The sequence below is a fragment of the Lytechinus pictus genome, chromosome 3, assembly GCF_037042905.1.
Source record: "Lytechinus pictus isolate F3 Inbred chromosome 3, Lp3.0, whole genome shotgun sequence".
NCBI classification, from domain to species: domain Eukaryota; kingdom Metazoa; phylum Echinodermata; class Echinoidea; order Temnopleuroida; family Toxopneustidae; genus Lytechinus; species Lytechinus pictus.
In genome coordinates, this window is record NC_087247.1 from 74,680,979 (window position 1) to 74,825,157 (window position 144,179).

Consider the following 144,179-nt stretch of genomic DNA (forward strand, 5'->3'; position numbering starts at 1 on the left):
ATTAAAACATAGAAAAAGGTGTGCAATCCGTAATGGAAAAAATACTATTTACAGAAATAATGCTAAATATTACAATGATCATAAACGTTGGTCATCTTTAAAGTTGATTACTTAATTTATGGAAGCTTATACAAGAATATAAGTTTTAAGAATATAAAAAATATATATTTAACATTTCAAAGTTGAGGAGTAGAGAAGCTTTAACATTACATAGGGGCCAAAAGGGACATATATGTACCCTACGATTTAAAATGCGCCTCTTCATATGGACTATCCATATTTTTTTCTTTAATGAACTAGCTAGCTTATCTTCATTTGTAATAATTGTGATGGATTCGTAATAAAGCTATACTCCTAATCTGTATCTTAAATTCAATTAGCTATATTGTTACTGCAGTATTTTTGTTTTGTTTCACTGTTTCACATCTCAAGTTAGCCCAATTAAAAATCCGACAATTTTCATTGATTAATATCAATCTCAGCAAAAAAAGAAATTATAATGAAAATGAAATAAAAATAAATGAATGATTTACCATGTTTAACATTTTAGTTTTGTATCCTTTTTTTTGCTGAACGTTATAAACACGTTTTTTACTTTACATAATTTCTTTTAAAGAAATTTGTTTTCATGTTGTTTAATTATCTATAATGAGAAAGCATGAGGGGTCAAGGAGATAGTGCCGCCCATTTCGATATTTCAAAAAAAAATAATGGAAATGGTGTGGGGATAGGACGGAGAATAAAAGAAAACATATTTAAAAAAAATATTTGGGCCTACATTACCCCCGGACATAATGCCCGGAGAAGTTAAAATGACATCTGTTTTTGGTCGTCTTGCCGTGCAAAAAGACGACCTGAAATTGATGACAACTAGCTAGCCCCCATATAAAAAATAACTTGGCGCCATCCCAGATAAAATGCATCAGTGTGCAACCCCAAAAAATGTTTAAAGGTGATGTCAGTGTGCATGGCTTGCCGTAAACGCATTTTCTCTCAATGCCGACGGTGGCGGGCGGTGTGCAAAGAAGATCATGCCTACGTAGGACATGTCTGGAGGTGTCTTTCCAAGGACCATTCTTCGTATCGCCCAAATCGGCTTTGTGAAACAGTTGAGCGATATCTCGTTCTTACGTAGAATGGTTCTACGAAAGACCCTTTCATGCAACAGGCCCCAGGAGGCTCCTGAAGTGAAGATTTATAATGTCATTACCACTGACTAACCCAGGGAGCTCCGGCCCGCGCAACGGGCCGGAGCCCAGCGCCAGCCTTACCGTGTATTTGACCATATTTATTTGACCAATTTACTACAATACTCACGGGACTAACTTTTAGCGTGATTTATGCACTTACCGTAGGCGTAGGCCTACCAGTACCACGATTATAATATATGGTAGGGTGTCTGGAGAAAAAAGATTATTTTTCTTATTTCAAGAAAATATTAGCCCCCTATATTTTATTTGTGAATTTGAAGAGAAATGACCTTCAGACTGACAGAAATGTAACATTTTAAAAAAAGGTCCAATTATTGGCTGCAAAAAAAGAAGAATGAAATTAGCCTTTTAGCCTTTAGGTCAATTTTCAGCATTTCTCTGCCATAGGCATAGACTGTGTAGGCCTAGCCCTAGTTAAGAAATGGACACACACAAATCCAAATTTTTAGCTTCCGAGAGCTGTTAAAAATTCATTATTATTTAATGCCAAAAACTTGTCCATAAAGAGTCGAATAGGATTTTTTATGCTCTTTCTGATGGTATGATTTTTATAAAAATTTGGAAACCAGATCACAATGAAAAATTGCGACAAAGTGAAAAAAATTGTGCAAAACAGATTTTTTTTTTTTTTTCCCATAGAAAACGCATGGGGAAATGGCAATCTCAACACACACACAAATAAGGGTTTGCAATTTATCTCTAAATCCTTATTTCAAATAATCCTATAAACTTGTCCTTACTGTCAAAAGAGGCCCCTGAATTTAATCTTAATTTGTATGAATTGTTAATTTCATTTGATTGTAATCCTTTATGTTTGGATTTGAAATCAATTAAATTGACTTGAAACTTTCCCGCCCTCCCCCTTGAAAATTTTGATCTGCCCCTAAATAGGCCTTTGTGGTAAGAGATTTTTTATTTTATTTATTTTTTAATGAAAATCCTTTAGGTTTGGATTTTAAATCAATGAAAACAAACTTGAATGTATAGCGAGGAGCTGTTATCATAATTGTGAAATTATTCGTTGCATAAATCTCCTTCATGGGGGGGGGGGGGGAGCTTGTTATTTTTTTCTGTAAAAGAAACCACCCCCTCCCCCTTTGGAAAATCATGGATTCTCCCCTGATTAGACCCACAGTAAAGTTCGTTATTCCGAACTTCTGTTACATTAATAATTCGGAAATTAATGCCTAACTTTGTTAAAAGTATTTCTATCGTCAGGTTCATTAATCAGAAAAGAATAAGGGGCTTCTTCATCAAGAGTCCCATATTAAACAGAAAATTAACAAAATCGAAACAACTGAATTTCTCCTTTATTTTTTTATTTCATACAAAAATTTCTTATTTCATTTCAGTTTCACAACTATTAGTATCACTTTTGACTTTGTATCAATATGAAACAAAATTGCAAATTTGTCTTGATCGAGGCTATCAAGACTTCCTTACCAGAATGCATTACGAGCAAAGTTTTGTCGAAACCTCAACGGTCAGTGGTCCAAATGGGTTGATGAGCCTCTATGGTTTCGTGAGATCTTTTTTCTTTTTCGATTTGTCACTGTCGAACACCGTAGACGTAATGGAGGCAGTTGGATGAGGTTCACGTTGAGAAATCGGTGAGTTTTTATTCATTTTTTATATCATATTTATTAATTTAAAGTCATATCCGTCAAAATAACATTTTACATCAACGGATCAGTTCAAGTACGAACTGATTCGCGATGCTTTGGGCAACGGATGGGGGGGAAATGAGCAATGTATATTTTAAAAATAGAGAGGTATACAGCCGAGAACGAGGTTATATTATAACCTCGTTCGTAGGATTTTTTGTTATGAATCGTAACAAAATGGCCGATCGAGACTGGGGTAGAAGGAGAGAACTTTTCGTTTTTTTGAAGTTCCAGTCTGTGCCTCGATGTCGGGAAACTGCCACTCGTTAGACCTTCATCCATATAATCGTGGTAAGTGCATAATTTCTGTTTTCACAATTCATTTGGAGAAATATTTAGACCATAAATCATTTTAGTCCCGTGAGTATGGTCAAATACACGGTAAGCCCGCCCGCCTGACTAACCCAGGGAGCTCCGGAGCCCAGGACTAGCTAGCCTCTTGTCGAGGCCCTGTCGGCTGCTTACCGCTTTCTGAGCGAACATTGCTAAGCAAGGGAGAGAGCGAAGCAGAGCGCCGCGAGACAGCCTCTTGACATCTGGGCCGAATTTCACCGACTTTCTTTTGTTTTTTATTGTTTTTACCAATATTCTGACCAAGAACTGGTCGTTGAAAATCATCCAATGAGAGCGCGGGCCGCTATGACGTCATATTGAATATTCATAAGCTCATTTTGAAATTGGCGACCCGTGGATTCTTGGCGAAGAGTGACGACGAAATATCAAAGAGCATTGAATATGCCTCTAAAATGCTGAATATTGACCGATTTAAGGATTTGCAAGTCGATGAAATTAAATCTGCACTTAAAGGATGAGATGTTTTTGTAAATCTACCCACGGCACAGGATATGGAAAAAATGTAATATTTCATGCAATTCCACTATGCGTCGATTATCGATCTCCGCTGTGCAGTGAGTGAGCAAATGCTGTTGTGGAGCTTCCCCTTGACTTGATCGAGTCTGACCAGCGGCTGACCAGTACCGGTATCTCCCGGAAATTTCAGGGCGGTGATGGGTCTGCATGTTACGGCCAGTACTAGTAGTAGCAGTAGTAGTACCACTACTTGTAGCATTTTGCTGTTTATATCCCCTTTAGTGTCCCGCAATTGAATGAATCCCCTGCAGAATAGTGGACTACTATAGTATTCCGAACCCCGGACGAAACATCTTTGACATTTCATTGGTTTACTAGGTGACCGGTAATATCATGACTCATGTATATTCATTAGGAAGACATTCCTCATGAATATATAATTCAGCTCAGATGTCAAGAGGCCCTGGCTTGCACCAGGCCTAATTCGCTTCGTGAATTAGGAAATCCCTCGCTTCGCTCGGGAAGCAGCCGCCAGGGCCTCGACAGGAGGCTAAGGACTAGCTGACTCGGCAAGACTTCCATATGTCCCCTCCTCTAAAATTGAAAAAAAAACATGGAGAAGGTTTATCAAGAAATATCGGCGAACAACGAATAAGACGATTTTACATTTGCTCATAATTTGCACCCTTTTGAATCCGAGTCTGACTACCTGCGATACACTAAGTTTACGGCCGATTCTTGTCACAGTGCCAAAATATTTTGACTCTTCCAAATCAGTTCTATGATGTCACGTGCTAAATGATCGTCTCACTACTTTTCCACTGCGAGCTCCGGCACATAATTCGACGATTGAAGACGGATATTTGTTCTAAAGCCGTTTCCTATCGGATTTCTTGGTATGAACAACTGTTTTTCAGCGGGGTTCGGGTCTAATCAAAACAATTTTAATAAATTCTACTAAATTTTTTCTTTTTCTCTCGTAAAATCGATTCTTACCGAGGACTGTGGACACTGCGCCTACTCTCCCGCACATATCATTTGTAATACGCAATAATTTTCATGCGCGCAAGGTGGTCGGTTTAAAAAGAGGTGGTCGATATATGGTGGTCTCACCATCTAAGAGATTTAAGAAGGAAAAGTTGTGTTCGGGCTGCTGCAGTAAGATACATACCAAAATATGGCTTTATTCCGTCAAAATCTCGAGTGTGTAATTCCCAATGGTATCGGTTTATTTAGTCAGAAAAATAAATACCCAATACTCTTGGAGAGTAGACTAGTCGTAATATCGATTGATAACCGTTATGAAACCCATGGCTTCCAACAATTCCTGCTAGCTCAGTGAGTAAGGCGACAGACTGGAGATTCATCGTTCTGCAGCGAGAAGTTTGAATCCAAGTTCCAACCGGAAGTAAGAAGAAAAAAAAAGAAGAAAAAGAGAACGATAGAAGGGGGTTTTGGAGTATTTTTTCAAATTAGTGGAGGGGACATAAGGAAGTCTTTCTCAGGACTCATCCGTGTAATACTAGGCAGACAAGGGCAGATGGGTATTCTCCAAAATGGGGTAGAATGGGGGTCGCAATAGCACTCCAAATAAATTGGGGAATATACACTTACCTCGCTTATATGGGTGGAGGTCTACTCTAACACTGACAGCGAGGCACAAACTGGACCCTCAAAAAAAGGAAAAGTTAGACCTCCATGTCGTGTTCGTTCTCAGTATCGATCGGCCCACTCACACGTATTGAGTAATCAATATGTTGAATTTATTGTAGAAGTTTTATTCTTAATGCATATTATTATCATCAATGTTATTTATAAATTTTACGTATTGGAAGATGTCTGACATTGTGTTTTATTGTAACACTTAAAGGGGAAAATGGTGTTAAATTCTTGAGTTGTCAACGTATTTAACAATTTGTAAAGACATCAAACTTCTAATTTTTCTATTTCTTATATGTATTTTATTTTGTATATGAATTGAAGTTGTCAAATAAAAACTACTTAAAATACAAAAAAAACTCCCCCTCCCCTAGATCCTGCATCGTACAGATCAGAAATATCCCTAAGACTTTGCAACCTCTTTCTAATGGGAATTTGAATTGCAAAATGATGAAAATGGTCAAAAACACATTTTCGAAGTCTCAATTTTCTGAAAAAAATAAAACATGGTCAAAATAAACGATAAGTGATTTTGTATATTTCCAAATTTTCCCTACTGAAAACACGTTCATGATACGTAGGTGTCATTTTCAAGTGACCAAACATTAAAGGGGGAGTTCACCCTGACAAAAGGTTTATTGTAAAGATAGGAGAAAAAAAATGATAAGTATTGGTGAAAGTTTGAGGAAAATCCATCAAAGATTTAAAAAGTTATTTATAGAATTTGGATTTTTATTTTTTCATTTGTAAAGTCGCTGATTAAAAAAGAAATCAGTGAAATGTCCATCAGCACCCAAAGCATTTGCTCGCATGGCTCATGTTTTAAAATCACCTCAGTGGCTGCCCAAATGAGTCCCAAGAGAAACGATTTTTATCTCGTTTACCTGATTTGATGGTTCAGCAAATCTCGACAGATTACATGTATCTCAAGTTCTTGTCGAGTGTCTTCGTGACTGACCTAGCCCAGCTGGGTCACCCAAGGTATTACGCAATCCGTTGGTTTGGCTGTGAGCTTCATTTTGCTTTTCGAAGAATTATTTTATATCATAAATCATGTCGATATTACAGTGTACATCAAAACTCTTTACAAATATGTTATGAATTTTCAACAATTTTAAGACTATAATTCATACCCCGGTTTATATCTCCCTATATCAAGCCGGGATGCTTCACAATCCAAGTGATGTGATATGTTTGTGAATTCTGTTCTATTTTATTTTCATTTCCGCTGTTGTCAGAATAAATGTGTCATTTATATTTCTTAGAGAGTTCATAGCAAAAGGTATATAAATACCGGGGTATATTTTAACTCATTAGGACCTCAAAAACAATTTTGAAACATTCCCAAATCGATCATTCATTGAGCTGAGATGTTTGTGACTTCTATTTTGTTTTATTTTCTTTTCCGCCGTTGTAAAAAATTTAAGAATAATGCGTGATTTATATTTCTTCTCGGAGAACGGGAGTCCGTATCGAAAGGTATATCAAATATATTTTAACTTATTAAAACCTCAAAACAATGTTAAAACATGTCCTGATAGATCGTTCATTAATCTGAGATGTTTGTGACTTCTATTCTGTTTTATAATCCTTTCCGCCATTGTCAGAATAGTGCATCATTCATATTTCTTAGAGAGTTCATAGCTATTAAGGTTTATAAATAAATTTTAACTTGTTAGGACCTCAAAAACAATTTTAAAACATTCCCAAATTGATCGTTCATTAAGCTGAGATGTTTGTGACTTCTATTTTGTTTTATTTTCTTTTCCGCCGTTGTCAGAATAATGCCTGATTTATATTTCTTCTCGGAGAACGGGAGTCCATACCGAAAGGTATATGAAATATATTTTTACTCATTAACACCCAAAACAGTATAATTATAAAACATATCCAGACAAAAAAAGACCCGGGCTAAATTTTGAGATAAACAACAACTTAACATTCCAATATTTTTGCCGATATCAATTTTAGGTTGGTGTCCGCCGCCGATTAAAACAGCATTACATTGTCTATTGAACTTCGCGGATTGGCAATGAAACTTGACTTTGGATCAGATCAAAGCGCAGCGCATGTGAAAATCAAAACATCACGTGCAAATTTGGCCACCACCGAATTGGTAGGTTTCCGACACGCGTAAGAAAAATCCTGGCGAGAACGCTGAACCTCGCACTACAAACGTGTTTACGCAATGGATTTTAAAGTTGTCGGTTAACATCACTTCACAGGGGCCGCGGAACGGTTTTCAAAGTAGGGGGGCTGACCATGCAAAAAATCACAATCATATGGTCATTTTTACGTATTTGTACACAGTTTTTGGAAAAAGTGGGGGGGGGGGGGGGTGGCTGAAGCCCCCCCCAGCCCCCCCCCCCCCCCCCCCCCGCTTCCGCGGCCCCTGCTTCATAACGCAAATAATGTTAGCCGAAACTCATTCCACTACTCACCAGGGCTTTTTCTGGTGAAAAGCGTTCCATTTTCAATTTTTTAAATATAAATAGCACATCTTCACTTCGTGCATGCATGATATCTTGAAACACATTTGGTAAACCTAAAATTGTCCCTAAATACAATAAGTGACAGATGAGCATGTGATCTAAAGAAAGTTCATTTTGAGTATTAAAATTGCTTTCAAAGATTTATGGCCCAGTATCTACATGTTCCTCTTTGACGTAAAAATTTAGTGAAATATCATCCTGGGATTTTGAAATATTCCACTTATTTGTATTTGTACATACTTTTTATATTCATTATTATAGGATTGTTAATATTTATGAAATAGTGAGCTTCAAAGTTTAAATATTTATTTCATTGTGAAAATACTATTCAACTTTTTACAAAATTTTTAATGACAGACTACAGCAATGATTATGTGTAAAAAGGCATGGAGCATAGCAGTTATCATGTACCAAAAGCTACATGTACCGGGTATATGGTTCAGTTTTTTTTTTGGAAGAAGTGATCCGTGGATCAAAGTGTTAAAGTGAATGCCTGAATGATAAGTGTACAAAATGGGGGAAGGGAGAGTCTTGAAAAATATGTTACAAATTTCATGAAGTCAGGAATGATGTATTGTGTACATGTACATGCATCTCTGTTGAGAAATCTGATGTTTATTGTAAAGATTATGGAAGTATGTGAACAAGGAAGGCTCCACGAGTATATTTTTTGTACAGTTTGTTGCTTATAGTATTATGTGAAATATTTGTCTCTTGTATAACTCAGGGGTTGATGAGATACCATGCCTGTTATACTGGTTCACATGCATTTATGTGCAAAATAAATTTGATACAGCATGCTTGAGTAAAACATTGGGCATAATCCCAAACATCAGATTATCTGAGTAGTTAGATTACCATAATCCCAAAATCTCTTAATAAAATCATACTTGTATTGATTACTTGCACACTATGTACAATAGATATGAATGGGAGAGTGATAGACTAATTTAATAGTTTGTATAAGCGGGACCCATGGTACTGTACGTGTACAGGGGTATGTTGAATAGAAATTAGAATTCGTTAATTGCTGATAGAGAAAGGGAATTGAAAGAGTTTATGAAACAACGTAAAGAAAGCTGTGAAAGAGAACATTTTAAACGGTTATGAGAATGTGAGAGAGAAAGAACAGGGGCATAACATGGGTCCATGGCCAGGGGAGGGGGCTGGGTCAAGAGCCATGAATTTTCCAGTCATGATATGATGTGAATAAGATTTTTATTACTGCACAAGCATTAGCTGGAAGCTCTGTACTCTATGCGGCAGTAGACTGCTGAGTAAAAAAAAAATGAGGGGGCACAGCCTGGTGCTTGGGGAAAAAGTGTCTTAAAAGTTCAGAGGGAGCGAATCGAATAAGCAAATTTTTCACCTTTTCATAAGAATCTAACTTTGTGATAGAGATTTTGACATGGTATTCGGAAAAAATCCAATCTTTTGAACCCCTTATTTGTCTCGCCCACCAGAGGTGAAGGCGAGACTTATGGATCCAAATGTCGTCCGTCCGTCACAAACCTTATGACACATAACTCCACAACCGTAAGTCACTTTTCAACCAAACTTGGATGGTACATGTGTAGATGGACTTGGGGGACCTGCATGTTATGCTGCAGTCGGAGGTCACATGGTAAGGTCAAAGGTAATTTTCAGGTGAACGATAAAGTTTACATGCAAGACTCTCTTATGACACCTAACTCCGCAACCGTAAGTCACTTTTCAACCAAACTTGGATGGCAGGGGCGTCGATCCATTTTTCAGATTGGGGGGGCTAAATCATGAATCAACGTTCCAAAGGCGCTCGATCAAACAAAACAAGCAAACTTACCCACACACACACACATAGGCCTATATATATATATATATTTATATATATATATGACTCATGAGAAAGAGACACATCTTACCAACAAATTAATGCGAGCGCAAAGCGCGAGCTGAAATTTTTCAGTATACTGACCTGAAAACAGGAAAAAGGTACCTGTTTAGGACTGTTTGTAGTAATTCATGAGGAGGATACAAATCCCACTACACAGATAATGCGAGTGCCGAGAGCGAGCTGAAATTTCTTTATATTCTGACCTGAAAGCTTGATATTCTAAGCATTTTTGGTAACAAGGATTAAGATGGGTATCTAAAAGAACTATAGATGCGAGCGCGAAGCTCGAGCTGAAAATTTTGATATCTCAATCTGAAAAAATTAAAGTTTAATGGACGTTTCTTATAAACAACAAGATATACATCCAACAAAAGATTATTGCAAATCAAAGCGGGAGTTCTTTTGAGGTTTAGAACTGAAAACGGGACATTCTATTCACCTATTTAATTATGAGAAGTATGGGTTTTTGCTACAGAAATGATGCCAGCGCGAAGCGCGAGCTTAAAATTTTTATATTCCAATCTGAAAAGCGGACATTATTAGCACGATTTTAAGTAAAGAACGAGTTGTGTACCTCAATCTTGTTTGCCGATTTATGTTTTACATTACAATCTTATTTCATTTTTGCACATGCGGAATTATTGGGGGGGGGGGGGCAAAACGATATGTTTGCCCCCCCAATATTTTCATTGGTGGGGCGATCACCCCCCCTGCCCCCCAGGATCGACGCCTCTGTCGGATGGTAGATGTACTTAGGCGACCTGCATGTTATGCTGCAGTCGGAGGTCACATGGTAAGGTCAAAGGTCATTTTCAGGTCAATATTAAAGTTTACGTGCAAGGCTCTTATGAAAAGTGTTATTCCATCCCAGTCATTTCACAATGAAGTTTCGATACAATTCTGTTGCGTACCCTCGCAAATCACGATATTTCTGATTATTTTCATAAGTGGGCGAGACACAAAATCGCTTTTGCCTTGTTCCTTTAGATCCATTCCTTTCTCCTTTCCGCAGTACACATAATAATCCAAACATTTTGAAGGGGTACATGACTCATTCTCACAACAAGCTAGAACTATTCACACTCAAGAACATCAAGAGTACCAACTACCCTTCTCCCTCGGGCCATTGCCCTTTGGGAGAAGGGTCACTTTTTCATAAGAATCTAACTTTGTGATAGATTTTGACAAGTTAATCAGAAAAAACATATCTTTAAAACACCCTTTTTTCCTTTTCTTTTTGATCCATTTCTTTCTCCTTTCCGGAGTGCACATAATAATCCAAAATTTTGAAGGGGTACAATTGACTCATTCTCACAACAAGCTAGAACTATTCACACTCAAGAACATCAAGACTACCAACTATCCTTCTCCCTCGGGCCATTGCCCTTTGGGAGAAGGGTAGTATTAGTGTTCCTTCGTTGAATAGTTTTCGAAAGATCCTCGCGCATCATGGTATATTTGTATACCATATTTTAAATTTCTGATTTTCTTTTTAGAGTATTTTCATTACATTAATTTGTACAATTTCTTATCTTAAAGGAGAATGAAACCTTTGGAAAAAGATAGCTTGTGTCAAAAAAAAAAAATCAAAGAAACAGATCAAGGAAAGTTTGAGAAAAATCGGACAAATAATGAGAAAGTTATGAGCATTTGAATATTGCGATCACTAATGCTATGGAGACTGAACAAGAAAGTGTACACATTTCTACACAACCATATACTCTTGACTCTTGAGCTCCCGTTAAAAAGTTATGACACAATATTTTCATCTTACCCTTCTGAAGTCCTTGCAAATGCGACAACTTTAGTTTAACTTAACCTAGGCTCATATAATTTGATGTGTATGATACTAGCATGGATCCCAGGAAGCCTATTGATTTTTAGGTCAAAATGTCAAAGGTCAAGATCACAGTGACATGTTTTCATCTCACCCTTTTGAAGTCCTTGTAAAACACAATAACTTTAGTTTAACCTAACCTAGGCTCATATAATTTGGGGTGTGTGATAAATAGCATAAATCCCAGGAATGCTGTTGATCTTGTGGTCAGAAGGTCAAAGGTAAAGTAGCCACTTTCCACCTTTTTTACTTGACCAATAACTCCATATTCCGTGTTACAGGCGGGCGTATTATGTGCTCGCCTTAGTGACACCCTGGTGGTTTTTATTTTATTTAGAAATTAGGCAACATCATGCAGGCATGCTCATTGTAGTCATGGGTGTCTATTATGCTGATATGATATATTCTGACCACTACTCAATCTCTAGAGCCAAGGACTACACATTTCTGGTGGTGTACTGTTCTGAGCTTATCATTGGGACACTTTTGCATTTTGTAAAGTGAAATTTAAGGATTTCGTCCATACATGTACTTTTGGTCAATTATATGTAATTTTCAGCAAAAAGCAAGTTTTCACAATATCTGGGGCAGCTGCCCCCTCCCCCCGCTGCAGTATGACCGTGGTTTACTTCAATGACATATGTGATTATTCTTTTTGGCAACATCCAGGCAGTTCAGCAAAGTAGGAAAAAAAACCAAGAACAACAAAAGAACAAAAATTTAATCAGCATCTATGCACATCACTATCATGAGAACTGGTATTAAGTTATGTTTCACGTTGTATGCTCTGGAAAAAATACAATTGATAAAATAGTACAAGCTGTGCTAATGACAGCACATACATATAATCATTCACATAATTTGACATAATGGATGCCTTTGTTTGTATTTCACCATTCTTGTAACTCATGTTGAACTTCTTTCCAGTATATTGATACTTTATGTTATTACCTCAGTTCACCACTCCATCACATGTTGCTTGCATGGTTGGTGTGGTTAAACAAGGAGGCACTATTCTTACCTTGTAATAAGGAAGACATTGTTCATAAAATGGTTTACTATGGGTGCGTTTATCCGCCACTTTTTCACCCTAGAATCATGATCTGAATCATGATTCAAATCATGATTCTGCAGAATCACGATTGCGTTTAGTCGAAATTGAATATAATCATGATTAGAATCACAAACATGAAACACGAAAAAAGGGGCGTTTGGAAAGACGTTTCTGCAGAATCACGTACGAAAATGTTCGAATAAACGATATCGTGATTTGAATCATGATTATATGACCTCACTGTGTCGTCGAGCTACGGCTTTCGGTTTGACTCTTGCCAAGCTTATGCTCATTGTATGTACATGATTACTCTGCATGCATTTCTTGTCATGTTCAAGTTCTGTGTTGGTCTTCGCATCGTCCACTACTTTTCATTTTTTGGTCATGTCTTCAACTTCAAGTTCTAGTAAATGAATTAACTGGAGACAATGATGAGTATAGAGCAGGGGTTCTCAAACTTTTTCTTTGAAGGGCCAGATGAGACTCCAAGTAAACCTAAAAGGGCCAGGCTGAAGTGGATACTTAGACAAAAATGTGCGCGAAGCGCAAAGACCCTTGAGGTCGGGGTCCTAGATGCTCTATAATCTGGCCCTTATTTTGGGAGCTTTTATTCCAACAAATTTATAACAGTTTCATACAGAACGCAGGCAAAATTAGAAAAGATTTCAAAATACAGCGAGAGTCAATATTAATGATAACAAAATTGCAGCACTTTGTTAGAAGGAATCTAGATTTTACCTATACATAACTGGTATTGGGAAGACAGATTATGTCTTGAAGTATCAATATTTTTGCAGTCAAAGTAGAATGAATAATAGAGTACGTCTGTTGTAGACTCTAACAATGATGTCAGTCTTCTAGTCACTTTCAATATGGGAAAAGTGACAGTCTGTCACAGTGGCGTACCTAGGATTTTCCACAGGGGGGGCAAAATCGGCCGCCAAAAAATTTGACAAGCAAAAAAAAAAAAAAAAAAAAAAAAAAAGGTCTTCAAGCTCATCAGGGGGGGGGGGGCAATAAAGGTCTTCAAGCTCGTCAGGGGGGCAAAAAAGGTCTTTTAAGCTCGTCAGGGGGGGCAGGTATATGTCTTTTGTATGGGTTGTGGCTCGTCAGGGGGGGCAGAGTGCCGACCTGCCCCCCCCCCCCCCCCGTAGGTACGCTAGTGGTCTGTCAGCAATAAGTTGCTTGAACCTTGGCACAAAAGGTGTAATTACCAGACGAAGGCACTGGTGCAAATGTTCACTTGTCAAGCAGGGGCCGCGGAAGCGGGGGGGGGGGGGCTTCAGCCCCCCACATTTTTCCAAAACCATTTATATAAACGTAAAAATGACCATAAGATTGTGATTTTTTGCATGGCCAGCGCCCCCCCCCCCCCACTTTGAAAACCGTTCCGCGGCCCCTGTCAAGGTACTTCGGTATGAGTTAGTTCTTTAAAATGTTCCTTGTGGAAAATGCACTTTCACACCTGTACGTAGATCCAAACATGGTGAGAACAGCGCTGGTCATCTAATAAGTAGATCGAACAGACAGAAAAGACTCCACTAAACTTTGTTTAAATGTCAAATTAATTTGACTGCCATTACTTTTATTACGGTTAGGTCTACATGGATACACAATGTAATCATATTGAGCTTTGTTTCATATCGTGACTTTAGTGATTAAAAAAACCCAGCAGAGTCTCGCGGGCCGGATAGAGAAGCTCTGCGGGCCGGATCCGGCCCGCGGGCCGTAGTTTGAGAACCCCTGGTATAGAGTGTCAATATTAAATTGGATCTACGCTGAAATTCACTTCCGAACACCATTTTGGATTAACTAACAAGATGAATAGAAGCATATGGACCTTATATGATAGAAGTAAACAAAATCAGGTTGAATTCTGGAAGCAAAAGATTTTTCGAGAGCCGAAACACGTGCGAAAAACTTCCTCTGTCAAACTGCGCACTAGTGATGCGCACTGGATTGGCCCGAATCTGAGGAGAAACAGCATTGGAATGACGGTCGTCTAAACGCTGATTCTGTGAAATCGTGATTCATGTTTGTGTTTTGAATCATGATTCAAATCATGATTCAAATCATGATTCTGGCTTGAGGTCGCATAAACGCAGCCTATTAGGGATAGATTTCTCCACTGCACATTCTTATTTTACTTGCAAGGAGGGCTTTCCGTGCACTGGCACGTACTCTGCCTGGCTAAGCTGGTTCTGGTCAGGCAGAGCGTGTTGTCAGTGTGCGGAACCATCTGTGGGGAAGTCTATCCGCAAAAGGGAGACAATAATCCAGTTTTGTATATATTGTGGTGTGTTGTGTCGTCTTGTGTTGTCCTTTTTCTTTTTATGTTTTTTACTTAGAAATGGTAAATACAATTGTTTTTTTTCTCTATGTACAGCTGTAAATATGTTTGATTCTTTCAACAACAAAAATGTGTAGTCCTTCTTGGCTCCAGAGATCGAGTAATGGTCAAAATACATGTATATCACATCAACATGATGGACATTCATGACTGACTACAATGAGCATGCCTGCACGATGTTGCCTCTTTGTCAGAAATAATATAACCATCACACATTAGAATTAATTAAGGAGCAATTGCAGCCCAACTTATCATATCTTCCTCAATCCTAACCTTATCTTATTTATAAGTTAAACCAAATAAGATGTTAGGCATCTTTCTTACATGTAGGAGCTGGGAGCACTGATCAATCGATGTGTTTACTCCGTTAACATAGTACATGTATTACATATGGACTGCTTTGAGAGGCATGTTTGTTTCTAGAAGCTCAAGGGGACCGCAATGCGACTATGCCCGAGGGCATGGTCTGGCCGGTGCGGTACCAGAGAGCCGAAAGAAACAACCATGTCTTGAATATCAAAGCAGTCCATACATGTATATATTTTAAGAATCGAATTAAACGTTAGATATAAGGTCTAGACTAAACGGTTAGGCCTAGCCCTGACATTAGGTCTGGAATATCAAAGCAGTCCTTACCTGTAGATATTTTAGGAGCCAAATTAGGCCAGGGTCTGATAATTAATAGATCTAACATTACGGTACTGTATATCTAGATCTCCAATAGAGTCTAGATCTACCATTAGATCTCTAACAGTTCTTCAGATCTAAGTATAAATGGAACATTAGATCTAGATTATCAATTCAATTCAATTTTATTTCCACATCTGATTAAAAACACAAGTACAAATTCATATGCAAATAGATATATACAATAAAAAAAAACATTAAAATGAAACATATTCAGTTTGGAATCATAATGTGGTGGGAATTGACAAAGGCAAAAGGCCTATCAGGGTTATTCCCAAAGGTAATAAAATTTACATAAAATGTTTCTTAAATATATACAAAATATAGAAAACAATAGAAAAAGAAATAGACACACATGGAATTCAAAAATATAAGTGTAAATGAAATAACAAAAGACAACCAGACATCCTGGACCCCACCCCCCCCAGGCAATATTTTGTTAACTTTATTATAGGATTTATTTTCAACTAGGTACTTTTTTAGTTTTTTTTTAAACATATTCAAAGTTGGGCATATTTTGATTTCTTGTGGTAATTTGTTCCAAAACTTAGGACCTGCATAAGAAATGGTAGTTCTTGAAAAATTATAATTTAGCGTTGGTAGATGGAAAAGATTTGATTGACGGGTCGCATATTTACATACATTTTTATTATACACAAAACAATTTTCTAAAAACTTCGGAAGTATATTTTTGGAGTACGAAAACATAAATATGCCAATCTGTTGTTTATGTATATAAAAAATTGTTAATATACTGAATTTTTTAAATACAGGAGCAGTGTGTGAGTAAGGATGTAAATTAAACAATTCGTATTGCTCGTTTTTGAAGAATGAAGATTCTATTAAGATAGGTCTTTGCACAGCCACCCCATACTATATTACAGTAGTTAAGATATGGCAAGATCATGCTATTATACAATTTAAGAAGGATATAAAAAGGAACAATTTTCTTTATTCTATTCATTGCACCAATAGCTTTAGATATTTGACATGATACATAAGATACATGCTCTTTCCATGTCAATTTATTGTCAATTCTAACTCCTAAAAAATTTGTAGAATTTACAATCGATATAATTTGTTGGTTGATATATATTCTTATACAAGAAGTATTGATATTTTTATTTTTTGGCTGAAATAACATACAAGAAGTTTTTTCTGCATTTAATTTTAATTTGTTTGCTTTAAACCAAGTATCAATTTTTTAAGTTCTGTATTAAAAGTAAGACACAATGTATCAATATTTTCACCAGATAGAAATAAACTTGTATCATCCGCAAAAATTATCGATTGTAATATACTACTTACGTATTGAATGTCGTTTATGAACAGCAAAAATAATAAGGGACTTAAAGGAGAATGAAACCCTTGAAACTAGCTGAATCCATATCAAAGAGAAAAATCAAAGAAACATATTGTTGAAAGTTTGAGGAAGATTGAATGAATAATAAGAAAGTTATGAGCATTTGAATATTGAGATCACTAGTGCCATGTAGATCCTCCCATCGGCAATGCGACCAAGATCTGTGATATCACACACGTACAACTCCCTCATTACTTTAATACTTATTTCACTTATATTCTCACTTTTATAGAGTCTATCACAAGGTTAGGTGTTTTCTTTATGAGATGACAAGTACAGAGGTTTCACAACATTATATCATTGATGAATCGTTTGTCATATGATTAGAATGAGCAAAAAGAGATGTTTTGGGGTATATTTTCAGTGTCCGAATGGGAGAGTTGTACGTGTGTGACATCACAGATCTTGGTCGCATTGCCAATGGGAGGATCTCCATAGCATTAGTGATCTCGACATTCAAATGCTCATAACTCTTTTATTGCTAGTCCTATTTTACTCAAACTTTTGTTGATCTTATTCTTTGATTTTTCTGCTTTCACAAAAGCTAACTTGCTCCAAGAGTTTCATTCTCCTTTAATACTGATCCCTGAGGGACACTATAGGTGTTATGTGTGATTTCAGAAGATACATTATTTACACAAACATATTGAGTTCTTTTGTTCAAGTAACTAGAAAACCATTGAAGTACTGAACCCCTAATCCCATAAAATTGCAATTTTTGTAAAAGTATTTCATGACTTATGCAATCGAATGCCTTAGTTAAATCTAAAAATATACCTAAAACAACTCTTTTATTTTCAAGTGATTTAGCAACAATATTAGTAAAATCTAAAAGAGCCATGTAAGTACTGTAGTTCTGTCTAAACCTGTATTGTTTATGGTACAGTATATCTCTTTTTGACAAGAAGGAAAATAAACGACTATACACAAGTTTTTCTAAGATATTTGAAAAAGTGGATAAAATTGATATAGGTCTATAATTGCTTAAAATATGTTTATCTCCTTTTTTATGTACAGGAATCACCTTAGCCTTCTTTAAAGCAGTTGGGAATACACCAGATTGTAAAGACATATTAAATAGATTGCAAAGCGGTACAACAAAGGAAGCAATAGACTTCTTTAGAACATCAATATTAATATCATCATATCCAGGGGATTTGCATGAGTCAAGCTTTGTAACAATTTCAAGTATTTCTGAAATTTCAACTGGTTTCATAAACATAGACTGTGAAAAATCCCTATTTGGTAAAAAAATGCAAGAAGTCAACAGAGGCATTAGGTATACTGTTTACAGTATCCCTGCCAATAGTGCTGAAAAAATCATTAAAAGCTTGGGCAATGGCCTGTTTGCTGTTTATCTGTATACCATTTTTTTCAATAAAATCATATTGCACACATCCATTAACTTTCATCAAAATGTCATTTATAGTTTTCCAAGTTGCCTTGATATTACCTTTGACACTTTTAAATCTAGAGAAATAATATTCTCGTTTACGTTTTCGTATCTCATTGTTTACAAAGTTTCTATAACAAGAATATACATCTTTCCGATAAGAGGATGGATTTTTTAGATACTTCCGAAATAAGATATTTTTCTTTTTGCACATTCTTTTGAGTTCTACATCAAACCAAGGCTTTTGTTTTCTCTGTTTTAATTTCATTTCTTTAAATGGAAAGCATATGTCGTAAGTATTTAGAAAATATTTCATAAATAGATCAAAAGTACTATCTACAAATGTACAATCTAATATTTGTTCAAAGGTACAATCTGCATATCTACAATCTAATATCTGATCCCAGTTTGTCTTCAGTAATGTTTCACAAAACAAGGAAATATTAGAGTAATTTATTGCACGCTTTAAGACTACATCACAGCGATCATCTTCAAAAACAGATCTTAAGTGACAAAAGATTGAAAAGTGATCACTCACGTCGGTAAGAATTATTCCTGCATTTATTTTATTTTCAGGTCTATTGATAAATATATTGTCTATCAGAGTTACAGATTGCATAGTTATTCTGGTAGGTCTTAAAATTAAGGGAACATAAGAAAATGACTTAAGCGTATCAATAAAACTATTTACATTATTGCAAGAAGAAATCTTTAATAAATCTAAATTAAAATCTCCGATCAAGACACATTCTTTGTTTTCTTTAGATATTTTATGAAGTAGTACTTCCAGTTCACTTAAAAAACATGGCACTGATTGAGTAGGTGGTCTATAACAGACAGCAAAGATAGTACCTGAATATTTACCATAAACTTCAATGAAGAGAATCTCAATAAAGTCATGAAAAACATCAAGTTTTAAACGTCTTCTGAATTTCAATCCAGTTTTTAAATAAAAACCTATTCCACCACCACGTCTGTCATTTCTCCCTTTTCCGACAAATTGATAACCATCAATTTGTACATATTCTTCATTTTTGAACCAGGTTTCCGATACTGCTATTATAGAAAATGAGCATTTGGTTTCAGATATTACATATTCAAGACTGTCAATATTCTTAGTCAAACTTCTACAGTTAAAATGAGCAATGGTTAAGAACTTATCCACACAATTTATATTTGAATTTTTTTTATTGTATTCAGGTAAAGTATAGTAATGAGAATTTGGACCAAAATCATCTTCCAGAGCCCGTAATGAATCTAAGTGATCTTCACAAGCTAGACAAGTTAGATTATTTATATCAGAAATTTGCCTTTCACAAACCACACAAGCAAAATTTTGTGACATTAAACTAACACAAAGGGTAAAATGATAAAATAAATGAGTAAAATACAACTAATCAAGTGAGATAAAAAGGTGACAATGAGTTCACAACGACGTTTGCAACCAGAGACATATAAATATATCTTTCATTTATTCAAAGTCATGATCACCAGAAGGGTCAGGACCCTCATAATAAGGATCATAGCGATCGGAGATCAAGCTCACTTCCGATGAGTTTGGTTACTTTTTTCCCACCGCTAGCTTTCACTAGAGCTATTATTTTCCCATCGTGTGTCCAGGCGGACTCTACATTGGACGACTGGTAGGTTTTCTTGTACAGACTAGCGTTACGGGGAGTTAGATCCTCTTGTATCGTCACTCCTGTGTTTTTCAACATTTTGCGTGCTTTGATGACTTCTTCGCGTTTTCGATAGCTCCAAAATTTGACAATCAAAGACCGCGGATGCTGACCAGTGCGATGAGAACGATCGATGTCATCACACGTTAAGGACACATGAAGTTTTGTATTGCTGATATCGCAGATCAGCTGATCCGTGTTTTCATTTGCATTCTCCTTTACACCAAAGATACGCAACGATGAGCGTCTTGAGTACTGCTGCAGATTATTTGTTGCCATCTCTAACTCCTGAAGTTTGTTTTCATTCTTCTGTAATTCTTCTTCTACCTTCTTCAATCTTTGTTCCTTTGTTTCTACTGTTACTGCCAGGTCATGAATCTTGCTTTCATTCATCTCAATCATTTGTTGTAATTTCCCAAATGTTTGTTCAGCAATTTCCGTTGCAATAGATTTAGCGATTTCTTTGATCTGTTGTAAGAATCTATCTGACTGGAATAGATCAATGATGATGTCACTCACATTTGTTGTGCTGACAGAATTGGAACGGGTTGAAGGCATTGTAAGGGAGTTTGGAAGAATGGACAAACAGTTGGCAAGAAACTATTTGGTTTAGGGATTCGATGAACAGCAACAATGTTAGGTCTAGATTTGTATATTGACACAGTCCATGCTTTGTAATGTTAATCAATTTGAAAGGTAAAATGTGACGTGGTACAAGAAGTACGAAAGTCTGGAGAAGGCGAATACTATAGCTTACGAAGTTATCACAAACACACACGGATATATAGCAATGGGACTGTATCAATAATCCAGCAAAGTAGGGCGCTCGAAGCAAAACCAGTTTAGCAGTTCATCAATAAAAATGTTGTCTCTGGAATACACGAATAGAGTACTTACAGATTCACATTTGTTAGTCAAGTAATCCTAATAACATCAGTATTCCATTTATCTGTAGTTAATCAGTCTTTGAGTTAATCCTTCGTAACGTTCGCAACGGGTCGCAATAACGGGTCTAAATTAGATCTAACGTTAGAGTCTAGAAGATCTAGACCCTACTCTAGACTAAGCTAACGTTAGAACTAGAACTAGCGACAACATTAATTGTCATTAGGTCTAGACCTAACGTTGTCGTTTGTCATGCATAGGCCCTAGAGTCTAGGAGTTAAGTTAGAGTCTAAAGTTAGTCCATAGGCCTAACGTACATGTAGATCTAGTGCAGCGACAGTCTTATCTTTTTAGGCGACTCACCTTTTGCGAACATGCATTTGAACAACTGCAACAGACTTGATGATTGATAGATCTAACTTACATTATGTCCTTAGTTAATAAGTTAGTCTTCTTTTCGATAAAGCCTAGATTTTTTAACAGGAATAAACAAGCAACAGTCAAAGATCGGCATCGTTCCATGTCATATCCGTTGCGCGCACTTGCGCAATAAGCGCTTAATTGCGCGAATTGTCTAAAACTTTCGCTCAAATCATGCAGATATATATGGTATCCGCAATCACAGCTGAAAGCAATATTTTGCATGCAATCAAATGGGGATCTCAGCCAAATTTTGCTACATGTATGCCCAGTGTAAGGGGCGGGTCAGGGGGCAACGGGCAGAAATAATTTTAACTACTGTTAAAGTGGAAATTTTTGCGGCAAGATCAGCGAGCGCGAATTTAAAAACCACGAATTTATGAGCATCTATTTTAATGCAAGTTTTGAACCGCGGTACAATTGCGTGTATCGTTTTGGTAAAGAGATTGCATAATTTGACCTATAGAGGACGACATTTAAGCAAGCAAGCCTGAGCTCCAAAATTATATGCATCGCGAGAATTTGTTCCAAAGCAATGTGATCATTTGTTAACAGTCGCAGATCGGTATTTAAATGATTTTGGTTGAAATATAAATTGCTTTTGCTGTTTGATTGAAGTGAGTGTTTGGATCTGATTAGTTTTTAAGAAGACGTTGGGTCGATCGCCCAGGTTTGTTGATTGATCCCATGCACTAAGTTTGAATAGCCGTAATCCCCCCGGCCAGCAGCGCCTCTCTTTTGCCTTCCCCGATGTCCGCCCTGGAAAGAAAATTTGCGCTAAATGTCACAAAAGTTCATGATTGGATCAAAACAATGCTGAATTATGCTGTTTTAGAGCTAGAATTATGATCAGAAGATACAAATTCGTTGCTGAAATGTTAATTAAAACCATTCACAGATGTGGAAGAAGGAAGTGACTTTGTGATTATGGAGTGTGCAGCGCGAATTCAAGAACCCGCGAATATGCTTTGAAGCCACCAAGCGCGAAAAATAAATCCCGCGAAAATAACAGTGTTTACAGTATGCCTGTTGCCCTTGGTTACCACCTTAGTTTGTTTTGCTGGCATGGTGGATTACATGACCCCACTTTTGACCAATCAGAGGAACGGATTATTCAACATTATAAAGAGAGGTTTATTAATCCCAATTTCTGTAGATCAAAATATTCTGTACTGTAAAAGCAAATGGATGAAATGTTATATCAAAGACTAGTAAATTGATAATGAATTGAACTTGAATTGAATTCCTAAATCAATAATCTCATATAGAGCTGGTTGCACTTATAAAATCATGAATATGACACAATGTTAAGGGCATTAAGATTTGTCAAGTCGTTTCAAGGTATTCCTGCAATACCATGATACCACACTGAATGTATTTGACGTCTATCTCTGTTTATCTGTTTTGTTCCTAAATGAGCACATTTGACCCCGTTTTTATAAATGGATAATGTCTTTTTAGATAGAGACTTTTCAAAATAAAGAACCAACTTCTATAAGATTCTAACCGCTTTTAGTGTATTTTGGCTACCAATGAAAGTTTGTTGACCTTTTGACCTTTCCCTGACCTTGTCTTAACCCTATATATCTCCTGGCTAAGGACTTCTGAAGATGAAAATCGAAAATAAAAAAGTACACACATGCAAAAAAGAAGAAGAAAAAACCAGAAAAAATAGGCTTTCTTAACATCTTTAGTGTAATTTGCCATTAAAGAAAGTTCGTTGACCTTTTGACATTTCTGGTCATAACTTTTAAACGGCAGGTCACGAGTATATGGTGAGGTAAATGGGTACCGGTAGGAAGTAATTCCTTAAAAAGCTGTGTGCGCTATGAACGCCTAGCTTAGCCGGGTAATATAGGAGCGCCTTGAGCACCTAACAAGGTGGATATGTGCGCAATATAAATACCCTATATTATTATTATTATTATTATATGATTGTGTACACTTTTTTGTTCAGTATAACAAAACAATTTGATGTATGACTTGACACAATCCGGGTAATTCCAGAAATTGACTCCATTTTGACCCTCACATGGTCAAGATGACCATTAGAAATTTGTCACCAAGTTGAAAGTTGTTCCTTGTGATGTCACCAATCACATAAAAGGGAAAAATCAGACTTAGCCAATTTGTTGAAGTAGATGACGTATGCTGCCTGACTACCATGCAAATTAGTGTTGAAGACTCCTGAAAGAAGACGATGTAGTTCTAATTTTGATAAAGGTTTTTGTCAGGTTCCTCTTTATATTAGTTTTAAATGAGAGAAACATTAGATGAATTATTGCTTCATCAGGTTTGTCTGTTCATGTTTTATGCTGTTTGAATGTATGGAATAAAAGACATTGAAGGAATGACAGCTTAATATAACTAAAGTTTAATGATGGGGGAAAATACTTTTTGAAATGGCTTCTTTTTAGTACTATAGTGCTTATCATCTCAACCACTTACAATACCCATTGACTTGTAATATTGCTTCCATGTATTGAGTTTGATATTACTTTGTTCTGTTATTGAGTTTATTTCATTTGTTTATTTAATTTTCTTAATATGTTTATTTGTTTGATCTTTAGATATTTTCTGCATGGTCTGTGCAAGGAAGGAGATAGGTGTCCCTATGCTCATAACAGATCTCATAATGTGAAGAGTAATGTATGTCGCTACTATCTCCAAGGAAAGTGCCACTATGGAGCCAGCTGCAAGTAAGTAAAGTCTTTGGATATCGGCAGTCTGTTCATAATGCATTTACATGTAGGAGTGATAAATGAGAGAAATAATCTTAAAGAACAAATCTGTACATAATAATAGTAATAATGGTGGCTACTTATAGCGCACATGTCCACCTTTGGTGCTCATGGTGTTTAAAAAAAGCCCTGCTATCATTATTACCATGGCTAAGCTAGGCAATCGATTATTAGGCGCACACAGCTTTTTGAGGAATTTCTTCCTGCTGGTACCCATTTACATCACCTGGGTCGAGTGCAGCACACAATAGATGAATTCCTTGCTGAAGGAAATTACGCCATGGCTGGGATTTGAACCCATGACCCTCTGTTTCAAAGTCCGGAGACTAATCCACTGGGCCACATGTATGTGTAGTACAAATGTCCGTACTGTACTGTGTAGATATTTTCTTTTTATATGCCAGATATAAGTTATTGCTATGAGAATCATGTTGCGCAATTTGTACATCCCTCCAAATGCCCTTGACATGTACAGTATTTGTATTCCTTAAATGCTAAATTCCCTCTATCTAGTCAAGGCCTGTTCCATTTATTGAAGAGAGCCATTGTTTGTATTCACATGTTGGTAATGACCAAGCATTGTCTTATACATTATTCTTTGCTTCAGTATTCTCGTTTTTAATTTGTTTGAGAAGTATACTTGAGCAGGTATTGCAGGGGTCCTTTTTATAGTAATGAAAATATCAGGATAGATTCCACCAATACAAATATATATTTGTATTAGAGATCGATAGAATCTTTTAGAAAGCTTAAAGGGCAGGATCAACCTGACAGTTTGTTGTATTTAATAACAGCAAAAAAAGAGAGATAAATGTTAGTGAAGGTTTGATGAAAATCAAACAAAGAATAATAAGAGGTATGAATTTAGGAAATTTTTGTTTTATGATGTCACAGATAAGCAACTGTTCCATATTTCGTGTGATATAAATTCCCCCATGAAAAAAATTGAAAGGGATTTTTTTTTGTCTTATGATAATTTCCCTGATTGAAAGTGATTTTGTTTGCGCAGTGAATATATAATCAGTCCCATCATCCCCTATTAGAAAAATAGGTTTATTCATCATGTTCCATTCAAATAATTGAATTTATGGAATTTATATTTCGGTTGTACATATGGATGAGCTCCTTGCATTTGACTTCTCAAATTAACTTAAAAAATTCACAACTCTCTTATTCTTTCATGAATTTTCATCGAACCTTCACCAATATTTTCTCTTAATTTCTATGATTTTAGTAAACCTAACTCATCAGGGTGAACTTCCCCTTCAATTATCAATGGATGAATGGTGAGGATTTTTAAAATACTAATCACTATTTTGGTACAGGTTTCAACATGTAGCTCCTACAAACAATGTTCCCCAGAAAAATATCTCTCCAGCACCACTGCCTGTGTCAAGTAAAGGAGCTACCATTGAGAGTCAACTAACAACACTTCAGTTGAATGATCAGAACTCACCTAATGAAACTGTGGATAAACAGTGTTCTGGTAACAAGTATTCTATGAAGGATCTAGTTTATGCTAAAGAATTCATCCCTGGTCAACCATTTCAAGGCACCTGTGAGTGTTTGGAGTATTTCATCCTTGAAGTAATACTTTTCTTTTAATTTTCTTATAAGTTTGTTTGTAATTGTCTTTGTTAAGTTTGATAGTTACTTGAAAAAATGTTGAAAAATATAACTTGAAAACAGTAATTCTTACAGTTTGCATGAATGACACCTTCAACAGTTATTGGCCAAATGATGGTAAGATTACTGAAGCTTTGTCATCATCTCATATCAAAACACATTTCCAGTTGAGACTTATGTAAATGAAAATTCAAATAAATGAAATATATGCACTTTTTTAATGGATTACCATAAATATTCCACTCATAAGGGCCAATATATGAGTTGCATTATTGGCCCTAACTTAGAATGTATCTGGTATTCTATTTTGAGCCATCCAATATGATATGAATACTTGAAAGATTAATACCTTATATACTAATTATTGCTTTGCTGTGTATATCAATCTTTATTATGTAGTGCCACCAACCTATAGCGCAACAGCCAAGAAGAATGGTGAGAGTGGTGCCCTGGTCATATCTACAGAACAAGTTCCTAGGCCAGGACCTCAGGCTATCTTATGTCCCTATGCAGTGAAGGGTACCTGTCGTTATGGAGCCAAGTGTCAATACATGCATGGTGAAGTGTGTGACCTCTGTGGAGAAGCTTGTTTGCTTCCATATGATGAGGAGCAAAAGAAGAACCATAGAATGGTGAGATATTTCAAGTGTAAAATGATTTTAACCTCTTCTCTTGAGGAAATTTCACATTAAATATGATAGGTGTAATACGTATACCTATAAGTCAACCTTCCATAAGTCAAACAGTTGGAAAGTGGAAACAATTTTCAGACCAACTTGTAAATCATGCATTATCCATGTCTTCAAAGTTTACCTAAATTTAATATTAAAGGGTTTGATTTTTGCAAATTCACCTGTGAAAAAGCGAATAACACATCCCATCAAAAATTGAGAAAAAAAGAGAGAGTTACATGTAGGTTTATCTACTTCTGTTATGTAGAACTGTTGTCTACACAACAGAAACATTTTGGGTCATATTTTTTTTCTTGTAGCATAATAAATTCTATTTAAGTAGCATCTAAAGTAGACATGTTTGCTAGAATATCGTTTACTTCATTGTTTTCCTATTAGACTTGTCTTCAGAAGCATGAGAAAGACATGCAGGAAGCATTTCTGTACCAGCAGAGTAAGGACATAGTTTGTGGTATCTGTATGGAAGTTATAATGGAGAAATCACCAAAGGAACGCAAATTTGGTATCTTATCAGACTGCACTCATCCTTACTGCTTGGATTGTATCAGGAAGTGGCGCAGTGGAAAGCAGTTTGAAAAGACTATTATCAGGTATTAATATTGAATGATATTAAAGAGTTTTAGTAATTGAGATATACTTGTTTGAATTTAAATGATTTGAATGTTATGTGTCGTTGGATGTAGGATTATAATTAATAAATTGGTGTTAGTTTTAGGGTGCAAAACATGCTTTCAGAATTCAGTTAGAGAAAGAGGCTGCCAGCTGAGTGTAGATTTTCATAGAATTTGTAAGGTGAGTCTGATCAGTCACCCACTAAGAATTCTGCAAATGCAAACATTTTGCCTACTACATTATACAGAGCAATACCTACATAATTCATGAAAATTCAATAATATAATGTTCAGAAATGGCAAGGTAGGAGACTTTAATTTTTATATACATAATTTTAAAAAAATCCTTCTCACTTCATTTTCATTAAAACTTTAAGTAGAAACACACAAGGAGTTAAAATGAAAATGTAGGACGCCAATGGAAAATGAAGAATATAAGGATAGGGAACCTGTGCAAAGACAAACAAACAGAGATATTCTGTAACATTTGTTCATCTAGTTCTTAGGTGTATAACATTCTTTATCATGAGTTTGGATGTCTATAAATAGAAAATTGAAGATAGAGAGGGTTTTTAGTTCATAGAAATGAATTCTTTATCTCCATAATGCAGTATGTAGCTATCAGTAACACTAATTGTTATTGATAATTGTTATTTGCAGGGGATGTCCAACATGCCAAAAGATGTCTAATTGTATTGTTGTTATTTGCAGGGGGTGTCCAACATGTAGAAAGATGTCTAATATTATAATAGTTAGTACGGAAGATGTTGATTATCGTGGTAGTATAGAATCGGTAAAGGAAATAATCTGTTGTCTCACGATGCGGCAAACTGAAATTGTGACGTTTCGACTGCAACTGCTAGTCTTCGTCAGGCAATAAAGTGGACAATTGCTGCGTGCGCCTTTTATACCGTAAGCTGCGTGCTGTGGGTGCCGGAACCGCTGCGCTCCGACCAATCAGAAGCCGCGGACGGTGCGATTGCTGGGCAGCATGACTCAATAGCGTTGTGTACAAGATACCATGCGTGGCTTGTGACAAAGTATATATCGGGGAAACGGGCAGACCCATTCGCCGATATGTCAAGCACCAGTGCATAGATAGTTCGGCAGTAGCAGAGTATGCTTGGAATGCAGATCACCCTCTCAATTGGGGCGAGGTAAGCTGCATAGAGCGGCATAAGCACTGGTACACACGGCATGTTAAAGAGGCTATCCAAATCCACCTACATCCGAATAATGTTAACAGGGATAATGGCATTGACATGCCCGAGGAATGGCTTCCGACCATTCGCCGGCATGCGCCCCCTATGTTTGCCCGACACTCATCGGTGAATCGCCTGCTTTCCACGCCGCTGGCAGCCGACGGGATTCCCCCAACGTCCGCATGCCGCCCAGCGATCGCACCGCCGTGGCTTCTGATTGGTCGGTTGCTTCGACCAATCATAGCTCGGCTGTTCCGGCACCGACAGCACGCAGTTTACGGTATAAAAGGCGCACGCAACGATTGTCCACTTCACTGCCTGACGAAGACTAGCAGTTGTAGTCGAAATGTCGCAATTTCAGTTTGCCGCATCGTGAGACAACAGATTATTTCCTTTACCGATATTATAATTGTTGTGTTACGATACTGCAACAAATAACAATGAAAATTTAGTTTTAAATTTGATTTCCTTTTTTTTATTACAGGAAATATAACAATCATAAACTAACAAAACATAAATCAATATTTATCTTACATCTCTTGAAGTGTCAGTTCTGAATTTATTCCAAATGATAATATCCAGGTTGGCTGGCAAAGATTCCTTAAATTAATGTCCACAATGCTGGCGATGATTAAGTTGATGTTGAAGCACGATGAATAACAAGAGTCACTGTAACGAGTTGAAATGTCTGTGAATACGATGGTGATGATGATTAACAGTCAATTTCAGCAATCCATGGGTTGAAAAGCGTTCATTAAAACAGGTTGTTGATCTCGATGAGAACTGAGAATTCCTCTCTCAAAATAACTGCAAACAGTTCATTGATGGCATGCAAATAATTCCACAGAAGATACATGTTATATTCCAGTTGGAAATAAGCTATGCTCTGACATAAAGTCTGGCGTGAAACTCTTAGTTCTGATCTGATATGATGTGATCTGATATGATGTGATGTGATGATCTCCTTGAAGAAACTGCCAGCTTATATACAAATTATTCACTATTCTGGAAGCTTCTAGTATTGTCTACAAAAAGAACATTCTGCCAATTTATAAAGCAATCTAATTTTAGAACATTCTTGAATGACCTCGGTGAAATCAACAATGTAAACAAATAGCTAGTCCTGTTGTCCTTTTCGCTGCAGGCAGGTTCTATTGTTTAGGGGTTTATATTGTCTATCTGACATTCCAGAAATAACAAAGATTACTTGTGACTAACAAAGCTTTCCTGAGACATTCTGGAATATTCTTAATCATTCTATGCTATGAATATCCTTTAACCTTAAAGAGAAAATAAATAAATAAATGAATGTAATTGCTCTTACAATTCTACGTATATAACACCTCCCCCACCGGGGAAAAGAAAGCTTTACCGTAGTAAAGGTTTCTTTAAGATTACCTTTTTTTTTTCTTTAACTTTCCAAAGTCATCTTGATGAATCATTAACATTATCGTGTACAAAGGTATAGTACTAACAAACATGTTAAAATAAATGAACATCAAAGACATTTTCTCCAAATGACACACTTGGTCAAAAGCATGAATAATTTCACTTTTTATACTCTTGAAAGAGCATCAACAATTACATTATTCTTTCCTTTTATGTGTACAATTTTCAGTGGGAATGGTTAGAGCATAAGGCTCCATCTATACAGTCGTTGATTCTTTGTTTTGAATTTCTCAAAAAACACAAGAGGATTGTGGTCTGTATACACTGTAATCTCTCCATTGGTTAGATACACCTCAAACTGCTGAAAGGCAAGTACGAGACTCGGCCTCTTTTTCAATAGTTGAGTACTTCTTCTGAAACCGATTGAGTTTCTTAGAGAAGTAGCACACTGGTTTTTCGATGCCTTCTTCATCTTCTTGGAGCAATACTGCTCCTACCCCAACATCACATGCATCAATAGCTACTTTGAATGGCTTTGTGAAGTTTGGAGCTGCCAAAACAGGCTCATTCACCAAAATGGCCTTTAATTTCTCAAATGATCTCTGACATTCGTCAGACCAAACATACTTCACTTTTGCCTTCAGCAGGTTTGTCAGAGGACTAACCACTGTACTGTAATTTGGAACAAATTTCCTGTAGAAGCCACTCATACCTAATAATCTGAGCAATTCTTTCTGAGTTGTGGGAATTGGGAACTCTAAGATAGCTTGTATCTTGGCGTCTCTTGGTAGCACTTGCCCCTGACCAACCACATGACCAAGATATGTGACCTTTGCCTTGGCAAATTCACTCTTCATCAGATTCACTACTAGGTTGGCTTTATCCAGCCTGTCAAACAGTGCTCTCAAATGATCCAGATGATCATTCCAAGTATCACTATATACTAGGATGTCGTCTATGTATACGACACAATTGTCAAGTCCAGCAATCACTTGATTTGTTTAGCTTTGGAAGGTTGCTGGTGCATTTTTCATTCCAAAAGGCATGACTTTGCATTGAAATAAGCCTTCAGGTGTAACAAAGGCTGATATCTCTTTGGCTCGGTCAGTCAGTGGCACTTGCCAATATCCTTTAAGCAAGTCTATCTTTGTGATATAGGCAGAATTTCCAACTCTATCAATACAATCTTCTAACCTAGGAATCGGATACAAGTCAGTCTTAGTTACTGCATTTACCTTTCGGTAATCGATGCAAAATCTCTTAGAGCCGTCTGGCTTTGGAACCATTACAATAGGGGAACTCCAACTACTCTGACTCGGTTTGATTATGTCATTATCTAACATAAACTGTATTTCCTTATTTACCATTTCCAACTTGCTTGGATTGAGCCTATAAGGATTCTGTTTGATAGGTCTTACATCACCTACGTCTACATCATGTACAGTTAAAGGTGTACGCCCTGGTTTGTCTTTACACACATTTTCATATTTTCTTAACAGGCCAGATATATAATTTCTCTGATCTTCAGGCAGGTGTTTTAATGCCTCATCCATATTTCCTAACATCTCTGAGTTAGACAACTTTACACCACATGGTTCGTTGTTAGATACATCTGTATAAGACAATTCATTATCTGTCTTTCCATAGCATTCATCTTCATGTACATCTACATGTTTTTCTTCTTTGACCTGTGTTATACCTATTGGCTGACTAGCCTCTCGCTCAAAGTATTCTTTCAACATGTTTACATGACAAACTCTTTGAGACTTTCTTCGATCAGGGGTACTGATCACATAGTTGACATCATTCAGTTTCTTTTTTACTATGTAGGGACCACTAAACCTAGCTTTCAAGGGCTCACCTTGCAAAGGCAACAACACTAACACTTTGTCTCCAGGTGAAACTTCGCTCTTTTGCATAACATAGTCTAGAAGGTTTACATCATCATCCTGAACCATAAACCTCTCTTTGATCAGCTTTAGGGGGCCCCTAACCTCATGACCATAGACCAATTCAAATGGACTGAAACCTGTGGACTCATTAGGGGAATCCCTAGTTGCAAACAGTAGGAATGAGATCCCTTTATCCCAGTCATCGGGATTGTCTTCACAATAAGCCCTAATCATGGTCTTCAGGGTCTGATGATAGCGTTCTAACGCTCCTTGGGACTGTGGGTGATGAGCAGAGGACTTGATCTGCTTTATTCCCAACTCCCTCATAACTTACTGAAATATTCCTGACATGAAATTTGATCCTTGGTCAGACTGAATTTCCTTAGGCAGACCATACCGAGTGAAGAACTGCACTAACGCCTGTACCACTGTCTTTGCAGTGATACTCCTCAAGGGTATCGCCTCTGGAAAACGTGTAGACAAGTCCATAATCGTCAGGAGAAATCTGTGACCCGACCTCGTTCTGGGTAAGGGTCCAACACAATCAACAAGAACCCTAGTAAAAGGTTCATCAAATGCAGGAATGGGTATCAATGAAGCAGGCTTGATAGAAGGCTGTGCCTTACCAATAATCTGACATGTGTGACATGTCTTACAGAAATGCACCTCATCCTTGTGCATCTTAGGCCAATAGAAATGCCTCATAATTCTATCTTCTGTCTTCCGAATACCAACATGACCTGCCTTAGGTAACTCATGAGCCATTTTCAGAATCTCTGTGCGGTAACAGGGAGGAACTACTACCTGGTGAATTATACACCAATCTTCATCAGCTGGTCTCCGGGAAGGTCTCCACTTCCTCATCAAAATGTCATCTTTGACATAAAAGCACTCAAGAATCTTCTCAGCCTCAGAACATGCTTTCTGTGACAAGCTTTTCAATTCTGGGTCTACCTGTTGTGCCTGTACAAGGGAGGATTTACTAAACAAACTATCATTGTTAGCAACAGAGCCTTCAACACTATCCCCATTCAAATCCTTGAAAAAGGTTTCCGCTAACCAGACATCAGTACTCTCCTCTACATCAGCAGATTCCGCATCATCCTTATTAGCTCTACGAGTCTGAGACCTAGTAACGACACAATCCGGGAAAATCCCTGGAAAATCTTCCTGCAACAATTCAGTTTCAGCTTCCTCAACCGGCTTCTCCGAAACCACTGGAGATGCAACAACTCTATCTCCAGCCAAGTCGTTACCTAACAAGAAATCAACACCTTCCATGGGTAATTCTGGAACGACACCAACAGTCACAGGACCACTAACTAGGTCACACCTTAAGTCAACCTTATGCAAAAAAACCGACATGAAATTTGGGCCAACACCTTGAATTAAGACTTTGGCATTCTCTGAACTCTCCGGAGGAAGAGCGAAATCCCCTAGCACCATCAGGAACTGTGCAGCCCCTGTATCCCTAAGGATCACCACTGACCTACCAGCAGCACCAGCCGAACAAGGGAATACTTCACCATCATACAAAAAGCTTCTAAAGCTCTCATCAACCTGCTTGACTATATCAGTAAATACCAGAGAAACACTCTCAACATCTTGAATAGGCTCTGATGGGACAAACTCCATCGAGGGAACACTTGTTGGCTTGACAAAACCCATGTCTTTCTTAACTTTGGTTGGGATTCCAACCAGTTTCCAACATGATTCTTTCAAATGTCCCGATTTATGACAAGGAGTACAAATTTTGGAACTACGACTCTCAGACCTTTTGGTTGATTCTGTGCCCCCACTAGCCTGATTCTTGTTAGTGTCTTTGTCCTTGCTAGCATATTTTCCCTCACCCGGTTTATTGTGGGATTCAAATGACCCTTTACCTTTTTCCAATAATTCTTGAAAGGAGGCCTATCTCCACTACCCTTATGTGTGACCTCACATTCATCAGCTACTATGGCTGCTTTACTGACTTCAGTAACTCTATGGTCATCTAAGTGAGATTTAATGCCAAAAGGAAGACTCTTTTTTAATTCTTCTAGGAGGACATTTTCCCTAAGGTGAACAAAATCTTTGTCAACTTTAAGTGATCTATACCACTTATCGAACATCATTTCTTGTTCCCTAGCAAATTCAACATAAGTCTGGCCTGATTGTCTTTGCATGTTCCTAAAGTTATGTCTGTACGCTTCTGGTACCAACTCATATGCATTGAGAATTGTTTCTTTCACTGTAGTCACATGATTGCATTTCAGAGAGCGAAGAATAGACTTTTGCAGCCTTTCCAACAAAAACACTTTGGAGGATAAGAGTCCAGTATTCCTCGGGCCAATTCAGTCTCTTGGCCACTATTTCAAATGACACAAAATATGTATCAACTCCCTCTTCATTAAATTTTGGCACTAGGCGAATGTTTTTCGCCACATCAAAGCCCTGGGGAGATTTCTCTTGAGTAGGGTTAGTATTTGCACGAGCTAACTCCATTTCTTTCGACTTTAACTGGTACTCCAATCTCATTTTCTCTATTTCAATTTTCTCTGATTCTTTCCTTTTCAAGGTTTTCTTTGATTTTTTCCTTTTCAATGTTTTCTCTGATTATCTCTTTCTCCAATTCAATTTTTGCCAGTTGGATCTGAGCATCATCTGAAATATTGATAGAAGTTTCAGACTCCTCTGTAAGCTTCATGTGACTAGCTAACAAGTCAATTATCTCTGCCTTCTTTAAACCTGGGGCTAGAGATACACCCAAATGATCACATACCGCTATCAAATCATCTTTTTTCAGTGACTTCAAATGATCATATGGGCATTTTCACCACAGATGGACACAGAGGCAAAAAAATCAAGTTGATATTCATGTCAAATGCTTTATGTTTTTTAATAAAACAAGACCTGAAGTTTCTGAGACAAAATTTTTTTCAGACTTTATCTGGCAGCCATTTTTTATTTCAAAATGGCTGCCAAAGAATGGATGCAAATTAGTGTTGAAAATAGTATATTGATACATATTTTGTTTTGACAGATTTTTAAAGAACAGGTTTGATCATGTTGTTTTCGCCTGTGATTTAGCTTGCTATTATAACACTTTTTAAAATCCCACAGAAAGAAACACCAGTAATTCATTCATCTGATAAAAAAACATTGATGAAGTATCTGATATGGTATGTAATGTCAGTTACCGAAAACATGAACTTTTTTTTCTCATTTCCTGGAAAAGAGGATATATTATATGAAACTTGGTAGATTTCGTCTCTAGGTAACACCCCTCCCTTCTACACCAAAATTAAAGATTACCAATTAACAATGAGGCCATAGGGTACCATTAAATATATGTAATGTCAGTTACCAAGTGGAAAATGTAATGTCAGTTACCGAGATGTAATGTCAGCTACCATGATAAAACGTTGGTTACCAATATTGAAATGCAAATATGTGGTCAATTTTATGGTGAAGAAATATTGTATATTTGTTATTTAAGTCTTTCACTTTAAAATTCACACCAGAAGGAGCTTGCTATTGACTTTTAAAAGGTATAGTTCACAAGGAATACTATATGAAATTATGAAGGAAGTTGCATTCCCATCGTGCAAAAAAAAATTACTATGAATTTGTTTTGTACATGCACTTACCAAGTACCTAATTGTTTGAATTTTTTGTTTGGTTTTCGGGGGGGGGGTAGGGGGTACTTTTCCCAACCTATTGCCTAAATCTGCAACATTTTTTAAGCTGAACATTGTGATGAAGGGGATTTCCAGGGTCCCTTTTTTAGTTTCTAGGATTCTTTTGAGCATTGCCTCGCTAGAAGTAAATTCCTGGTTTTTATACACGGTCTGTTCGTAGTGTGGATGTGTGATACAATTTTGTTTTTGGTTTACAAGTATAGATGAAAAGTGAAATTTGACAGTTCTGATCAATGTTGCATGGTTCTACTAAAACTGTTTTTTTTTCTAATTTACAAATAGTTCAGTTTCAGTTTAGAAGCTGGAGTTTATTTTTTGTTGACAGCTTAAAAAAGAAATTAGCAAAGAAAATGATTAAACAAATTATGAAGAGAATTGAAATCCGAGAGACATGAACAAGCATTGTTTTCACTGACCAGAATAGAAATCAATAAATCTACATGGCTGCATGAGATTCGGGGGAGGGGTACGTGTAGCCTAGGGGAGGAGACCCTTATTCATTTTGCCTTTTTTGAGGGGAGGGGGAGGTTGGAGAAGGAAAAGGTTTAAAAAGTCAATATAAAACTGATGAATATATTATGGGTGTATAGTCAGAAAAATCCATGTGTACAGTCAATGCAATATTAAATTACTATAGGAAACATGTAGCTGCTATGACCCCACCCCCCCCCCCCCCACCCGAGTAAGTAAAACATACATTTCTTATCTTTTGATAATTAAAAATGTGAAGAATTATGAAACTTTTATGATTTTAAAAGCCTTACATATAAGTACCAAGAAAATTATGCCTTTGAAAATCATATAGCACTGGTAAATGTTAATGTGTATTGTCAGTTACCGACAATTAATGATAAAAATGTTCAAATCAAAGAAAGGAATTAAGAAAAAGAAAAAGTTTTTTCATTGAAATGTTCCTAGAAACTCGGGTATACTTCCACATCAAGCTCACTTTCATGTGAAGCCCTGCACAGAAGATACAATGCAATGATTCCACACATTTGACTTCCATGTGTTATCTCTATGGCAAATTAAGTGTAGTGTCAGTTACCAGCATGGTTGTGGAAAATTATCATAGCCCCCAAAAGACAAAAACGAATTGTTTAATATTTTGACACATCTTAACCTAGTAACGGAGGTATATTTACATATTCAAATTATTACTCTATCTACTCAGGGACATGAGATATTTCAATTTTAATGAACACCCTGAAATTGCATGTCCTTTTGCGTAATGTCAGTTACCGACACATTTTTGCTTGCTGATGCGTAAAAAAATGTGGTTACATAGGAAAACTTAGTATCAGAGTATACAGCAAGGTTCACTTTACTAACTCTATCAAAAGCAAACTCCCATCATTTGTTGTTTTAGAGATACACACAATGAAAGGTGTGAAAACATTGTGCCGTGTAATGTCAGTTACCGTGAAAATGCCCATATGACAATTCTGTCATTGCAAGAAATTCTTCAACATCAAATGTAGCCATGGTGGAATATACAGAAATACAAGCAAGTAATAACACAGTACAGTATATTCTAGAACTTTCCAAAAATTTCTAAATGTTTTCAATTCAAATTGGCTTTTGTTTCAAATTGACTTTTTGTGCAAATTGGCTTTCGATTCCCAGACAAGCCCCCAAAATTATTTGTTACGATACTGCAACAAATAACAATGAAAATTCAGTTTTAAATTTGATTTCCTTTTTTGTTTATTACAGGAAATATAACAATCATAAACTAACAAAACATAAATAAATATTTATCTTACATCTCTTGAAGTGTCAATTCTGATTTTATTCCAAATGATAGTATCCAGGTTGGCTGGCAAAGGTTCCTTAAATTAATGTCCACAATGCTGGCGATGATTAAATTGATGTTGAAGCACGATGAATAACAAGAGTCACTGTAACGAGTTGAAATGTCTGTGAATACGATGGTGATGATGATTAACAGTCAATTTCAGCAATCCATGGGTTGAAAAGCGTTCATTAAAACAGGTTGTTGATCTCGATGAGAACTGAGAATTCCTCTCTCAAAATAACTGCAAACAGTTCATTGATGGCGTGCAAATAATTCCACAGAAGATACATGTTATATTCCAGTTGGAAATAAGCTATGCTCTGACATAAAGTCTGGCATGAATCTCTTAGTTCTGATCTGATATGATGTGATGTAATATGATGTGATCTGATATGATGTGATGTGATAATCTCCTTGAAGAAACTGCCAGCTTATATACAAATTATTCACTATTCTGGAAGCTTCTTGTATTGTCTACAAAATGTTACTGATGTTTTTTTCACACAAGAATGTCACTATGTCACCTTCATTACTGCGTCAAAAGTGTGATACAAGTTTGGCGACAGATGGAGGTGTACTTGCAGCACTTGAATTATCAACCATGGATTCAAGTAAAGGCGTGGGTATTTACCTTGGCAACCAATTAGTAGTTGAGCGCAGATGTACTGAATCATGGTATTGTTGAAAGATCGTAGTGGCGTGAATGACTCTACACCAACTTTTGTCGGTACTTATTTATTGTGGCAAAAATCTAGATTCTGGGCTGGTGCAGGATGTGACTCCTTGCGGAGTTTGTTCCACAGGCAGGGTTCATCAGTGCAAGAAGCCTTTCCTTTGTCTGCTCGTGCGCTGATGAAACTCTCCACACTGAAGAGAAGACCAGAGAAGGCAAACAACATGTTTGCAAGACCCTGCATCACCGAAAATAAAATGGGAGAAAAGAAAATATGAATCATTACAAAATATGATATTCACCTTGATAAAGAGCTACACTTTACAGAAAATATTATTTTCCTTATATCCAAGTCTAAAACATAAATATCATGTATTGATATTAATGAACCACTGGTCTGTTAGATCATGGAAGTGAACATGCCTATTATACATATCTTGCAAGTCGAAAACTGAATGAATTTATAGAAAAATTTTACAAAAGCAAAGAACAATATATTTCCATCTCATCTTCTTGCTCCTTTCTTTGCTGCCATCATAAGCCATTTTACTGAAATTTACATTAAAATAAAACAAGTGAATAAACACAGGTTAAAACTTTTAAAGTAGCCTTCAAAATCACACAAAAGAAACATGTCAAAATAATCTAAAATAAAAATAATTGAATATTTTGTCCAACTTGTCCTCAACAGACCAAGTACTAAACAAACCACAGCCTAGGACCCAGTGGTCATATTCTGAAACTTAAAGAAAAAATTATAACAAAGTTAGTGATATACATTGTAAATGTATTTTTTTTTCTGGATCCAAGCCATGGGAATCAGACATGTATTTAAAACCATAACATGAAATATATGGTACATTACATTGTATTCACTGTCAATACCCGAGGGCACATTGTTTGACTTCGGAAGTGATTACAATATATATGTATTGTTGTTGTTATTTGCAGAGGATGTCCAACATGTAGAAAGATGTCTTAATAGTATAATTGTTGTTATTTGCAGAGGATGTCCAACATGCAGAAAGATGTCTAATTTTGTGACTCCCAGTGATTATTGGGTGGAGGATCCTGATGAGAAAAAGAAGCTAATTGAGAACTACATTGCTGCCCTGAGGTAAGTATAAAAAGGCATACCAGGGGCCATTGTAGAAAGAATTATTATTAAATGCAACTAACACACCTGATCTTCAGTCATTAGATCAGAAGCATACATCTCTGACTTGCATTGAAGATTTTTTAGTGGCTTTTGAATGCAACTCTTCCTGCTATGGAATACAGTACACTGCAATGTGAAATGCTCAATCAATCTTAACTTAAAATCTATTAGACATTATTCACATTATGAAGAGTGACCCTTACTCATCAGATTAATTGTACCTCTGTGTGTTAAAGGCAATTATATTGTTGTAATGAAAAAATTGTATGACATCTGGTGGGTGTTTCATAAAGCTGTTCGTAAGATACGAATGACTTTACGCACGACTGGTGATCCTTTCTTATGCTATGTGATATCCCTATATGATTGAGTTATGACCTAAGAACATGTTTCAGTCGTGCGTAAAGTCGTTCGTAACTTTACGAGCAGCTTTATGAAACACCCACTGGGAAGCTGTATATTGATAGTATTGACAGAGCAATGAGATTACATTTCTATATTTTTTAAAAGAAATTTTATGGTATTGTGATTATACAAATGTTTGAAATAAATAAAAATATGCTCAATCTATTCCTATTTTTCTACTTAGCACCAAGCCTTGTAAACATTTTGACCAAGGTAATGGAAAGTGTCCATTTGGTGCTGACTGTTTCTATCTTCATGCTTACCCTGATGGTACAAAGGAAGACCGTGCTAAAGCTCGTCAATGCCGTGCATCAAACAACAAAGTCAAGACCATCCGACCTGCTCTCCTCTGGGAGTTCTTTGAACATCGCAATGGTCTTTATGACTTTGGAAGCGATGAAGATGATTTCTTCCTATTTGGTTCTTCCCTGTGGAATGATGATTGGGACCTGAGTGATCCTAGTGAGACTGATGATTGGTGGGAGTATCTACAGTATATGGGCTCAGATGATGAGAGTGAAAATGAGTTTGATTCTGACTGGAGTGTTGAAGTACCAACATCTGGTGAAGGGGAAGAGACTGCTGAGGTATCTGTAGAAGGTAACCAGGAAGAGGGAGATGAAGAAGATGCAGATGATGAAGATGCAGATGATGAATGGGAGGATGGTGAAGGAGATGGAAGAGAAGAAGAGCAGGGAGAAGGAGAAGAAGATGAGGAAGAAAATGAAGAGGGGAATGCAGAAGGAGAGGATGATGGAGAGAGCTTTGGGATTGTTGGTGGTGATGTTGAGTATATAGGTGTGGTTGCACCAGATATGTTAGAAGAATGTGTATACAGTGAAAATGATTCACAGTATTCTGATTGTGTAGATTGGTGATAAGTGAGTCAAACCCTCATAATCTATTGGTTAGAGGGTATACCACCACACCTACCCACCAATTGCTATAGAGTCGAAGAATCCAGCCAAAATCTTCGAAATAGTAACTCACTGAAAGATCCTCATGGTGTGGTCTTCAGCCAGGTAGCAAGTTGATAGCTGAAAGTGGTTTGTTTCTACCATTGTGGTGTTTAGGGTCCACTAATTATACATGTTTCAAGTTTGAAGATTCTAGGATATGTCTTGCTCAATTGTCTTTTATGGTTTAGTTGCATGGTATGAAGTAGAGCATATATAGAAGATATATGCACTGGAAATGAATGAGTTGATTATATTTCCCTCTTATTTCTTCTCATGTGGGCTTTGTAAATGAAATATTGACAGATTGAGATGGCTGTTTGATAATTGTTTCAAAAGAAGACAATAAGTTCATTATGTAGAATCTTTGCAAACATGTGTATGATGATCGCTCCACTTTTGCTATACAAATTCATGGAATGTTTACCACAGTAATTCATTGACATAATGCTGCTTCAGTTTTTAATTTTTGTCAAATCATTGTCTTACTGTTGTTGTTTAACACCATTTATAATGGTTACATATGTTCCTAAGAAACTTGCACAGTATTGAGCAAAGGCTTTAATAGTCTGATTGTTGGGGTTAGCAGTGCTATCCCAGATGACAATGATGATATACATCAACATTGTGGTGCATGATGGTGTGCAGGGACGTTTGTAATTGGAGAAGTTTTATTGTTTCAAATCAGTTGCCATGGCTTTGCAACTATTGCTCAGGTGACAAACATGAACGTGTCTTATTGTTGAATGAAGACCTGTTCACTTATTGACTGGTCTCACTCAAGTCATGTGCAGTCAAGCCAAATGAATTATTATCACCACATGCCTGATTTACAGGACCTAAATACTTGTCTTGCCAAAAAAAGTTCTAGATTGCTATGCGTAAATTTTCAATCCCATGCTAAATGTAGGAAAGGATGTTCCATCTAAATTTTTGCAGTACTCGGACTGTTTATTATCGTTGATTTTAGTCAGAGGTGAACTGGCTATTTATTGCATGAATTTGCAGTTTATTCAAAATTATGAATGTAGACATGTACATGGTTGACTTCAACAGTCATCCTGTACATATTGGTTGTATTTATAGAATGAAATGTTCCTTGACTAAGTTATAGAGTGATAGTATAAATCTATTTTTTAGTACAGAGTAGGATGAAGAATTTCCTTTATATTTTCATGAATAATTAAATTATAGATATTGTTTAGACTGTAGTATAGTGTGTTTGAATTGAATTCAAAAGTATTTTTTTCTTTCCTTTTCTCCTCTGTTAGCCTGGTGTAGATAAACACAAAGCAATAGTTAGAAATAGATACAAATTTATAGATTTTGTAGAAATATTTTTGCCTCACATATGAAAACTTTATTGTATGATGTTGATTAGATATTGTCTTTTGTATATATGAATTTATGCAACATTTGCTTTCTGTATTGAAGTCTTTAGATGTGCCTGTGTACCTGTTTCCATAGATTATGTTATCATTTCTTCAAGTACATATACATACAGAACTATATGTCTTTGATTTCCTTTTGATTTATGCTCTATATGCTTTCATTGCATCACGGTTGCTTTGTGACATTTAAATCATATATGTTGGGTTTGGGTTTTTATCTCATTGTAAAAACATAAGGGTGGTATTTGAGGACATGTACATTGTTCCCCACTCAGAGAGTAGTGATTGCAGTCCTTGATTAGGATGCTGGACATGTACATTGTTCCCCACACAGAGAGTAGTGATTGCAGTCCTTGATTAGGATGCTGGATATGTATGCTACAAGGTTGAAAGTTGGAAATTAAAATTGGGTAACGTTTGTGAAGCATAAATAAAGGTTTGTACAGATTTGTGCCAAGAAAAAAAAGATAGAAAATTACAAGATGTATTATATTTTTCTTCAATGTATTTGTACATCTCGTTTCATTTCTTGTACACTTAACACACTGGTGTATGTTATAAAGATATCTCTATTTTGGCATATAGTTTAGCATTGGTTTACAATACCAAATAGTGTTGATCCATTCCATTATGTTTCTATATTTTATTTTGGTTGTGTTATAATCCTTTCTTTGTTTTTATTTTTGTGCCTCTGCTAGGGTCATCATCCAATTTTCATTCTTGTGATGACATAAACAAAATTGACCAAAAACACTTCAAACTAGTTTCATGTTTGCATAAGGGAGTGAAAATGGTCTGATTAGTTTGGTTGGGGGGGGGGGGGGGAGATCAAAGGAAGTAGAGTATATGTAATGTACCTGTCAATTATTTGTTCTCACAAAAACAAACTTTAAACTTTGCCCATCTATGCATGTAGAAATGATGACCAGATTAGAGTTTTTAATTATTACATTTCTATATAATTTATTTGGTTTTTTTTTTTGATGGGGACTTTGAACTTTCAAGTTAATGTCATACCTAAAACAAAGTTTGATGGATTACATTTTAATTTCTAAATTGGCTCTTGTATGCAATTGGAGTTACAATGATTTACTATTACCTGAAATGGCTAGTTCTTGCAAGAATTAAAAAACTTTTGTGAGGTGAACTTCAAATTTCTTTCATGTGCTTTTACTTGTACATGTAATTTTAGCTTTGCAATCTGATTAGTTATTGTATGAATACTTGATGGTATATCTTTCAAATCTGGCCATAACAGAGGCACATATTTTACTCCAGTGAAATCAAATCCATCTAGATTTTAATCCTTTTTTCCTTATTAAATTTAAAATTGGATAAATTTTAAATGTTTTCTTTTAATTTCTTATGTTATTTGTTTCTCTTTTTTTTTTCGTTGAGGGGGATAACTAGTCTATCATGCAGAATGTCACTTTTAGTATCATCTTTTGTAATATCACTTGTATTCTCATACATTTAAATTGTATTCTTTTGCATTGATTAGTCATTATCCATCTTGCCTGCATAGCCGAGTGAAATTATATAGGCACCGTTTTTGAAGTTTTTCAAATGTCATCACAATGGTAAAAGTATAAGGACCTACTAATGAAACATAGACATTGCAAAATAAGAAACTATTAGTCCCTAGTCCATGAAGCAGAGTGTCAACAATTCTGCCTATATTTGATGATGTAATGCAGTTTGTTTTCATTCTTGTCTTGACTTAATATGAAAAAGGGTAGCCTGTACATTCCGCAATACATTTTTGTTGTGTTAACAGTTTCCCATCTTTTATGATAATGTTGGGTCCCTTAAATGCAATATTTTAGTATATTCTTTAAAGCACATACCAGTTTGCATGAAGCCCATTGGCAGTTATAGTCCTTTCTAGCCAAGGATTTATCCTTTGATTCATAGACATGATTATGTAGTTTTTACCTGCATTTATCGTTATTCAATAGGGAGATAAACTATCCACAGGGGGGGGGGGGTTCTGCTCATTGAACTTATTAAATGAAAAATTTACATTTCATGTGGTACTGTATTTATTACAAAGCACCTCTTCTCAACTAAAATTAGGATGAAATAAACTATTGTGTATGGTTAGATGGCTATAGATTGTATTTTATAATCTAGAATCTCATGAATGAATAAGGCTAATCTCTAATTAAAGTTAAAGGGATGGTCTGGGCTGAAAATATTTATATCTTAATACATAGAGTAGAATTCACTGAGCAAAATGCCGAAAATGTCGTCAAAATCGGATAACAAATAATAAAGTTATTGAAGTTTAAAGTTTAGCAATATTTTGTGAAAACAGTCGTAATGATTATTCATTAGGTGGGCTGATGATGTCACATCCCCACTTTCCGTTTTCTTATGTTAAGACATAAAATCATAATTTTTTCATTATTTCATCCTTGTGTGAATAATATGTCTCCCTTATAATGAAATAAGTTGCAGCAATAAATATCTAATGCACTAAATCAGTCGTCAATCCAATTTTTCTAGTTCTTGGAGGAAAAAATTTGAATAGACCTAATTTCATATAATAAAATACAAAAGAACAAGTGGGGATGTGACATCATCAGCCCACCTAATGAATATTCATGACGACTGTTTTCACAAAATATTGCTAAACTTTAAATTTCAATAACTTTGTTATTTGTTATCCGATTTTGATGACATTTTCGGCATTTTGCTCAGTGAATTCTACTCTATTTATTAAGCTATAATTACTTTCAGCCCGGACCATCCCTTTAACAACTGGGGCTCTGCTGTGATTGTTATATCTTCAGTGCTAGGATGTAATCTGAATTCTGAAAATATTCTTAACTTTTCTCTTATTATTTTTTGTCTCTTCCACTGAGAGTGCATGCTGCTATATAAATGCATAAATCTGCAAAGTGGCCCAAAAATGTATGTGCACAAAGATAATATCTTTGGATGATATGTATTCTGAAATGGTCAGTTTGAGAAAAGTTCCTTCAAAACTTCAACAAAATTTACAATAGGTATAGGGATAGTTAATCTCAATGTTGAAAGCGGTTTTTCTTTGTTAAGAGAAATTGTTCGACCCTGCAAGAAAATTGTATTTTGTGAGAGGAAAGATTCTTAAGATATTACAGAGTTGGATTAGCAGACTTTTCACCCATTTATGATTTTGTTTGAAATAAATCTTTCATAGGTACCGGTAGATTTAAGAGAGAATCAGCTTGGGTATGTTTAGTACTTAAAAGCACAGTGTTAGAGGCCCAAGATATATATTGCCTAATGTCAATATTGCATGGTCTTTTTTATCATCTTACAGAAGAGATACTTGTATTAGAATGAAATTACTTGCCCCTAAAAAACTTCTAGTATGCTATTCATATGCTAATTTGTGCTTATTAATCATTGATTGATACTAGAAGAGTGGAAGATACCTTATGGATGGTCCTAGCATATATAATTTTCTTCAGAATATTGATTTATTAAAATAGCTATTATGTTACTGATGTAAAACAACAGATAATAGAAAAGTTAAGAATTTGTCAAGAACACCATCCCTGGATAATACTTCTTTGGAAGGAATGAATCCTCTAGCCAGTTTGATCCTAATTTAATCTGAACTTTTGTTGGCTGCATTATCATATGATATTTGGGAATATGAAAAAATAATGAACTGTACGAAAATACTTTAATTTAACAAATATGTGATCATATCCAATTTCATGAGAAATCTTACACCACTAATTTTGACGACTCACTAAATTAATCTGAATTAATATTGGTATTTAATCCTGCAATGTTTTGAGTTTCTACATGTCTTTTTTGTATTCATTTAAATGATAACTTGATCAATGCTGCATTTGTATTTCATAATTGAGTTCAATGTTTCAGAGCAAAGAAAGAAAGAAATGTAAAACATTGAAAAGGTTTATAAAACTGATGGATGCAAGTTTCTTATCAAACTGTTGATTCTCAGATCCTTTAATACCAAAATGCTTATCTTTCAACTCATACTTTATGTGTATATAACTTTATAGAAATATATTTCAAATTGTCTCCTGATTATGAGTTTTACACTTTGACTGTCAACTGATTGCTGTAACATTAGCCAGATATTGCCTTTTTTTATTTGGTATATTCTGTATACATACATGTCAGACTCAACCAGGGATGATAAAACTGTCAAAACAATTAAACATTGGTTTATTTACATATGTGTGTGTTCATTTCATATTGATATTTATTCAGTATACATGTAAAAATAGGAAATATTTTGTACTGTTTACATCTGCTCTTGTGAAATTGAATTTTGTACTTTTGATATGACTTATTTTTCCCATTGGGAAGCATGGGTAATGTGACTGTACTCTTTTGAATCTGTCTGGGGATTTGGTGCAAAAGTCATGGCAGTGTACTACATGTAATATGGTTTTTTTTCCTTGAATGATTACTTTGAAAATATTACATTTGAGATTGTATAGCATAAATATTAATTTTGTTGATTCTCACTTAAGATATAGTTTTGTACTAATAATCTGTATTTTGTGGACTTTATTACTTGAGAATATTTTAGAAATGAAACAAACACAATCGTAGGGAATACTACATACTTGAAGAGTGTATATATGAGATAGTATAATGAAATCATAACAATCTGTTGCTTTTTGATATATGCTCTTGTTACTCTTTAATAGGTCATAGTGGTCTTTTAGTAGAGAGGCTTTGAAGTTCAAGTTGGCCAATGATATTATACACATGATCCATTGTCATTATCAAGTAACAAGTCCTTAGGAAAGGACATTAATCCATTCATTATTTTCTTAGACACAACAAAAGTCAAACAGCAGCATTATTCATTTGACATATACCTATTCTAAGCTTATAAAGCTCCTTGCAGGAATTAAATATAATAGAAGTAGGAAAGATCCTGACCAAGGCATTCAATGAAATTTGACTAGATGTTTGTATTGTGACCTGATACCTCTGTGTAATAAGAAATCTTCCGTAATCAGACCAATTGTTATACTTTGAATTCAGTGTGTGATGTAGACTCAATATTATCTCATTACTTTTATGATTATCTATGTTGACATATTAGTTTAATTGCATATTCTCAATTTCTATTTTTTAAAGTAATTTGCTCATAATCCTGCTACTTCTCTTGACACATGTTACCCTGCACATAACACGGCAGAGAGAAGTCTGCAACAAAGGGTATGAATCTTCTAGTATTAGTATTATTCTCTAAATGCCTTACCATTAAACATGGATTGGTTGTACTTTAAGATTGATGTATAAAGAAGAGGTGAAATATATTCAATTTAAGTGTATTATTTTTGCTCGGATACATTAAACATGCTGGGATGAATTGAATCCCAATTCAAAATATTGATTGAAGTACATATAGCATTTTAGTTGGATAAGAAAAAAGTTGTATTTAAATTACTTCTAATTAATTATAACAAACTAACTTTGAATCAAAATATATACAGATTACCATTGTGATTCTTAAAGTATATCCCCATACATGTGTGATAAAATAAAGTGTCATTGTATGCCTATGCTTGACATTTTTATATACATGAGTCATTCAGTCAGACCTTCAAAGTAATTTGCCTGAAAAGGTCTCCTACATGTTATGGCTTTAAATTTGAGAAGAAAAAAAAAACACTTGGCCAAAAGATTCAAGTTAATAATTAATTACTGCAGGGGAAATCTTAATTTTAATAAAAACAAATAAATTCATAGCTTGGGTATTAAATTAAATTCCCTCCCAGCATTCCAATGTGAATAAATCAATGCAATTATATTATTATATATTTATTATATATATATATATTATTATATTATTTCAGTGTACATTCATATGATGTATTTTTCATAGCTTGACATAATATGGTGCTTTCTTTAATGATATGATTGTGGAAACCTGCTGAGTAAAATAAAGTGATTTACTATAAAATAACGAGGGAACGGATCCAGAAGTATTTATCACTTATAAGAGAGTGCATGTAAAGTCTTATTTACTACATGGAATATGTCTTGAGTAACCAAGGAAATACTATCTTTTTTGGAGTAACTATCTGAACATATATTAGGATGAAATATTTATTGGAAAATGGAATGTGAGCTTGACGATTACACCATTTTCAGAGCTGAATTTTAGAAGGTAGAATTGAATGTTGCATTTGTTTATAGGGGGGATATAATTGTGATTCCATGTGCATGGTGCATGGTGATGTATTGACATTTTCTTTGATATCAAATAATTAACAAGTTGTGTCACCTCTGAAAAGTGTAAATTGGAACATTTTAATTCCGTTTTCTCCTTGTTCCATAAAAAGAAAAATCCATTTTGAGATGCCTTTTGATTCATGAAAGAATAACTGTTTCGATATCAACTTTTTTTATCTGCTAGCCACAAACTGTAGGAAGTTTGAATAAGTTGTGCAATTTGTTTATTTCAATTTAACAATAGAATACCCTTCATGCAGCAAGAATGAATGAAATATGTATGTCAAATCACTCTTCAACTCTTGTATGATTATGTATATGCTAGATATTTGTGTATGCATAGATGTTAATGTAGCAGATGAAGAAGAGAGAAAACTTTCAATCCAATTAAAACCTACCTCTGTGATACAGACAATATGAGTCTAAAATATTAGCTGACTGCATGTTAGATAAGCTAAGTCCACTAGAGGAGTTGTGAGAATAATCTTTGTACAGCATTTAAGCAAGATAGCCATGATGTTGATAAGTAGCCTTTAGTGCTTCTAGCACTGTGCTTTATTGGTATGAGGGTAACTATTATGACAAGCATATCTGTAATTTGATACATCACCCAAATGTTGAAAACTACGAACTCAAACCTAATGAATAGTAGTAATAAATTAGTTTGCAATTGAAATCTTTTAATGTTCACAGTGTGTCTACTTTACATACTAACTCAAGTGTGAGAGTGGGTATTGTATGCCACATGTTCAAGCTAAACTAAAGTGGTTGCAACTAGCAATAATTTTTATGACAAACTCTTCAAAATCGAGATTAATTTTACAATTTTCATTAGTACATAGGCGGATCGGGGGGCGAGGGGCCCAGGCCCCCCTATTGGCAGAGCAAAAAAAAAAAGGGGGGAAGAAATTTTAAAAAAGAAAAAAAGGGGGAAAGAAAGAGGAAAAAAGGAGAGCAAAATAAGAGGAGGGAGATGAGTGAATAGAATAAGGTCAGGGGAAGACTTGGAAAATGATTTAAAAATTTATATTTCATGTCACTTTATTAAATTTTTGCTCGCGCTTTGCGCTCACATAGACTGTTCGATGAGATACATATCTTGCTTAATAGGCTGATATGTAGCTTAAAATAGCAAGTTTTGAAGTCAATATACAAACATATTTCAGCTTGGACATCGAGCTTTTATTATTTTGTTTGATTTACAAATTGATTTTTTTAAGTGCTCTGTAAAATGCCCGTTTAATGGTGTGAATATCATTTGCAGCTTTTTGCGCTGTGCGCTCTTATTATTTGCCAAGTAGGCCTACATATTGTCTTTGTTTATTCCATAAGATTTTGTATATATTAATTATATAACAAACTATTTAAAATCCCCCTTTTATGACAGTTTATCAAAAATTTTGTCTCGCGATTTGTGCTCAACTATTAAACCATATTAATGAATTCAAAAGTGCTTAAGATATCTAGTTTTCAGGCCTCAAATGTCAAATTTCACTCACTCATTAGGCTTATTACATTAATAAATATAATAAAATTTTCATGAATTCCTAATAACTCAATTGTCCCTTTTTCAGAAAGGAATATCGACAAGTTTCATATCGCGCTTAGGAAGAGAAATAGGATAGTCATCATTTTCATATGACAAAATGTCCTTAGGCCTAGCATATCCAGGTCCTAGGTCAAAATAATAATAAAAATATCAGCTCGTGCTTCGCACTCGCATCATTTACTAAGTGCTATTCACATATACTTCACAATTTCCCAACACAGTGCTTTAGATATTGCATAAATTCACCCTTTTCATACCGGAATATCAGATATTTTTCGGTCGCGTTTTCGCGCTCGCATTATTGATTTTCATGATAAAAAATGAAATGTATTCAGAATACCCAGATTCTGTCCAACTCTAAAACATGTGCACACATGTTTATTGAGATCCACAGCTTGATCTTTATTCAAAACGTGGTAAAATTATCCAGTTTGCGCTCGCATTATTAATGTAGGAACTTCCTTTTTCATGTTTTACAAAACGTGAATAGAGAACTACCATTTTTAGGTCTGAAATCTCAATTTTTTTTTCCGCTTTGTGCTCGCATCAATTGTTTTATATCTCTATACCATTTATTTAAAAAAGTGCTTAGAATGTCATTTTTTAGGTTGGAATGTCAAAACATTTTCAGCTTGCGCTTCGCGCTTGCATTATCTAAAAGTTGAAATATGTATCGTCTTATGGCTAACTGCAAATCGTCCTTAACAGGTCCCTTTTTGATCAAGCCAGAACCCATATTAAAAAATTTTGCTCGCTCTTCGCGCTCGCAGTAATTAACTAGTTACAAAAGCATCTTGTTCAGGTTCACAAACACTGCCCAGAATATTCAATTTTCAGGACAAAATACATGAAATTCCAAAAATTTTCACGAGTGCGAAGGCTTATGAGATTATTACATTTTTTATGTTTTATAAGAATAAAGCTAAGAAATGACTGCTAGGACATTGGCGTGTTGCCCCCCCCCCCCCCAATTTTTCACGACCAAGAAAATGGAGAGAAAAGGAAAGGGATAAGTGTGAAATATAGGCCTATAATTCAAATGTGTCAAAATCTATCAAAAACTTTGATTTTTGTAATTGAAATGTCAAAATTTTTGCTTGCTCGCTCTCAACTTCTTATTAATTTTACACGATATGCCGTATCAAGCCTCCTTAAAATTTTTGGCTCATGCCACTGAGACAACCCCTGAAACAAACAACAAGTGGAACGCCTCTGGCAGTCTCGCCTGCATTACGCGATTTAATATAGCAGCAGTGCTAACTTTGAAAACTACTATAAAATAATCATTCACAAAAACACCATTCATATAGTGACATAATACCACGTTCATAAATGACATTTGAACGGTGACTTAAGACTTGTCAACTACACCCATGTCCACATTTCATTCACTCTATCTATAAACTTTCAAAGTTATGATGGCAATTCAACAATTACCCCAACATGGCCTAAGTTTATTGACCTTAACTGACCTTTGACCTTGGTTTTGTGACCTGAAACTCACAGGGGATGTTCAGTGATACTTGATTACTCTTATATCCCAAGTTTTATGAACTAGATCCATAAACTTTCAGAGTTAGGATGGTAATTCAACAAATACCCCCAACTTGACCAAAGTTCATTGACCCTAAATGACCTTTGACCTTGGTCACGTGACCTGAAACTCGCACAGGATGTTCAGTGATACTTGATTACTCTTATGTCCAAGTTTTATGAACTAGGTCCATATATTTTCTAAGTTATGATGTCATTTCAAAAACTTAACCTTCGGTTAAGATTTTGAAAATAATTATCCCAACATGGTCAAAGTTCATTGACCCTAAATGACCTTTGACCTTGGTCATGTGACCTGAAACTCAGGCAGGATGTTCAGTAATATTTGATTAACCTTATGTCCAAGTTTCATGAACTAGGTCCATATACTTTCTAAGTTATGATGTCATTTCAAAAACTTAACCTTAGGTTAAGATATGATGTTGACGCCGCCGCCGTCGGAAAAGCGGCGCCTATAGTCTCGCTCTGCTATGCAGGCGAGACAAAAATCAACTTTGAGCGGCCGATCGGGGAAAATTTGGATGAAAAAAATTTCGGGCCCCCCTATTGGCGAAGCAGGATCTGCCCCTGTATGTATATATCTGGAAAGTTTATGCAAACTAAATATTTTGAAATAATGAAGTCTAAGCTGAAAAAGTCAGCACACTTAAGGCTACTTACACAGAGAAGCTCTTGCGGGAATGCATATTATCATTGCTTGGAATAACATCAAGAAGGGATTTATTTTGCTAATTCTTAGTGCTCAATTACACATTTTCTACCATAATCATGTGGCACATAATTTCATTTATACATACAAACACTTGGTCATTTCACTCAATTCTGTTTCAACTCATTTTAAAATCAAAACTTCAGCGGGAATTTATGTTAGAATGCAAAGGTATGAACATTCCTTACCACCACTTCAAAACAAATTCAATGCACAAAGAATGTTAAAGACTGTGAAACCATGTGAGTTTGAGAGTGACATGAAGGCCTTAAAAATAAACATAATATCTTATACCGTTGATGGCAATCACAAATTATGCTACAGTTCCGCTTACAAACAAACTCCAAATCAATTAACAAGGCAAAAGCGATTTTGTGTCTCGCCCACTTATGAAAATAACCAGAAATATCGTGATTTGCGAGGGCATGCAACAGAATTGTATCGAAACTTCATTGTGAAATGACTGGGATGGAATAACACTTGTCATAAGAGCCTTGCACGTAAACTTTAATGTTGACCTGAAAACGACCTTTGACCTTGCCATGTTACCTCCGACTGCAGCATACCATGCAGGTCGCCTACGTCCATCTACCATCCAAGTTTGGTTGAAAGTGACTTACGCTTGCAGAGTTAGGTGTCATAAGAGTCTTGCATGTAAACTTTAACGTTGAACTGAAAATGACCTTTAACCTTACCATGTGACCTCCGACTGCAGCATAACATGCAAGTCCCCCCAGTCCATCTACCATCCAAGTTTGGTTGAAAAGTGACTTACGGTTGCGGAGTTAGGTGTCATAAGAGAGTCTTGCATGTAAACTTTAACGTTGACCTGAAAATGACCTTTGACCTTACCACGTGACCTCCGACTGCAGCATAACATGCAGGTCCCCCAAGTCCATCTACCATCAAAGTTTGGTTGAAAAGTGACTTACGGTTGCGGAGTCAGGTGTCATAAGAGAGTATTGCATGTAAACTTTAACGTTGACCTGAAAATGACCTTTGACCTTACCACATGACCTCCGACTGCAGCATACCATGCAGGTCGCATACGTCCATCTACCATCCAAGTTTGGTTGAAAAGTGACTTACGGTTGCGGAGTCAGGTGTCATAAGAGAGTATTGCATGTAAACTTTAACGTTGACCTGAAAATGACCTTTGACCTTACCACATGACCTCCGACTGCAGCATAACATGCAGGTCCCCCAAGTCCATCTACACATGTACCATCCAAGTTTGGTTGAAAAGTGACTTACGGTTGTGGAGTTATGTGTCATTAGGTTTGTGACAGACGGCATTTGGATCCCTAAGTCTCGCCTTCACCTCTGGTGGGCGAGACAAAAACTATGTCATTGTTAAAAACTTTATCCCTTTTTTGGTCTGGAGAGACTTTCCCTGTGTGTGACTGCAGCATGTTAACAAATTTGACATTTATAAAAAGGGAGTATGTTGGAGGCTGTATAGTCTGATATATCTGGAATCTCAGTTGTTGATTGTGCAATCATAATGAAAATCAACACACACGTCACCCATGATGTAATCTACAAAAATTTTTAAATTATTTGAATGTTTCAAAATTATTCAAATTTTCTAAAATTAATCATTGATTTATGTTTGATTAGAATTTGGCTGTAAATCTTAAATATAAAAGCCAATTGAGAGCTATTTTTTTGCTTAGATACCAACAAATAATAAGTATCAAAATGATTTCTTATGTATTTGATTGTTTTGGGGAATTTCTTATCTATTTTTTTTTGTTTGTCAACATTTCAGCAAAACGCAAAAGAGAAAAATCCAACAAGCATAAAACTGAAAGTATCCAAATCGGATGTAAAATAAGAAAGTTATGACATTTGTAATTTTCGCTTAATTTCACAAAACAGTTACATGCACATCCTGGTTGATATGCAAATGAGTAGACTGATGACATCACCCACTCACTATTTCTTTTGTATATTATATGAAATATTCTAATTTTCTCCTCAATGTCCCATGAAAAAAGTTTTATTCAAGTTGGTACTTATTGTCAAATACTTTACATTACCAGTAAACACTCGTTTAACACACAAATGAATGACATACACTGATGTAATTATTTTCATTATATCTCTAGTATTACATGTTATCAACAAGATATATGTATTCTTTTATTCATACATGTTAACTAAGTAAAAAAAAACAAAGGAAAAAGGTTAACAAAACATATGAATGATATTTCGATCACTTCTTTTGTCTATTCTATATCTCTCACTGTTTCTTTATTACATTTATCTGAGTCTTTGTGATGCTTTTTTTTGTTTTTTCAATAATTTATTACCCTACTCTTTCTCTGTATGCCCTTTAACTCACTTTACAAACGTGTACGCTCTTGGGATGTGCACAGGTGTATTTTTGATCTTTATTTTCTTTAAAAAAAAAATGATTTCATGATAAAGCCACATGGGTGAGAATTCAAATAAAAAAACTGTAATATGTACAAAGCGTCTTCATTTTTTCCCTATATTATCTTGATCTTGAAGCAGAACTTCTAAAGATAAATGGATGGTAAAGGTAAGCCAAGATTCGTATTCTAATTCCAGAGAAAATATGTCAATGTCAAGTGGTGGTGATGGAATTTTATCAAATAGTAGATATTTGGAGGATATCAAAATAAACAAAAGTCCTGGTAGATTTTTCTTAACTCTTAATTTCCAATATAAATGAATTATGAAATTACATTCAATGAAGGCATGCATTTTGGCTTATATCAAAGAAAAATATATTTACAGGTTCATTCAAGAGTAACAGCAATATTCAATGTACATGTATCGTGAGCTTTGTATTCCAATTTATTGAAGAAATAGAATATGAGAAAAATTTTGATTACCAAGTCAAGGCAAGATTATTTGTTTGTTGTGACAAAGAAATAAAACGATGTATTTGTAAAATTTGCGACCCTATAATCTAAGCAGATTGCTGTTCATCAAATAAGCATGCATACATGTGTTAAGATTGAAGTTGATTTCTCAAATGGTTATTTCAGGGTTCCCAGCCCATCAGGGAAATCATGGAAAATTGTTTTCCTTTTTTCCAGTCAGGAAAATTTGATGAAAATACCTCAAAGCGGGGGAAAATGCCTAAAATCAGGGAATTTTGATCAGCCCAAAAGTCGAAAGCACGTTAGTCAGTCAGACTCAGTTATATTTTGTTGCATTTCAAAACAGCATCCATTGAATGACTGGTTATGGTGGTACTAATTAGTTTTACATTGTTTTTATACTGAAAACAAATGTAATTCAATGTAACAACTGGGAATGGGTTTAAATTCATCAGGGAAAAATCAAGGATTTTGTTTTCTTGAAAAGCTAGGAACCCCGTTCTTTTGCTGATAGTGATAATGGAAATAGGATTTTATTGATTTTATTTGTCTTCTTTACCCAGGGTAGCCTGTTCAGTGGTTAAGACACTGTTGTCAACCAGGGCCCTGCACAATAAAACAATAAAAAAACACATCATATATATACAAAACATATGAAGTCGACATTGTTACACTGCAATACGATTAGAGAGAAATGATTTAAGTTCTTAAAAAAGGAAGCAGTATTGGAAATTGACAGCAAAATTTAGATATGACCCCCAAAATAAGTGAATCCAATTCAACTCATTTTGTTATTGTCATTCTATTAATTTATATAAACCTAAATATTTTTTTTTTTTTTTTTTACAATTTATCATATTTGCTGCTCAATGTATTTCCACAAGTTATTAGAAAGTATATATTTACTACATACCAAATATAACGGTGTTGACTGTTGACAATATTTAGAGGCAACATATAATATGAATTGTTTGAAAAATACTGATATATTGTATAAAACTATGTGTCATAACAAATTGGATTTTTAAACAATACCCGATCCAATAAATCTTTTAAGTGATAAATATAATAAAATGGCAACAAAATTTTCAATACACCTATAAAGTATAAACAGAATTTTTAAATGAACTTAAAGACACTCATTCATAATGAAATTGATAATTTATGAATCTTATAATTGATGTGAAAACAAAGATTATTGGTTTACAATCATCAGGATATAACACCTGGTTCTCACCTGTTGATTTTCTTTTTGTACTTACAATAACATATATATGAAATATATAAAACTAAATAATTATGATATTCATAAAATGAAATTGTATACTTTTCTAGAACCCCTGTCATGAAGATTGATCCATAACTACTGTGTTTCATTAACATCTGGCCTCGCAAACCAAATCAAAACGGTTTCAATCTTATTCATTGTTGCATACACTTTTGTTATATCAACATTTCAGCCAAATTAGTTTGGATTCTTTATCATCAACTTTTTACTCTATAACAGCAAAGGAATTAAATGAAATATAATATTATTTTAACATAATAATATCAATAATAATAATAATAATAATAAACATTTATAAAGCACTTTATACAGAAGTTTCAATATAGTAAATAATATTAATATCATTATTATATCATGTGATATATGAAATGAAATATATATATTTTTTCCCATTTGATTCACTCACTTTCCAAATTTACTATTTGACCTATGACTAACAACTTCGTAATGAAATATCATTTTATCGAACATGTTGGTGATAGCACAAGTTTCCATAGGTGTCATAACAATTTGAATCTATAGGATGAAACACAACCTTTAAAAAATTGTGTGAACAAAAATTAAAACAATGATTTAATTTAAATGAAATATGCTCTTCACAAATGTTCTAACCTATTTTGATGTATAGTTTGAGCCATTTCCTAACAGCAGTCACTTATAATCATTAAATCATAAGAACCAGACATCTTCCTGTATGCTGCAGTTCTACATTATTTGAAAGTTTCTTCAAGTTATATCCTACTGATATCAGAAGCTATTTACAACATACTATACTGAGACTGTAGTCACTGTCTTTCTTCCAGTGTTCACTCCAGTGTTTCACAGATTCCATCACCGTTGTCCATTCATCAGAGCTAATATGATTTGCATCCAACCTTTCCTGTCCTTTTGATTTCCAACTTCTCACCAAAACAAACATATTCTAAATATTAACCAGCTACTCATCAACAAATGTTCATGTTCTGATCATTTAGCAAAGTGCTTAATCCGACAGCATCCTCTTGTAGCAACAATATTCAGGTGACTATTCTACATTCTAATCAATTAGAAAAGCCTTTCCTTTTTTCCTTTTCGTTGTTTCACATTAAACGGGTGTCCGCAGAGTTTCTTGTGAAGGGCCGATTTCCACTTTCAAGCTGCAGTTTGAAACTATTAAGACCATCCTCATACTGCTGTAAACTATGAAATGAAATAGCAACATACAAAATCAAGATAGAAGAAAAAAAAATTACATTAACTATTACAAAGGACTATGATAATCATCAAGATATTAAATAATCTTTTATGTTATTGGGAAGCACTATGAGGTGAAACCCATTTTGTGTCAACTCTTAAAATGTGTAAACTACTCCATCAGTAAATATTGTACAAGATTGTCACCCTGGTCTGTTCATACTTGTTACCAGGTTTAACAATCTTTACCACAAGAAGGTAGCACATGGTATTTACCGATACCTCACAAGTTAGTAATGGCCCTCACATCACAGTTAATGTTACTAAAGATGTCTCTTCCTTGTATGGTCCACCAAATGGTAAGAGAATACAGGTTTATTAGGGGTCACTTTATTAGGGGTCAAGTCCACCCCAGAAAAATGTGAATTTGAATAGCGATAAATCAAACTAGTATAACGCTGAAAATTTCATCAAAATCGGATGTAAAATAAGAAAGTTATGGCATTTTGAATTTCGCTTATTTTTCACAAAACAGTGATATGCACAACTCAGTGACATGCAAATGAGACAGTCAATGATGTCCATCACTCACTTATTCTTATGTTTTTTATTGTTTGAATTATACAATATTTCATTTTTTTACATATTTGACAATAAGGACCAACTTGACTGAACCATATAGTATTAAACAATGCTCATTCCACATGTTCAGGGAGGAATTAATCGTTGTTTCTCTTGACAATAAGGAGAAAATTTGAATATTTCATATAATAAATTACAAAAGAAATAGTGAGTGGATGACGTCATCACTCTCCTCATTTGCATAACGAGGATGTGCATATAACTGTTTTGTAAAATTAAGGGAAACTTTAAAATGTCATAACTTTCTTATTTTACATCCAATTTTGATAAAATTTTCAGTGTTATGCTTGGTTGATTTTTCACTTTTTATTCAAACAAACTTTTTGTTGGGGTGGACTTTTCCTTTAACTTTAACCCTATCTAGGCCAGGGTATTTTGGGAGTTCATATGGCCGGGGGGGGGGGCCTCCCAGGCGCCCCCTTGAGATCTCGACCGCGCGATCGCGCCAAAAATTGGCACGCGGGTTGTCTGGGACATAATCTACAAAATTGTATAGTAATTTATTTCATGCGAATTGCTATTAAGTGATTATGCTAATTTATGCGTAATTAGTATGCGAAATCATACTTTTTCCTCTTTCTCCCTTAATAAAGCTCCATATGTTCTAATTTTTGGCATAGAAACTCTTTGTGGTGTTCTTAGAAAGTGTACATGAACAAAATTGCGATATCAAATCATTTTCTTACGTATTATATTGTTTTTTGCAATTTCTTATGTATTTCTTTGTTTTTTTTACCTTATGTTTTTCATTGTTTTTTTAATGAAATTTGTTTGGGGCTCTTCTGAGATCATAAAATAAATACATTTAGACCAGCAAAACTAAAAATAATCATACATTTATGATTTTTGGTTGAAAACACAATTTACATTGACTTTGTACACAAAATCACGTTTTTGAGTAATTTTTGGTCTGACATGCACTTACATAATGTTGGGTAAGACGCAAAATTGGTCTCAAAAGTTGCGCAAGACTTGAAAGGGAAAAGTCAGCGAGCGGCACAGTAAAAAAAATTTCGCGCGGGAAAATATTGCCCTCTGAGGCCCCCCCCCCACCGGGCCTAGATAGGGTTAATATGCATTAATAAGTGATTTCATGACATAAATTACCATATTTCATACTGTAATATTCCTCCCTGCATCGGGAAATGTGAAATACTGAACAACCTATTTCTTTGTATGAGAATGTAGACATTTGATATAGTAAAGTCAGTGATTTTCTTTAAATGAGGTGCCCATGACTGGCTAGTCTGTGTCTGACTTTGTGTCTATTTTGGATTGACTTGCATATCAGTCACATTTCACTTGACCAAAAATCATTGTCACCCCCCTCCCTACTCCCTGTGTAATTGACTTAAGTGTGGCATGGATGTACTTTTTAAGAACACAGCGCTTATTATTGGGAAATTATAAACCCACAGGATTTCCTTTTCACATATCTACTACATTATTGTAAATAAAGTTTGATTACATTTATACTTTACCTGTTGAAAATGTGTAAATTTCTAATGATCTGGAAAGAAAGACATTGAATGGAAATGTGTAGATTTTGATGATGAAAAATTACTCACGATTCTTTGACAGCTCTTGGGACTGGTACCATTCCAAGACTATCAAGAGGAAGATTATTGATAAGTTGTTGTACAGACGACATCAAGCTATCAGAACGGTTGTCAGCTCCTCCGTATCTCAGTTGTGAAACCCTTGAAGTCGGCTGTGATCAAATGGAGAACAAAAACGTAATATTACTATGGAATAATCACGAGTGTGAAATCTAAAATAGGAAGCTATCATCATCATCATCATCATCGTCATCGTCATCATCATTGTCATCATCGTCGTCATCATCGTCATCATCGTAATCATCGTCATCCATCGTCATCCATCCTCATCATCATCATCATCATCGTCATCATCATCGTCATCATCGTCATCATCCATCATCATCCATCATCATCCATCATCATCATCATCACCACCACCACCATCACCACCACCATCATCATCATCATCTGTCTTAGTAATGTTAAAAAGTTTTCTTTCCTGACTCTGCTGCCATTGTTCTAGTCAGAAACAGGTATTCCAACAGATGGATGTAAGACATTTGACCACAAGAAGATAAAGAGATTAAAGCAACAAGCTTCACACATCCAGTAGAGAGTAAACTTTTTTTTTCTTATGAGAAAAACATACATTTGCATGCGCCTAACAGGCTGTCAGCTCAGTTTCTCTAGCTCCTCATTTTTTTAACTTTGAAATCGTCATCATTTCAGGGTTTTGTGTTTTTTGTGGACCATTGGAGAAAGAATATATCTTAGAAGCACCAGGAAAAGTTTCTTATCAAATGGACATTCCATGTTGTGACATTTCTTGGAAGAAAAACTTCAATACGTTCGAGCATGGTGTCAAAATATTCTTACCAAAGGGTACCACAGAGCCCGTGTTCCCTACTATACGAATGCTTGTGTAACCTTTCAACTCTCCATAATACGCTGTGGGGATATAGAGATTAATCCCTGACCCTCTAACCATCCAACGGATGCTAATAATCGTACTGAACTTTCTTCAACCAACTACCATTATAGCATTAATGAGTTATATACCATTGGGGCCAAGTATAACAGAGGAAAAATTGATATAGGCCTAAATGAAACCGTAAAGGACACGATCAAAGAATTAGAAATTGAGAGAAAACTGTTTAGGCCTCGACACAGGGGTACAAGAGCAGGACGACGAAAAGCTAAGAACCGCCTCCCGATACAAGTAATAGTGAACCAATTCCCTGTGAAATCTCCTGAACTCAGATCACGTGATCCGTCAAACCTTGTAACTGTCCCAATACAAAGGATCGATAATGATAATAATAATAATGATAAAAATAAGTCAGAACTCCCTTCACTCTTCCTTTGCAATGCAAGATCTGCTGTTAATAAGTTTGATGAACTCAGTGCAATTATTCAAGTTCATGATGTTGACCTATGCGCCATCACGGAAATCTGGTACAAACATGATCTTCCACTTGGACTGGTTTCCATTCCAGGTTATTCAATGTTTGTCAAGTCTAGAGAGCATCGGAGTGGAGGAGGAGTAGCCCTGTATGCCAAGCATCACTTAAATGCAACGTCACCCAGTAATATCAAGGTACCTGACAACTTGGAAGTAGTTTGGGCCAAATTGCACCCTCACCGACTGCCTAGATCTGTATCGTGCATATTTTGTGCTGCTGTCTACTTCCCTCAGCCTGACAATTTAGTTGAAGCACAACTGGTTGAACATCTCCTTGCAGCTATCGATGATATCATGACCCGCCATCCGGAAGCTGCAATCTTCATAACGGGTGACTTCAACCGATTGGACACTTCCGCCTTAGTCGCCGATCCCCGTTTTCAACAAGTTGTAAGACAAGCGACCAGAGGTGATAGGATCTTAGATAAGATTATTTGCAACATCAGCGATAGATATAAAGAAGTTATTATCTGTTCTCCCATTGGTCAGTCGGATCATAATTCAGTACTTTGGCTTCCACGAGACCATGTAGCTCCAAGCAATGCTAGCAATTATCGTACAACTCGTCCTATGCCTGACAGTGCAATACGGTCCTTCGGTATGTGGTTGAATAGTGTTGATTGGACTGACGTTACCAACAAGGTGGATATCAATGAAAAATATGAGTTATTCATTCAAACGCTCCAATCTGCAATAGATCATTTCTTTCCGATTCGTAGGGTGAAGCTTCACAAGTGTGACAAACCATGGATGACCCCACAGATAAAGCATCTCATCAATGAACGACAACGAGCTTTCCATCGAAATGACATTGCAGTTTGGAAGAGATTAAAGGCAACCTTGAAAGTGAGCATAGAACATGCTAAGAAGGAATACTATGCTTCACGGGTTCAACGCTTGAAGAAAAACAACCCTTCAGCTTGGTTTCGTCAAATGCGAGTGATGACCGGAAATACTAAGGATCCTAACCCTATTCAAGTTCCGGATATACCTTCAAGCGATGAAGCTGCAATAGCTGCTGCCATCAACCAGTCCTTTGCCTCTGTAGCATCCGATATCCACCAACTCGACTTAGCTGAGCTCCCATCGCTTCTCACCATTCTCTTTTTTTTCAACCCAAACATCATGCACTCTTTTTTATCATTTTTAACGATGTAAACTGGTACAATACAGACAAATTCTACTTTTTTATCCTCACAATTCACTATGTTGAATTCTAATTATAACTTAAACAGGATTTTTTTTTTTCTAGTAGCCTCGCTACCCTTCTCTCTTGTCCTTTTTTTTCGGTGTATATTTACGTTGTATTCCAAATTAAGTTGCTTTCACTATTGATCAATTACTCCATCTCGTTTACGATGCTATTCTTGTTTGTTTTTGTTTGTTTTGTTTTTCATCTGCCTACAAATTTAATTGCTGCTTCATTTTTTTTCTTCTGCCCCTCTTCTCCTCACTTTTGCTATTCTGCCTATATATTTGTTTTCCTCCTTATCTTTCATCTCTTGTGTATTCATATATTTAATTTATTCCTTAATTGTATATGATCTGGTACTTTTGTGCATAATTTGTATGTCTCATCTATGACTTTGTATTTTTTTGTTTTAGTTCTGTGATTCTTGTAATTGACGTCAACGTCATATTGAACACTTTTTGTCTTGTAATAAGTTTTTTTTTTTTTGTACCATATTTGTTGTTTTATTCTATTATGTTTTTTTTTTTGTTATATGCCACACTTTACTTATTCCTTATAATTTCAATCTTTTATATTGTAAAAACTTTTTGTAATTCGGCTCTGTGCTGTGATGAAAGTTTTTTATCTGAATAAACCATTTTGAATTGAATTGAATTGAATTAAACATTTTCCAGTTACTTTCTACAATTCTTTTCTGATGTGGATTGATTGATTAATAAAAAATTAACGACACTATCAACACATACGTGTCATATAAGTGTCAGACAGTTAATCTGGAAAGGTTACTATAATACAGTACAAATTACCCTTATGCAACTTTACAAAGGAACAGGATTATAAATAAGTGATTATCAGTAATAAATTAATACGTTAAATATTTCCCCGGGATAACTTCCCTACTCTTTACGAAAAGAGGAGTAGGTTTTTTAACGTGCAAATGGTGTGACTCTCCCTTACACGGGACCGACGGCTTAGAGTCTCCTCCGAAAGACTAGACAATTGGAATAAAATACCTTGCCCAAGGGTATACCTGTTGTGATTGGGATTCGAACAGTTTCCCACCTAAAATCTGATAAAAAGATTGATCTCCTTTAGGAAATTTACAATACATAATCGTGAAATATCTCTAAATAATGTCTTAAGGTCAGGAACATCATAAAAGTTAGTACGAATATGTGCAAAATCAGCACATTCAATGAGGATGTGTTTAACTGTAAGTGTACAATTACATGATATGCATTGAGGTGGATTTTCTCCTGCAAATAAATATGCATGTGTTAAGTGAGAATGTCCAATACGAGCACGGGTCAATACAATGTCTTCCCGTCGTTTAGCTAATGGAAGAGTATTTTGTGATTCAAGTCTTGGTTGGTGTTGATGGAGTTTATTATTAGGATTTAGATCCCATGATGTTTGCCATTTATTTCTAATATAAGTATTAACCTTTGATTTTAAATCAGTGTAAGGTATCTGTATTTCTGTTATATCCAGATCTAAAGCTTCTTTGGCTAACTTATCAGCTTTTTCATTACCTTGAATACCTGTATGGCTTGGTATCCAAACAAATATTATTCGTTTACCTAGTGTATTGATTTTATACAGAATTTCCAATAACTGAACAATATAAGGATGTTTATGATTTCTATTTTGTAATGCCGTTAAAGAAGACAAAGAATCTGTATAAATAACAAAAAGTCTACCGACACAGTTTTCTACAACACCTAAAGCCATTTTCAAAGCTACTAACTCAGCAGTATATATGGAAGAACTTAATATTAGAAGAACTATCTGGCAATCTAACTTGTCTTTGTATAGGACCACTTATACAAGCCGCACCTACTTTATTCTGGCGTTTTGATCCATCTGTATAGATTGCACGATAATTACTATATTTATGTCTTATTTCTCCAAATTTATTTAGGAAAACTAAATCACTTGTAAAACCCTTTTTATATGTTCTTAGTGTAAAATCAATTACTGGTTCAGCAATCATCCATGGTGGAATATCAGATATCAAGGAAGGAGCTACGTTAGTAGCATCCAGTATATGTGTTGAAGCTTCTTTAGTACGTAAACCAAAAGTTTTGATGGCTGATGGTTTACTAGTATAAAAATTAATATATCGTGGCGTGAATGTACAATCATATGTCGGATTATGAGAGTTATTTTTTAGCTTTATCGCATAGTGTAAAGAGAGCTTTTCGTACCTTAGATGTAAGGGGGGTTCATTAGCCTCCACATAAAGACTCTCCATAGGAGATGTACGAAATGCTCCTAGACAAAGTCCTTGATTCTGTATGGGTTTCAATTTTTCAAGATATGACTTTCGAGCGGAACTATAAACTGCACTGCCATAATCAAGCTAGATCTAACTAAAGATCTATATAAACGGAGAAGGACAATGCGATCAGCACCCCAATCCATTTTGGACACAACCTTCAAAAGATTTAAAGCTTTATGACACTTTTGTCTTACATAATCAATATGAGCTTTAAAATTGAATTTATTATCAAAGATTAAGCCTAGGTATTTAGTTTGTTGAACTACAGGAATGATAGAGCCATTTATTCTAACTTTAGGATCTGGATGTACTGATCGTTTAGTACAAAAATGTACACAAACTGTCTTGGTTTTTGAAAAGCGGAAACCATTCTCATCTGCCCACCTTTCAATTCTATTTAGACAATTTTGTAATACTGTTTCAATGGTCGACATACTTTGTGACGAACAAGAAATACAAAAGTCGTCCACAAACAAGGACTTATCAAACCTAGGATTTACAACGTCAACAATGCTATTGATCTTCAATAAGAACAAAGTAACAGAAAGTATGCTACCTTGAGGAACACCCATTTCCTGATTGTGTAATTCTGAAAAAGTTGACCCAAGGCGGATTCGAAACACACGATTCGAAAGAAAATTCTGAATGAAAATGGGCAACCTGCCCCTCAACCCAAGATTGAAAAGGTCTCTCATAATTCCATACTTCCAAGTAGTATCATAGGCCTTTTCAAGATAAAAAAAGACAGATACCACATGGTGACCTCGAATAATGCCATCACGAATGAAAGATTCAAGGCGAATAAGTTGATCAACAGTGCTTCGATTATGACGAAAACCACTTTGAAACTTTGAAATCAAACCACGCTTCTCCAAGAACCAAACTAATCGGGCATTAATCATTCTTTCCATGGTTTTACAAAGACAACTAGTCAAAGAAATGGGACGGTAATTCGTAGGCTTAGATGTGTGCTTACCAGGTTTCGGAATAGGAATAATGGTAGCTTCCCGCCACGAATCTGGGAAGTCACCTGTTCTCCAAATTTTGTTAAATATATCTAATAGAACTAAAAGAGATGCTTCTGGTAGATGTTTTAAAAATTGATAATGAATTTCATCTGGACCAGTTGCAGTATCATGACATTTACCGAGTGAGTTTTTTAACTCAGAGATAGTAAATGGGATATTATAATCCTTTACATTGTTTGATAAAAAATTGAGTTCCTGACTTTCTGCTTGATTTTTATAAATCTGAAATGCAGGAGAGTAATGATTAGATGATGAGTTATGTTCGAATTCCTCTGCCAGTAAATTAACAATATCTGTCCTTTCTGTACATTTATCACCATCCGATTTAGTCAAATAAGATACAGAATTACTCAGATGTTTTCCACATATTTTCCTCACCATTTCCCACACTTTATTAATGGGAGTATGAATATTCAATTTAGAAACATAATTTTTCCAAGATTGACGTTTATTTTTCTTGATAATATTGCGTGTGTTTGCTCTTGTTTCTCGATATTTTCGCAAATTGTTATTATTTGGGTATTTTTTAAATTTCCTTAAGGCCTTTTTACGACATTTAACAGCTTCTTTACATTCAGCATTAAACCAAGGATTATGTTTACGATGAGAAGAACCAGATTTTGGTATCGTATTGGTAGCTATATCAAGTAATGTATGAGAAAACAAAGTAAGAGGATCCTCTGTATCCTGAAAATTATCATTATTAATATTTAATAAACACTGATTTGAGAAAGCATCCCAATTTGCTTTGTGAAGTTGCCATTTAGAAACTTTTTCCTCTGGCAAAGGTCTTACAATTTCAATAAGAATAGGGAAGTGATCACTACCACATTGTTCACTATGGACTTTCCATTGGAAATCCATAAAAATATTAGGTGAACAAATAGATATATTTTCTGATGTGGAATAGGCCTATAAAGTAAATAACTGTTTCATCAGACAAACTATCACTTCCTCTGTGATAAGAAGAGGTGCTTTCTTTTCTCAACTTTGCTCCCTGAAAGATAGCTACATCCAACTCGCCTTTACAAAAGTAGTAATTACTTGCTTTATACCATAATACTTGATAATATAATTCTACCATCTAATATGAAAATGATGATAGTGAAGTTCTAGTATTTCTAACCTGTGGAAAGCTTGATGTAATACTTGTCATAACATCTGCTGTTTGAGGAGAAGCTGATGGTTTACTGGCTGGTGCTGTACCACTCCTAGATCTCATCAATTCAGTCATCTTGTCTTCAATCTATATAGTATAGGGAATAGATAGTAATAAATTGTTGACTGACTCAAAGGGTTACCAATAAGCTAGACAAGATCTCTTAAATTGAGTCATCTTGCTCTCAATCTATAGAATATAGACTTGGGAATAGATAACTTTAAGCAAGCATGAAGAAATTTAGTTTCATATTTTGTGAGCATTTATGCATGAAATCAATGATTCCATACCATGCTACAAGCAATACTTTTCCAAGGAGTGAGTATATTTTCGTTCATTAAATGATGTTCTACAGTACTTCATTGGTATGAGGGTAACTAATAGGTTGGACATAATATATAATGACAAGTACATGTATATCCATGATTTCATACCCTCTTCACTGATTTCCAATTTAATTACATCACTTCTCAAAAAGCATCAAGAATTTCCTCTTAATAAAATTGTGAAAAATTTTCTGCACGAATTCAATGAATATTCTTTGCCTGATAAATAATAAATCATTTTAAAAAGCAGTGTCAATCATTTCCATGAAACCTATACAACTTATACAACTTACAAAGATGAAAAGCATGGTAAATAATTGCTTTTTGATGCTGTATTACTAAATCATGCACAGGTATTAGAGGGGAAATAACTGGATGAAAAATTTCTTAACAATTGTAAATTTTGCATGAAATACAGAACAAAGGGCAATTTCCCATGTGAAGTTCATATGCTAATTTAAATTGGAACTGGGCTTTTATTCTCTAAAACACATTATGTTGGTCACACATTTCAACATTAAAAACTATATTATAGCGTATAAAACACACTGATAACATTCTTTAAGGTGGTAACAAAGAAAATTTACCTTGCTTAGCTCATTTAAAACCTTCTGGTATTCATATGGTAGATCAGGAAGTCTATATTGAGCACTGTTTAACAGATTCTGGAATTTACGTGTTTCACTTCCAGTACTACATATCCAAACAGGATGAAGGAAAAACGAAAGAAATTATGAATCTTCATTATACAAGAACATATGTACAAAAACTTCAACAAAGGTAGCAAATACTAGAGAAACAGATTTTTCATCTTTGCAATATTTTGTTAAAGGAGAATGAAACTCTTGGAGCAAGTTAGCTTTTGTGAAAGCAGAAAAATCAAAGAATTAGATCAACAAAAGTTTGAGTAAAATAGGACTAGCAATAGAAGAGTTATGAGCATTTGAATGTCGAGATCACTAATGCTATGGAGATCCTCCTATTGGCAATGCGACCAAGATCTATGATGTCACAGATGAACAACTCTCCCCTTTTGGACACTGAAAATATACCCCAAAACATCTCTTTTTGCTCATTCTAATCATATGACAAACGATTCATCAATGATATAATGTTGTGAAACCTCTGTACTTGTCCTCTCATAAAGAGAACACCTCACCTTGTGATAGACTCTATAAAAGTGAGAATATAAGTGAAATAAGTACTAAAGTAATGAGGGAGTTGTACGTGTGTGACATCACAGATCTTGGTCGCATTGCCAATGGAGGATCTACATGGCATTAGTGATCTCGATATTCAAATGCTCATAACTTTCTTATTATTCATTCAATCTTCCTCAAACTTTCAACAATATGTTTCTTTGATTTTTCTCTTCGATATGGATTCAGCTGGTCTCAAGGGTTTCATTCTCCTTTAAGAATCATTTTCATATCAAAGAGATGAAAAGATGATAAGATAAAAATCCATATTTTTATTATTTGAAAAAGACATGAAATGAAATACTCAAAAAAATTTGCTTTGTTCAATTGATCGTGGGCCCAGCAGTAGCTGTGCAGCGCCTGATTGACGAGGCTCTATCCCTTTAATCATTGGAACACCAAACAGGGTAAAAGCAACTCCCATCTTTTAACGTTGTTTGTTCTGATGCTGCCAAGGTTTGAATTCCCAGATGTGAGACGGATACTCTACCAACTGAGCCAACATGTGCAATGTTGACAACAACATGTATTACATAAATTGTCGACATGAAGTAAAATACAATTCTTAACTACAAAAATCAAATATCAATGAATGTTAGAAATATGAACATATAAGAACAGGAAAATTGTACAATAAACCTAGCAATACACCCACTTGATTACTGTAAAAATATTGACACAATAGGAAAAGACATTGACATACTGAGTTAAAAAACAGGCATAGAATTCATCTACTGAAGTAAAAATGTTATAATAACAGTCTTTATCTTTTCCTTTACCAATCAAAAGTAAGGCACGTTAGCAAACATCAGCACCACAACTTTTGAAAAAGCACTTAATAAGAATTATTATTATTTCATGCAAGAGTTCCACAAGTATCTTTTCATCGCTAGTGTTCACATTCATAATGAATGTAGGAAAACTCTTGTAAAAGAGGCATCTTAACTTTATAGCAGGATTGTAGGATTCCTGTATGAATACATAGATAGCTCTGAGTGCATGAATTCCTAACTTAAACAAATACAGTTCTGAATCCATTCCAAACACTATCTTTTGATATTTCAGGCTCTGAATCTTTCTGTATTCAATCAGTCAGTTTACTTTCTAGATTTCTACCAGTAATATTTCCTTAAAAATACAGAATGCAAAATAAAAATTCTGCTTACCCGTGCCAGATGCCAAAGTTGTGATGAAGATTTTTCAAGATTTCAAACAAGTCATCAAAGATCTTCTTCGCATTTACCATCTTCTTAGCCAATTTTTCCCTGGAAAAAAAAGTCAATAGTATCAATATAATAAGACTAAATCATTCTGAAACTCCATGACTTGAGAGCCACACCCCTCTCCCCGACCCTTCTAATCACAGCTTTACAATGTCAATAGAATGGAGAACAACCTAAAATTCCTTATATTAAAGTTGAAAGGAATAATTAATTGCAGGCACATGTCAAAACTGACTTGAAGCACTGAGGGTGGATTTGTTGAGTATGACAATGAAAGTTCAACAGTAATGCCACTGGTCATGTATTTATCTGCATAGTTGCAATAGATGATCAAAGATATCAGGGACCATAAAGGATTTAACATTGATTATGATAACTGTGCCATTATGGTACTACCATGATGTTGACATATATCACCAGCCTGTCACAATCAATGTTTCCATGGTAGTTATGTCATTATTGTACTACCATGATGTTGACATATATCACCAGCCTGTCATAATCAAGGTTTCCATGGTAGTTATGCCATTATGGTACTATCATGATGTTAACAGATATCACCAGCCTGTCATAATCAAGGTTTCCATGGTAGTTATGTCATTATGGTACTACCATGATGTTAACAGATATCACCAGCCTGTCACAATCAAGGTTTCCATGTAGTTATGTCATTATGGTACTACCATGATGTTAACAGATATCACCAGCCTGTCATAATCAAGGTTTCCATGGTACATGTAGTTATGTCATTATGGTACTACCATGATGTTAACAGATATCACCAGCCTGTCACAATCAAGGTTTCCATGGAGTTATGTTATTATGGTACTACCATGATGTTGACAGATATCACCAGCCTGTCACAATTAAGGTTTCCATGGAGTTATGTTATTATGGTACTACCATGATGTTAACAGATATCACCAGCCTGTCATAATCAAGGTTTCCATGGAGTTATGTTATTATGGTACTACCATGATATTAACAGATATCACCAGCATGTCACAATCAAGGTTTCCATGGTAGTTATGTCATTATGGTACTACCATGATGTTAACAGATATCACCAGCCTGTCACAATTAAGGTTTCCATGGAGTTATGTTATTATGGTACTACCATGATATTAACAGATATCACCAGCATGTCACAATCAAGGTTTCCATGGTAGTTATGTCATTATGGTACTACCATGATGTTAACAGATATCACCAGCCTGTCACAATCAAGGTTTCCATGGTAGTTATGTCATTATGGTACTACCATGATGTTAACAGATATCACCAGCCTGTCACAATTAAGGTTTCCATGGAGTTATGTCATTATGGTACTACCATGATGTTAACAGATATCACCAGCCTGTCACAATTAAGGTTTCCATGGTAGTTATGCTATTATGGTACTACCATGATGTTAACAGATATCACCAGCCTGTCATAATCAAGGTTTCCATGGAGTTATGCTATTATGGTACTACCATGATGTTAACAGATATCACCAGCCTGTCACAATTAAGGTTTCCATGGAGTTATGTCATTATGGTACTACCATGATGTTAACAGATATCACCAGCCTGTCACAATTAAGGTTTCCATGGTAGTTATGCTATTATGGTACTACCATGATGTTAACAGATATCACCAGCCTGTCACAATCAAGGTTTCCATGGTAGTTATGTCATTATGGTATTACCATGATGTTAACAGATATCACCAGCCTGTCACAATCAAGGTTTCCATGGTAGTTATGTCATTATGGTACTACCATGATGTTGACAGATATCACCAGCATGTCACAATTAAGGTTTCCATGGTAGTTATGTCATTATGGTACTACCATGATGTTAACAGATATCACCAGCCTGTCACAATCAAGGTTTCCATGGTAGTTATGCCATTATGGTACTACCATGATGTTAACAGATATCACCAGCCTGTCACAATTAAGGTTTCCATGGTAGTTATGCCATTATGGTACTACCATGATGTTAACAGATATCACCAGCCTGTCACAATCAATGTTTCCATGGAGTTATGTTATTATGGTACTACCATGATGTTAACAGATATCACCAGCCTGTCACAATCAAGGTTTCCATGGTAGTTATGTCATTATGGTACTACCATGATGTTAACAGATATCACCAGCCTGTCACAATTAAGGTTTCCATGGTAGTTATGCTATTATGGTACTACCATGATGTTAGCAGATATCACCAGCCTGTCACAATTAAGGTTTCCATGGTAGTTATGCTATTATGGTACTACCATGATGTTGACAGATATCACCAGCCTGTCACAATTAAGGTTTCCATGGTAGTTATGTCATTATGGTACTACCATGATGTTGGCAGATATCACCAGCCTGTCACAATCAAGGTTTCCATGGTAGTTATGTCATTATGGTACTACCATGATGTTAACAGATATCACCAGCCTGTCACAATCAAGGTTTCCATGGAGTTATGTTATTATGGTACTACCATGATGTTGGCAGATATCACCAGCCTGTCATAATCAAGGTTTCCATGGAGTTATGTCATTATGGTACTACCATGATGTTAACAGATATCACCAGCCTGTCATAATCAAGGTTTCCATGGAGTTATGTTATTATGGTACTACCATGATATTAACAGATATCACCAGCATGTCACAATCAAGGTTTCCATGGTAGTTATGTCATTATGGTACTACCATGATGTTAACAGATATCACCAGCCTGTCACAATTAAGGTTTCCATGGAGTTATGTTATTATGGTACTACCATGATATTAACAGATATCACCAGCATGTCACAATCAAGGTTTCCATGGTAGTTATGTCATTATGGTACTACCATGATGTTAACAGATATCACCAGCCTGTCACAATCAAGGTTTCCATGGTAGTTATGTCATTATGGTACTACCATGATGTTAACAGATATCACCAGCCTGTCACAATTAAGGTTTCCATGGAGTTATGTCATTATGGTACTACCATGATGTTAACAGATATCACCAGCCTGTCACAATTAAGGTTTCCATGGTAGTTATGCTATTATGGTACTACCATGATGTTAACAGATATCACCAGCCTGTCACAATTAAGGTTTCCATGGAGTTATGTCATTATGGTACTACCATGATGTTAACAGATATCACCAGCCTGTCACAATTAAGGTTTCCATGGTAGTTATGTCATTATGGTACTACCATGATGTTGACAGATATCACCAGCATGTCACAATTAAGGTTTCCATGGTAGTTATGTCATTATGGTACTACCATGATGTTAACAGATATCACCAGCCTGTCACAATCAAGGTTTCCATGGTAGTTATGCCATTATGGTACTACCATGATGTTAACAGATATCACCAGCCTGTCACAATTAAGGTTTCCATGGTAGTTATGCCATTATGGTACTACCATGATGTTAACAGATATCACCAGCCTGTCACAATTAAGGTTTCCATGGTAGTTATGCTATTATGGTACTACCATGATGTTAACAGATATCACCAGCCTGTCACAATCAAGGTTTCCATGGTAGTTATGTCATTATGGTACTACCATGATGTTAACAGATATCACCAGCCTGTCATAATCAAGGTTTCCATGGAGTTATGCTATTATGGTACTACCATGATGTTAACAGATATCACCAGCCTGTCACAATTAAGGTTTCCATGGAGTTATGTCATTATGGTACTACCATGATGTTAACAGATATCACCAGCCTGTCACAATCAAGGTTTCCATGGTAGTTATGTCATTATGGTACTACCATGATATTAACAGATATCACCAGCATGTCACAATCAAGGTTTCCATGGAGTTATGTCATTATGGTACTACCATGATGTTAACAGATATCACCAGCCTGTCACAATCAAGGTTTCCATGGTAGTTATGTCATTATGGTACTACCATGATGTTGACAGATATCACCAGCATGTCACAATTAAGGTTTCCATGGTAGTTATGTCATTATGGTACTACCATGATGTTAACAGATAGTACCAGCCTGTCACAATCAAGGTTTCCATGGTAGTTATGCCATTATGGTACTACCATGATGTTAACAGATATCACCAGCCTGTCACAATTAAGGTTTCCATGGTAGTTATGCCATTATGGTACTACCATGATGTTAACAGATATCACCAGCCTGTCACAATTAAGGTTTCCATGGAGTTATGTCATTATGGTACTACCATGATGTTAACAGATATCACCAGCCTGTCACAATCAAGGTTTCCATGGTAGTTATGTCATTATGGTACTACCATGATGTTGACAGATATCACCAGCATGTCACAATTAAGGTTTCCATGGAGTTATGTCATTATGGTACTACCATGATGTTAACAGATATCACCAGCCTGTCACAATCAAGGTTTCCATGGTAGTTATGTCATTATGGTACTACCATGATGTTGACAGATATCACCAGCATGTCACAATCAAGGTTTCCATGGAGTTATGTCATTATGGTACTACCATGATGTTAACAGATATCACCAGCCTGTCACAATCAAGGTTTCCATGGTAGTTATGTCATTATGGTACTACCATGATGTTGACAGATATCACCAGCATGTCACAATTAAGGTTTCCATGGTAGTTATGTCATTATGGTACTACCATGATGTTAACAGATATCACCAGCCTGTCACAATCAAGGTTTCCATGGTAGTTATGTCATTATGGTACTACCATGATGTTGGCAGATATCACCAGCCTGTCACAATCAAGGTTTCCATGGAGTTATGTCATTATGGTACTACCATGATGTTAACAGATATCACCAGCCTGTCATAATCAAGGTTTCCATGGTAGTTACCATAACTGTAAGTTTTTATGAAATAAAACTCAAATTTTGAAATGAAAAGGTATTATACTTGTCCATCCTGTGGATCTGTTCTTCATTGTAGGATAGTTGTTTGGTTTGCTTGTCTTTCTTGAAACGTTTGTAAGTTTCCAGTCCCTCCTCACAGAGAACCTTTAATCGACCAATCCTAAGGAGGTAAAAGGAGGATGCTAATGCCTTCATTTGGATTTCATACCGGTACATGTACTTTAAAATACCCATTTTATTTCTACAAACTCCCTTACAGTTGAACACCTTACAATGATAATAGACACATTTTAAGTTTGGCAAATGACATGTTATTAAATAAAAAAAATTATTGTTAACAACTGTGGTCTTTTCAAGAAATATGCTTTAAAATATACCTTGATTGAAACATTGCGATAAAGGTTGCATAGATTATTTCTGTAACATAAATGAGCAACAAGGTGTACAAAGAATCCCACTTCTTACAACATTATCATCTATAAAACAAAAATTCAGGTTAGATAATATTCCAAATAACAAATTTTGTACATACTTTTCAAAAGGAAGAACAAGCTGTTTTTGCTGTCTAATGGCTTCCCATTGAGATGATAGATAATCATCTTTGATGGCTGTTCGTTCTACAGTATCTAGAGATGATTCTATCTGGTTACAGGCCTTGTTTAACTATATTAACATCAACATAAAAAATGTTCTTACATTTTTGCTGTTACAAATGAAATAATAACAATACCTTTGGTAGCTAGAAGAATAATTTGAAATAAGTTCATAACTTAATGTATAGTAACAGGCTTTGAAATAAAAGTTTGCAGCAATCCTGGTATGATTTCTGATACAGCTTTATTTATTCAATAATATGGGCTTAATTTTTGGCTGCAACGTCTTTTAAAAAGCACCTAAAAACTTTGTCCATTCTATCATTTTTATTCAAAAAATATTGTGTGGAAACTAATTGTACAGTATACCTCAAATAATCTTTCCTTGCAGTTGTTGATTCTGTGAGTGATGTCATCATGCTCAGTGTTATCAAGACCTGTTAATAAGAGAAGGGTCCTCTCAAGGCTTTTGCATCTACAGTCTCCAAGAAGACATAAAGATTTCACTGCAGAATGTTTACTACGTAGCCTCATGTAATCCATATGTAACATCACACTACAAAACAATTGTTATGGTGTAAAAGGAAAAAAATGTCTATATTTGAACAAATAATCATAATAATTCTGTAGTGATAATTTTTCATGCATCAGGAATCAGGATGCTTTCTCCATATAAAAAGCTTTAATCAGTGAATAAAGAAATAAAGTAAAAAGGAGTCAATATCATTATCATACAGTTAACATTAGTTCCAGATTGACCTCTATCATTCCCATACTAGGTTCTAGCATCTCACAAAGAACTCAAATTAACCTGAAGCTTTGAACATATCTCTAAGTACAGGTAATAATATGATACCAAGTATCAAAGCGCAGTTGAGTATATGCACATAGTAACTGCGCTATATAAATAGACATATTATTATTATTACATTAGAGATTCTTTAGATGAAAAGAAAGCATTTGAAAATAAATGTATGTGCACTTTATCATCAAGACTTTAAAAAAAATGTGTTATTGGTGTTGTTGGTCATTGATGTCACTTGTTCATATAATCCAGCATTAAATTTCCTATTATTGTAATCCAAATATAAATCCTATATAATGAAAATAATGTTCTGAGAGGAGTACAATAACATTGACATTGAAGGAAAACCACTTCTTAAATACAGAAAACAGACCATAAAAATTCACATCAATCAACAAGGGTTAAGAATTCTTAAAAAACAAACAATTTACAACAATTAATACATGTATTGCAAAGAGAGTGAAAAATAACAATGTATCATAAACAAGAAAGGAGCTGAATAAGTGAAAATGATATTAAAAAATAAAAGGTGAACACACACACACACACAATCATACTACAAAAATCACTAGAACACGAAAAAATGCAATTGATGCACTCACATGACTGATTTGACAGTTTGAGTAATAAGAGTTTCCATCCTTGTGAGTGTACCCACTACATTGGAGTAATAGCACATTACTGCAGAACAATTCTGGAAAAAATCATTAAAAAATGGCAATTAATGATCTTAAGAGGGCCCCATTGCTTAAAAATTATTATCATAGTCAAGGTTCCGATGTGCTCGAAGGATTAAGACGTGTTTTGTTAGGCCTCTCTCATCCTCATTGCATAATACACATAAGCATAGCTCACTATACGACTAAGGGAGGGAAGACAAGCTCAGCGAAACGTGCTAGGTCGGGCATGCCGCCCAGCCCGGAGACAAACTTGTTGCCATCGATTCGGATACTCCTTGACAGTCAATGGGAAAAAATTGATGTGAGATTGAATACGCTGCAAGAGACTTTTGGCCAACGGTTGAAGAAACTTGAGGAAACGATAGTCAATCTCAAAGAGAGTATTGAATTTCAGAGTCACGAAGCTCAGGATATAAAGGCAAAGATGGAAGTAATTGAAGAGGAAGTTAAGTCAAAGGAAAAAATGCTCCAGGATGAGATAGATAAGCTTAGTACCTACGTGGCAAGAGAAAATCTGATATACAGCGGGATTGAAGAGAAGCCCAATGAGGATGTTAGGAAAGTTCTTCGGGACCTCCACGTGAATGTTCTTAAAATCCCATCTGCGCTGGCAGACAACTTCGAATATCAACGGTTACATCGACTTTCAGGAAAGCCAGCCGGAGGGAGGCCAAGAGCCATTAAGGCTCGCTTCCTAAGATACTCCGACAGAGTTATGGTACAAAGGCATGCCAAAAATATGAAAGGGACCAACATATATACACAACAAAAAAAGTAAGTCCCCCCTTAAACAAACATCAATAATTTCCGAACCAATGCGAGTTTTTAATATATTTTTACATGAGCGTGTAGGTAATTTTATAGGCTACTCTCTGAGTAAATGTTATGGACGTATTTTACATCATGCTTCAGTGAGCACCGTCAGAAGGCAAAAATGTCACTTTTCAAAAGTCACAAGCCAAATATCATGACTTTGATTCCATTTTTATTGGAACTAATTCCACATTCTCATCATGAAAAATAGTCAGAAGGCTTGTAAAAGGTACTTTCTAAAAGACGATACAACTTTTCTGGCTAAATTTCACGGTTGAATGAACACAAGTCCAAATTTGCTATAATTTGATTTTTTTACACATTTCTATCAATAACAATGATAGAATATGATGACAGTTATTTTTGGGAAGAGTATCTTCAACAATATTCATTGTTTCACGGTTCGATGAACATTTATTGAAAACAAAAGATACGATTTTCAAATATCATAGGCAAGTATTGTTTCATTTTGGTAACTGAAAATGATCTTTTCTCAACTTTTTCGTTATGTTCATGACCAATTAATATGCTTCAATGATTCAAAGGCGTTTACTTAAACGTTCACGCTTGAATGAACATGTGGAATGTGATTAGATCTTTTTTACGTTATTGGAAAAAATGCAATTTGTTACTATGGATATCTATCACAAACCTCCTTGCATGGTTCATTCGATTTGATTTTTATGAAAATCCCGATGTTTAATGCATCAGTGAGCACACAATATTCGAAAATTATGCAAATGAGAAGAAAGTTCAAGGCCCTGGCCCCACTCTGTGCCGTATCAAATGGTTATTTTGGTGTGCGCACATTTTGGATAGTGTTACACTGAAGCCATGTGCGAAGTTTCATGAAATAACTGTTGGCAGAAGTAACAAAAACCGTCCATGAAACAAACCCTCATTTCATATTTGTTTAAATGTTGACTTCCTCTCTCATAGACTTGTGTACATTATGGGTGCATATGTTTAAGAATAAGTAACCCCCTATTCAATGTGGTGGAACTTTTTTTCAAGGCTGTCTTTAGCAATGTCATTTGGCAGTAATGTTTATCAACATATGGGCAGAATTCTGTGCAAAAATGAAATCGATTAGTTTATTTATGGATGAGTGAGCACACATCAAAGTGGGAAATTGGGTATTTTCAATGTCACAGACCCATTTTAAATGGTAATAAAGTGAATATTGGGGGCAAATTCGGTTTCAAATGTGACTTGCTGTTGTTTTTATCATCCATTATTTCTATCACCACACACTTTCCGAAGTTTTAAAATTTTCATGGTTGAGCGAGCACATTCGAAAACTTAGGAATGAATACTCTTTATACTGCATAAATGTATATTTTCTTACAAATTCTCATGATCAGTTTAATTTATGGACAAATCAGTGGTGGATCCAGAATTTTAAAATGGGGGAGGGGCCTATAATCGGGGGAGCCACCAACATTTTTAAATTTTAACATGATCTAACAAGTTGTAGAGGATACTACCATAAACCCCTTTGATGATACGTCACTATACAGGGGCCGTGGAACGGTTTTCAAAGGGGGGGGGCTGACCATGCAAAAAATCACAATCGTATGGTCATTTTTACATTTTTGTACATGCTTTTGGAAAAAAGTGGGGGGCTGAGCCCCCCCCCCCCGCGACCCCTGCATTATTGTGCTCACTCAACCATGAACATACGATATCAAAATTGTGTGTGGAGTGGCTAAATGATGGATAGTAAAACAGCATTAACACCATAAAATTCACCTAAAAACAACTTTTGCCCAGCTTTGTATTTGCACAATCTGAAAAACGACTCTTGTGACTTTCAAAAATGGTCATTTTTAATTCAATCTTTAATTACTCACGCATGACTCAACCGATCAATCTCATTTTTCCCCAGAGGTTGCTTAATGAGTGCAGAAAACCACCTACGAAATATCATATCTCAAAATAATTCCGTTCAAAAGTTACAGCAATTTGATTTAGGGGGACTTACTTTTTTTGTTGTGTATATATTGCAGAAGATCTACTGAAAAGAATTAGAGAGGCTAGGCACCCCCAAATTATGGCGTTGAAAGTTGCCAGAAGAATGGGGAAATTGGCATACTTTTCAAGAACAGATCCAGTTAAGCTATTTATCGACAACGTACACATGCCTCGAAATCAACAGGAAGCTTTTGTGCGAGACTTCGAAAACCAACGAGGGAAAGACGTAGACGAAAGAGTGAAGAAGAATTTGCCTAACATGAGGATTCCGACAACGATGGCGGGAGCTGGATCGACCACCAACATGACCACAGGGATAGCAAAGCCGACAACAGATTTCAACGAGGGTGCTGCAGCGGCTGCTACTGATGGGGAGATGATGGTAGGTGCAACATAATGTAGCTGCAGAGCATAATTTGATGGTATTGTAATTTCATCTGTCATCTTGATTTTAAAAATATAGATTGAAGAAAATTTTGCTTTGCAGAAAGTATCTATTTGAAATTTGTCACAAGTTACCAGCGATCATGGAGGTGACAAGTATTTATTTTGTGAAGCTCGTTCCCTCTGGTCGGTGTCGGGATGTTCATTTCGTCGATAATTCAAGTGAAATATCGATTTAGTGTGCTTTTTTTTTTTTTTAACGCGAAAGATGGAGGTGAATGAATTTCTCTCTCATCTTATTAATGTTTACCGAGTGGAGGATATGTATTTTTTACCATTGTGCGAGCCTGCGAGGTATCAACTCTACATGCAATCAAGCTAAAAAAAAAGGGAGTGTAACTGAACACCCGAGAATTGCAGATTTTACTGTCAACTCATCATCACAAGAACGAGACTTGGCAAGCAACTGCAGCTGAATGAGGAATATTAAATCATAACATAACTGAATGAACAGGAGTAGATGAGGTACTGTTATCATATTTCCTTTCTTTTCTATTTGATATTTATTTTGATTAAAAAAAACTTTACAGCGGGAAAAGATAAATATCTTCAAAGATGCAAGAAATACGTAAAATTGATTATGATATTGCAAGAAATTGATTAGAGTACTGAGTCATAACACACCTTGACTAGATTAGACAGTGATGAATGGAAATAAGATTGCATAGTAACAACATGGTGCTTATGCTTTTCTCACTTTTTTATATAAAGGAAACAAAAATAAGCTACATTTAAGCATAGAGCTATAGCTCCATGATTTAAGATCATATTGTATGTACTTTATAGAGATACCTGTTGCTGTGAATCTTTTTTCTGGAGTCAGTTATGATCAGTTCTGAAGATATTTTTTTTTGTGTGGTCATTTTGTGAAAAATGCTCTATGGAATACATTCCAAGGGGATTAAGGCTGGTTGGGGAAAAAGTTAATTCTTCATAAAATTGTCGTTCAAATTGTAGTTGAAATGATAATAGCTCCGTGATATTGGGGAATATTTCATTATGCTGTTCTTCTTGGTTTCTACATTGCGAAGGAAGATCGAGATGTTTGGGAATTCAAAGCTTTTGTAAGGGTAAAAGGACCATTTCTTTTCATGATTGGTTTGGAGGTAATAATGCTTAAAAGCTTATTTGTATATGGAATGTTATAAGAGAAAGAATGCATTTCAACGAATTAGTAAAGATAGATAACAGTGCAGGCATAAATCACTGTAATGTTCAGAATGGTTACCCTGATTGTATTACGTAACTGAATCATACTATACAATTCATTAAGATAAGAAAAGAAAATAGCTTTGTCAAATACATTTGATGCAGACGCTGGAATGTGTGAAGTGTTTAGTAATTCAAAAATAGGAGAAGGAAACAATTAAGTCGAATTCGTAAAATGTAGAACCCTGGTTCAGGCGAGGTAATGTGCTATCCACTAGCTATGACGTGACTGTTTTTCATCAACTTACATTGGTCCGCGGAGGCTGGTGGCGAGAGTTCATGTTTTTTAATTGACCTCGTCTCTGGGTTTCCCGGGACAATCGGAGCTGACTGGGCGTGGTATTTGAGTGGTCAACTGAATGATTTGGATAATTTACATGGGTAATTATCAATTTCTTTTATCATCAATGACGCAGTACGCTTTCTCTTCTCTGATTGGTCCGGGAGGGCTGGAAGGCGAGAGTCGGATAAAGTGGTTGGGGTGGATGATGTTAATGTCAATTGTTAAGATATAAGAAGGAAAACAGCTAGTCATTCAATTCTGTCGGATACTTGAAATGTTGTAGTACCCTGGTTTGGGCGAGGTTGTTATGACGTGTACTTTTTTTTTCTCAGTTATGATTGGTCCGCGGAAGCTGGTGGCGAGAGTTCATGTTTATTGACCTCGTCTCTGGTTTCTCGGGACAATCGGGGCTGACTGGGCGTGATTCGCAATAGTCAACTGAATGATTTAGATATCGATAATGTGCCCGTATATCTTTTTCATCAATGACGCGGTACGTCTGCCAGGCTCTGATTGGTCCGGGAGGCCGGAAGGCGGGTGTATTTCGTTTGAGACCTGTCACCAGCTTCTTGTGGTCAGCGGATGGTTAGCTGGTCGTCTGTGATCTGTGCTGGGCGCGGGCGATGCGTCTGATCTGGCGGGGGCTGAGTATTGTGGCTGGCTGCTTACGCAGGCACAGTGCGTGGCCTTCGCTGGGTCGGTCGTGTCGCTTGCGTTTCGGCGTAGAGGCGAGGACGGTCGCTGCGGCCTCCGCCTGGATTATAGGCTAGTCGTCAATACGGGGTTGGTGAATGGTCTGACGGCTAGGGAACTAGGGAACCATCTTCATGAGCAGGATGAGGTTCGCCAACAGACAGAAATGATAGTTATTTTGTGTATTAACTGATGCTCTTTCCCTCTTTTTACATGAAGGGGGGATAAGGAAATTTCCTTTTTTTGTTATATATATATAAATAAATTGACAATACAGTAAGTTTGTAGATTGCATAAAGACTTTGAGACTTTAGGAACTATTTTTTGAAGAGGAATAAATTATAAAGATATTGTGCTTGAGTTTACAAATTTCGGAAGAAGGGGATTTTTTTTCTCTCACACAACAGCTAGTTTTTGTACTCTAGGTGCTATTGAAGGAGAAACATTCAGAAAGGCTGGCATATTTATAATGCTATTTGTTAGGATGCAAGAAGGAAAGTAGCTAGTTAGTGAAATAATAGTAGAAATATATCAGTTTTGTCGAACAAGTACAATGTTGTAGAGTCCTGGTTTAGGTGAGGTTGTTATTTATGACGTGACTGTTCCGCGAAGGTTGGTGCCGAGAGTTTTTTTTTTTTTTAGTAACCCGAGTCGTCTCTGGTTTCTCGGGACCATCGGAGCTGACTGGGCGTGGTTTGCAATGATGAACTGAATACTAATATGAATATCTTTTAAAAGTCATGGCGTGTCACGTCCTCTCGGCTCTGTTTGGCCCGGGAGGCTGGACGGCGAAAGTATATCTGTGAGACCTCGTCACCGCCTTCCTGTACGTGGTAATGTAAGCTAAATCTTGCAAAAGATGCCTTTTCCCCCTTTCCTCTTTTCTTTTTCCTTCGCATGAATGGGAATAATAATTTTATTTTTATTTCTGTTCATAAAAAGATAGTAAATTTTTTTTTTTAAACATATTAAGATATTCCATGAAGATTTTGAGATTTTAGATATTATATGAAGAGGAATAAAAGTCACAAATATTATTATTATTTTTTATTTATTAATTGAAAAATATTCAGGGAGTTCATATATCTATCAATGAAATGTTAAAAATAATTGTTAAGATAGGGAAAAAAGAAAGAAAAACAGTTGTTATATTCAGTATAAACACTGGGATGAGTGAGGTAATTTAGTTGTTTTTTTAGGAGGGAGTGATACATTTTGTGAAAATAACTTTGAATCTTCTTTAATTTTAGTTTTCAAATCGCAGGAGGGATGGGAGAGGCCTCAAAATAGGCCTATTCATACTTTGTTTTTAGGACATGAAGAAAAGTCTTTCTTCTTTGGGTTTCATAGTAGGGACAGTCTATGGGAATGTGTTTGAGTATGTTTGCAGAAGTGTATGTGTTGTGTTTGTTGCGGTGAAGGGGAATGATATGTTGGGTGTTATGTTTTCCAGTTCTGGTGTCTGTCTGTATTTATCTTATCTCCAGTTTAGTTTAATAGGTTATTTTGTCATTTTAAATAAATCAAGCTACCAATTTGCAGTGATATTATCATTCATATTTTTGTTCCAAATTTTTTGTCAGAGGTTTAGACTTTTTGTGTTAATTGATGTCGGGTAACTTAAAATTACTTTCGGTCAATGTCAGAGGGTTGAGAGATAGAATCAAAAGGAATAAAATATTTCAGTGGTGTCAGATGATGGGGGATATAATATTTCTGCAGGAAACTTTCAGCACAAAAGACACTGAAGGTGGATGGAAGGCTGATTGGAAGGGGGAAATGTTTTTCAGTCATGGGAGTTACCACAGTAGGGGAGTTATCATAATGTTTAAATCAAAGGTTGATTTTCTCAAAGAAAAAATTATCATTGATAAAGAAGGACGATATGTTATAATTAAAGGAAAGTGTCAAGGTGAAAAGATTATATTGGGCAGTGTATATTTTCCCACAGGGAATAAAGAAAACTCACAATGTAATTTTCTGTCTGATTTAGACAAAATTTTATCTTCTGTAGTTAGTCAAGAATATTCTCTTATTGTTGGAGGAGATTTTAATATTGCTATGAATCGAAACTTAGACTACATGGGTGGAAGTAATATTTCAAAAAATAGATATAAAGATTCATTGGTGGATTTTCTTGATAGGCTAAATCTAATTGATGTGTGGCGGAAGCGGCATCCTAACAAAAAAGAATTTACCTTCAAACAAAATAATCCCTTCGTTCAGAGCAGATTGGATTATATTTTTATCTCCTCGAAATTAGAAAAAGACGTGAAAAGTTCAAACATTTTACCCTCAATCACTCCTGACCATGCTGGAGTTCAGGTCGAGTTTGATAATTTAGTCGAAAGTTTTGCATATGGGAGATCGTTCTGGAAGTTTAACAGCAGTTTATACTCTGATAAAGATTTTGTAGACGGGGTAAAGATGAAGATTTCTGAAATAGAAAGAATATGGCGGGACCAAATAACAAGCAAGATTAAATTTTGGGAATTTATGAAAATGAAGTTAAGAGAATATATAATGGCATTTTCCCGTGAAAGAGCAAAACTCAAAATTTCACATTGAAAAATTACAAAAAGAAATTAAAGATTTAGAATATCGCTTGACGATCACTTTTTATATTGATATCCAAAACGAAATTGAATTAAAAAAAGAGGAACTAGATAAACTTTTCGACTATTCTCGTCAAGGTCTAAAGGTCCGTTCAAGAGCCCAATGGTCTGAAGAAGGAGAAAGAAATTCACAGTTCTTTGAACAATTACTTAAATCCAATAAAAGGAGAAGTGCGATTAAGGAGATTTATAATAAAAATCAGGAAACGGTGCGAGATTGCAAAGGTATTATAAAAATCATTCGGGAGTTTTATAAAAATTTATATGCATGTAAAAATCTTGAAACTAATGATGATATTGAAAACATGTTTTTTTGTGATTTACCCAAATTGAGTAAAGAAAATAGAGAGTTTTGTGAATATCCGATAACACATGAAGAATGTTTTCAGGCTTTAAAGGAAATGAAATTGAATAAATCGCCTGGCAATGATGGTTTTACCGCAGAGTTCTACTTTACATTTTGGCCACTTTTAGGGAAAATCATTGTTGAAGCTTTCAATGAGAGTTTTGAAGTTAAAATGTCAAATTCGCAGAGACAGGGGGTAATTACTCTAATTGAAAAAGAAGGCAAAAATCCTTTGCACATGAAAAACTATAGGCCGATAACTCTTTTGAATGTAGATTATAAAATTTTGTCAAAAGTGTTAGCGACAAGGGTGAAAGAGGTCTTGGGAGATATTATTCATTGTGATCAAGTGGGTTATGTCAAAGATCGTAATATTGGGGAAGCAGTTCGGTTAATTGATGATATGTTTTTTCAGTCTTTGTATCAACCCTTAGGTTTTTTAATTGCAGTGGATTTTGAAAAGGCATTCGATTGTATCTCTCATAAACTTTTATTCAAAACTTTAGAACATTTCGGGTTTGGGAAAAATCTGTGTTCTTGGGTCAAAACTCTTTATTATAATGTTAGTAGTTGCGTGTTGAACGGGGGGCATTCTACGGGATATTTTGAAGTTAATAGAGGAGTAAGGCAGGGGGATCCACTCTCTCCATATTTATTTATCATAGCGATTGAATTATTAGCTCATTATATTAGGAGAGATGTTAATATTAAAGGGATAGGATTTGGGAAACGGGAAATAAAACAAGTTCTGTATGCAGACGACATTACATTGTTTTTAAAAGATATGAACTCGATCCATAGAGTAAAGAAAATATTCTCAGATTTTGAAAATTTAAGTGGATTGAAGATTAATATGGATAAAACAAACTTTTTATGGTTGGGAGAAGAAAGAGATAGACCTGGTTTACCACTTCTTGGACATTGGTTACAACATATTAAAATCTTAGGGGTATATTTCGCACGGGATTGTAAAGTCAAAGATGACTTGAACTATAAGGAAATCTTGAGTAAAATTAAAAGACTTATTGGTTGGTGGAAGCAGAGAGATCTTACGATGTATGGTAAAATAAAACTTTTGAAAATGTATGCATTTTCAAAATTAAATTATGTTTCTTCCCTGATGACAGTTCCAAAAGACGTTTTTAAGGAAATAGAAAGAATTTCTTTTAATTTTATTTGGGGAGGAAGAGATAGAATAAAACGCAAGGTTCTATATCAAGACTATTCTGTTGGAGGACTGAGAGCTCAAAATATTGAGGTCTTTGTTAAGACCCAACGAATAATGTGGATTAAACGTTTGCTAGATGGAGGGAAAAGTTCGGGTTGGAAAGCAACCTTCGAATATTTTTTTAGCTCTTTAGGTGGTCGAATCATATTTCTGTGTGATTATGATACGAGAAGAATAAATTTAAAAGGTATACCATTATTTTACATAGATATGCTGAAGGCATGGCACGAATTAGATAAGTGTAGACATTTTGGAGGGAAAAGTAATCCCATTATTTTTAATAACAAGCGTCTATGCCTTAATAATAAGACCTTTTTTGATATTGAATTATTTCAGAAAGGTATAGTTAAGGTCTCGGATATAATAGTTGGAGGTAAATTAAGACCAGTTTCATACTGGTATAATCTGAAATTTTCATCTGAAAACTTGCTCAAAATTCAAAAGATATTTTCAGTAATAACAGAAGAGTGGATACAAAATGATTTTATGGAAATGGATACAGATAACTTTGAAATTCAATTGATGATATGTGGGCATGTTCAGAAACTATGTGATATAAAATCTAGACGAATATATGACCACTTCATTGAAAATTTTCAAATTGATTATGTATTTCATGTTACAGATGGGCAATCCGAATATGATTTGGGAATGGCGGAACTGAAAGAAGTATTTTTGAGACTGAAATGTGCAATGCTATGCAATAAACACAGAGAATTTCAATACAAACAATTACAAGGGGCTGTGTACACAAAAAGGGAACTTTTTAAATTCGGTTTTGAGACAGATAATTTCTGTTCCTTTTGTAAAAAAGAAGTTGAGTCTTACCAACATTTATTTTTTTATTGTCCTGAAGTTAAGCGATTATGGGAAGAGATGAGTAAAATATTTCAACTGAATGAACTTGGCAGTGACGTTTGGAAAACAATTTTCATGGGGATATCTGGAAATACTACAAGAGTAGCTTTAATAAATTGTATTATATTCTTAATTAAGTATATCATTTTTAGTTCAAGAAAACAGGGAATATTGCCAACCGTACAGAAAGTGACACATTTGGTTAAAGAGTATAGAGATACGGAATATCAAATAGCGTGTAAAAAGGGGAAGCTGGGGGTGCACTTAAGGAAATGGGAACAAATCAATGCATACCTTTCTTAATACTATGGATGTATTGGTTGCTTCATTTTGTTTCTGTTTTGTTTATTTGTTCAAATACAGATAGTTGTACCAGAGCAGGATGCATTGTGTGTGGATGTACGTGTGTAGATGGATGTGTGAGTTTTGTGACGGGGAAGAGGGAGGGGGGGGGGGGAGCTGTGAGTAGTGGTGAGTTGAAGTGAGCTTGTGTGAGTGTCTGGGGAGAGAGATGAGGGGGGAGGGGGTATGGGGGTAAGTTGAGTGTGTAGGGACGTTTTAGGATAACCTTCCTCTAATTAACCTTTAAAATATTATTTTATCCTTTTTTTATTTTGTTGTACAATTAATATGTGCAAAAGAGATTATTTCTATTCTATTCAGGGAAAAAGTCATTTTTTACAAAGTACGTTTTTTTTATTTTGTCGATTGATACGGGTTTTTCCCCTCTGCTTTCACATTGTTATAGAAGAGAAATTTGGCAGTTTAATTTCATTTGTAATCATTTCAAAAATATTCGTAATCTCATTGATATTGATATATTTATTTGTTTGATTGTTTATTGATTGTATACATACAAAGAATCTTTATTTATATGAATTGTGATTGTAAACTTATTGATTTGAAAGAGGAAGAAAATAAAATATTATTCAAAACAAAAAAAATAGTAACTTTGCCATTCAATGGTGACTGCCAAAGTTACTATAATAGTAACTTTTATGCAGTTGGGCCTAGGTATATATTATTAATATCATTAAGTGAGCAAAATAATAAAAATAATCAATATAAATAGGCATCTCTGCACTTAATAGCTGATTTACTGTACACACACACACACACCAAGTAGAGGCATTATTCTTGCAGATAAATAAAGAACACCGTAAGAGCTATTATTTTCACATACATATTTTTTTTTTCAAATGGAGGGGTCAGGACATTTTTGCACATTGTTGAATTTGTGATAGGAAGATATACTAAACACTTTTACAGCATTTCAGAGCAGCAAAAATATGCTCCTCAAAGCCCCAATGAAGACATGTATTTTATACATAATATATTCATTTAAAAAAGCAGTTATAAAAGTGTGAGAATAGTGGCTTATATTTCACTCTTTTTGTACTTTTCGATCTGAAAATTCACCATATCACAGTTTGAACTGTAAAAGCACTATTAGGTTTATATAATTAAGTTGTGTTTTGTTTGATTCATTTTTGAAAAAGTGGGTTCTTACACCTCCAAAACCTCTGGTCATGTGACTCAAGAATATTAATGAGTATGCAAATAGCTGAACATGAACCTGTATGTAGAAACAATCAGATGAAAATAAGATCAAATTATTTCGTGGAAAATACATTTGAATATCACAGTATTAAGTGAATGACTATTGATAACAATAAGCTAGGAAAATAATTGAGATTCTGATTTTGTTTGAGAAATAAAAAAGTGAAATTCTAGCAACTTTTAATATTACTATTAAACTGTATTGTTTCAACCTCATTTTTTTGTATGTGTAGAGGTAAATTTCTCAGGTATTTCACCACACACCATGTTTTCAATAGCTAAGCCTTACTGTCAGGGACATAGGCACTAGTTCTTAAATGGGTCAATATTTTCACTTGATATTAAATTCGCAAGGCGTTCGGCAATCCATGAAATTCATGAATAACAGCTTCTACACTAAATGAATTTAACTGATAAATTAAATATTTGAAATAATGTTCAGAGAAATTTGGCTAAGGGTCCAATGTATTCTTCAAGTACCTTCAAATCTTCTGAAGCAATTATTCTAAAAGAAATAACACAGCTCTAAAAGTAAGCCATCAAGAGGGCAAGACAACTTCTTTTTTGGCTTTAGAGCCATTGTTGGCAATGAGGGAATTTTAAGGGCAGGAAAGCAAATTAAGATGGGCACCCATCTTAATCACCTTGGTTTCATGCAAGACCTGGAATACCTCCATATATAAGATTAAAGTAAATTACATGTAAAATGCCTCATCTCTTGATGCATTAATAAAAGCTTTTTGAAAGTACATACCTTGGCTAAGGTACAGTCTTGTTGTACAGAAAAATGAGTGGCTGTTTTTGGTTGAGTTGCTGTATTAGGAATATAATGAAATTATATACTGTTATCATCCCCTCATAACTTCCTTAGTTCTACTGTTATCTCTTATAACATTTAATTTCTTTTGAGTTTACAATCTTTTGGATGGAGACCTATGTGATGCATTTAGACCATTGTTGGGAGGGAGTATAAATTCTCTGTGACTGAATACATTTTACCTAGACCCCTCTTATTAATAGCTTTAAAGCATAATTTCCATTTCAATTGTAATCAATGCTTTTGCAACATGTGTGGGTGTGTGTGGAGAGGGGGGGGGGGTATTCTTCTGTCCTCCATTTTTAATTCACTTATGTCAGTACTACTAAAATATATAATACAAAGTCCCTTACGTAACGGTGGAATCCTGATGCCTGGAATGGCTTCCGCTCCCATTCTGATCAATATCAGAGGATTATCTGGAGATGTCTTCGGTAGATCCTCACACCTCAAACACTTCTCAAGATCAAAGACTTTCTTCTCATACAAGAAACATTGAGTTTCAGGTTGGATTCCAGTCAAATGTGCCACCTTGTCCTGTAAGTCTGCTACCTTACGATGAGGCTCTACATAGATGATATGACACTCACAAGTAGGAGCCACAAAGATATCTACAGGATGCATACTGGTCAGTTTCTGAACATATTCAAAGAAGATTTCAAAGCTCCACATCTTCTGTATGTTACATTCCATGGTATTTGAAAGAAGGGTTTTGACCTGTTGACGCATGTCAAGTGAAAAGTGACAAGTCTTTGGGAGCTCTTCACTCCAGATGATAGGTCCATTAAGCACTTCCTGGACACCTGATATTATTCCTGATTTCTTGGTGGTTGTTATCTTATGCCTGAATACAAAAACACATATCAATATCTAAATTCAATATTGGGAAGCCAGATGTCAATGATTGCTTTTAAAATTGTTTATGGTTCCATTCCCAAAAAGATTATATCTTTGGAAATTAAATGAAATGTTCATAAATTTAACTTGACATAAAGTTCTGAACAAAAACACATGTCCATTCTAATCAAAATGTAATCAGAATTTAATGAATGATTGATTTGACAAATTAATTAATAGATTAAAACAAGACAAACGTTGTCTCGCCTGCATATTGCAGTCATGACGAGACTGCATGTCAAAACTACATGTATGCTATATGACTTAGATGGACCTCTGTTACGAGTTTGGCGATCCCACCTCGAAGCTATAGAAAGTTATTGTGTGTACACAGCAGTGCCAGTCATGGAAAGTTCATTGACCTTTGACCTTAATCAAATTCAACTCACATTCGAACTTGACCTGCACCTTTAAGAGATGGAACTCTTGTTTGAATTTGGCAATCCTACCTCTAAGATAAAAAAAGTTATTATGTGTACAACACAGCACAGTGCCAGTCATGGAAAGTTCATTGACCTTTGACCTTAATCAAATTAAACTCACATTTGAACTTGACCTGCACCTTCAAGAGATGGACCTCTGTTATGAATTTGGCGATCTCACCTTGAAGCTATAGAAAGTTATTGTGTGTACAACACAGCACAGTGCCAGTCATGGAAAGTTCATTGACCTTTGACCTTATTCAAATTCGACTCATATTCGAACTTGACCTGTACCTTCAAGAGATGGACGTCTGTTATGAATTTGGCGATCTCACCTCGAAGCTATAGAAAGTTATTGTGTGTACAACACAGCACAGTGCCAGTCATGGAAAGTTCATTGACCTTTGACCTTATTCAAATTCGACTCATATTCGAACTTGACCTGTGCCTTCAGGAGATGGACCTCTGGTATGAATTTGGTGATCCCACCTCGAAGCTATAGAAAGTTATTGTGTGTACAACACAGCACAGTGCCAGTCATGGAAAGTTCATTGACCTTTGACCTTATTCAAATTCGACTCATATTCGAACTTGACCTGTGCCTTCAGGAGATGGACCTCTGGTATGAATTTGGTGATCCCACCTTGAAGATATAGAAAGTTATTATGTGTACAAAGTTATTATGTGTACAACACAGCACAGTGCCAGTCATGGAAAGTTCATGGACCTTTATCCTTTGACCTTATTCAAATTCGACTCATATTCGAACTTGACCTGTGCCTTCAGGAGATGGACCTCTGGTATGAATTTGGTGATCCCACCTCGAAGCTATAGAAAGTTATTGTGTGTACAACACAGCACAGTGCCAGTCATGGAAAGTTCATTGACCTTTGACCTTATTCAAATTCGACTCATATTCGAACTTGACCTGTGCCTTCAGGAGATGGACCTCTGGTATGAATTTGGTGATTTAGTGATACCTATGTCTCGCTCCGCTACGCAGGCAAGACAAAAACCTGAAAATTCCAAATAATCTGCTCTACAGTTATAACATAATTGATGAAGATAAATTGCAAAATGAATGTTTGAATGTCTTTGTACATTTCAAACCTGTACTTTGAACTCACATGACACCTCTGTTGTTACGTCCTCCATGGGCACGGAATGGAAGTGACCCTGTTGCAGTATGATAGAAGGTTACTCCAAGTGACCAAAGGTCAGTCTGTGCTGTAAATTCTGTCCTGTTTCTTTCACCTAGAACAGCTCTCTCATACAGGTCAGGGTGCTAGAAGGTAAACATATACAAAAACATCAGAGAAGAATATCAAATTGAGCGTCGTGGCCCAGTGGATTAGTCTCCAGACTTTGAAACAGAGGGTCGTGGGTTCAAATCCCAGCCATGGCGTAGCTTCCTTCAGCAAGGAATTAATCCACAGTGTGCTGCACTCAACCCAGGTGAGGTAAATGGGTACCGGCAGGAATTCCTCAAAAAGCTGTGTGCACCTGAATAGGTAACCTAGCTTAGCCGGGGTAATAATAATAGCAGGGCCCGCTGGGAGAACAGTTTTCGGAGCTGAAGTGGCTACCCTGGGTAAGTATACCGTTATTATTATTATTATACATGTAACTCCATACTTAACATGGAAAGCTGAATAAAGTTGAAATTCATTGTCTAAGATGAAGATTATATGGTTTCAATAACAAATACAATCAGGTTTTCCACTCTCCATGAAAAGTGACCAGTGAGAGTTTAATCCTTTTATTTTTTAAATCTCAAACTGATTCCTGTATTCAATTGGGTTAATCTTGACATCCTTGTCTCTAGATATTAGCCTGCCTTGTACAAATATTTGTACATCATGGAATTATAAAGATAGTGTTTAGCTAGAAAAAAAATCATGATTTCAAAAGAGCAGATATAAATTTGAAGAAATTGAAACAAGAATTTGCTATAAATAGCTCTGAATATTTACCTAAATGTATGCAATTTACAGAGATTTGTATGGCATTACCAGCTACGTAAAAGCAGAACATTATAAATTTTAAATGAGAATAAAAACTAATTTAGTTGATGAAACATACACTGCTTCATATAATGCCTTGTGATGATGTTACCATTAAACTGTGCAAAACATATTTTGTCATTTCATATTCCTGATTCATCATTTTGAACATCTGAATTTCAGGATATACAGACACTTTTCTGTTATTACTTTAATAATTGAATTCTCAATCTCACAAATTATAAACATCCATTAGGTGAAAAGAATTACAAATAGTCGTCTTCTCCTGAAGACGACAAGAGAACACTTGTCGAAACGTCAAGTTTGGGTGGTCCTTTTCAGGACTGACACTTGCCCAAGAAAGATACATGTACATATGGTGTACCTTGAAACCTACTACACTATTCTTGTTTGCCATGGAAACCTTCAGAAGTTACATTATTTAATAATAACAATAAATAGATACAATACATTCAATAATCATCAAATACATAGCCACTTTACAGAAATAACCAAGATACTTGTCATGGACTGAAAAAGAGAAAAACAATCTAGACTTTCCATACAAAATAATCACAAAAGTCAACATAGTCAAGTAATTTTTCATCCCAGATTTTCCAAAACGTGAGATTAAACTCTTCTCAGTCAAATTTACTCCTGAGTGCAACAAAATTCTATGGTCCAAGAAATTCAACTTTTTCACAAACTTCTCTAAACTATATAATCAAATTTACAATGATTTTTTTTTCTTATATAAACATTGTTAAACTTTATTTACATGTACATCTTTTTCAATCTGATGGAGTTTATTTTTTTTTTTCAATATGAAATCATCATCAAGAATCAGTATTGTCATTAATACACTTAAATGGTACATGGAAACTAAACCCAATACAACTCTATTGAAAGTGAAATTCAAATTTCATCTACACATCAAAGTAATAAGACAAATTCAGAAATGATTTCAGTTTTTATACAATGCAATCTGTTTTCTTTTTCAATCATGAGCTACCTTATGTACATTCGGTAAAGTAAATTCCCTTTTTCAAATGTGACAAACACACATATGTGAAACATACCCCTAACATTAATGTGTTATAGCTGTGATGTATGTTGATGTGACATCACAACTTTGGGGGAATTCCCATACATGTCGTAACTCCCTTGGGTGTTCTGGTATATCAACATAGAATTATGAAAGTGACTACTGGGAAATTACAAGATCCATAGGCATTACAAAATGACAAGGCTCAATCAATGTTATTTGTACACACTGGCAGTGCCTTTCTTACTCATGATTTTTAATACTAAATTACTAGCTTTCCATTTGTTTTTATGCCCTCCTGGCAATTTAATAGCTGAGGACTTAATAATTTCCTTACTATACTTGCCTCTCCTTACACACAAAGAGCTACTAAAATAAATCCCATCCCTGTACCCGATTTATTTTTCTGACACTTCCATCAAATTTGTTGCAGTCATAAGTAAAAATACCCTAATCATTTACATTACTTAAAGAAACAGTTACAGTATGCAAGTTGTCATTAAGTTATACTTCAATGATTAGACATGGAACCTCATTTCAATTGGTAATCATCTAGGTATACATGGACTTTTATAAACAAGGGAAATATAACATAATCAATCACACATGATATTGCAATGTGATATGTGAGAGATAACAATAAATATCACCTGACTTGCAATAAATGTTGTAAAAATCTATACTGGGAAATTTTAACTATTTAAGTATAAATAAATACAATACTTTTATTTTCAACAAGTCACTGTAGGAGACTAAAACCCCACAGAATAAGCAGAAAATACAAGATAAACCGTGGCTGTACCATAACAAGGGTAGTCTAAATAATTCATAGAATATCTGCAATGTAGAGGAAAATAAAATACAATTTGCAGAAAATGTGTAAAAAAAATAAGAGAATGAAAGAAGTATGAATTATTCTACAGACTAATTTGAGGGACCATTAGAATTTAATGGTTTTCATCACTTCTGGAAAGGGATTAATTAGAGAATAAAATAACCACGATAATTGTAAGCACTATTAGACAATATCTGAAATTTACCAGATATTCCTCTGTTCCATAGAGTGACTTGAAGGCTTCATCATCTTCCAATTCCCTTGCTGCTCCAAAGTCAGCTAGTTTATAAATATAAACTCCATCTTCACCTTTAACCATCATGATGTTACCTGGTTTGATGTCACGATGGATGATACCTTTATCTCTTAGATGTTTCATACCAGCAGCTGTACAAATAAACAACAAAAATGCATTATATAGGGACTCGCAAAATATACATTAAATTGATAATTTTGATTTACAACCTCCTTAAATAAATTTGTAATTTTAAGAGGGAGAGTTTTAACACCAACGACAAGAAGCGATATGTTTCAATCTCAGTTAAAAATGAGATTGCCGCATTGTAAAGTTAGAAATGATAATTGCATTCGAAATTTCTATATTATACGTAAAGAGCAAGTGAATTTACTGCTGAGCTACAGATTAATTTTTTTAAACATAAAATTGGAATAGCTGAAACACAGTTTATTACCATCCTATACAATTCTATCCAGGTGGAGTTAAGGACACATGATCATGGTCAGCGACATGAACAGAGCAAAATAGGAAATTAAAGAGAATTCCTCTAATAGTTTTTATCAGAAGTCTCATGAATATCAGAGTTAATGCTCATAAATGAGCTGAATCAGGGTTAGGTAATATACTTTCATTTTACAATATAAAATGTTGAAGCACTCCTTCTATTATGACTTGGAACTTGTAAGAGGTATTGCAGAGTTGTATTCTTCCATCATGAGTGCAGCCAGAATACAATGATCACATTCAGAATATTGGTTGAATTCTTCCATCATGAGTGCAGCCAGAATACAATGATTGTATTCAGAATATTGGTTGTATTCTTCCATCATGAGTGCAGCCAGAATACAAGATTGCATTCAGAATATTGGTTGTATTCTTCCATCATGAGTGCAGCCAGCATACAAGATTGCATTCAGAATATTGGTTGTATTCTTCCATCATGAGTGCAGCCAGAATACAATGATTGCATTCAGAATATTGGTTGTATTCTTCCATCATGAGTGCAGCCAGAATACAATGATTGCATTCAGAATATTGGTTGAATTCTTCCATCATGAGTGCAGCCAGAATACAATGATTGCATTCAGAATATTGGTTGAATTCTTCCATCATGAGTGCAGCCAGAATACAATGATTGCATTCAGAATATTGGTTGAATTCTTCCATCATGAGTGCAGCCAGAATACAATGATTGCATTCAGAATATTGGTTGTATTCTTCCATCATGAGTGCAGCCAGAATACAATGATTGCATTCAGAATATTGGTTGAATTCTTCCATCATGAGTGCAGCCAGAATACAATGATTGCATTCAGAATATTGGTTGAATTCTTCCATCATGAGTGCAGCCAGAATACAATGATTGCATTTATAATATTGGTTGTATTCTTCCATCATGAGTGCAGCCAGAATACAAGATTGCATTCAGAATATTGGTTGTATTCTTCCATCATGAGTGCAGCCAGAATACAATGATTGCATTCAGAATATTGGTTGTATTCTTCCATCATGAGTGCAGCCAGAATACAATGATTGCATTCAGAATATTGGTTGTATTCTTCCATGAGTGCAGCCAGAATACAATGATTGCATTCAGAATATTGGTTGTATTCTTCCATCAAGAGTGCAGCTAGAATACAATGATTGCATTCAGAATATTGGTTGAATTCTTCCATCATGAGTGCAGCCAGAATACAATGATTGCATTCAGAATATTGGTTGTATTCTTCCATCATGAGTGCAGCCAGAATACAATGATTGCATTCAGAATATTGGTTGTATTCTTCCATGATCAAGTGAGCTTACCTGTGAGCTTACCTGCAATCTGATCCCAAAATCCAGTCATAGATTTCGTCTTTTTATCACAGCTTTCGTTTAAATTGAGGTATGTAATCTTTGAGTGAACTTACCTAGCTGCTACACATGATGTCTGTTTCTGAAAATATGTTGTGATATATTCTGGAATGGATCTGCAGATCTGAGCTGATGTGGTAATTTATACTCTAGTCCCATTAACTCTATTTTATGTCAGCTCATATCAATAGACTTTGTCCTCAATCTCTGACTTTGAACTTTGAATCGATTATCTGATGTCATTGACAGGAACTGAAATCAGTCTCATCATATGAATATTCTATTTTCATAATGCCAAGGTCATCTGTCTCTACTGTATCTACTATTTTGAAAGAAGTTATTGAAAGTGAAGACTTTCTTAAAGCAATAAGTGATGCAGTGGAGAGAAAACTTGACGAAATCATAGCAAGAATTAGTAACCAAGAAAGTCGCATATCTGACCTTGAATCTGAATCAAAGAAAGCAGGTAAATCGATCGCTGGACTTCAGTCACAAATACTCAAAATCAACCAGGATATCACAGAAAGGTGTGACACACTAGAATCCACCAACATGGATCTTCTGAATGCAAAAGATTCTCGAGGGAAGCACATAGCATGTCTTGAAGAGAAACTGAAAGTGAAGAGTGATGAAGTTGAGAGACTGAAAAAAGAAATGAATGATCTTGAGCAATACTCGCGGAGGTCATGTCTTCGGATAGTTGGAGTGGAGGAGAAATTGAAAGGAGATAACACTGACCAAATTGTGTTGAAAGTGGCTCATCGCATCGGAGTGAATCTTGATGTAAACGATATTGATCGCAGTCATTGGATCAACAGTAGACAGTCATCTATGAGTAGACCTACCTCTGCGTCAGTAACTGAAGAAGGAACTAAAAGAAGAACCAAGAAGTGCAGTATCATCGTAAAATTATGTTCGTATAGAAGTCGTCAGCAACTCTTCATCAATCGACGAAAACTGAAAAGTAGTGGCATCTCAATACATGAGGATTTGACCTCTACGAACTTCAGTCTTCTGCAAAGCGTTCAAAGGAATGAGAAGATCAGTGCAGCATGGTCGATGGATGGGCGAATATTTGGAACACTTAAAGCGAATGGGAAGAAACATCTCTTCAAATGCCCAGAGGACTTGAGACTTTTGTAAATATCTCATTTAATAATTATTCCTTCTGCAAAGCGTTCAAAGGAATGAGAAGATCAGTGCAGCATGGTCGATGGATGGGCGCATATTTGGAACACTTGAAGCGAATGGGAAGAAACATCTCTTCAAATGCCTAGAGGACTTGAGACTTTTGTAAATATTTCATTTAATAAGTATTCCTTTCTTACTTTCCCGATGCTTACCTTATATGGTTGGATCTCTGCTACATACTGTATACATTATGGATCCGTTCATCGTTAAAGACATCTACCGTGTAGCAGTATACATGCCTTTATATCTCTTTATACACTTAACTTTTTTATGTACCTTCTCATTATAATAATTGGTGTGTACATGTGTGCTTGTGTTTGTGTGTGTGTGTTTTTTTCCCCCAATTTAGATATTAATTATTTTTCATATTACATTTCCATTTTAAATGTTTGATTCACAAATATTTCCGTTTCACTCACTTAGCAACGCTGATTTACAACAAGAATTCAAAACATATCAGAACGATGAAACAATCTATTCTGATATCAGTATTGATGAGCTTAACTCTCAGTCTTTATATGAAACTTTTAATTCTGATACCCATGATGTTCATGATTCTTTCCTTTGTGATATTGATCCTGATAGCAATTTTTTGAGAACTTCTGTAACATGTAGATACTGGCTTGCTCATGAATTCAATAAATCCTTAGCAAACTCTAATAATGTATTCAGTATGATTCACTTCAATGCAAGAAGTTTACGAAAAAATATAGATTCCATAAACCTATTTTTACATCAATTAAAGATAAATTTTTCTGTGATTGGTATTACGGAAACTTGGATCCATGCTGGTACTCCTCTTTTATTTGACACTGATGAATATTCTTTTTATCATGTTGATAGAATGAAAAGTAGAGGTGGAGGAGTTGGTTTCTTTATAAAAAATTGTATCAATGTCTGTATTCGATCAGATATAAGTATGCCTGTAAATCTTTGTGAATCAATTTTTATTGAGATTAAGCATACAAAGAAAAAGAACATCATTATCGGCATTATTTATAGAGATCCAAAACAAGCCATATATAAATTTAATGAATCTTTTAACATGTGTCTAGAGAAAATTCAAAAAGAAAATAAAGAAGTTTATATTATGGGAGATATGAATATTAATTTATTGCAACAATCATTAAAATGTATAAATGATTTTGTCGATATTGTATATAGTAATTCATTTCAGCCAGTGATTGACAAACCGACTAGAATATCAAAATCTTCTGTCACGTTAATTGATAATATTTTTACGAATACCAGCTTTGATACACTTAAATCAGGTATACTTTACAGTGATGTAAGTGATCACTTACCGGTATTTCTTTTATCTGTCAATGACAAAAAATACAGCACTGTTAATCACTCCACTACTGAGAATACTGATGCTTACTCTAGGAAAATAAATGATACTACCATAAATAAATTCAAGGATGATTTGTTGGTCACTGACTGGAGCGAACTCTTATCAAAGTCAACTACAGAAGATGCTTATAATATTTTTTGTCTTAAATTCAAACAACTATATGATAAGAATTTTATTTGTAGAAGAATTAAAAGAAAGAATACTCCTCGTAAACCATGGTTAACAAGATCATTATTGAAATGTATACATAAAAAAGATCGTTTGTATAAGAATTTTATTCACAATTCTTCCAATATTCACATAGAAGCGAGATATAAGAGGTATAGAAATATTCTAACTGCAATTTTAAGAAAAGCAAGGAAGGAGTACTATGCTCATTTACTCGAAATTAACAGGAAAAGTATGACAAGGGTATGGCAAATAATAAATGACCTACTACATAAACAAAACAAAAATAAAAACAAATATCCTTCATATTTTATTAAAAATGGAACCAAAATTGAAAATAATGAATATATTGCAGAAGAATTTAATTCATACTTCACTAATATCTCTATGAATCTTCAAAGAGAAATTAGGTCTGATTCAGGCTCAAAAGATTTTTCCTTTTATTTACCTGAAGAGTGTAGCCAGTCTATTTATTTTCATCCAACCAATGAAAATGAATTAATAGATATTGTAAAAAATATGAAAAACACAGCCAGTTCTGGTATTGATGAAATAAGTTGTAAGATCATTAAAAAGGTTATTCATTTTATTGCAATGCCATTGTCATATATATTCAATTTGTCACTCTGTTCAGGCGATGTTCCGGAGAATATGAAGATTAGTAAGATAATTCCTTTATATAAAAAAGGCGATCCTCATATGTTTTCAAATTATCGTCCTATATCTATGTTACCGTGTCTTTCAAAAATATTGGAAAAAATTGTTTATGTAAGATTATTTAGTCATCTTGAAAAATATGCATTATTAAATAATTGTCAATATGGCTTTAGACCCCATCATTCATGTGACCTTGCAGTTGTTGATTTACAGGATCGACTAGTGACAAAGATGAATAATGGTCTTCATTCCTTAGGAATTTTTCTTGATCTTACTAAAGCATTTGATCTTATAAACCATGATATATTGTTGTACAAACTGAAGAATTTTGGTATCCGAGGTATTCCATTACAATGGTTTCATAATTACTTAACAAATAGAACTCAGTACACTTCATTCAAAAATTGCTCCTCTTCTTTTACAAATATTACTTCAGGTATTCCTCAAGGTTCAATTCTCGGTCCTTTGATTTTTCTACTATATATTAATGATTTAAGTAAATTATCAGACTTTTTTGAGTTTATCTTATTTGCTGATGACACCACAATTATTGCATCAGATCATAATCTTTTTAATTTGATAAACAAAACAAATAGTGAACTGATTAAAATTACTAACTGGTTTAATGCAAACAAACTTATTGTCAACTATGAAAAAACAAACTTTTTATATTTCTCAAACAAAAATACTGTTCATAATCAATTGAATATTTCCTTAATTATGAATAATGTCAATCTTACAATGACCAGAAATGTTAAATTTCTTGGAGTCACCCTTGATGATAAGATTAATTTCAGTGAGCATAGATTGGAAATATGTAGGAAAGTATAAAAAAGTATAGGCATTTTATTTAAACTCCAATCTATTCTTCCCGAAAAACATCTGATAATGCTATACAATTCTTTAATCCTTCCTTATTTACAATACTGTAATATTGCATGGGGAGGGACAGGTTCAACAAAACTTGAACCCTTGCACAAACTTCAGAAAAAGGCTTTACGAATTTGTACATCTTCTCATTTCCTTGCCCATTCTCAACCAATATTCTTTAGACTTAAAACGTTGAATATTTTTGATATTCATACTTACCAAACTGCTATTCTAATGTTCAAACTAAAAAAAACAATATTACCTAGCAATATCTCTTCATTTTTTCAACAAAATAAGCATATTCATTCTTACAATACCCGACAAAGTTCAAAATTACACTATTCAAAAGTAGAAAATGATCGCTCACTGAGATTAATCCGTCATCAAGGTCCTCGGATATGGAATACTCTGAATGTGAATGTTACATCATGCAGCTATTTAAACTCTTTTAAACAAAAATGTAAATCAAGTTTGCTATCCACTTATAGTCACTAAATATATATATTTTTTTCTCTCTCTCTAATAATTGGATAATATGTATGTACATTGTGCTTTACCGGTATTTGATGCGTCTCACTCTTTGTGGCTGGTTCACTTGAAACTTTTTTTTTTTTTTTTTTTTTCTTTCTTTTTTTTTTCCTCTTCATTTACAAATTTTAGAGTGACTTGTTCCAGGCACAATTGACTAGGCACAAATACCTCCCCCCCCCCATGCCTGTGTGATTGACTTTGACTGTGTGGTGTGGATGTGTTTGTTTTGTTTTTGCTTTGTTACTCTGTTTAAACGCTTTTTTTTTTATCATCTTCTTTGTGTACACAATCTACTGAATTTTTGTTCCTGGGGGGAACATTTAACCCACAAGCTTCGCTTTTTAGTTCCCCCCTTTTTCCTCATCTACTATATTATTGTACATGAATTATGAAATGCATTTTTTTTTTTAATGCTCTCTTTATGTATGTAAATATTCAATGACTAGAAATGCATTTATAATGTTATGTGTTGTAAATATGAATTTTATTTTTTTTACTGATATGGAAATAAAGACATTGAATTGAATTGAATTGAATGATGAGTGCAGCCAGAATACAATGATTGCATTCAGAATATTGGTTAAATTCTTCCATCATGAGTGCAGCCAGAATACAATGATTGCATTCAGAATATTGGTTGTATTCTTCCATGATGAGTGCAGCCAGAATACAATGATTGCATTCAGAATATTTGTTGAATTCTTCCATCATGAGTGCAGCCAGAATACAATGATTGCATTCAGAATATTGGTTGAATTCTTCCATCATGAGTGCAGCCAGAATACAATGATTGCATTCAGAATATTGGTTGTATTCTTCCATCATGAGTGCAGCCAGAATACAATGACTGCATTCAGAATATTGGTTGTATTCTTCCATCATGAGTGCAGCCAGAATACAATGATTGCATTCAGAATATTGGTTGTATTCTTCCATCATGAGTGCAGCCAGAATACAATGATTGCATTCAGAATATTGGTTGTATTCTTCCATCATGAGTGCAGCCAGAATACAATGATTGCATTCAAAATATTGGTTGTATTCTTCCATCATGAGTGCAGCCAGAATACAATGATTGCATTCAGAATATTGGTTGAATTCTTCCATGAGTGCAGCCAGAATACAATGATTGCATTCAGAATATTGGTTGAATTCTTCCATCATGAGTGCAGCCAGAATACAATGATTGCATTCAGAATATTGGTTGTATTCTTTCATCATGAGTGCAGCCAGAATACAATGATTGCATTCAGAATATTGGTTGAATTCTTCCATCATGAGTGCAGCCAGAATACAATGATTGCATTCAGAATATTGGTTGTATTCTTTCATCACGAGTGCAGCCAGAATACAATGATTGCATTCAGAATATTGGTTGAATTCTTCCATCATGAGTGCAGCCAGAATACAATGATTGCATTCAGAATATTGGTTGAATTCTTCCATCATGAGTGCAGCCAGAATACAATGACTGCATTCAGAATATTGGTTGAATTCTTCCATCATGAGTGCAGCCAGAATACAATGATTACATTCAGAATATTGGTTGAATTCTTCCATCACAATTGTATTTAGATAAAGGTTATGTGAAAAAACACTTGGCTGTTCCCCTGCAATTAAGTGGATTCACAATATGGTGCGCCATCTATCGGTTGCAGCGGACAGGCCAAATTTCTAACTTTGGGATCGACAGTGCACGCAGGCGCAGGCAGCGCAGTGCTAGTGCTTCAAAAATGAAAACCATATGGCAAGAATTCACCAAAAATTGTCAAAATTTTGCAAAGAAATATGCGGGCAAATTTCTCTCCTGATACCTTGACCCTAGTAAGCAGTATATCCAGCTGAGCCGTGTCAGCCAGCGCTGAATAATCAAATGCATACATTCACTTTAGAAGGGGAGATCGGGGTTAGTTGGAACATTTTTGACAAAAATGACTGTAAAATCCAAATAGATTTTAATCGAGAAACAATCAATATATCAGCTTGAAGCATATATCTAAGGGCTTCAAATGTTCCCCATAAAATTTTTAACTCTATTATGGTTACTGAACAAATCCACTTCGAACAAGACTATCGCAAACGTTCCAACTTACCCCAATACGGGGTAAGTTGGAACATGGTATGGGGTAAGTTGGAACACTGCATGGTCAATCACGAATTATACTAAAACTACTTAAAGCTGTAATATTACATGGTTTTAGCCTATTTGCTTTATTTTTTTCAAGTTCAAAATATTTAAAGTGTGGATTTGTTGAACTTTATGTTTTCTATTATACAGCCACTCATGCAAGCAGACTGTGTAGTAGAATTCTGCATATTTGGGTGCGTTTGATTTTACATGCAATTAAGTGTACTATCAGCAATGTCATGTACTTCTGCATCAAATTTACGAGACAAAAACTAATTGTTTATATTTTTTTCATTAATTAATTATGCAAATAAGCATATGAAATTTGCCCTAAATTTTTTTTGTGTGTCTTTAACTCTATTTATTAAGCTAGTAGAATGCTAATTTTTGGTGAGATTATCAATTTTCACATTTATAACAAATATCCACCAAAAATTGCAAAAATATAATTTCTTATGTATTTTTGTTTTTTTTAATTTGTATTTCTTTGTTTTTTCGAACCTTTGTTTTTTCCGATGAACTTTGTTGGGACTCTTTTGCGATCATAAATAGCATAAAATAAATCTATTTGAACCAACAAAAGTAAAAAATAATCATACATTTAGGACTTTTGGTTGAAAAACACAATTTGCATTGACCTTGTACATGGAATCACGTTTTTGAGCAATTTTGGGTCCGACATGCACATACAAAATGTTGCGTAATTTCAAAACAGCGCACACAGGCATCGCAAATTTGGTCTCAAATGATGCGCAAGACTTGAAAGTAAATAGTCAGCGAGTGGTGTAGTCAAAGAATTTCGCGCGCGGCGTAGTGACAAAATTTCTCGGGGGGGGGGGGGGGGGGGGCTCAAATTGACCCCCCCCAGTTTGATAAGGGTTAATATTGCATTAGGGGCCTACAATAGGACAAATGCACACTCAGACCTACGTAACTGATAAACAAAACAAGCATGGTATACAAGACATGTTCAGAAGAGTGTGAAATACTTAATACATTTTTTCTCATATCCAATGTTTTTATTCATAATTATGTTTGGGGTAAGTTGGAACATGTTCCAACTAGCCCCTTCAATTTTGTTCCAACTAGCCCCGGAGGCCCATTTGACGTTTATAAGCTTACAGCACAAAAAAGGGACTTCACCATGGCATATTAATAACCTCATTTTGTAGCTTAGTACAAGTGTCCATTATACCCCCAAACTTGAACTATAAACTTCTCAGAGATAATAAAACATTTCTGAAAGAGAAAAAAATTACTCAGAAGGTCAAAAAAAAAAATCCTTTCTAACTTCACCAGGCTTGTTGCACATTTGTTGTCTGTAATATGGTGGATGGCTGTTGATAATGATAATAAATTGAGGGCAGTATTGCAGAAATTTATTTAAAGACGTTAAAGAAAATTACAATGTTTCAACTTACCGGTACCCCGCGTTCCAACTAACCCTGGTCTCCCCTACTGTAACACGAACAACAGATGTTGACTTTTTCCCATGATGCATTGCAAATTTCGGCATGTCTGCTGCAACCGATAGATGGCGGATCGTATTGTGAATCCAACAAATTCTCCTTTGAAGTTTGAACTAGCAATGACATCATTCCGGTAGGGAACAATTTTGCTCACCAAATTTGATAAGCATATTTGGTCATTAGAGAAAAGTTCTCAACTATTAAACTTATCAACAAAAATGTTCAGCTTTTAAAGTACCTCACTAAACTTCAAAAACATCTTAGTTTTATCTATTTTTTTTTTGGTGTAGGTAGAACTTCTTTAGATTTGTCAATTTATCTGAGTATCTTCTCCTAATTTGGAGGTTGATTACAACATCACTTCACTTAACTCTATTGTTTGACATCCCGGAACACTCTAGCAATTTTAGTCCACTTCAATTCTTAATATTTGCTACTCGGTTAATTCTAGGCTTAAATTGATACAAAGAGATTTTTTGTGATTTATTTCTTCAAATTTAAGTATATAACTTTCAAGCAATTTATTTTCAAATGTTTGTTAAATGACTACACATTTCTAACTCCAATGATAATTATAAATTGATGATCATACTCACAGACATCTTTGAGAACATGAAGGAATTCCTTTTCTTTTAAACCATACATGTTTTCAGGTGTGTCAAGGTAGGTATATAGACTTCCACCTGTACAAAGTTCCATTACAATCACAGGCTGTTTGGAGATTTGCTAGTAAGGGCAATAAAATACAAAATAACAATGCCAGTAAAGAAAAACAATATCATACAATGAAGCAGTAATACTTTGGATGATTGGAAAAAATGCATTCCATACGAAATTAATTCAGAGAGCAAACATATACATGTAATAATGGTACATGCACTTCACAATTTGGGCTAATATTTCATTTATGTTTATGGGAGTAAACTGCAGTTATTTCTAAATTCAATAATCATATTCAGCAGAGGCAGCAGATCGTCAGGCTCATACAAAGAAAGTGGAGGAGCACCTATTGTTTGGCAGACAAAAGGTGCCCCTCCACTTTCTTTGTCCGAGTCCGGTGTTCCACCGCCTCTCATATTCAGCTATTATTCTCAAGTGATTAGGAGATAAATGAAATCTGTAGATAAGATAATGTAATACTGTGATAAAATGACACTGCAAGGGACTCAACATCATGTTTATCATGATATCTACAAACAGAAAACTATACATTATACAATGCTCAAGTCTGGAAGCTCTGGTTGGTCATTACTTTATAATAAAGCTAAATACTCAAAATCCATTACAGCAAACTTCACAGCAAAACTAAACTTCAAATATCAAAACTCGAAACTAAATGTTCACTCACATAAACCCACACAAGAACAGTAATAATTATGTATAAATCCTAATCTAAAATAGTATTAGAAGGATTAAACCACATCCTATTATGCATCCTATTCTTAAAGGAGAATGAAACCCTTGAAACCAGCTGAATCCATATCAAAGAGAAAAATCAAAGAAACATATTGTTGAAAGTTTGAGGAAGATTGAATGAATAATAAGAAAGTTATGAGCATTTAAATATTGAGATCACTAATGCCATGTAGATCCTCCCATCGGCAATGCGACCAAGATCTGTGATATCACACATGTACAACTCCCTCATTACTCTAGTACTTATTTCACTTATATTCTCACTTTTATAGAGTCTATCACAAGGTGAGGTGTTCTCTTTATGAGATGACAAGTACAGAGGTTTCACAACATTATACCATTGATGAATCGTTTGTCATATGATTAGAATAAGCAAAAAGAGATGTTTTGGGGTATATTTTCAGTGTCCAAATGGGACAGTTGTACGTGTGTGACATCACAGATCTTGGTCGCATTGCCAATGGGAGGATCTCCATAGCATTAGTGATCTCGACATTCAAATGCTCATAACTCTTTTATTGCTAGTCCTATTTTACTCAAAGTTTTGTTGATCTTATTCTTAGATTTTTCTGCTTTCACAAAAGCTAACTTGCTCCAAGAGTTTCATTCTCCTTTAATTACTATCAATATTTGAACAAAATGACCATGCTGAATACAATATTCTACTTCATTCAATCCTCGGAATTCTAGTTTCCTTTTCTTTGGGAAAATCTAAAAAAATTGTTAAGACTCTAAACCCTTTGATGGTGATTTCATTTGTGGAAGTCTTGAATGAATGGCAAAGACTCCAAACTCTATAGAGATATATCATTTTATTCTGGAAATCTTGAATGAATGACAAAGACTCCAAACTCTATAGAGATATATCATTTTATTCTGGAAATCTTGAATGAATGGCAAAGACTCCAAACTCTATAGAGATATATCATTTTATTCTGGAAAACTTGAATGAATGACAAAGACTCCAAACTCTATAGAAATATATCATTTTATTCTGGAAATCTTGAATGAATGACAAAGACTCCAAACTCTATAGAGATATATCATTTTATTCTGGAAATCTTGAATGAATGACAAAGACTCCAAACTCTATAGAAATATATCATTTTATTCTGGAAATCTTGAATGAATGACAAAGACTCCAAACTCTATAGAAATATATCATTTTATTCTGGAAATCTTGAATGAATGACAAAGACTCCAAACTCTATAGAAATATATCATTTTATTCTGGAAATCTTGAATGAATGACAAAGACTCCAAACTCTATAGAAATATATCATTTTATTCTGGAAATCTTGAATGAATGGCAAAGACTCCAAACTCTATAGAAATATATCATTTTATTCTGGAAATCTTGAATGAATGACAAAGACTCCAAACTCTATAGAGATATATCATTTTATTCTGGAAATCTTGAATGAATGACAAAGACTCCAAACTCTATAGAAATATATCATTTTATTCTGGAAATCTTGAATGAATGACAAAGACTCCAAACTCTATAGAAATATATCATTTTATTCTGGAAATCTTGAATGAATGACAAAGACTCCAAACTCTATAGAAATATATCAATTTATTCTGGAAATCTTGAATGAATGACAAAGACTCCAAACTCTATAGAAATATATCATTTTATTCTGGAAATCTTGAATGAATGACAAAGACTCCAAACTCTATAGAAATATATCATTTTATTCTGGAAATCTTGAATGAATGACAAAGACTCCAAACTCTATAGAAATATATCATTTTATTCTGGAAATCTTGAATGAATGACAAAGACTCCAAACTCTATAGAAATATATCATTTTATTCTGGAAATCTTGAATGAATGACAAAGACTCCAAACTCTATAGAAATATATCATTTTATTTTAAAATTATCTTATAACAAAAATAAATAGATACAATACATTCAATAATTATCAAATACATATATCCATTTTAGGGCAGGTCCAAGCTATTTGACTTGTGACGTAAGGGAAATTTAGAGACTTTAAAGTTGTAAAACATAAAAAAAAAAAGCACAACAGAGAATCTTTTATGGATTTTGGGAGGCCAGTTGTGACCTCTTTATTCGGTAAAACATTATTTATCTACAATCCCATTAATGATGTAATATTTTAATTAATATGCTCTGTGACATACCGGACCAGACAAAAACTTTTTTTTTTTTTCAAAATAGATTGTCTTTAAAGGGCAATTCCATGGTAACGGAATTACAAATCAGAGAATTTTGGCTGTTATTTTTGCTCACAGCATCCAGATATCTCAATATTTTCCCATTTTCTAAACTTGATACTATGCATGGCCACTTGTGCTATATTCTGAACCAAGATTTTTAGAAAACCCCTCACACGTTCAGATGTGAATGACGGATATGTGCTATGGTAACAGAATTACCAGAGAAATGAGTCACTTTGCACCCAAAGTTTAGTAAAAGTTTCTCTGAAATCTACAACACACTAGCTCCAAGCTAATGTCTGATTCAATTTATTATTATGTCAACTTTATTTTGAAAGTAATCTATTCACAAATATTATCAACAAATTTTCATGATTGGTCTTTCTTTTGGGGAAGTACATGGTAACGGAATTACACATAATGGTATCGGAATTACGCCTCTGACATTTGAGAAGGAAAATGTTATTTTTAGGCATTTATGACTGAAGAAATGCCTCAATAAAGCTTGTTTATATATTCTTCTCTGATACTTAACACAAACTAAGTACTTTACGTCTATAATATCAAATAAAATACAAGTATATAGTATGTTATAAGTGTCTCTACCATAAATAAACAGAATTTTACAAAATATTAGGGATCAGTGGTAATTAAATTTTAGTACATTTTCAACTTCAGGGGTATTAGGACTTACTAGCCAATTTTTGCCTCCTGTACTGATGAAAAGAATTATGCAAAGGCCAAAAATCATCACTAATACTCATGGTAACGGAATTACAAGGACTACAGCCAAACTAGTAAACATCAGAAATTTTACAAAAACTGAGGACAGCATGTGATCAGATCTGCATATTTAGTCAAAAAATTGTGTAGATGGTAGTTTAAGATATTCTAAAGTCTTGGAATATTCAAAAGAAACAGCTTTACATACCATTGGCATCTTTTCAGTTAAACTGAAAACTTTCTATTTGGTTGTTCAATAAATGTACTAAAAACAATGCTCAAACCACATGAAAATAGTGTTGACATTCACATTTTGAAAGGATGTTGTGGACAACTAAGCAATACATTGGTCCTTCAGTAGTGCACCAATTAATCTAATTTTCTTTAAAGGTAAGGATTCATTTACTGTCTATATGTGGCTCACTGAGGACTGCAAATATAACAGATCTGTTTATAAAATCAATATCATCTTCTGGACAGATGTATTTCCTAGATGTGACACTAAAAAACTGTAATGATTTGATGATCATAAGTCATATTCATGACCTGAGGTGGTTTTCTTAGGCCATGATTTTTTATTTGATCTCTATTTTAAAATTTTATCTTTCATATAAAATATGAAAATTTATCCGAGATGAGTTTTTATCTTCCGTATCTAAAGATACGTGACAAAGCAGTGCCAAGGATGTAGACATGTCAACCGCATGTCCAACCTTTGCATCACAGATGATGTGCCTGCGCCAATGTTCCTTTGAAGAAAAAAAAAAACTTCTAATTGGGTGGAGGCTATTCTCTCTATCCTTTTTAATTTCAGCAATATTTCTAGGTCAATTCGCTCAAACTTTGAAATAAAAATAAAGGAAAAATAATAAATCATTTAATCATGAGAGTACTACTTTAACATTATTCTTGTACATGTAGATTAAAGAAATATTTCAAATAATTTGATTGACTAATATTGTCTTTGAAATGAAATGAGGTAGGAAATGTGAAATTGACTTCTAAAATAAAGTATTGTTCATTTTTCAATTAAATCCCTGTAAGCACAGAATTTGATTGATGCAATCTCACTCATTTGCCGAACCTCATGGCAGAAAGGCTTTTCATTGGTTGAATGAGATAAGTGCTATAAAAAACCGCCTTTTTCATTGGAAATTGCTTCATAAATAGACATGTGTCACAGAGATAAAAAAGAGATAAAATGATTATTAGAATACCATTTTGGAAAGAACTTTAGGTTATTTTATTATATCACTTATTTCAATAGAGATAAAATATTGTATTTTATCTCAGACAAATGTATCTCAGAATACTACCACTGTCTCTTTGAATTTCTTTCACAGCAGAATGTTGTACATTTCTACCCATTTCCAATTAACTTTGTCTTCTGTTATGTTACTGTTCTCAGATGTTTTGTTATTGATGACACTGTTCTTCTTCTTCTTCTCTATAAGTACAGGCCACCGTCTGGCGTATTGTCGTACTGTTGTGCAGGTGCAATGTATGTACAGTGTCTCAAATGAGGGGTCTAAAATAAACTCAAGAGTGTGCAGCTAAAAAGACATCCGTAGAAAGTTAACGGAGCTGGATTTTCTGTACCTCCCTTTTGAAACTTGGAAGAGAGGTACATGAGACGGCGACCTGTGGAAGAGCGTTCCATAGCCTGGTTGCGTCAGGAAAGTAGCTTTTTTGCAGTGTCTGTGTCCTAGCAAATGGTACTTGTAATTTCTGGTTATGACCTCTTTGTGAGAAATGGAGAGATGGGATCAGAGTCGCCTCGGGGACGGATATTAACTGTTGGTCTCAACATTATCACTATCCTCTCCTTAGAGGAGTGTTCATTCTGTGTATCATCCTCACTTGAAGGGTCACCGTTGTTACTCACTTACTCCATCCCTGAAGTACTGATTATTGAATGATGCTGACTTTGCATGTTTCTTAACATCCATTGCATAGGGGTGGAGAACAGTATTAGTTTGGTGCTAATTAAGACATATTGAATATCTTTGTCAAAATCCACCATACTTTCAGAATGTCATCTGTATCAAGATTTAGTATGATGTTTTTGGCATGTGGCCCTTGCAACATCTGCAAATTATGGATCTCACTTCAACCTTTTCCACTCATTACTTTTTACTGCTTGTTACACTGTTTACCAATGCCAGAGTCTGGTCCCTCACCATGGCTTGTTGCAAAGAATCTTCCGATGCAAGGAGAGTTACACATAAGATATCGCTTAAATTATTCGGCAATTCCATCTGAAAAATATAGCCACTTCTTTGAAGCATAGAAATACTCCCAGCCATCCCATAATTTTTTTTACTGAAAAGTTCACTACAGACTGTCGATGGTGAGTTTATCAGAGTGTAGAGGCACTTACAAAAGAATTAAATGCCATTCTTTTCCAAGGCACACACTGTGAACATGGTCACTCCGTGATTGTGCGTCCAGTATTTTGGATCTCATTAGAACTGGTTCTTGGCAGTGCCATTTTTGGCAAAATCAATCTGGATGACAATTTTGTTTAGATCATCCTGCATATTATAATCATTCTTCTACTCCACCCCAAGAAGTGATTGCCCATTTATCATTTGTAAGGCATTCACCTACATTGTATGCTCCATCAATATACTTTATTAATGCCAATGTACATTATATTGCCTTTATTCTGAATGTTATACTGAATGGGAGCTTGCTGTCAAGTAATTGTATAATCTCATCCTGATTTGGAGTGTAATTACTAATCAGAAGGCTTTTAATGTTCATAACTATGAACTAAAGCTAAGATATCAACATGCTAATGGAACAAAATGGGCTAACGCACACCCCTTAAAAGATATAATGGTAATTCCGTTACCATGTAATTCCGTTACCAGAGTTACAGCAGAATTAGAAATGATATTTTTTTTTAATGTTGCTAAGTCTTTAGTAAGTCACATGAAATCAGAGAATTCAAAATTATATAAAATTCAAGTAAGGATTTAGTTCATAGGAAAAACTTTTTCAGTTTTTGGTAACGGAATTACATCCATTTTTGTAGTAGATTGCAAAATTTTCTCTGATAGATTTGAAAATACCCATGATAAAGACATTTGCTACTGGTAATTATTACACCTTCACACACAAAATTAGATGATTTTGAACCAAAAATGTAAAATATTTTTTTAGTTACCAAATTTATCCAAAATAATGTAAAATATATGTTCTCTAATTGAAAATGGTCATCAAATTCAAAAGATTGTTCAGCAAAAAACGTAAAAGGTATTTGAAAAAGGTTTTCAGTTTCTTAAAATATAAGGTTTTGTGTGAAAAGGTCACTCACATTCAGATCCATACTATTAATTTTGAAATTTACTGTTTTTACCTTCTCCCATGTGGAATTGCCCTAAAACTCTGAATTAGAATAAGCCGGAAATCTCTCATTATCATGTTTTCAATTTGTATCTTAAATATCAAGCAATATTAGCCATAAAGGAAATGATAAAACTCATTGTTGTTATTATGTAATATCTCAAAATGTAAACGTCCGTGCTGTGATGTACGGGACATTTGTCCATGTGTAAAACGAATGGGGAAAGTGAAATTTCATCAAAATTTATAATTAACTTGACGTAAACCAAAGTAAGTCAAGTTTTACATGGATCATCATGATTGATAGTAGTTTACAATGAAACAAAACATAGCAAACACTTAACGACCTTATTCATATATTATGAAAGATGTCTTGCAAATAATTCTGGTGTTGAACGAATGGGGAAAGTGAAATTTCATTAAATTTTGTCATAAACTGTAAACCAAAGAAAGGAAGTTTTACAGGGATTATTATGATTGATATATATTTCTATAATAGTATACAAAACACTTTTTTGACCTTATAATTATCTATGAAAGATTAAATTAATAACATAAGACATACAGACCTGTATGTTAACAACTGTATCAGTGGTTGTATTAAAGGCTGATAATAAAGTCATGATTTGTAATAAATAACAAGAGTGCATATATTAGCACACTTACAATGTAGCATGCTAATATGCACTAGCATGCTAATATGCACTCTTGTTATTTATTACAAATCATAACTTTATTATCAGCCTTTTACAAACTATATTCAACCACTGATATAATATCATTTATCTCAATTAACTTTATCTATTTTTCTAATTGAAAAAATAGCCCTAATTAGAATTACATAGAAATCCTATGTATAAAGAATGGTGTGTCCCGTACGTAACACATTTGTCCTGTACATCACAAAGCTTTAACTAGCCGATATAATTAAACATGAAATTAATTCAGTAAAATCACTTCCATTTTTGGATGTTTAGCAATATAAATTAGAACTCTCCAAAGAGTGAAGAAAACTGTTCAACTTTTCCTTAATTAGAATCTAAAAAACATATGCTAATTTGTGACGTACGGGACACTGCCTGTTGGACACAAGATAATTAACAATTAATTTTCAAATTCATTTTTTTTCTCTCAAATGTTTGTAATAACTTAGCAGTACATGTCCCCACAGTAATATTTGCAAATATATAATTTGCATTATCTGCAGATCAAAAAATGTGATGTCCCATACGTCAAGCTAATTAATGATTTCTTTGAATCGTGACCTTGGCATTCATAAACTTTAAGTTCACAAGAGAAAAAATGTTAGAGGGCTAAAAAGTTCAGAGTATAAGCTTCAAAATGACATACAATAGGTTAAATTTACATGTCTACAGGCAAAGATTTAATTTTGGCTCCAGAGGGGACAACAGCTTGGACCTGCCCTTTACAGAAATAACCAAGATACTTATGTACTTAAAAAAATAGAAAAACATTTAGACCTTCCATACCAAAATCAAGTAATTTTTTATTCCAGATTATCCAAAACATGTGTGATTTAACACTTTTCAGACAACTTTTCTCCTGAGTGCAGCAGAATTCTGTGATCCAAGAAATTCAATTGTACAAACGTATATCAAATTTACAATGAAAATTTGTTTCTTATAAAAACATTGTTAAACTTACATCTTCTTCAATCTGATGGAGATGGATGATATTTTGATGGTTTAATTTAAGAAGGACCTCAAACTCTCTCTGTTGAACTTCATGAGGACGCATGTAACTCATATGATTAAACATCTTTACAGCAACAACATCACCAGTTTTCTGTGACAAAGAAAATAAAAATAAGTAACATTTGAGAAAACAATTGATGGTGCAGAAGTTTGAATTGGAGAATACAATCTCTTTCGTAGAATATTGAGGACTTTAACTTGACCTGTCCTCTGACTACCAAAATCAGCTATCAGGATATCAATGCATCTTAACATCTACAGCACATCTTCACCGCAAGATCAACATGTGTCCAAAGTTTCAGGAGTACAAACAAAAAAATGAGAGGAGTGATTTGCAATCTGTAATAATGATAATGATGATGGATGATGATGATAATAATAATGGTAATAAGAATTAATAATAATAATATGTTACTTATATAGCGCATAATATAATGTGATCTCTATGAGCTCTGCAGATTTAATACATAAGAAATTAAACAATTATTAATTATATTTCTTCATTTTTTAAATACAGGCTATGCTACTGTATACTATACATCAGTGGCGGATCTAGGCAGGGGCACATCTGGTAAGTGCCCCCCCCCCCCCCCCGATAACAAATATTTTTTGGGCTTGTCAAATTTTTCCTGACATAAATCATTATTAATTGGGAGTGAAAACCTTTTTTTTTTTTTGGGGGGGGGGGTTGTTAATTTTCTTCTGTACAAAATCCCCCCCCCCCTGAATAAAATAACTGGATCTGCCTTTGCTAACATCTTAGGCATGGTTTCTAACACATTTCATGTGTCTTCATCCCAAGACCTATGTCTATATAGTTTTGGTATGGATTAACAGGTCATCCACTATCCAACATATACTGCATCTCATAATTTAAAAAAAAAAGATAGCTCAGAAAATGCTGCACTTGATATATATGACTGTGACGGTAGTAATCTCTTTGTGTCTGAAAACATTTCCTGTGAAGAAATATTTCTAGGCAAAAGAAGTTTGCTTCTAACATCACAAAACTCTATAACAAGTGGAACGCCTCTGGCAGTCTCGCCTGCATTACGCAATTCAATATAGCAGCATTGCTTCCTTTGAAAAACAGCTAATGAATAATTATTCACAGAAGAAACATTAATAAGATATTAAAATATTATGTCCATTGACCCAAAATGACCTTTGACCATGATCATGTGACCTAAGGATTGTGCAAAACTATCATTCATACTTGATTACCCTTATGTCGATGTTTCATGAGCAAGTACCATATAAACTTCCTAAGTTATGATGCCAATTCCACACATACTCCCAACATAGACAGAATACATTGACCTTTAAATGACCTTTGACCTTGGCCATGTTCCTGAAACACACACAGGGTATTCAAGGATACACTGCTGCTCTTATGTCCAAGTTTCATGAGATAAATCCATAGACTTTTAAAGTTATGATAACAATTCCACAAATACCCCCAACATTACCAAAGTTTGTTGACCCTAAATGACCTTTGACCTTGGTCATGTGACCTGAAATTAGCACAGGATGTTCAAGGATACTTGATTGCTCTTATGTCCAAGCTTTATGAACTAAATCCATAAAATATCAAAGTTATGATGACAATTCCTCAAATACCCCCATATGGCCAAAGTTTGTTGACCCTTAGTGACCTTTGACCTTGGTCATGTGACCTGAAACTCGCACATTATATTCAGGGATACAGGGTTGCTCTTATGTCCAAGGCCGTGTTTATGCTTCCACTTTTCAGGCCAGAATCAACGTTTCCAAACGTGATTAGTCCAAAACACGGTTGCGTCCACGCTTACTTTCATTTAAACGCTGTTTCAAAACACCGATCGTAAACTCACAAAAAGGTGTGTTTGTAAACGTCGTTTGACCAGAATCAGGCTTTCTGGGGAAGTATAAACAGAACCACGATCGTAAACGTGTTTAAATTACGTCATTTGGTACATGCTTCCGGTGAGATGAAAATCCGCGGGCAAATACAGTCGCATTGCTCCATGGTCCCAGTTACCTCCATGGAATTACCTCTCATCTCCCTTGTTTTGCATTAGTACTTTTACCAAGGAGCTTCAGAAGCTCCTTGCTTTTACTATACTCTTCCAATTTGTCATCACGATGAACGTTGAGGGATTTATACCAAAAAATAACCTGGAACATGAGTTATAATGAGGAGACATCGCAAGATGCCCCAGTAGCATAAACAAATAGACATTTTATTATTTTGTATACTTAATATTCTTCTTTTTTTTTACTATTATCCTCACCATGGTGGAAATTATATGGCTATATCAAGAAGATCCATGCAATGACTAAAATATCGGAAATTGTTCGATGTTTATATAACAGTCGACGTAGCTTCCCCATAACTACACTCGGAAAAAAAACTTTCGAAAAAGGGTGCGCCCAATTTGACCTCGCTTTCCTGCTCAACGAAAATTACGATGCGAAGCCAGCTGGAGATCGTGATTTCGCCTCTGAAAAGTTAAGCATAAACAGCACTCCCAGAACCACGTTTACGATCGGGGTTTTGGATCGACGTTTGAAAACGCTGATTCTCTCCTCGCAATGGAAGCATAAACACACCCCAAGTTTCATGAACTAGATCCATAAACTTAAAGTTATGATGACAATTCCTCAAATAACCCAAACATGGCCAAAGTTTGTTGACACTACATGTAAGTGACCTTTGACCTTCATCATGTGATGCAAAACTCAGGCAGGATATTCAGTGATACACTATTACCCTTATGTCTAAGTTTTATGAACTACATGTAGGTCCATATACTTTTGAAGTAATGACAACATTTCAAAAACTTAACCTCTGTTAAGATTTCGATATTGATTCCCCCAACATGGTCTAAGTTCATTGACCCTGAATGACCTTTGACCTTGGTCATATGACCTGAAACTCAGGCAGGATGTTCAGTAATATTTCATGACCCTTATGTGTAAGTTTCATGAACTAGGTCCATATAATTTCTAAGTTATGATCACATTTCAAAAACTTAACCTTGGTTAAGATTTCAATGTTGACGACACCGCCGTCGTCGGAAAAGCGGCGCCTATAGTCTCGCTCTGCCATGCAGGCGAGACAAAAATCAAGCTTTTTCTTAGCTGTCCTTAAGTTTTTCATAATTTGAGAATTGAGATACAAGGATTTGACAACCCAGTCACACTACCCTCTTCAGAATTCATTTGGAAAGGGTAAAACAGAGCAAATAGAATACAGGAATGAATGGGGATAGTAAGCACTAAAACCAAAAATAAAATAACGCAATCTAATACAATGGAATGTAATCAATTCTAACAATAACACATCACAATAATAGCTCCTTAGTCCATTTTACTTTATAAACTTGCAAAGTTTAATTCAATGGAATGTCCATGTTGTTCATTATCTCACCAACACCAACTAACATACTACAACTAATTTGTTAAATTAAAAAGCAGAGAATGACTCACCTTGTGACGGCCCAGGTATACTGAGCTAGTAGCTCCTGTCCCTAAAACATCTTTCAGATACCAGATGTACGTCTTAGTGCTTCTGATGCCTTGTGTAGACATGGTTATAATAACCTCAAGATTTAATTTTCTATGATGTCTGCTAGTGTAATAAAGGGTGAGGGGAAATGGACAGTCCTGGCCTTAGAAGAGATTTTAGACAATACAGATCTGTGGCTGTCCAGGAATCAAGGACCAGGACTTTGACGTAAGAGGACCAAATAAAGGGTACTGTAAATTTATCCTTAAGATCACAGGGGAAGATCCAAGACAGCTGTATCAGGAGGAGAAAGTGAGTGAAATGATTTCTGAACAGCCACAGTTCAATCCTATCTAGTTTCCATATCGAGATCCATTATGTATCACAGATGTTAGCTGTACTCAGGCATATCTGTATGAACAACTTCTTCTTGATACATACAGTCTCCAAATGCATACAGATTTCTTAAGCAGCCATATGAGGGATTCTGAAAAGAGAAAGAGAAAAAAAAAAAAAACAGGAATACAAGTCATAGATTTAATGCCAGTGTGTCAGGTAATAAACTAATCATGATCATCGTGGTCTGAAAATATTTTATGCTATATGCATTGACGTCACAATGACTAATCAGATGATTTATTAGTAAATCAGCTGTACTGGCCCCCTTTTTATATGTTTCTAGTTCCTTATTACATTTTACTCTGCAACTCTAGAATGTATGATGAATAATACTTATTATATGGCATTTTTACTGCAAGGCCAAAAGCGTACAAAAAATAAAACAAATTATACATGACATGAATTCCGTCACCTGTGGATATGTGCCTAGTAATTAGATATGAAGCACTGTCTGTGCAGGATGTAAGGGAACAGACAGAAAATTTCAGTCTAAATGTTATTGTGTGCATGCTGGTTGAGGACAATAGTGTAAACTACATGTATGTAAAAATGTTGAGACTGGTCCTGCAAGAACACTGTCAACACTCAATGTCTGCACTCACTCAACTACAGGAATGGTAGACCAATATCGGAGTAAGTTTGAATAATGGTTCAACAATGACTGTGTTTGTAACAGACTCAGCAGCGTATGCTTCAGGATGGATATCTGTATCATATCAATACTTAAGTTAAAATTACTTGGTCTCTTGAACCTTCACCAATAGGTTTATCATTTACATGTATTCTCCTATCTTTACAAATAAACTTTTTGTCAAAGGTGAACTTCCCCTTTTAAGATCAACTCTCATATTTTGTCTGATTCACCTTATTTGAGGAATATGTTTATGAACATTCATTACATGCCCGGAGGGGCCACTTCCATTGACGAGTGGATACCATGCGCAACCACGGGTCTTGAAAAGCACCCTAAACACGTATTTTCCATATTCTGAAAATGCACCCCTTAACAAGTATTGGCGTGTAAAACCCTACCCTTTACAAGTATTGGAAACAAATACTATTGGCAATTATTCCCAGAATTGAGCCCCTAAACAAGTACAGCGATGTATTTTCCATATTCTGAAAATGCACCCCTTAACAAGTATTGGAAACAAATTAAACGATACTCTTGACAAGTATTCCCTGAATGAACCCCTAAACAAGTACAGCGATATGTCACGGGTCTGTCGGTCGTCGGTTTTACCTTTACACACCATTATTTTGGTTTAGTACGGCCCACCTTCCACACCTCGCGCATATCGGACTCTAAACACATAGTGCTGGGGCAAAAAGGACATCCTTTATAAAACATTTTGATTTTGTTTTATAATCCCTGCATATTTGACCCTAAACACGTATATTTTTCCGAGCGAAATAGATATTTTTTTTTCAATATTTTTGTGTTTTTGACACCCTTATCACGTTACGTACGTAACGTGCCCTATCTTGAAAAAGACATCATTTTTACGTGTTTTTTTGGTCGCGCATGGTATCCACTCGTCAATGTAAGTGGCCCCCCCGGGATTACATGACATAGGTGCTACAAACTGCAATCCCGGTGATGTCACTTCCTACATGTATATATCCAATTTTAAAATTTCTATATTGTATATATTTATGTTCACAAACATATTTTCAAAATACACCCTTTTCCACAAAAAAGGAACAATCATGTATGCAGAAGGTTAATACGAATGACACCAATGAGTCTGCGATCCCTTCTTTAGATAGTATAGAACTCTAGATCTAGACTCTATTTACTGAATGCTTTATTTACCGCTGTATGACAAGAGTGAACATGGATTGTACAGGTTCACCGGATATGGCTTTCCAACTGAATTAACGTATACGGTCAACTAGATCAGTAAACAAAGTCTAGAACTAGTCTATTCTCCCAATCCCATACCACAAGTAGTAGCCTTTATAAAGGTTTTCTGCTGTATATGGAGTCTGATGATACAAGAGTACTCATAAAAAGTGTGTATCGTAAATAACAATAAATATAAACTTTAATAATATTTCTAATCTTTACATTCTCTTTCATCTCGTGTCCAGCAATAGGGACAAAAATTAATTTATCTAAATTCTGGTGGGCCTTGTCTGGCTCTTTACATCCCATATTGCATACAGCACGACCAGATTTTGAATGTGTGCTAATAATTGTAAATTTTTAAGGTGGCTGAGATTGTATATTGCTTTTTTACACCATTTTCATCATAGAGATCTATAAAGAGAAAGGAGAAATTTATCTAATAATTTAGGCAGTACATTTGTCGAAGTCGTGTTCGGTGTTGACAGTGTGAAAAGGCTGCTGAACCGAGCTAGGTTCAAAATAACGATACCGATCGCATCATCGATAGCCTATAACGTCACGTCTCTGCGCTTTTGATCATCTCAACTATATGTGAGAACTTCTCGATGACAAAGTGAAATTGGGGAGAAATTACGGTAAAATCCAATCGTACAGAAGGCAAAGGCTAAAATCACTTCAAGAATCTGAAAGAGTAAATACATGTATCATTGTCCATTGAAATGTATCAGGCTCTGATGATTTTTCCCTCATCTTAACTGTAAAAATATAATTTCATGGGGATGTTATATGTTTCACCCTGTTTGCCGCCTGTTCGTGGGCTTCAAATCACCAACACAATCACTGAACTTGAAATGGCAATTTTCCCAATCCCTGGGAGAAATTACACGTAGATTGTCAACACCAGCTGTCATGCTCAGTTCAGCAGACGACAGTCAACACCAGCGCTCAACACAAACTGCCGGGAATACGTTATATTTCTGAGGTGAATCTGGGTTAGTGTTGGTGTTGTCACAACACTATACCATACTTGAAATCACCAACTGTGTGAGTATCTACCTATAGACTCACTCACACTAGTGCGAGGTTAGAAACCGTTAGCTATACTTACCTTGTACTACAAACATGATAACACCACTGGCGTTAATCCCACTTTTCGAGGAGGGGGGGGGATGGCCTGTACAAACATCCCGCCCACGTTTTACGAAAGAAATGAAAAAAAAAATCACAAGAGATAATTGTTTTATTGGTGAAAATTCTTCCTAAAATACTGCTTAACAAATAAAACAATATTATTGAATCATGAAATGCAAATAAAGAGCCTGTTCACCATTTCCAAACGAAATACTTATGTCCTCGTAACATTGAAGAGAAACCCCCGTTTCTTCCAATTCATCAATGTTGGGGTCTTTGGGAAGGGATTAAGATGGAATGTCAAAAAATGTAATTTACGTGCGTATTCATATTCCGATCATATGTTCAGTTTTACCATGCGAGGCTGACGAGAGAGATTCGTGAAAGCCGGAATGAAAATGCATTTCACACCGCATACCTGACAACGGAGCAGAAAGTGTAGCAGGGTTGTTTGATTTAAATCATGTCGATTTAAATCATGATTTAAATCGCGATTTAAATCACTTGATTTTTTTCAAAAAAATCACTGATTTAAATCAACTTTTATGAAAAAAAATTAGTTTTCTCTATTTTCTCTTCTTCTTAACAGATACTTTCAATGTAATCATTTTCATTTCTGTTCCACATGCCTTAGAGATACTTTAAAAGAATGATACACCCTCATGGAGTCTGATTTAACACCACTGTTTTATTTTCAAATTGTAAAACAAGCAAAACTGATGAAAACAACAAGTTTCTAACGAAGTAATGATAAATAACTCTTTGTATGTACACCGAACTGTTAAATCTTCAATAAAATAATATATAAAATCTACAAAGGTGCTCAAAGTCCACAACTTGGATACTTTTACAAAACAGCTGAACTACTTGCATGTACCTCCTTCTTGTTACTATTAATACCCATTCTTTCAATTACTTAAGTTGAAGGCATATGTGTTTATTTGATAAGAATTACATGTATATTTGCATGCTTGTGTATTTTCTTATCAATACCCATACATTCAATTACACAATTTCAAAGTACACATGTATACTTAAATAATAAGTAAGAATTTAAAAATGGGAAAGTTGCTGGGCAAGTGTTACTGTATGCAGCAATACAACTGCTGTGCTTGCTTGTTCATGTAATAGTTTGAAAAAAACAGCACATCAATGATGTGGTGGACAGTGGTGCTTATCCTGCATCTTGCAACGAAATTTATTGAAGTTTTATTTGGAACTGAGGTTACACTGTAATGAAAACATAAAATGTGTATTTTGTTACAAGCATATCAGGAAGTGCCTATTGCAAATCTGGTTAAATATTACATTCAAATTAGATGTTAACGTACAGTTGTGACTTGCGAATGCTTTGTATACCAGATGTAGCTCTAGAGTTGCAAACCCTATTTCTGTGGAAACAAGTCTTAATATGATAAAGCTTTAAAATGGCTTAAAGGCATTGGTTAACATTGTGTTCAGTTTTAAAAATCTGAGTTGCATGTTCTCACGTGTATGCTAACATGTCTATGGGAATATAGAAATGAAACAGAGCAAAAAATTAAATGTATACATAATACATAACATTACTTGGGCTTCCATAAAATGTCCCTCTCTATAATGCAAATAAATAAATAAAAAATTAAAAAAATTACCTGTATATAAGTGGATTATTGTGTCAAATAGTACAATACACAATGTTCAAAAGACTACTTGACCACTATTATTGGTGTAAAACAGTTTAAATATAGTTTAAAACTTGTTAAGTGTGACCATTATTTTTCATTGGAAAAAAATTAAAAAAAATCTGATTTAAATCATAAAAATCTGATTTAAATAAAAAAAATCAGATTTTTTAAATTTTTTTTTTAAAATAAAAAAAATCAACAACCCTGAAGTGTAGGAGTACGACCTTGAGCCTCCTCAGCTACCACTAAGAAGATGAGTTCCTCAGTGACTTGCAGGTGAAGGAGAGCAGTACACACCGGACAACCCTGAGGTGTACTTCAGACAGATGTATTTCTCCTTCCTAGATGAAATCATCATGCCACTAGAAGAGATGTTTGATCCATCAAAGTCTGGTTTGGAAGCTTATGTCCAGCTGGGGGAAGCATTGCTTGGCAAAAGAGAGGATCTGGATATTCTCAAGAGGTATATAAATTTCATCCTTATACAATATACGGAGTGTCGGAGTATTATCCGTTCATATTTTAAACAATTATAATGTTTATTCATGTCTTGTGAATAACTGAAAAAAATACTTTTTAAATACTTTGTTTTATCATCTTTCAGCATCTTTTCTCAAACTAATCCTCACTGAGTAATTCTTGTATACACTATTTTGTGTCATTAAAGATATCCGGAGATGAATGCGAACATCCTTGCGATACAACTGCCGATGTTTCTGCAAACAACAGGTGCGTCATCACTTCATGAGGCCGTGGAGGCATACAGGAAGATGGTCCCGGAGGTCCAAGCACTGTTTCCAGAGGTGAAGACCCTCATGAAGCTTCTTGTTTGTCCAGTGACTTCCAGCGAATGTGAGAGAAGTTTCTCTACCTTGCGCCGGTTAAAGTCATGACTTCGGAATACAATGACTCAACGAAGACTCAACGCCATGGCGGTCTGCAATGTTCACTGTGGCATCCTTGACCAAGTCAACATCGAAGAAGTGGCCAAAGAATTTGCAGTCAGATCTGACATCAGGAAGAACATTTATGGCAATTTCTAATCCTACAAAGTAAGAGGATTTCGTACAAGTTGAGTGGATTTACACCGTATCATATTATTATTGTAATTATTAATATTATCATTATTAGTTTTATTAATACTGTTATTATCATATTATAAGAATCATTGTTATTATTGTTATTATTTATAGCATTATTATTACACTCTCTATCACTATTATTCTTTTAACTTTCATAATTAGTAATTTTGTTATTATCATAGGCCCTACTTATTATTATCATCATTATTATTATATTATTATCATTATTATCATTATTATTATTATTAATATTATCATCATTATGTAATTATTATTGTTATTATTATTATTATTATCATTATTATGAATAGGGAATAGTATTATCCCCTTGTTTTGTTTATTGTCCTTTTGTTCTTTCACTGTTGTTATTTTACTATTATTATACTTTATCGACGAGATTATCCAGCAGTATTATCATGGTGATTATCATGACGTGTTTTGTTTTTTTCCAAAGAATGTACAGATAGACTTATTATTAAAGCACCGCTGTCTGAAAGTAGGAAGTTATATCTTGTTTTATATATCGAGTTCATGACTCTCCTTTGATTAATAGTGTAGAATGATGCATCATTCGAATAATGTGATTTGTAAATGTTGATGACATGTGTATATGTGCTTGAGAGAGAGAGTGTGTGTGAGAGAGAGAAATATGCGTGATGGTTGTGTGGATATCCGTTAGCTTGAAGTGGATGATTTATTCATGAATGTAATCTCTAATAAAACCATTAAACCATCATGGGGTAATAAAGATAATAATATTGGAGGGGTATTTGCCATATGGACATATCAATGACAATTCCTTGCATATCTAAAAACATGATTGCAAAAAAATGCCAAAATATTTCAATCATCCCCCCACCCATCAACACGGATTTACGCCAGTGGATTACACAGTGGATTTTTGAGAAGTCGGTAAACATCGCTTCATAACAGCAGACCTGCCAACCTTCTACAACCAAAAAAAAGTATTCTTAGAAGGAAAAAACAGTATTTTTTGACAAAAAGAGTATTTTAAAAAATTTGGCTCAACATAATAATTGCCAGCCTGTTGCAGTGAGATCGTTGAAAAAAACATGTGAAATGACTCTACTTGAAAACTTGATAAAATTACCCTTTTAAACATGTACTCTTAGACGAGAATTTACTTGTTCTTTTCATGCAACAAGTTACTGGCCCGACAGTGATTTTTACTGATCTGGGACTGTCGGACCAGCGCTAGTGTCATGTGCTGTGTATAATACACACTCCATGATCAAAAATTAAAAAAAAAGGAACAAATCATACAAAAAAGTATTTATAATTTATATTTTCCCCTTTTATTTTGAGTGCTATTGTGACCCTATTCTGCCCCATTTTGGAGAGCATATGTCTGTCTAGTAATACACTGACCAGTCCTGGGGCCTGTTGCATGAAAGGGTCTTTCGTAGAACCGTCCTATGTAAGAACAAGATATCGCTCAACTGTTTCACAAAGCCGATTTGGGCGATACGAAGAATGGTCCTTGGAAAGACACCTCCAGAAATGACCTACGTAGGCATGATCTTCTTTGCACACCGCCCACCACCGTCAGCATTGAGAGAATATGCGTTTACGGCAAAGCCACACTGACATATCACCTTTAAACATTTTTTTGGGGTCATTCGAGTGCACTCTTATGCATTTTATCTGGGAAGGCGCCCAGGGATGGTGCCAAGTTATTTTTTTTACATGTATATGGGGGTATAATTTCAGGTCGTCTTGCACGGCAAACGGATGTAATTTCAACTTCTCGGAGGTAATCCAGGCCCAAATGATTTTTTTTTCTTTTATTCTCCCTCTTGTCTTTTCCCCATCACTTTTCCAGTTTTTTTTTCAATTAAACTTGAAATATCCAAATGGGCGGCAATCTCTCTCATTAGATAAACAACATGAAAACAATAAAAAAAAAAATAATTATGAATGGTAAAAACGTGTTTATAACGTTCGGCAAAAAAAAAAAAAAACACGATACAAAACTAAGATGTTACTAAACATGCTATATCATTTATTCATTTTTATTTCATTTTCATAATTTGACAATAATTATTTTTCTGCTGAGATTGATTTTAATCAATGAAAATTAATTGATAGATTTGTGTCAACTCGAGATGATGAATGAAACAAAAAAATCTGCAGGAAAATAGCAAATTGAATTTAAGATATAGATTCGGTCTAATTGCTTACAAATCCATCACAATCATTACAAAAGAAGATAAGTTCATTGTACCAATATAGAAGAAAAGATTATGGAAAGTCCACACAAAGAGGTGGGTAGGCCCTATCGGCCCCTATGTCATGTTAAAGCAATAATGTAGTCTCAACTCCTTAACCCGAAATGTTGAACATATATATTTTTTATATTCTTAAAGCTTATATTCTTATATAAACTTCCATAAAGTTATCAACTTTAAATATGACCAACGTTTAAGATCGTTGTCATTTTTAGCATTGTTGTATTTTTTTCAATTGCGGATTGATTTCACACATCTTTCAATGTTTTATTACTGCAAAGCACTACTTTACCCACTTGGACATGTTTGCAGAATTTTTCATATGTTGCTTGTCTTCGATTACTCATCATGAAAAGGTATGTTTATACTTTAAACACTCACATTTGTATTTTTTTGCGTGATATCTGACAGATAAAATAAATAAATTAGATTTTTCACATGCAGCCTCTCATATTTTCCTTTTTAGTCTCAAACAATCAGACACATTGATTTTGTTTACTCCATTCAAACCCTATTTTTACCTCAACAAGTAACATTTAACGCATAATTTGTGAAGTTATATTTATTTAAGTATTCTATTAAAAAAAATAAGAATATTGAACTAATACAATGTCGAAATTGCTTAGTTCATTCAATTTTTTATGTCGGACAAGGGTCTCTTTCGTTGAAATATCAATGAAAGGTTTCTCTAAATTTATAAGGGAAATAATGAAAATTTCGATTTTATCCAGTTTTTTTGTGAATCTTTAAAGTTTTTTTCTCCTTTTATCTCATAAAGTAAGCTCCATACATCAATTCTACAATCAGTAATTATTAATTATTTGATCTCCATTTATTGAAATATATGATTTTATGAAAGGTCGCCATTCTGAAATAAAGGGTTCAGGTGACGATGAAGACTAAATATTTTTCCGATACTATCGATATCAAACGATGTCGCGGACTTGACAAAATTGCCTTCGTGAAACGGAAAGGGCTGATTTGTCGCCAATCTTCCCATCTCGGAAGAATGGTCCTAGGACATTCCTACGACTCAGGCCTCTCGATTAACTTTAATTTTTGGAAGTCAGCCGGGCACCCTGGACTGAACTTTAGGTGGTCAAATGGCAGTTTAGGTGGTCATCACATGCATATTGAAAATATTGTATCATGACAAATTGTAAAGTATCAACTCTATAAGTGTAAGTTTGCTGCGAAACACTACATATATATTGGATTTTTTTTATTGCAATAAAAACTATCAAAATACAATCACAAGCAGTCAAAGACTGAAATAAGTGAATGTTTACATACAAATAGAATCATAACAAAATAGCAAAGAGGAGCAGAGAATTCCAAGAGAGGAGAGAGAAAAGAAGGGAAGAGAGGGGAAAAAAAAAAAAAAAAAAAAAAAAAAAGGGGAGGAAAAGGGAGAGAGTGGAAGAGGAGGGGAGAGAAGAAAGAGAAAGGAGGAGGGGACAGAGAAATCCAAGAGAGTAGAGAGAAAAGAAAGAATAACAGAAGACAGAACAGAAAAGAATAGAAAAAAGAGGACAGAAAAGAGGAGAGAGAAAAATAAAAGTACTGTTCATCAACAAAAGATACAAGTTAGAAGTGAAATCAAACAAGCTTCAAATCATTAATTATCTTTACTGCTTGAGGTAGGAATGAATTTTGGTACCTAGAAGTACGGCAAGGTATACGGCAAAGAGGATCAGAATTTCTCAACTGACGGAAATTTGGCAAGGCATCTCTACGCTGTGGAAGCATGCGTGCATGCCTTGATTGTACATTACTGGTGGAACCTTTCTGTGGATTAAAAAGGACAAACTCAAGGCTTTGTTTCAAAGGAGATAAAAAAAATTACTCATGATCCTTTTCACACCTTTGTTTTACTTGAGACTTGTTCATTTTTAGACTTAAAGTTAGAGGTACGTTTTAAAATGAAAAAGGGTCAATGACATTTCCTGAAATGAAACCACAACACCCACACCAACACTGAGGGAAACCATGCATAATAAAATGAATACAACTTCACCAAACTGAAATTGGAAAGAACATCATTCAATTCACATTTGATCATGGTTATGATAAATTTATTGTCAAAACATCACACCAAGTTAACAGTCGTTGTCGCGGAAATGTTGAAGTGCACTCACTCCATAAAGTGAATCAAACCAAGACTTGTCATGATTTGGTCTGTCACATGTGTAAACTATTTTTTCCTTTTTTTTACCCCCAATACTAAATGTACTAACTTGATATAAAGGCTTCATTTTCAGCCCCCCCCCCCCTCTCCCCCTTTGTCCATGTTTCTCTCTCTCCCCCTCTGTACTGTAACTGTCTCTCTCTGTCCCTGTCCCTTTCTCTCTGTCACTCTCTCTAAGGTAAACTCTGAGTATCTTTTAATGCATGATATCCTGTACTCATAGTTTGGATATCATATTAGTATTTTAATTTTGCATTGTGTAATTATGTAATTATTTATGATGTTTATGTAATGTTATATTTTTGATTTGTAAAAGATTCCACAATTCAGCCTCTGGCTGCGAAAGAATTTATAGCAACTTTTTATGAAATGGGCCCCAGAAGTATACATTACAGAAAGTATTCTATTTAAAAAAATAAGAATATTGAACTAATACAATGTCGAAATTGCTTAGTTCATTCAATTTTTTATGTCGGACAAGGGTCTCTTTCGTTGAAATATCAATGAAAGGTTTCTCTAAATTTATAAGGGAAATAATGAAAATTTCGATTTTATCCAGTTTTTTTTGTGAATCTTTAAAGTTTTTTTCTCCTTTTATCTCATAAAGTAAGCTCCATACATCAATTCTACAATCAGTAATTATTAATTATTTGATCTCCATTTATTGAAATATATGATTTTATGAAAGGTCGCCATTCTGAAATAAAGGGTTCAGGTGACGATGAAGACTAAATATTTTTCCGATACTATCGATATCAAACGATGTCGCGGACTTGACAAAATTGCCTTCGTGAAACGGAAAGGGCTGATTTGTCGCCAATCTTCCCATCTCGGAAGAATGGTCCTAGGACATTCCTACGTCAGGCCTCTCGATTAACTTTAATTTTTGGAAGTCAGCCGGGCACCCTGGACTGAACTTTAGGTGGTCAAATGGCAGTTTAGGTGGTCATCTATGCATATTGAAAATATTGTATCATGACAAATTGTAAAGTATCAACTCTATAAGTGTAAGTTTGCTGCGAAACACTACATTACTGGTGGAACCTTTCTGTGGATTAAAAAGGACAAACTCAAGGCTTTGTTTCAAAGGAGATTAAAAAAATTACTCATGATCCTTTTCACACCTTTGTTTTACTTGAGACTTGTTCATTTTTAGACTTAAAGTTAGAGGTACGTTTTAAAATGAAAAAGGGTCAATGACATTTCCTGAAATAAAACCACAACACCCACACCAACACTGAGGGAAACCATGCATAATAAAATGAATACAACTTCACCAAACTGAAATTGGAAAGAACATCATTCAATTCACATTTGATCATGGTTATGATAAATTTATTGTCAAAACATCACACCAAGTTAACAGTCGTTGCCGCGGAAATGTTGAAGTGCACTCACTCCATAAAGTGAATAAAACCAAGACTTGTCATGATTTGGTCTGTCACATGTGTAAACTATTTTTCCCTTTTTTTTACCCCCAATACTAAATGTACTAACTTGATATAAAGGCTTCATTTTCAGCCCCCCCCCCCCCTCTCCCCCTCTGTCCATGTTTCTCTCTCTCCCCCTCTGTACTGTAACTGTCTCTCTCTGTCCCTGTCCCTTTCTCTCTGTCACTCTCTCTAAGGTAAACTCTGAGTATCTGTGCTTAATTTGTTTTCTTTTAATGCATGATATCCTGTACTCATAGTTTGGATATCATATTAGTATTTTAATTTTGCATTGTGTAATTATGTAATTATTTATGATGTTTATGTAATGTTATATTTTTGATTTGTAAAAGATTCCACAATTCAGCCTCTGGCTGCGAAAGAATTTATAGCAACTTTTTATGAAATGGGCCCCAAAAGTATACATTACAGAAAGAGTGGAAACAAAACCACAAGTGGCTTGGATGAGGCAAAACATAAACAAGTGATCATGTCGTTTAGGCCTGGGACGAATGTCATTTTTACCATTCGATTATTTCCTGAAAAAACAATCGAATGATTCGATTGTTCGTCGGGAATCGAGTCTTCTAAAATCGCAAAGTTGACCTAGTTATTAGTGACCGAAAATCTACAACTCTCAATGCCACACTTATACAACTGGACCTCACTGCATTGAACATCAAGGGTCTGTTTCTCACAAATGAAAGTATTACTATTTATTCCCCCTTTGATTTCTTTGACTATGTCAAAAGATATTACATGAAATAACTTTCAGTTTATTGTTTCAATTTAAAAAATTTCCTGAATCAATGCTTTTATGCACCCCCGCATATGAATGAATCAGTCCAGATCATTGTTCACAGCTCAGTCCAAAGTCCATTTACGTCTTTTTTTGTCTCCAATTCACAGTAAACAATTCATTCACGCCGTATTCTTGTGACAGAGACACTTTTTTTGGAAAAAATTCATCCCTTGCCTACGTGCCATACCCAAGCTTGTTGCACTGCCCACGATGCTACACACTGTATTAAAAAAAAAGTAATTGCAAAATATAATTCAATTAAAAATCAAAATTCCTAAGTTCCAAATTAAATTTTTTGATAATTTGAACCTATAACTGGGTCTTTATTTGGAGACTAGTCGAGACATGGAATGAATAGGCGAAGGGTAAGTGTTGGAATGTTATTTTTAAGCCTCTGGGGAAAATTGGTGTGCCTGTGTATGGGGGAGGGGGGTAATACAGATTGCTTTGCTGATTGCTTTGCTTTGTTTTGAAACATGAAAGGGTTCCCCCCGCATGCAATGATTCCAACCCCCAATCTTTCTCCTCCCCCTCTCTCTCTCTTTCTCCTCCCCCTCTCTCTCTCTCACACACCCACACACGCACACAGATGGGGAGGGGTTGATTTTTTTTCTCTGAAGTCATGACCTTTTCTGATAATGGTCACACGCGCGCTTGAAAGCAACTCCCATCAGTGGAGCGCTGGCCAATCACAGATAAGCAATTAGCTGTTCTGTGTGTGTTCTATTTTAAGACGCACATGTACACTGTGTATCGAGGGGAAGGCCGGATGGGTTAAAATTTATTCGGAGCTCTTTGAAGTTGGTGTTTAACAGTGAATACAATACAGTCATTGTTCATTTTTTTGACAAATTGCCTCTGTATCATTTTCAAACCTGTATCAAGTATTTTAATGCAATTGTTATCATTGCATGAGAGAGGTTTCATTCGTTTTAGACCTACTCATTTTCGGTTTTCTACATTTATTTTTTCTGGTGGTCAGCCCGGGCACTATTACCCGACTTTTAGGGTGCCCGACGGAGCTTTAGGCGGTCAATTGCCCCCGGACCGCCACCAATTTCGAGCCCTGTACGTATCACTCATCTCGTCATGCAACAGGCCCCAGGCCCCCCAGGGGGGCCAGTCAAATATATTGCTGTACACACGCGTGTCAGGATAAAAAAAACGCGTTTAAAAGGTTTTTTTCAGTTTTGCACGTGGTCCGCGCGTAGACTCGTTAAGGGTATCAAAAACACAGATTTCCAAGAAAAAGGGTGGTTTTGAAAGACTGGTCAATCGCGGGGTCCAACGTACTTAGGGTATGTTTTTTCCCTAAAGCTTTTTTTAAAACTAGCCAAACGTGTTTAGGGTATGTTTTTTTCCCCAAGCTTTTTCCCCCGAGGTCATATTTTGGCCACAACTTGTTTAGGGGCCAAAATGTGTAAATAAAGCCCGCAAAAAACTTGTTTAGGGGGTTATTTTGCACACAGAGAAAAACTCGTTTAGGGGGTGTTTGGAAATTCCTTGCATGGTCACGCGTGTGTACAGCAATACATTTGACTGGCCCCTGGGCTCCTCCGGCTCTCCTTGGGTTAAGGTAGTGACGTGAGAGCGGTGTCTAGACCCCTACCCATGTAACCCAGGGAGCTCTATCGTGACACACAAATCCTGACATCTAGGCACAGACTGGAAAAAAAAGAAAAGTTCTGTCACGATACGTCTCCTTCTTTCAAAATTCAAAACAAAATGGCCGATCGAGACCAAGGCTATATTTTGTTTTTTTGAGGTTCCAGTCTGTGCCTCGATGTCAGGATTTGTGTGTCACCCATATAATCGTGGTAAGTGCATAATTTGTGTTTCCACATTTTATCAAGATTACTATTGTATTGAGACCCCAATCTACCCCAGTCCCATGTCTCCCTTTTTGCTCGGTCGACTCCTAATCCTATACTTCATTTTGTTGTTGACTCTTATACCACTGCGAGGTTATACTAACCTCGCACCCACTCAAACGTATTGCGAGGTTAGTATTATTAGTATACTAACCTCGCACCATGAACCGCGTTTGGCAGTGGATTTTTTTAACTAGTGGGTCGCGTGTGCTGCGGATCCCACTTCGGGTGTCCACAACACACGATTTCTAATGCCAATGGCTTGATTTTTCTGTGCGCAGCGGCATGTAATGAACCCTAACCCAGGGAGCTCCGGCCCGCTGCGCGCGGGCCGGAGCCCAGGGGCTTACCGTGTAATTCACCATACCCACGGTAGTAGTAGCGTGAAGTATGGTCTAAATAATTTTAAGAATAAATTATAGTTAAAACAGAAATTAAGCACTTACCACGATAATATGGATGAAGGTTTAACGAGTGGCAGCTTCCTGAACCTCAAAAAACTTTTGTTTTTTGAGGTTCCAACTTCCAGTCTGTGCTAGCCTGGAGGCGTCTGGGGAGTGAAAGTAATATACTGTACGTATGGTCACTCCCCTAACGCCTGGGAGCCTAAGCTATATTCCCACACGCACGGGTACAAAACCTGAAACTTTCGCCCCCGAGATTTCTACTTTCCCTCTAAAAGATCTAGCCCTAAAACATGTACATGGAGTTAAACTCCATTCCCAACATTTCTGCGATATTGATTACATTTTTAAAGAAGAATTCATGAAAAAAAACGAGAAAAATGTTATGAAAAGATGAGAGAGCTTACGGCCGTGTTTACGTCGCCATCTTGATTTCTTTGTCTTCCGCTTGGCGACAGCACGCAATCAGCACGCGATTGCGTGCTGTCGCCAAGCGGAAGACAAAGAAATCAAGATGGCGACGTAAACACGGCCGTAAGCTCTCTCATCTTTTCATAACATTTTTCTCGTTTTTTTTCATGAATTCTTCTTTAAAAATGTAATCAATATCGCAGAAATGTTGGGAATGGAGTTTAACTCCATGTACATGTTTTAGGGCTAGATCTTTTAGAGGGAAAGTAGAAATCTCGGGGGCGAAAGTTTCAGGTTTTGTACCCGTGCGTGTGGGAATATAGCTTAGGCTCCCAGGCGTTAGGGGAGTGACCATACGTACAGTATATTACTTTCACTCCCCAGACGCCTCCAGGCTAGTCTGTGCCTCGATGTCAGGAAGCTGCCACTGCCCCTGGGCTCCGGCCCGCGCAGCGGGCCGGAGCTCCCTGGGTTAAATGAACCCTTGTTGAGGCTTGAGTGCCTCCCACAAAGTTTCACAGTGGATTTCTAACTAGTAGTGGGTCGCGCGTGTTGAGATCCCACTTCTGGTGTCCACAACACACGACTTCTATGGCTTGATATTTCTGTGCGCGGCGGCATGTAATGAACCCTCCTATAAAAAAAATATAACCTCGAATAAAGTCGAAATACGTTTGAGTGGGTCGACGGGTTCGGCCCGGGAAGCGGCCCGGAGCTCCCTAGGCCTAGCCTACTAGCCTAGGTAGCTAGGTAACTAATACCCAAGAAGAATGGCAAGATTCTTCATGACTTCATGCACATGGATTAGAATTAGATAGATATTGTAAAGTTACTCCTTTACTTACCAGTAGATCGAAATCTTTAGTTACGCAGCTGGAGCCTAGCCCAAGGCAATGTGATGACGAGGCTTTTCCATTAAATAAACTAAACCGGAAGCAAATTGGTATTCCTGCATCTGAGCCGCCGCCGCCGGGGAATCCCCTATTGCAAAATCTGCGCATATTTTACCATTACGGTACACTTCGCGGCTGACGTCACCAGTGGCGTACCGTGGGTCACGGCATTGGGGGTACCATCAAAAATGTTGAGTCACCTTGTGAGCGCGCAAAGCGCGCTCAGCAAAGACCTTATAATATATATATCAGTTGCCAGGTATACTGACCTAAAAGAGACATTTTAAAGACAGTGCCATTAAACGGATATGTATCTCACTGATCATGCGAGCGCGAAGCGCGAGCTGAAAAATTTTGACATTCAGACCTAGAAAGGGACATTATAAGCAAATTTTGGTTATCGACATGTTACATACCTGTCTTGCCAAACAGACAATACGAGCGCGATCGAGCACAAGCTGAAATGTTAATTTGTATATATTGACACCAAACAGGGTCATTTTAAGGACTTTGTTTTAGTATACATATCTCACCATATTCATCTAATGAGTGCCAAGCGCTTGCTGATTTGGTTAGAATTACATCTAAACACATGAAGAACTTTTTGTAGTCATTATTGTAATCATGATTATCATACGCATCTCACTATATTGCGAGACCCTTATAAAAATCGCCAATGGTATTTGAATGGTGGCGAATGGTAGTTGAATGGTGATCTGAATGGTAAATGGTACGCGAATGGTATTTAAGTGGTGTTTCAATGGTAAGTTCTTAATGGTAAGTGGTAGTTTATGGTAGTTGAATGGTGATCTGAATGGTAAATGGTACGCGAATGGTATTTAAGTGGTGTTTCAATGGTAAGTTCTTAATGGTAAGTGGTAGTTTATTTAATGGTAAATGGTATACCATATACCCAATGGTGTCTCAGTGGTATGTGTCTAATGGTATGATTGGTATGATGAATGGTTTACCATACCCAATGGTGTCTCAGTGGTATGTGTCTAATGGTATGATTGGTATGATGAATGGTTTACCATACCCAATGGTGTCTCAGTGGTATACAATGGTGTCTCAGTAGTATGTGCCTCTAATGGTATGATTGGTATGATGAATGGTATACCATATACCCAATGGTGTCTCAGTGGTATTCAATGGTGTCTCAGTAGTATGTGCCTCTAATGGTATGATTTGTATGGTGAATGGTATACCATATACCAATGGTGTCTCAGTGGTATACAATGGTGTCTCAGTAGTATGTGCCTCTAATGGTATGATTGGTATGATGAATGGTATACCATACCCAATGGTGTCTCAGTGGTATACAATGGTGTCTCAGTAGTATGTGCCTCTAATGGTATGATTGGTATGATGAATGGTATAATACCATATACCCAATGGTGTCTCAGTGGTATTCAATGGTGTCTCAGTAGTATGTGCCTCTAATGGTATGATTTGTATGGTGAATGGTATACCATATACCAATGGTGTCTCAGTAGTATGTGCCTCTAATGGTATGATCGGTATGATGAATGGTATACCATACCCAATGGTGTCTCAGTGGTATTCAATGGTGTCTCAGACTCTCAGTAGTATATGTGCCTCTAATGGTATGATTGGTATGATGAATGGTACACCATATACCAATGGTGTCTCAGTGGTATTCAATGGTGTCTCAGTAGTATGTGCCTCTATAATGATATGATTGGTGTGGTGAATGGTATAGCCTACCATATACCAATGGTGTCTCAGTAGTATGTGCCTCTAATGGTATGATCGGTATGATGAATGGTATACCATACCCAATGGTGTCTCAGTGGTATTCAATGGTGTCTCAGACTCTCAGTAGTATATGTGCCTCTAATGGTATGATTGGTATGATGAATGGTACACCATATACCAATGGTGTCTCAGTGGTATTCAATGGTGTCTCAGTAGTATGTGCCTCTATAATGATATGATTGGTGTGGTGAATGGTATACCATATACCCAATGGTGTCTCAGTGGTATCCAATAGTCTCAGTGGTATATGTGTAATGGTATACCATATGCCCAATATGGTGTCTCAGTAGTATGTGCCTATATAGTGGTATAATTAATGGATAGTTGTTGGATAATTGTAACGCAATTGTGGCTAAGTGGTGTGTGCCTAATGAATGCTGTTTATGTTAATGGTGAATGGTATGCCCAATTGCATTACCCAATAACATAATTCCGAAGATTAAAAAAAAAAAAGATCAAAGATTAAAAATTAGAATTATTAACATTTTTGAGTTGTGACTTTTATGCGAGCAGCTTCCCTAAATCAGGCCCATTCGCTCATGATGGCAAACATGGTCTGTTGCATTCTTTTAAATTGTCTTTGTCTTTATTAAGTAAAAGGCCTATATGTGTTTAAATATTATTGAACCAGTGCTTAAAATACAATATTATTAATTTGTTATATTTTACAATTGTACATATTACCTTCTAAATTTATATCTGATGCATTGAGTGCAAAAATAAAAGGAGTCAATGAAATCTTATTTGATAAAAAGGGTTTTTATTGTACCTTAATATCAACGGACAAATTATTTCACAGCCGCTCCCGAAAGTGAAGAATATAATCATCATTTACCGTAAAAATCTTGAAATTAAAACATGCAAGTTATAAAGAGCATGAACAAGATGTGTATCGTACTAAATAGAAAATTGTACATTTCACCATCCTTTCTTTTCTCTTTTTGTTTCTTGGTATAATTTGAACGGCACACCACCTCTCCTATCTGTACGGTATACAGTTTTTTATGTAACGCCCCCCCCCCCCTTCTTGAAAGTTTTGTTCTATTTTTAAATTAATTTTCTTATTTAATTATGGCCACTTTTTATAAAGAGAGCTATGGGGTGTTGCAAGAAAATATTTGCAGTCAATCCCAAAATTCGGTTGCAAATTTACAAGTGATAGACTAGTTTCATCTAAAGTAAACCCATTTATAGATTTATTGATGGAAGAAACAATAAATCAGTTGCAAGTTGCAATGAAAAGTAAGACTTTCAATTGATTTTGGAGTTTGAAATTGACTTGCGTTCAGTTGCAAGTTTCTTGCAATGTCCCATAGGTCATTATTTTGCTTAAAATGAATTCACTGTTGGTTGTCTTCCTCCCCCAACCCCTATTGAAATTCCCATCGGCAAACCCTGATTTTGGTCTGCAACGACCAAAGCCCCCTCCCGGCCAATTTATATATCGCTACTACTGCTTTTGATCATAAAACGTTCCTCTTTTTTTTTCTTTACAAATTGTGTTTTAATTATTTTTTCTCACTCATGGATGGTGTTTATAAAGAGGAGAGCTATTCTAGGCCGGTCATTACTTGCTTAATTGAAATGATTTGTCTGTTATTGTCTTGCCCCCCCCCCCCCCCCAGTATCAAAATTCCCTGCCGCCAGGCTAGTACGATATGTAACAGAAAAAAATCTAATGAACGAAATTCTCAATTGCAATCAAAACAAAAGCGAAATTAAACAAAGAGAGAAAAGGAAAAAGGAAATAAGTAAAAAATATATATATCGAAAAACAGAAAAATTAATTTAAAAAAAGAAACGAAAAAGACTAAGACAAAGAAAAGAAGAAAGACTGAACAGAAAAAAAGAAGGAAAAAGAAAAAAAGACAATGGAAAGAAAAAAAAAAAAGACATGGAATTATAGAACAGAAAAAAATTGAGCAAAATTATTTTTTTCATAGATCCTATCAAAGGATAAGCAGTGGCAAAAATTGACTGCATGGTTAATTGCCAACCCAGAACCAATCAAGAAAAAGACACCCCTGATTTGGTCTTACATGCGATTCACTCCTCCCCCATATCGGGATGTATCTTGGCTAAGAAGCCCCCTCCCCCTGATTTGGTCTTGATTTACCCCCCCCCCCCCAATATCGGGATGTGTTGGCTGCGCTGCTAGCTAGCTCGCTCTCTATGTATACGTATGTAAGTGTTGTTCTCGCACGCGCGCGCGCACGTACGTACGCATGTAACCGCCAATTGCAATATTTGAAAAAAGAACCCGATCAACCATGGTTTGCTGTTCAGAAGGCCGTCTATAATTCATCATAAACTAAAGGAACACAGGTCAGATTCGGACAACGACTTCAAATTCATTCGCAGAATACGCTAAACAGTAAGTTAGATAACAATTTTCTTTGATTTTGTTTTCGTAGTTAGTGGCTCGGCCTGATTATCTAGAATGTTACTGTTAGTGTTACTGTTAGATGTCGTACTGCCACGGGGTTTCACTGCCACCGTACCGCCACTGCCCCGTTGGCGCGGGCCGGGACACGCCTGTCTCTGGCGAAATGGATTATGGGGTGCGTTAATATGCTTTGTATTATTGGCTGAGGTTAGCTGAGCCGAGCATTGTCATTGAGTAGTAATTCGCTCGTATGGCCTGATATCTATTGTCAATGTTTTACAAAACCATCTCTGAATACCGGTATGAATTTATGAATGAATGACTTGTTAAATTAATGCTGTACAGTGCAGTACTGTCATGACATTGACTGTCAAAGTGTCAATTAGGCCATTGGTTACTGCACATCATTGACATTGTTTCACTGAAATGGAAACCTTGCCGAAAAATATTGCTCTGGAATGAGGCCTATAATTTGTTGTTGTTGGTAGATAATGTTGGTAAATTAAGATGACATGGACATGGTAGTATTCAGGTGAAACATGGTAAGGTGTCCTAAATTTTAAAACAAAGTAAAGCCTTAAAGGCTACGCAGGCCCTAAAAAGCTACGCACCACTTATTGCGCATGCAATTTCAATGGTAAAATGTGCACTTTGTGTGCGGAACTGTGACTGGAGAGAGTGACAAACGATTCCTATTCAATTTTTCTAGAGAGACTGCAATAATTATTCAGAGAAAACCTACAACTGTTTGGAATTAACATATTTTAGAAATTGAGGCAGAGAAATATTCCATGATAAATCAAGAAGTGTTCTGAAAACATGGCGGGATTTTGGTATTAGTGAGTTATGTGATATTTTCTTTTTGGTTAGGCCTAAAGTTTTTTAGAATATTTATTACATATGAATACGATATAATTTGTTCAAATATAAAAATTGGCATAGTTTTTGACGTTTGTAAACAAAATTCGTAGTTTACATGTATATGTAAATGTATCCCCCCCCCAAAAGGGCCTATACTAATCTGAACTCAGCCATGCCAGCTGACTAAAATCACAATTTCTGAATTTTTTCCTTGGGATTTTTCCGTGGGATTGGGCGCTAATTTCGCACCGACCAACTTCGAGCAAAATTCACCACCAAATGTTGTTCTCAAATGTCATATCAAGTCTGAATTGCATTTGAATGTCCATGTGCCCACCGCTTTTCCGAATATCGGGAACAGCTGTATATCGGCTTCGATCTCTACGTCATTGTTTGAATCCTCATGCCTTGCTTTGCCGTAATTTTGATATGGACTGAAGTTCGTAACCAAGTCATGCAAACTGCCGCAGGCAAATCTTTTGGTCGCTAACTTCAGTCCTTATAAATAATGGCAAAGCCAAGCAAAGTGATGTCTGACTGAGAATTTGAACGATAACGTAATGTTTAATGTTGGGGCCCGCAAAGATAACCTGGCTTGAGCCCGGACCAGAAGGTTTAGCAAAAAAATTATGGGTCCTGGATCAACCCGGAACTCGGAGCCACCGCTCAACACCGCTGCTGCAGCCCTAAGAAAAACCTGGCCCCGCTAATCCCTAATGCACTTTCGTACCCTGCGATGTTAGCGAACTAATTTAACCTAAATATTTGTCCGAATCAATTCACTGAGCATCAGGAACATCTTTATTCCGGCTTCCACCATGATTTCATCATTCGAGTTATCAGATTTAGGGTCTCACTCCACCGTATATTTATTTGGATATTTGCTGAAGTTAGCGATTACAACGCGCAAACACGAAGTCAACAGTGTTGCTGCCCTCTGCGTTCGTTTGGCAAAATCTGACTAAGAATTTTAACTAAGACGTCAAGATCAAAGCTAAAATAATGCTGTTTCCACTGCTCAAAGTGGCTGAAATTCATGTAAAGGATAAATTGAGTTAGATTTTTCGAGAAAATAGATGAGCTTGGTTCATGAATAGTGGTAAATGGTCACATTATCTTGGTGTTTATTTGGTATTTTTCGGAGACATAACAGCTTCTGATCTTCGCTGTTTTGGATCTTAACCCGGACCGGCTTGCCCTGGGGAAAATCCCCCCAACTCACTAGTCTCTGAATTCCACCCCGGCATGGCTCCCACCATTACGATAACATCGGGAATGGAGCCAAAATACCGCCGTTCCCGATCGTGATGTTTGGAAAAATGGTGGGCATACTGTGTATTGACCTCAAAATGTGTGTAGACAATTTCTGGTGGAAAATTTTGCTCGAAGTTGGTGTGAAACTGCATTAGTGCGGGAGAATAATCTGAGGTCCTTTCATAGGGCTAGGCATATCCATTTTTAAAGTTAATTATATTTTTTAAATTAAGTTTGTCCTGTGATCACTTTTTATCTGCGTTTATTTATTTACTGATCAAAAACTTGCCCAAAATAATGTCTAGAATTCACCCACTGGCATATGATTGTCCAGGGACGGATCCTGGATTTCTCAAGGGGGGAGGGGCACATTTTCCCAGGAAATTACTTTAACAAGCACAAAAAAAGAGATCTTTACTTGTGTATGAGACAATTACCGTGTTTACACTTGATCGGCTTTTGGTTCAGAACCAAAAGCCGATGCAGAATCGGCTTTTGGTTTATCTTGCACTGCATTTACACGCTGTTACAGCTTGCGGTGCAGAATCGGCTCGCGTGTCAAAAACCTCAATTGATACGCTCACCAACAATATACGTCATAATAAAGACAACGCTGGATCCGTGCGCTTACAATTATGTCACAATGGTAAAGTAAATGAAATGCGCACCAATTGCCGATGCAGAATCGGCTTTCTGTTTACACGTAGTAAAAAAGCCGATTCTGTATCGGCTCGCGGTTCTGAACCTACTACTTTGGTGGTGCAAATTGCTGATTCTGAACCGCGAGCCGATGCAAATTAATCGTGTTTTACACGCTATGAAAAAGCCGATTAAGTGTAAACACGGTATATATTTCCATTAGAAATATTTGCTGTAACTTTCAAAAGGAGGGACACACTTGTGTAAAGACGCCATATTTACATTAAACACATTGGCCCGAATTCACAAAGGTGGTTTTGAAAACCCACGGTTGAGTCCATGGTGTATGCAGATTTCCTGTATAAATTACGCTTAATTTAGCACGTATCTGGCGCGTGTATAAAAAATGTCAAATTCTGATGCGCGCTTTTATCGCAGTGCGCCAAATTGACGCCTGTTACCATGGTTAGATACGCTATTTTATTCATGAGTCCACTGTTCAAAACAGTGGACTTGTGATTAAAATAGCATGGATAACCACGGCAACCGGCGTCAATTTGGCGCACTGTGACAAAAACGCGCATCAGCATTGGACATATTTTGATATACGCTGTAAATAAGCGTAATTTATACAGGAAATCTCCATAAAACATGGACTCAACCGGGGTTTTCAAAACCACCTTTTTGAATTCGGGCCATTGACTATTGCTCTCAAGGGGGGGGGGGGGCACAGGTCAATTGTGCCCATCTGGATCTGTTACTGTGATTGTCAAAGAAAATCATATTGAATGTTATCAATTAATTGATTAGGCCTACCTTTTGAAAACTGCTGCTCTGGAAATATGACTTCAGATCATTCTTTTTCTATTAGATAATTTTCTCTTGCATATCTACATGATTGCTGATCAAAACACGTTACGCAGCAGAGTAACTGTGTTATATTGATCTATATATTTCCTGCATGCACACACAGAAAATCTTTGGTGGGGGAATTTTATTTCTGTGCCATCAATTTCAAACATATTTTCAAGTGAATTTGCTGCATATGTTGAAATAAAAATTATCATGATGCTGTATATGAATGAATCATTGCATTTTGGAGCTTAAAGAAAGTTTTACTATATTAGTATTATATTTTTGTTTTTATCGGCACATGCATATTTTCCAACACTCAAATTGATTTTATTTCATTTAAGATTGGACGACGGATACACTGGATGATAATGTAGATGGTCCAGGATTATCTGGGAAGGAAACTACAGGTGTTGAACACAGAAAACCGTTAACAAGAAAACAACTGGAGTTTGTGAAAGGTACTTGTGTAAGAATTCACTTCAGTGGAAAAAATGGCAAAGCTTCATTAAATAAAACAGATTGTACTCCTGCAGTGGCATAGCTGAAAAAAAAAACTTGTGAGGAATGGTAAAAATACTGAAAAAGACCAAATGTCATCCCCATTTATAGGATTACACGTCCTTTCTAACACCCCCCCCCCCTGGAAAAAAAAATCAATATGCTGGCGGGGGGGGGGGGGGTTGACACTTTGGCCCCAGGTATTCATGTGGTATGGTATTTGTCATCATTTGGGCAACCTCCCATTAATATAACGGGTTATTTTCTGCTAATCTATGGTTAAACATGAATTTCTTTATCATATTGTACAAAATGTTTTGTTGATATTTGTTAATTGGTACTATTCAATTGAAGGGTAGTGTATTATGCAAATTTCTCGATATTTTAGAAAAATATATCAATTTCTCAAGAAAGCTTGCACGCTTGACAAGCATTGATGTTTTGAACCCGTAGCTGACATACTGTCCTTTGCATTGTTTTCATCCCATATTCCTTATTACAGTTGCAAGAAATTAATCTTGCCGGGTACGTATTCACCTCACCTTGGTCGAGTGCAGCACAGTGGATAAATGTGTTGCTGAAGGAAAACACCATTGCTAGGATTCAAACCCACGACACTCTGTTGAAAGGTGAGAGTCAGAACCACTAGACCATGACGCACCCACAGTTAACAAGCTGATGTCAATTCCCCACTTGTTCTTTTGTATTTTATAACAAGAAGTCATGTTTATTCACATTTTGACCTCCAAGAACTAAAAAGTGGAGTGAAGATTTATTTAATGTAAACACATGCATTGCTTGAAATAATGTTATGCTACGTGGGACATATCATACACACGTGTACGAAAATATGAAATTATTATGATTTCATTTTATAACATAAGCCTAACACATATTCCTGACGATCATGTGCACATTCCAGTAATTTTTTCCAAAATGTTGCTAAACCTTCAAATCAAAGACTTTGTTATCAGATTTTAACGAAATTGTCAACATTATGCTTTTCTGATTAATTTTCTTCCTACCTAAATCTCCCCTTTCCTCATGCTTTCTTTCTATGGTCCCCTTCATTCTCCTTATAACTATGTTATATGTAAAATGTAACCGGTCGTCCAACCCATTTGATTGAAGGGCTAAGTACTCTAGACTGAAAGTTATGTGATTTAAATTCAAAGAGTACATCAGACAAAAAAAAACACTGAAAATTTCGTCAAAATTGAATGAGGATTAACAAAATTATGACTAATTAAAGTTGTTATTTTTTGGTAAACTGTTCTCTGCAAGTCCTCATGAATATACAAGATCCCAATTTATATATTTTTTTGTATTATATGAATTCAAATTTTGTTCAAGCTAGGTTATAAAAATTATATTATTTCTCACAGATAGTTGAGTTATTCATCTGATTCAACACAACAAAAATAGACAAAAAAGAAATAAGTGGGAATCTTGTATATTTGAACTATGGGAAATAGTGTAAAAATAGATGTGCTACTAAGAATTATTTTCTATATGATTTGCAAAATATTAAAAAAAGATGTCGCTATTTTTCTTGTTTTTTTTTCTATTTTCATGATATATTCTTTATTATTCTATTATTCTATATATTCTATTTTTGATATAGATATTATTTATTTCTTTATGTATCTTTAATGTATTTATGATAAACTTTTGGCATGTTTCTACAGAAAATCATTAAAAACGATTTATCTTTTCCGGACTCGAAAAACCTTATCGCCCTTAAACCAACCTGCTTCTACAAACCGAATAATCTGATTAACTCGCTTTTCGCGTTGCAAATACGGCGGAAATCGGAAATTCAACCTATAACCTCACGTTGCATTGTACATATGTCCAAAATTGCATCTTCTTAGGAAAATTTTCAAAATTTGTGGTAGATCTCACTCAATGTAGCAGGTATACGTGTTGCACGATCAGCTGGCGAGATCGAAAAGGCCAGAATGTGCAAATTTATGTACTGCGAAATTGCACTTCCGGGATTAAGCACTTCCGCCAGACACGATACGCTATTTTGCCGTGTGTCTTTACAGAAAAGTTAAACGGATTAACATGGCAATAACCACCTCTCAGAGATGGTTATGAGAAACCATATTTTGCTTGAAGCAGTTTATCAATAAACCGCTTCGCGTCTGTTTCTACAAAATTCTACAGGAAAGTTTTCCGGGATTCTGGATACTTACGCGGGTAATACCTTTTAACGATTCT

At 35.3% G+C, this 144,179-nt stretch overlaps 4 protein-coding genes and 1 long non-coding RNA gene across 5 annotated transcripts in view; 3 read left to right on the forward strand and 2 right to left on the reverse strand.

Annotated features, from left to right (window-relative positions):
- The first annotated feature begins 23,149 nt into the window (after positions 1 to 23,149).
- Positions 23,150 to 27,469, forward strand: LOC129258061 (E3 ubiquitin-protein ligase makorin-1-like). Its single transcript, XM_054896514.2, has 5 exons — positions 23,150 to 23,157; positions 23,948 to 24,076; positions 25,444 to 25,676; positions 26,144 to 26,376; positions 26,815 to 27,469. Exons 1-5 carry the CDS (start codon positions 23,150 to 23,152, stop codon positions 27,031 to 27,033), a joined length of 822 nt encoding a protein of 273 aa, XP_054752489.2. The 3' UTR covers positions 27,034 to 27,469.
- An 11,215-nt stretch (positions 27,470 to 38,684) lies between these two features.
- On the forward strand, positions 38,685 to 43,615 carry LOC129256702 (E3 ubiquitin-protein ligase makorin-1-like). The gene is made up of 2 exons (XM_054894866.2): positions 38,685 to 38,798; positions 39,430 to 43,615. The coding sequence occupies exons 1-2, from the start codon at positions 38,710 to 38,712 to the stop codon at positions 40,121 to 40,123; spliced, it is 783 nt and encodes a 260-aa protein (XP_054750841.1). The 5' UTR covers positions 38,685 to 38,709; the 3' UTR covers positions 40,124 to 43,615.
- Positions 43,616 to 56,178: 12,563 nt separating this feature from the next.
- LOC129256701 (serine/threonine-protein kinase TBK1-like) lies at positions 56,179 to 75,964 on the reverse strand. The gene is made up of 9 exons (XM_054894865.2): positions 75,839 to 75,964; positions 74,801 to 74,987; positions 74,371 to 74,501; positions 73,882 to 73,998; positions 68,939 to 69,037; positions 67,161 to 67,266; positions 66,215 to 66,334; positions 59,153 to 59,295; positions 56,179 to 56,948 (listed from the first exon to the last, which is right to left on the reverse strand). Exons 1-9 carry the CDS (start codon positions 75,913 to 75,915, stop codon positions 56,849 to 56,851), a joined length of 1,080 nt encoding a protein of 359 aa, XP_054750840.2. The 5' UTR covers positions 75,916 to 75,964; the 3' UTR covers positions 56,179 to 56,848.
- An 11,034-nt stretch (positions 75,965 to 86,998) lies between these two features.
- On the reverse strand, positions 86,999 to 117,791 carry LOC129256699 (serine/threonine-protein kinase TBK1-like). The gene is made up of 7 exons (XM_054894864.2): positions 117,284 to 117,791; positions 113,763 to 113,903; positions 105,015 to 105,144; positions 94,164 to 94,345; positions 91,203 to 91,360; positions 89,110 to 89,600; positions 86,999 to 88,752 (listed from the first exon to the last, which is right to left on the reverse strand). Exons 1-7 carry the CDS (start codon positions 117,383 to 117,385, stop codon positions 88,625 to 88,627), a joined length of 1,332 nt encoding a protein of 443 aa, XP_054750839.2. The 5' UTR covers positions 117,386 to 117,791; the 3' UTR covers positions 86,999 to 88,624.
- Positions 117,792 to 137,727: 19,936 nt separating this feature from the next.
- Positions 137,728 to 144,179, forward strand: part of LOC135153683 (uncharacterized) — a 9,236-nt gene continuing 2,784 nt past the window's right edge. The window contains exons 1-3 of the long non-coding RNA XR_010293191.1: positions 137,728 to 137,834; positions 141,797 to 141,913; positions 142,456 to 144,179. The exon at positions 142,456 to 144,179 is cut by the window's right edge and continues 2,784 nt beyond it. This is a non-coding gene — a long non-coding RNA (uncharacterized LOC135153683). The remainder of the gene's footprint in view (positions 137,835 to 141,796; positions 141,914 to 142,455) is intronic.

Excerpts from the sequence above, each read along its gene's own strand:
- LOC129258061 (XM_054896514.2), top strand. Across the intron at positions 24,077-25,443 it reads CACTATGGAGCCAGCTGCAA|GTTTCAACATGTAGCTCCTA; the intron begins GTAAGTAAAGTC and ends ATTTTGGTACAG. Across the intron at positions 25,677-26,143 it reads TCAACCATTTCAAGGCACCT|TGCCACCAACCTATAGCGCA; the intron begins GTGAGTGTTTGG and ends TTTATTATGTAG.
- LOC129256702 (XM_054894866.2), top strand. The coding sequence starts at position 38,710 with ATGTCTAATTTTGTGACTCCCAGTGATTATTGGGTGGAGGATCCTGAT. Across the intron at positions 38,799-39,429 it reads AACTACATTGCTGCCCTGAG|CACCAAGCCTTGTAAACATT; the intron begins GTAAGTATAAAA and ends TTTTCTACTTAG.
- LOC129256701 (XM_054894865.2), bottom strand. The coding sequence starts at position 75,915 with ATGTGCTATTACTCCAATGTAGTGGGTACACTCACAAGGATGGAAACT. Across the intron at positions 74,988-75,838 it reads CAAACTGTCAAATCAGTCAT|TGTGATGTTACATATGGATT; the intron begins GTGAGTGCATCA and ends ATTGTTTTGTAG. Across the intron at positions 69,038-73,881 it reads CAGATCCACAGGATGGACAA|GGAAAAATTGGCTAAGAAGA; the intron begins GTATAATACCTT and ends TTTTTTTTCCAG.
- LOC129256699 (XM_054894864.2), bottom strand. The coding sequence starts at position 117,385 with ATGTCTACACAAGGCATCAGAAGCACTAAGACGTACATCTGGTATCTG. Across the intron at positions 91,361-94,163 it reads ATGGAACAGAGGAATATCTG|CACCCTGACCTGTATGAGAG; the intron begins GTAAATTTCAGA and ends TTTACCTTCTAG. Across the intron at positions 89,601-91,202 it reads CGTAACAACAGAGGTGTCAT|GCATAAGATAACAACCACCA; the intron begins GTGAGTTCAAAG and ends TTTTGTATTCAG.